We start from the raw sequence: 144,179 nt of genomic DNA on the forward strand, positions 1-144,179 counted from the left end.
CGGAGCACAGGCTCCGGACGCGCAGGCTCAGCGGCCGTGGCTCACCGACCCAGCCGCTCCGCGGCATGTGGGATCCTCCCGGACCGGGGCACGAACCCGTGTTCCCTGCATCGGCAAGCAGACTCTCAACCACTGCGCCACCAGGGAAGCCCTTCTTTTGTTTTTTATTTCTTGGCCTGGCACAAGGCACGCAGGATCTTAGTTCCTCAACCAGAGATCGAATCTGCACCCCCTGCAGTGGAGGCATGGAGTCAACCACTGGACCTCCAGGGAAGTCCCAGAATAATGTTTTTTAGTGTGTAAAATGAAATACACTTGGATTCAAAGGAAACCAATTATACTGGATTATGGTTAACAAAATAGCGTCCTAAACTGTGATACAATAAAACATACTTTTCTTCTTCTTCTTCTTTTTTTTTTTTTTTTTGACTATGTGGCTTGCAGGTTCTTAGTTTCCCAACCAGGGATTGAACACAGGTCCTCAGCAGTGAAAGCGCAGAGCCCTAATCCCCTGACCACCAGGGAATTTCCAAAAACATATACTTGTTAATGCATTAACCCAACGTGATCAATGGGTCTAATCACAACCATAACTATGAAGTAGGACTGAGTTATGATATTTAAATACTATTTAGGAAAATCTGAAAAAATGATAATGTGATATGAAAATATTCTTTTGGGTGGCCAATTCATAGGAATCAATATCACACTGTGGTTTGTGGTCTACACTCATAACTGAAAATATTAATTTTAGCTAATGGCTAGTTAAGACAAGGATGTAATATTTTCCCATTCATGTTCATGAACCTAAGATTAAGAACCCCTGCTCTAGGGTATCTCTTTGGCTTGAAGCTGAGTCCTAGGCAGCTCAGTGTTGTCACTTACAGAAAGGGGAAGAGTACAAATAAGTAAGTTCACACTCAGTGTTTTAAAGTTCTACTCTGGATGTGGCATATATTACTTCTGCTCAAAAGGACTTAGTCAGTGGCCACATTTAGCTACAACAGAAGGTAGGAAATGTAGTCTTCAGCTGGGTAGCTGCATGTCCAAATATAACTACGTTACATGAATTTTAGTAAGCAGCTAGCAATCTCCTCCACGCTCTTGTAAGAAAAAATAGTTTTTACAAATTTTGACTTATAGAACAGATAAATGAGAAAGTGGGTTTAGCTGATCATTTCTTTGATGCATAAACTTCATAAGTACTTTTTTATAGTTTAGTTAGATGAAATATAGTTTCACATCGCAAACCTATAGCAAATAACCTAAGTTAGGGTAGAACCAGGGGATTAGCTCACCACAAAGTGGTGAATTAGGTAAGATTTATTTCAGTCATGATAACATTCTCATTCTTATCCATTTTTTTCAAATACCCTCTCTACTTCTCTCCCATTTTATGAATCTCATCTTTCAATCTTAATTTCCAATATTTTATTTTGAAAATTTTCAAATGTACAGAAAAGTTGAAAAAATAGTGCAAATGAATACCTGTATACCCTCCATCTAGATTCAATAATTGTTAATTGTTAATATTTGCCTTATCCTTCTTTCTTTATTTAATATTATATGTATATATTATATTATATATATATATTTTTTTTTTTCTAAACAAATTGAATGTTAGTCACAGATGTCTGGGAGGAAGAAATTTTCCTCTGTCCTTCTAAGTTCTTCTGCCTGCTCCAAGAATTAAATTGGCATGGGATGGATTAACAGGAGAAAATCAAACAAAAATTTAATAGCATGCATAAATGGGAGAGCCCCAGGAAAACTGAGTAACTCACAAAAATGGCTGACATCCTCACCAGAGATACCATTTTCAGCTAAAGACGAAAGAGGATGTTGGGGGTAGTGGTTTGGGACTTCAAAGAGGAGGAAGGCAACTGACATGGAGATGGAAAGGCAAATGCTCCAGGTTGCAGGTTGGGTGCAGGTGTACTCTATGTGTTTCTACAGCAGCTACCCAGGTCAAATCACCAAAGCACAAGAAGACAAGACAAACTGTGAGCACACATAAAGCATGTGCTCACACAATTTCCTATCATATTATATTCTGTTGGCCAAAGCAAATCACATGGCCAAGCCCCAAATCAGTGGAGCAGGAAAATAGAGTCCACTCCAAGTTGGAAGAGGGGTAGAGTGAATATTTGTGAAACATTTATTTTATCTATTACACTAAGATTTCCAGGAATATGGACACAGAAGAGGATAGAAAGGATAGGCTTCAAAGGGCAGGACACAGAGAAGCTTAGCTCTGGCCATGATTGGTGTCGGGAAGAGGGAGATTTACCCCTCTACCTTTCTTGGGTTCTCGTGGCTGGACTAAGAGTAAAACTGACAAAAGTCAGATTAACAGGAGTAAAAGGAACAAATGTTGATTCACAGAGGTCTCATAGAAATGTGACCTAAGAAGTGGACAGAGGAGGCGGCTTTTATACTTTTTAGACAAAGAAACAGTAAAACTGTGAGGAATTGATAAGACAAAGAAAATTATGTTTGGGGTGCTTAATTGGTAAAGAATCTAAATAGAGTTTAGTCTTGGGGTAATTAATTAAATAAGTAACTAGGTTTTCAATTATATCGCAATAGAACTGGAATAATTTAAAAAAGGACAGGCTTCCCTGGTGGCGCAGTGGTTGAGAGTCTGCCTGCCGATGCAGGGGACACGGGTTCGTGCCCCGGTCCGGGAAGATCCCACATGCCGCGGAGCGGCTGGGCCCGTGAGCCACGGCCGCTGAGCCTGCGTGTCCGGAGCCTGTGCTCCGCGACGGGAGAGGCCACAACAGTGAGAGGCCCGCTTACCGCAAAAAAAATAAATAAATAAAAATAAAAAATAAAAATAAAAAAGGAAAAAAAGTAGTAACAAGGTTGGTTTATAGAGGCTTTTCAGCCTAAATTTCCTACCTCTGTCAATAAGGGTGTCCTCCTCCAGAGGCTGGGAATGCACCTTGCACATGAGACATTTATTTTTTGCTTGACAGAAAGGAGGGTCAGGGTTTCCCTCTTTCATTGACAGTTTCTTAAGAAACTTTAATTTAAAATAATCAATATGCCATTGAGACATATTTGGGGACAGCCTACCCTGGGTCCCAACATTAGAGATGGAAAAGGAGAAACAGCTCCCCAGACATCAAATATCAAGAATTAATGTGGAGGACCTATGATGTGGCGTATGATGATAATAGTGATGAAATGATGATGATGCTCTAAGTATCACAAAAGGTCATAGACACTGATGCTGGGGAGAGAGAGGAAGAATCCAGAAATAAGAGGGAAAAAAATTTATTTTTGATTGTGTATGATGAATTACAGCTATTTGTGTGAGCTGCTTAGCCTTTATGATTCACAATCCTTATGTACAGTAACGATCACAAACATTGAATACGTCAAATTGTGTTATTTTAGTTATAGTAGAAAATTTATAGAATGAGTATTTATATATTTTTGGCATGCAATCTGATTTTTTGCTCATAATTAGAGGTATGCATGATCTAAACTAGGATAGAAACTAAGAGAATAGAAATTGTAAAATATATTTTAAACTATTTTACATAAATTAGGATAGTCAATAATTGGATTAGGTTTAAAGGAGATGGAAGAATGTAAGATACTTATGTACACAAGCCTATGTGACTTCTTGAATAGTACAGTCAACAAAAGCAAATAAGTTGTGAGGGGTTTGAGAGATAATCTCCAAAAATGACTGCCAGCAATTCCTGTCCATCCTGTACAACACATGCTGCTCCTCTCATTCAAACTGCCTTATGACTTGTTTTGACCAATGAAATATGGCAAAAGGTATATTGTACAGTTTTACTGGGCAGTTATGGGCCTTTTCTTCAAGGAGTGATCTTGAACTTTTCAGCCCTAGCTGAGCTCCCAGCTGGCTGTAGCTATAAGGGAAACCCTAGTCAACACCAGGTTTGCAGAGTTACCATTCAGCTGAACCTAGTGGAGTCACAGAATCATGAGAAATTATAGTTATTGTTTTAAGCCATTAAGTTTTGGGATAGTTTGGTACTCAGTAATAGATAACTCAAAGAGAAATTGGTACTGGGCGTGGAGTCCAGTCACAACAAATACCTTAAGATACACAGCATTGGCTTTGGGATTGGGTGGTGGACAGAGGAGGGAACGATGCAAGGAGACTGTTGGGGGAGGCTGGAGAATCAGGGAAGAAGCTGTCAATAAAGGCTGGAGAAATTGCAAGAATAACACTTCGTGGAGACTGGAAAGGCAATGAGGAAATTACTACTGGGGACTAGGAAAGAGGAAGTCGAAGTACGTGGTGGCAGAACAATTAGCAAACCTGATAGCTGTAGTAACTTGGAAGAGAAGAAGTACTCGGTGAACCTATACATTTCTTTATGGAGTTTTCCAGGCAGAACATTGAAAGTGCCAATTGGTTTCTACTGACAACAACATATGATAAGGCATTACAAGAGAAAAGTGAGAGTTAAAAAAGGGGATTGTTCCGTTTTCAAGCAGAATTTAGAGAACATATAAAGGGCCCAGGACAGTCTTTCCACCAAGCAAAAAAGTCTCAAGGCTAAGAAATAGCCTCAGAGCAAAGTTAAAATTCAGAGTTCTGCCAGTAAAACACAGTCAAAGCAAGTCAAGGGTGCAGCTGTAAGACCCTTTGTTAAGACCTCAGAATGATTAAGGAAGTGTCTTGTGGATCCTAAGAGTTACACAGAAGGGCTTCTAAGAAACATAAGGGCTTCTAAGAAACATAAGGGCATCTGACCATGGCAGCCTAATATGCCCCAAATAGAAACACATGCCCCAAAATTCTAATGGTAGAAAGCCGGCTGCGAGAATGACTTATGGAAAAGGAATGATAATGTAGGTGAAGCAAAGATCCCACAGAGGCTAACCCAAGAATCAATTAGACAATGAATTTGGAAAACTCCCAGGGATCAGAATTGGGACCCATCCATGGGGTCTGAGGACTGGGTCACAAGCTGATTTCAGATTGCTATGGACCAGTGACTTACGTGTAGCTTTCATGTCCTTTTTTAGAACTTGAGTTCCTCTTGCAGTTATCTTATCCTTTTCTCACCAATGTATACTGGTATGTCGGGGAGTAGGGAGTGGGCATGGGTAGACAGGTATTTTTAACTCACAGGTCTCCAGGTAAAGATGAAATGAACCTGAGGAATCTCATCCACAGCTGGACCTAATACAGATGACAAGATCGTGGACTTTTTGCTAGCAGCATAATGGGATGAGATTTGGGGGAGAGGGAGAGATGAATGTATTTTGCACATGGATGGAAGGTAAATTGTGTTGCTGGAGGCTAGACTGTGGTAGATTGTTTCTCAAGATAGCTCTCTTAAGAAACAACTGAGCCAACAATTCCTCCCGTCTCTGAATGTGCATGTTACTTCACCAATCCAAAGGTAGATTCTAATTTCCCTCCCCCAGAATATGGGTTGGATTGCAATTTACATGGACCTATAGAATGTATTAGAAGTGATGTTCTAAGTTATTAGAGAAATGCAGATCAAAACCACAATGAGGTGTCACCTCACACCTGTTAGAATGGCCATCATAAGAAAGTCTACAAATGATAAATGCTGGAGAGGATGTGGAGAAAAGGAAACCCTCCTGCACTGTTGGTGGGAATGTAAATTGGTGCAGCCACTGTGGAAAACAGTATGGAGTTTCCTTTAAAAACTAAAAACAGAACTACCATATGATCTAGCAATTCCACTCCTGGGTACATATCCAGAAAAAACAAAAACACTAATTCAAAAAGATACATGCACAGCAGCACTATTTAAAATAGCCAAGATGTGGAAACAACCCAAGTGCCCGTCAACAGACAATTGGTTTAAGAAGATGTGGAATATATATACAATGAAATATTACACATTCATAAAAAAGAATGAAATAATGCCATTTCAGCAACATGGATGGACCTAAAGAACATACTAAGTGAAGTAAGTCAGCAAAAGACAAATATATGATATCACATACGTGGAATCTAAAATATAATACAAATGAATCTATATACAAAACAGAAACAGACTCACAGACATAGAAAACAAACTTGTGGTTACCAAAGGGGGAAGAGGGGGAGAGGAAGGATAGATTGGGAGTATAGGATTAACAGATACAAACTACTATACATAAAATAGATAAGCAATACTCATTTACTTTGTAGCACAGGGAAATATACTCAAATCTCATAATAAACTATAAAGGAAAATAATCTGAAAAAATACATATATATAACTGAGTCACTTTACTGTATACCTGAAACGAACACAATATTGTAATTCAAATATACTTCAAAAAAAAAAAGAACTGAGATTCTAGAACATCCAAGCACAGGTGGCCTTAAGAGGTTTCTACTTTTAAATTATAGTACAGATATGGATTTTAGGCCTCAAATCTCTGCTCTTGGTCCTTTGTATATTTTTTATTGTCATTATTGTGACAAGCCAAAGTTGAGCACTTGTTCTTGTGTTCAGTATTGTTTGTGGGCATTTGAGACTACCTGCATGAATATATTGGTGTAGACTTAATCACTCGATGTCCCTTTTTAAAGTAATAGTTTAACTACCACACACATAGCTATTTCAGTAAACCCCTTTATCTGAGAAATATGGTTAAGTGGTTATGGTCTTAAGGTAAGAGTAATGAATATCTGCTACTGTTTTCTTCCCAGAATCTACCCTATTCAACTGGCAACAGTATCTGAAATTTTCTTAGGGGAAATGAATCCTTTATAAATCGGCAGTGTGGCTACTGTGGGACGTGACCCTGCCCAGGTTCGATGCATCACACTTTCCCTGCCCAGAGAGACTGATTCCGAGGTTGGTGCATGAACCGGGTCAGGCCAATTAGTCAATGTACTGGAACCCTTTAAAAAGAGAAGCTATTTGTCTCAGAGTTGCTGCTGGTAGATTTAAGCTTAGAGCTGCTGAATGCCACTTTTATTACCACATGTGTGGAGAGTCTGCGTGAAAGTGAATGCTAGAGGGAATAGAGCCAAATCGAGGGATGGAGGGAAGCAGAATCCTGATAGCATCATCTGAGTCTTGGAATCTAGCCATACTTGGGCTTTTCAGTTATGTGTATCAGTCAGTAACAGTCCTTTTTCTTGATACATTATTAGTTCTTGATTATTATTTTCATTGTTATATATTATATCATTATTAAGTCTTAATAAATAAAAATTGTTCTTCAGCCTATTTTTTAGGGTTTTTTTGAGTTTTTTAATTGGAGTATAGTTGATTTACAATGTTGTGTTAGTTTCAGGTACACAGCAAAGTGATATATATATATATAGGTTATTACAAAATGTTGAGTATAGTTCCCTGTGCTGCACTGTAGGTCCTTGTTAGTTATCTAGTTTATGTATAGTAGTGTGTATATGTTCCAGCCTATTTGAATTGAGTTGTAATTAATGACTGAAGAAGTCTGACTAGAGCTTGTTTGCAGAGCAGAGGTAGAGTCACAGATGTGGAGGGCAAACTTGTGGTTGCTAGTGGGGGGGGCAGGTGGGGAAGGGGCAGTGGGGGGACATTGGGATTGACATATACATACTACTGTATGGAAGGGTAGATAACTAATAGGAACCTGCTGTGTAGCTCGGGGAGCTCTTCTCAATACTCTATAAGGACCTGTATGGGAGGGGAATGTAAAGAAGAGTAGATATATGTGTATGTGTGACCAATTCACTTTGCTGTACAGTAGAAACTAACACAACATTGTGGATGAACTATACTCCAATAAAAATTAAAAAAGAAAAAGAAAGGAAAAGAAGCCTGACTAATACAATGGCATATAAAATCATCAATTCTAGAACTTGGAATTTCAGATTATTCTGATCTTACCCCAGTGTCTTTCCAAACTGAATATTGGCTAAGACTGGGCCATACTAATGAATAACACTTTCTCCTTATCTAGAAGTGAGTTGTAAGAACCAGTGCAATTGTGCTGCTCCATCCACATGCATGCTTATCCCACAGTTCCTGCGCAATATTTTTTTTTTCCAAAGGCATGGAGAATGTTGTAGTATAATAGAGGAAATAAACAGAGCATTCTTAAGTGACCGGTTTATTCATTTTAGGAGAGAGTATGTATAACGAAATGCAGTTTTGCTCAGAAATGAAAAGGGTCCTTCTGCTATTGTCAAACTTGTTTTTATAAACTCCTATCTTATATTTTATTTTGGTTTCTCAATCTTGAGTACTTTATCGTCAGGTCATCATTGGTAAACCCCTTCCCTATGACAGTACAATGTGTACTCAATTTTGGAGCATGGAAAATACATGTACTTGTTTTGGACCTGTAGTTTGGATATATAATTGACAGCTTTGTGCTTTGGTGTTTCAAAAATTTTAAGGCTATAATGAGGAGTCACATTTACAATATATTTACATCAATATATTCTCTACAGTGAATATGCTCCCTTAATTAAATCATGATACTGGAAAAACACACACACAAACACACACATACACACAAAGAGGTTTCTACTTTTTGGGGATCCAGCAGCAATATAAGTAAGCTTGGGCTAGACCACTGAATAGTGAGAGACCATGCACTTCAAAAGAAAAGCCCTGGCTGCCAGTGCTCCCTGCTAAGGCCCCAGACTTATAAGGGAAGTCGTCCTGGGTATTTCCATCCAGCTTAGCTCTTAGATGCATGAACGACTTCAGCTGGCACTATATGAAACGGAGATAAGCCATTGCCACTGAGCCCTGCTCAAACTTCAGAATCATGAACAAATAAGTGATCGTTTTTAAAAGCCACTAAATTATTGGACTGATTTGTTATGCAACAATAAATAACTAAAACAGGGTGCCTAAGAACATTTTGGGGGATGGTGGAACACATTTAGGGAAACAATGGTTTAATAATTAGGGATTCAAATATGTTGAATTTGAGATCAGAGTGGGATATATGAACAGAAATGTTCTGCTGTCAAATTTATAACACCTTAAAGGAGAATAAAACAGGATTATATATTTATAAAATAATTTAAGTACTGATTGATTTAATAACGATTTACTGGTATCTATTATGTTCCAGGCATTCTGCTAGGGGTTGAAAGACAATGTAAATGTTTCAAGATGTCTTAAGTTAACTTAGCCAGTTAACAATTTTGAGAATATTTTTGTATGTATTTGTAGCTCTCTCTCCATTCCCAACAGCCTTGATAGCAGTAGTATCTTACAAGAAAGATAAGCCATAGGCCAAATTCTGACAGATATACTAAGATTTATTAGAATATCATTTTAATTTATATAAAAATTATGACCCTTCCATGATGAGAAAGCAGAATGCTATTTAAGAAACGCATATTAAAGTGATGAAGGAAAGCAAAATTACAGTATTAATATTTTCATGGTAGGTTGGAGAATAAGTTGTTTGTCATTGGTATATTTTAATGTTTTGTGTTTTGCTGCTTTGAGGAGTATGGCGTATTTAATATTTTACAGATTATCTTTATGATTCCAATATAAGAATTTCATTGATTTATGTTTGCAGTTTCAAGTTGAAAGGCATAAGACAAAGTTATTAGGCTTTATAAATAACATTATAACTTTTAAAATAACTTAAGATTCAATATAAATATATACACATATTTAATTTTCTAGATTTAGGAGTTATTTACGTACTTGGGGAGTTTTGCCGATCAGACAATTGAACTATTTAACTAAAACTATAAATGTGACCAAATATTAATCAAAAGCCTCTTAAAAGTAATTGTTAAATTTTTTCAGATTTATAAATTACTAACTTGGTAAGTGAAATTAAAAGCTTAAGAACAAATAAACTGACGGGCTTCCCTGGTGGCGCAGTGGCTGGGAGTCCTCCTGCCGATGCAAGAGACAGGGGTTCGTGCCCTGCCGCAGAGCGGCTAGGCCCGTGAGCCATGGCCGCTGAGCCTGCGCGTCCGAAGCCTGTGCTCCGCAACAGGACAGGCCACAACAGTGAGAGGCCCGCGTACCGCAAAAACAAACAAACAAACAAACAAGAACAAATAAGCTTTTCAACTTATAACTTTAATAAATCAAACATTAATTTTAATAACCTCAACTAATATTTTGGAGTCATTGTCAAGGACACCAAAATATTCTCATTGGCATAATGCAGATCGAGAGTTCATCAATGTTAGGTGCAGTCTTTGTTGAAAAGGAATAAATGCTACCACGTATGTGTGTTCTTTAGCTTTGTTTTTCTATTTGTTTAACGGCTAAAATTTACATTTCTAAAATTTAGTTTGAATGTTTAAGTATTTCAAGTAATAAACTGCTAAGAAAGAGATTTTTCTTTTCTTTTCTTGAGTACTACAATGTGAGGAGCAGAATTGTTTAAAAATGGCCCAGAGAACTCACTGCAGTTTTCCCAGACAAAAAGCAGCTATCTCCCAGGGTGCGGGGCTACCGTTGACCTCAGCTATCCATCAGCTGGTGGCTTATTCTACCTAGCAGAAGGGTTACAATTTTCCATGGGTCGAAAGATCTCCAGAAAGGCCTGAAGTTTACAGTCTCCTTTTGATAACTTTCATTTTTATTTCCCCAATAAATCTTACTCTTTAACCATATCATGTGACACTGTGGAATTCACTTTGACCCTCTTCTTAAGTTCTGCTGTTTGTGTGCTGACTCAGTGCTATTACTTTACATCTCTTTCACATGCAGCAATGGAAGAAATTAATTTGAAATTTTATCCTGCTCAAATACAAAGGAAGTGTAAGATGCAGCACTGCAGTCACAATTACGTGCAAGTGGAATGTAAGAAAGCTTAGAAAGACACTTGAAATAATTAAATTAGAAAGTGTCATTCCTATGAGCAAATTACAACAGATGTGAAAAATGTTTTAGGAATAAAAGAGGATATTGCTGTAAATTATGTGTTTTTGCACTACACAACCCTTTTTCATCTATGCGGTTAATGTACCTTTTTTAGTAAATACAAGATCTTCAAGAGAAAACCTATCTTGAAAGAAAAAAACCTATCTTCAAGAAAAAAACATCTAAGAATATGAGCTTTGGTTTCTGCACATGCTCCCGAGTGATAAGTAGTTTTACAAAGAAGACTCTAGAGGTTGGGGTTTTGGTCCTGGCTCTGCTCTGCCTTTTCCCTGCCATGTGACTTCACTTGAGATCCCAGGTAAAGCAGAGATCATACAGCTTACTCTGCCAACCTGACAAAGTTATTTTGTCGTTTAGCCAAGTGGACGTGAAAGGATCTTTAAAGTTCAGAAGAGAGGTGCTATTGTACCCATCGCTTAGTCATTGCTCCATAATCATGAGCACACAGCCTGCCCCATGCCTGGAATACACTGCGTATTGGAAGGGCACTTCCCCTTTAAGTCCATGTTCAAGAGCTATCACTTCCTAGAGCTTTCATGTGGGTGTTCAACTTCATCTGAAGTCTTCTTTAGTCCGAAAGAATTTACTGATCATCGGATTATTTAGCTCATACTTTTTGTTATTTCCTTGAATTATTGTATATATATTTTTTAATTTGGCCACGCTGTGTGTCTTGTGGAATCTTAGTTCCCCCACTAGGGATTGAACCCACACCCTCGGCAGTGAAAGTGCGGAGCCCTAACCACTGGACCGCCAGGGAATTCCCAATTGTATTTTTCTAATGGAGTGTAATGTCACGTATTGAAGGTAGGAAGCGTATAATATTCAACTTCACAGGCTGAGCGGATGTCTACTTATTTTTTGCTAGGCAATGTGGCGATTCTAAGGTGAACATTCTTCCTCTTTCTAGGAGCATCATAATGTAGTAGTAGAGATGAGACATTTTGCTTATTAAATATTCATATTTATTACCACTGAACACTATAAAATCATTAACATCTAGACGGTATCTGAAGCCCTAGGAATAAAGGAGCTTGATCTGAAAAGATTTTAGAGAGAAGAGAGCCTAGGGGAGAGAGCCTCAGAGATTCAATATCTAAGACATCAGGAGAGGATACTGAGAGTCCAGGGAAGGCTGTGTGCCTAAAACTGCTCTTTCAAAAAGTCTATTTTTAAAAAACGAACACCGAAAAAAAAAATTACTCAGTGTCATAAGTCATGAGGGAAATACAAATTAAAACCACAGTAAGACACCGCTAGAGTGGTTAATTTATTTATTTATTTTTGGCTGCGTTGGGTCTTCGTTGCTGCCCACGGGCTTTCTCTAGTTGCAGTGAGTGGGGGCTACTCTTCGTTGTGGTGCCTGGGCTTCTCACTGCAGTGGCTCCTCTTGTTGCAGAGCACAGGTTCTAGTCTCACAGGCTTCAGTAGTTGTGGCTTGCAGGCTCTAGAGAGCAGACTCAGTAGTGGTGGAGCACGGGTTTAGCTGCTCCGCGGCATGTGGGATCTTCCCGGACCAGGGATCAAGCCTGTGTCCCTTGCATTGGCAGGCGGATTCTTAACCACTGCGCCACCAGGGAAGTCCCTTTCATGTGGTTTTAATTTGTATTTCCCTAGTGATTAATGATATTGAACTTCTTTTCACGGACTTATTTGACACCTTCAGGTCTTGTGAAGTATGCATTTGCACACAATTATGAATATTAGAATACAAAACGAATTTTTCCTCCACAGATGTCTTAGTTTGTTAGGATTATTGTTTTTACCGTGATGCTGTGATTCATCAGTAGTTTGTATTTGAATAAACCTTGCAAAAATTAAGTTTCAATGCTGATATCTTTAAATGGAATTTACAGTAACCTTCACAATCATGTTAGATGTTTAGATGTTTTACCTTTGACAGAATGACTCTCAAAAACTTAATTTTGATTGCATGAATTGTATTAAAAATTATTGAAATGAACTGATTTCTTAATTTGAAGCATCTGATAACACTGACATAAAAACAGGCACCATTTAACTATTTGCAAAGCTCTTATTCTGCTAATGGAGCCAACACATTAACAGCTCTTGCTCCACTTTTCATAAGAGCCCAAGTAAACATTCAATAAAAAATGAGTGAAATTAATGGAGACAGTTGTTTGACCTAATGCATCACAAAGTGATATGTTAATGGGTTTTCTACACCTGCACATGTGAAATTTTTGGTCTTTGGGCATAGTCTTTTTAAAATAAGTACTTACTTTTCAAGTATGTACCAATGCTTCTTCCAATGATTTGTGTCTTCTGGATTTTTAGCAGTCATTTAGTAGTTATTACTGTTGTCCCCATGGTAGATATAAATAGTGGCAAATATATTGTGCAAGTAACACTTCTATCATCAATGTTCTTAAGAAATGGAAACACAGTACTTAATTTTTCATTAAACATGCATGTTATGGGTTGAATTGTATTGTTTTCCTGAAAATTCATATATGTTGACATCCTAATTCCCCATATGACTGTGTTGGAGATAGGGCCTTTATGGAGCTATAAGATCATGAGATCAATGAGATCATAAGGGTGGGGCTCTGATTCAATAGGATTAGTGTCCTTATAAGAAGAAATGTCAGAGAGCATGCTTACTTTCTCTTCAACATGTGAGGACACAATGAGAAGGTAGCTGTCACCAAAGAGCTCTCACCAGAACCCAGTTATGTTGGCACCCTGATCTTGGACTTCTAGTCTCCAGAATTGTGAAAAAAATAAATTTCTGTTAAGTTACCCCGTCTATAGTATTTTGTTAAGATTTCCCAAGCTAATACAGATAGGAGGACACTAGAAGGTTTTGAGACAAGGAGTGACGTAATCTGACCTTTTATAGGGACTATTCTGGCTGCTATGTTGAGAAAACCTAGACAACCATAGGTAGCTAAGGGAAGAAACAGGAAGACCAGTTAGAAATGTGGTGGAATAATATACATGAGATATGATGGTGGCTTGAACCACTTGGATAGTAGCTAGCAGATGGTGAGAAATGGTAAGAATCTGGTTTCTGAAGTTACAAAGTGTGCTGACAAATTAAATGTGATGTACAAAAGAAAGAGGGTATCGAGGATGGCTCAAAAATTTTTTGCCTGAGCAAGTGGACATATGATGAGAACAACTAATGAGATAGGGAAGAATGCAAGCAGTAATTTAGGCGAAGACTTACTAGTAAGATCAGGAATTCTGAGAATGTTATGTTTGAAATACCTATACACATCCAATCTGCAAGAGAATGATTCAGGCTGTAGATATAAATTTAGGAGTTGTGAGCACTTAAATAATTTTTAAAGTCATGATGTAACATAGAAGAACAAATCTGACTCCATATTGAATCTATTGCTTGAGTTCTAACCCTTGTGCTCTGTTACCTGTGCTTATCATGCTGGCTCTGCACCTTTTGTAAAAGAATGTTGCCTATAGCCTGAAATATGCAGGAGAGCCTATCCTTAAGGCTCTGACCTTGAAAAGTTCTGACCTTGAAAAGTATAACAATTTTCCATATAGATATAGAAAGTTGCAGAACAGAGAATAACATTTGTCTTGTTGGAGTTTTGTAAGAACGTTGTGACCAGACCTATGTGGACAACTGCAAAAACAAAGGATTCTGGCACCAAGAAGTTTGCAACAACCAGCCACACTTTTTCCTGTTTTAGTATAAAAGAAGCCTGAATTCTAACTCGAGTAAGATGATTCTTTGGGACATTAATCTTTTTGGTTTGCTGGCTTTCTGAAAAAAATCACTATTCCTTGTCCCAGCAACTAGTCTCTCAATTTATTGGCCTATTGTGTGGCAAGCAGTATGAGCTTAGACTTGGTAACCCTTCAACCAAAACAACATAATTCCAAAGGATTGAGTAAGAAGCAGAAATCAGCATCCAGCTGGCTCCTATTAAGCTAGACAAACTAGACCAGGAATGGGCAAACTTTTTCTATAAAAGTCCAGATAGTTAATATTTTAGGATTTGCAGGCCATATGGTCTCTGTCACAAAAATGCAACTCTTCCATTGTAGCGGGAAAGCTGCCATAAACAGTATGAAAGTGAATGAGCATGGCTATGTTCCAATAAATTTGTATTTACAAAAATAGGCAGTGGGCTGAATTTGGCTTGTAGGACATAGTTTGTGGACTTCTGGACCTCTAAAATGGACAGTAAAGAGATTTTCAAAAGTGTAAAACAATGTCAGTTTTTTCACTAATTTCTTTTGAAGAATACAGTTTTGTTTCATTTTTCTTTCATTAAAAACATGCCCTTGTACACTGCTGATGGGAATGTAAATTGGTGCAGTCACTATGGAAAACAGTATGATGTGATCCAGCAATACCACTTCTGGGTATTTATCTGAAGAAACTGAAAACATTAACTTGAAGGCCATATGTACCACCATGTTCATTGCCACATTATCTATAATAGCCTAGACAAGGAAACAACCTAAGTGTCCATTGACGGATAAATGAATAATGAAGATGTGATACACACACACACACACACACACACACACACACACACACACACACATAGTGGAATATTATTCAGCCATAAAAAAGGAGAAAATCTTGCCAATATGAATGGCCCTTGAGGGCATTATGTTAAGTGAAATAAGTCAGGTAAAGAAAGACAAATGCTATATAATCTCACATATATGTGGAATCTTAAAAAAAAAATGAGCTCATAGATACAGAGAATAGATTGATGGTTGCCAGAGACAGGGGGTGGAGGTTAGTGAAATGAGTGAAGGGGGGAAAGGTACAAACCTCTAGTCATAAAATACATGTCATGGGGATGTAACGTATAGCATGGCAACTGTAGTTAATAATACAGTATTGCATATGTCAAAGTTGCTAAGGCAGTAGATTCTTAAAAGTTCTTATCAGGCTTCCCTGGTGGCGCAGTGGTTGAGAGTCCGCCTGCCGATGCAGGGGATGCAGGTTCGTGCCCTGGTCCGGGAAGATCCCATATGCTGTGGAGTGGCTGGGCCCGTGAGCCATGGCCGCTGAGCCTGCATGTCTGGAGCCCGTGCTCCGCGACGGGAGAGACCACAACAGTGAGAGGCCTGCGTACTGCAGAAAAAAAAAAAAAAAAAAAAGTTCTTATCACGAGAAAAATTTTTTGTAACTATGTGAGGTTACATACCTAGTAACTAGACTTATTGTGGTGATCGTTTTGCAATATATGCAAATATTAAATGATTATGTTGTACACCTGAAACTAATATATGTCAATTATATCTCAATAAAAAGAAATTTTTTTAAGGGAATTCCTTTATTTTTTATTTATTTATTTTTGGCTGTGTTGGGTCTTTGTTTCTGTGCAAGGGCTTTCTCTAGTTGCGACAAGCGGGGGCCACTCTTCATCGCGGTGCGCGGGCCTCTCACTATCGCGGCCTCTCTTGTTTTGGAGCACAGGCTCCAGACGCGCAGGCTCAGTAGTTGTGGCTCACGGGCCTAGTTGCTCCGCGGCATGTGGGATCTTCCCAGACCAGGGCTCGAACCTGTGTCCCCTGCATTGGCAGGCAGATTCTCAACCACTGCAGCACCAGGGAAGCCCTTAAGCCTCAAGGGCCCTTAAGTCTTGATAAGCCCAAGGAACTGATGTAGTAGGAATGGTGAAAGGAAGAGTTGGAAGGAAGATGAAAGTCCTAGAGTGGTGTGTTTGAGTTCAAGATTTTAGAGTGAAAGGTTTTCAGATAATAACAAGATGTATGTGGCTCATCCAGGGGTCAAAGTCTGTGATGAGAAAGAAGGAATGAACAAGTTGTCAATAAGTGAATGTACAAACAAAGGTTAGAGTTTGCTACAGCTGATAACATGAACCATAAAGGAATAGTGAGGGTGAAAGTGTAATGATCTGAAATGATTCAGAGCCAGAGAGAAATCCATCAGTTGCTCTATCGTAGGCCTGATAGTCCCTGACCATCTCCCTTCCAAAAATTAGCTCCCAGATTTTTGTTCCAGCATCCCAAGGAATTAAGTCCTTCAAGACCCATTTCTTTCCTCCCCAAGAATCTGTCTGGCAGAAAAACAGCAGTGAAGAAACTTAGAGGCTAAAAGGTGAGGGAGTGGGAAAGCTGGGTAACATGTTTTGCTTCATTATATTCATATATTTCAATTACTAGCGGTGCTCCAGCTGAAAGTATCAGAGGCTTCTTAAACTAAGTATATGCCCAAACAGAATTTAATTTTCTCCTTGACACAGTCTCCCAGCTCCCCCTACCTAAAATTTGCCTCCCTTGAGTATACTCTATTAGTGAAAGACATCACCAACCCTCCCCTGCCACAGCTCCTTTCTTGGTTCTCCTTAATCCCCAACTGTGTTGAGATCCATTGCTGCTCTTCTGCTTTAGGCTCTCATCATCTCTTACCTGGATGATGACAACATCCTTTCAATGATCTCCCTAATAACTCTGGCTTTATTTAAAATTTTCATATATTGTTCATCATGGATTTTTTGCACTGTTTTTGATTTTTGAAAATATTGCATTAAAATATTGATCTTGTTGACTGAGTTTTTGGGGGCCTCCTTAAATGGTGCACACAAAGGAAGGGCTTCACTCACTTCACCCTTGTCCCAGCCCTACTTAATATCTCTGTTCTTGTCTCCCACAATCTGTTTTCCATTTAGCGAGGGCAGCCAACTTAAATACATATGTAATCATGTCACATTTCTACTTAAAGTTCTTCAAGGGATTCCTCTCAGGCTAATTCGACAAGACCTCAATAAGCTCAGTCTTTTTCCAATTCCCACTTACTATTTTAGCCTCTTTTCTAGATTTCCTCCTCCTTTTCTCATCATCACGATGGCTAACATTATGTCTCAGTACAGAATGAACAAGTTGTTCTTAAAGCTTTCCATGTATTATCTCACTCTATATAATGAGGTAGGGTAAATACTTTTACATTATATTATTTATTTATATATTATATTGTACCCAAAGACACTGAGCTATAAACTTCCACACCTCCCTTCCTCTAGGTTTTTTTAAGCCTTTTCCACATGTTTCCACTGCATGGAAGGCTCTCCAATCTCCTTTTATGGTTACTTCCTGTGGTAGACTAAATAACGGCCTCCCAAAGACATCCACAGCCCAACCCCCAGAACCTGTTACTTGACATGGCAAAAGACACTCTGAGGGGCTTCTCTGGTGGTGCAGTGGTTAAGAATCTGCCTGACAATACAGGGGACACGGGTCCAAGCCCTGGTCCGGGAAGATCCCACATGCCGTGGAGCAACTAAGCCCATGTGCCACAACAACTGAGCCCACGTGCCACAACTACTGAGCCCACGTGCCACAACTACTGAAGCCCACGCACCCAGAGCCCGTGCTCTGTGACAAGACAAGCCACTGCAATGAGAAGCCCACGCACCACAACAAAGAGTAGGCCCCACTCGCCACAACTAGAGAACGCCTGCACACAGCAAGAGAGCCAATGCAGCCAAAAATAAATAAATAAATAAAAGAAAGAAGAAAAGAAAAGACACTCTGAGGATGTGACTATATTAAGAATTTTGAGGTAGGGAAATTATCCTGGATTATCTTGGTGGCTCCAATGGAATCACAAAGGCCCTTACAAGAAGGAGGCAGGAGGATCAGAGTGGGAGAGAATGTGACATAGAAGTAGAGGTTAAAGTGATGCCATTGCTAGAAGGGGGACATAAGCCAAACAATGCAGGTGGGCTACAGATGTAGGAAAAGACAAGGAACCAATTCTCCCCTAGAGCATCCAGAAGGAATACAGCCCTGCTGACACCTTGACTTTGGACCTCCAATGTCCAGAACTGCAAGATAATAAAATCATGGGTTTTTAAAACTGAGATGTAATTGACATAGAACATTGTATTAGTTTCAGGTGTACAATAAAGAAGATTGGTATATTTATACAATGGACTATTATTCAGCCATTAAAAAGAATGAAATAATGCCATTTGTAAAAACGTGGATGCATCTAGAGATTATCATATTAAGTGAAGCAAGTCAGAAAGAGAAAGACAAATATCATATGATACTACTTGTATGTGGAATCTAAAAAAAGTGATACAAATGAAATTATATACAAAACACAAATAGACCCACAGACATAGAAAACAAACTTATGGTTACCAAAGGGGAAAGTAGGGGAGGGATAAATTAGGAATTTGGGATTAACATAAACACACTACTATATGTAAAATAGATAACCAACAAGGACCTACTGTAGAGCACAGGGAATTCCACTCAATATTTTGTAATAACCTTTAAAGGAAAAGGATACGAAAAATAATAGACATATATGTATAACTGAACCATTTTGCTGTACACCAAAAACTAACACAACATTGTAAATCAACTATACTCCAGTAAAAAAAAAAATATATATATATATATAATGATTCAATATTTGTATATAATGCAAAATGATCACCACAGTAAGTCTAGTTAACATCCATCACCACATGTTACAATCTTTTTTCCTGTGATGAGAACTTTTAAGATTTACTTTCTTAACAATTTCCAAATATGCAATACAGTATCATTAACTATTGTTGCCATGCTGTACAAATGTGTGTTGTTTTAAGGTACTAAGTTTGTGGCAACTTGTTACAGCAGCAATAGGAAACACTTCCACAGGGAAGCCTTTTTTGATGCCCCCAAACTGAGTTAGATGTTCCTCCTCAATGTTCTCTCCCCTCCCTGGCCTTGCCTTTCTTGTAGTACTTGCCTTGCTGCATTGCATTTCTGGGCTAGGAGTATAGAGGAGCAAGCCTTGCTATCCACAAATGTCTCTTTGGCATGAAAACAATCAAGGCCCACAAGACTCAGGAAGAAACTTTGACCTTCCCACAACTGCCTAAAAGAATTAGATAGAGAACCTGTTTCAGGAAGGAAGCCAACGTCATAGATAACTATAGTATGAGCTATTTGTGTAGACAGAGAGGAACGTAGCAAAGTCTGTTAAAATTTCTCTCTGGGTCTCATTGTCTCTGCATGACCCAGCAAACATTTGTTTACCAAACATTTGCTTTTCCATCTCTGTGTAAATTGCCTTCCTCCACTTTGAGGTCCCAAACCACTCCCCACAACATCCTCTTTTGTCTTTAGCTGAAGATGACATTTCAGGTGAGGGTTTCAGCTATTTGGGTGGGTTACTCTGTTTTCCTGGGTTTCACCCTCATATACATGTTATTAAACTTTTGTTTGATTTTTCTCCTATTAATCTGTCTCATGTGAATTTAATTCTTGGACCAGCCAGAAGAACCTAGAAGAGTAGAGGAAAATTTTCTTCCTGCCCCACAGGGGACCATCTCTAACTCTAGACTGTAAATTCCTTCAAAAGAGATCATGCCACTCCTTTGTATCCCCAGAGCCTAACTTACATATACACAACTGCAGTTCAAGAGATTTGTTGAGTGAATGAATGAATGTGACTTCTCAATCAAAGAGGGCTGAGATTACGTGTCAACTGAAATAAAAACACACACCACTGGATAAACAACAAGGTTCTACTGTATAGCACAGGGAACTACGTTCAATATCCTGTGATAAAACATAATGGAAAAGGATATGGAATATATGTATGTATATATGTATGTATATGCATATATGTATAACTGAATCACTTTGCTGTACAGCAGAAATTAACACAACATTGTAAATCAACTATACTTCAAGAAAATAAAATATAAAAATTGTGAGTTAAGGGCTTCCCTGGTGGCGCAGTGGTTGAGAGTCCGCCTGCCGATGCAGGGGACACGGGTTCGTGCCCTGGTCTGGGAAGATCCCATATGCCGTGGAGCAGCTGGGCCTGTGAGCCATGGCCGCTAAGCCTGCGTGTCCGGAGACTGTGCTCCGCAACGGGAGAGGCCACAACAGTGAGAGGCCCGCGTACCTCCCAAAAAATAAAATAAAATAAAATATAAAATTGTGAGTTAAGCTTTATTTGGGGAACTTACTGAAGACAATAGCCTGGGAGACAGCCTCTCAGATAGCTAAAGTGAAGCAAAGTGTTCTTTACCCAAAGTGAAGAACCTGATAAGAGCTCAATGAGAGATGAGCAAAAGCTCTATCTATATAGGCTCCCCCTCAGCTCAGGTCAGCTGAGTTTCTAGATTTCACAGAGTGGGTAAATTATCTATTCATGCTTTGGAATTTGTGCATTGTTTAGAAGATTAGAAATCCAAAGATTTCCCAAAGTTTCCTTTATATTATGCAGAGAACCAGAATTTTTAAGCAAAACCGTTGTGACTTTTGTGACCACACAATAGAGAACAATATAAAAAAAAAAGTGTAAAGCACCCAAAGAGCAAGGTACCTATTTTCTCCTAGATACTGTTTCTGTGGTTTCAGTTACCATCACCATGTGATGAGCCCAAAAATGTATTCTTCTCTGTGGATAAGCTACACTCTAGGCGAGAAGAGAAGAGAGCTGAAATGAGCCTTTGATTCAGTTAATTATGATTGCTACTGTAAAAAGTATTTAAAAGAACTATTAAGTCTTAGCTTGTTACTTAATGAAACATCTAAACAAAAGCATCGTATTCTGACATGACATCTCTAACTTACTTATGTAATTTGACCCCAAGCAAAAATTTTCCAGGCAAGTTCCAGATGCTGTTCACCAGCTATTTTCTCCTCACATCTTCCTTATTAAATCCTCATGCCTCATTACTCCAAGCCTGTAATAATTGAGGTCATTGACGAAGATGTCCTCACTCTGCTAATCCCCACTTATTTTTTCCCAAATTACTAATCTTCAGGGAATATCTCAAACCATCATTTCTATTTCTGAGTCAGAAAAACAAAAAGTGGAGAAAGATATGGATGACAAAGACTCTTGGAACATTAGACTTTAACATGGGCCATGTGACAATCTCTCCTTTACCTGGAAAGAGATAGATTTGATACACTGTCATTGGAAATTCAAGGTGCCCCAAAGCTAGGATTATTTTATTCTCAATACATAACTTTTAAAAACTAAAACAAGATCTAGGGAAAGAGTATGAAGGATGTTTTTGTCTTTGTATCTTTCTCTTTGTTGTGAGAATTTTTGTGTACATGTGTTGAGGAGGGGGAAATTTCCCCCTCTAGCCTTTTTGCATTCTTGTGGCGGGACTAATAATAAAATTGACACAAGACTGATTAATAGGAGAAAAGGAAACAAAATTTAATTCATGCATATGGTAGACCCATAGAAATGGGACCTAAAAAGTGACCAAAGGAGGCAGCTTTTATATATTTTAGACAAAGAAACAATAAATTTGTGAGGAATTGACTGGACAAAGAAACTTAGGTTTGGGGTGCCCAATTAGGAATCTAACCAGAATTTGGGCTGGGGGTAGTAAATTAAAGACGTTGCCAGGTTTGTTTATACAGGCTTCTCAGCCCCAATTCCCTGTCTCTGGTGATAAGGGTGTCCTTCTGCCTCCAGATGAAAAGAGGGCACCTTTCACATGAGCCATTTATTACCTGCTTTCAGGGAGACAGAGAGGAGGGTCAGAGTGGCCCTATTGCATTGGCTGTTTCATAAGTAGCTTTAATTCAAAATAATCAATGTGCCATTGAGGTACATTTTGGGGCGGCCTACTCTGAACCCCAACACATGTAATGCTTCAGTTAAAAGAAGCCGACCTTTCAAGGCCCTAAATATAAAAAAAAAAATGTTTTAATTTGGTGTCACTTTAGGCATCAAGGTCACTTTACAAGGAAAGAGGCAACTAGGTCATGACAATGGGTCCTGACCATAGATGGACTTTTCAAACTTTGGAGACAATTAAGGCAAGAAATGTCAGCAGCAGGTAGCTTTTGCCCTACTGGAATTCTGCCTGAGACTACCATGTTAGAGCTAATCTAACCCGCCATAGGATGGCAGGCCATCTCAGGAGACCTGAGACCTGTCGCTGACAGCCAGTGCAAAACTGTCCGTCTTGTAAGGCCACATTCCCCCCTGGCCAACCTATATGCAGCTACATGAGTGAGCCCAGCAAAACTGACAGAGGAGCCATCCAACCAACCCCCAGAACTGGCATAAGGAATCCTTGCTTTTAAGTCACCAAGTTTTGGGGTGGTCAAAACAGATTGGAACAGTTGAGGAAGACATCATGAAACTCAGCTAAAAAGGAACAACAGGCCCCAAATGGAGTCATTTATGCGAAGTCCACAACACCTAACCAAGACTTAATACCTAACCTAATTGCTATCTCAACCCCCTCAGAACGTGACCTTTAACGAGTCAACCTGGAATTGCCTGTCAGCACTAATCGAGGTAATTTGCCCCATAGGTACTTTCTTTCCCCTTAGGAAGGTGACCCTGCCTGAAACTGCATTCTTTGTGAATAATTTTCTGTTTCTGTCCCCCTTTTTGCCTTTAATAACCTTTCCTTTTCTGTAACTCAAGGGAGCTCCTATCTATTCGCTAGGTGGATGCTGCCTGATTACGAACTGTTTAGTAAAGCCAATCTGAGCCTTAAATTGACTCCATTGAATTTTTGTTGTTTAACAACATGTACAAAACTAAACTCAATTTGCTTGACTTTCAGAGTCCACTTTTTCTAGTAATAGTGCCTTCATTTCTATTCCATTGTGTCTTGAAACAGAGGCATACTTTTTCCTTCGTTTTCTTTATTTCCGTCTCTAGTGTAGAGTGTGTAAGTCTCATTAATTCTTCCTTAATAATTTCCTTCTCCGTTTTCCCTTCTTTTAACACTGTTGCCATGTTAATGTTAATTTAATAACTAAAGCATAACAATGATTCTTTGTTTTTGATCTTTAGCAGTTCAGTTTATCCTGAATCCTCATGGAGCTCTCATTGTAATAAAATATTGCTCTAATTATGCTTCTTTCCTCCAAAAAATCCTTAAATGGCTTCCTTTGCTGACACAACACTGTTCTTACTCCTTCGCTTTACTGATTGAACCACCTCCCTCCCGATTCTGGTTGCCATGTGTAGTCCTGAGCATAACCTATCTTTCTTCCAAGCTATCACTTTTCTCCAAAACCCCCAATTTCGGCCCAATAACAGTAGTTATTATTTCTACACTATTCCATAAGCATTCTTTCTTCAATACTTTTGATCTTCCCTGACCATTCTCAGATTCTTTTTTAACTCCTTTAATATTTTGTCCAAACCATGCAATTAACACCCACTATATAGGCATTTATTATAGTTACAGTTTTCATATGTAATATATGTTCTAACCACACACCTAAACTGCAAGTTTCTGGAGATCAAGGTGCATACCTCAGACCTTGTATAAGGAAAAAGTGTTGTCAGAGTAAAGAGTGATCAGTAAAGAGTAACTGATACTGAAGGAAGCAGTCAGATTTGGGTAGGTGGGCAGAGAAAGGGCATTTGAGAGGAACAAGAGGAGCAAGAGAAAATGCACCGCTTGTTCCAGAGACTGGAAATATGATATCAAATAAAGGGTCAAGTTAATTCCTTAACAACAACAACAAAAGCAGGGCTCAGCTGTTCTTCTTCCCCTTGCTTACTTTTCTCCAAGGCACAAGGGTGGTCATTTTTGCCTCAGGACTTTTACACTTGTTGTGGAAAATATAATCACCAAAATAGAATTTTAAAATTACTTTGTTGTTTGCAGGAGCCGTGTTACAGGAAGGAAAGAGGGGGAGGGTTCACGAACTGTAGGCAAATTACCACCGTACCCCAGTTCCTTAACATACAAAATTACAGGATCTATTTTATCCAACTCCCCCGCCCCCGCCATCCTCCAGGGTTGCCTTGTGGTTAGCAGCGGGGAAATGCCTCCTACACCCAGCAGGGTGGCGGAAGGGAGGGTCCTGTAGTCAAAAGTTCCTGAGAGCTCTTTAAAACGGGCGCTGTTTGCATACATTTGAGGGTTTTTTTAGTTTTTAATTTTTAAAAATTTTTAAATTTTTTGGCCACGCTGCGCAGCATGAGGGATCCTAGTTCCCCAACCGGGGATCGAACCCATGCCCCCTGCAGTGGAAGGGCAGAGTCCTAACCGCTGGACCTCCAGGGAAGTCCCTATCTGCATGTATTCGAGAGGGTCACACAGCTGGTCCAGTAAAACACTCAGGAACCACCATTTACACAAGCCCTTAACTTCTCTAACAACTGATACGAAGTGCTGTAACCATTCAACAAACTCATTTATTCGACAAATATTCTCTGAGTACTAGAGAATATTTGAGATAAACACTGTTCTAGAGGAAACATGCCTCACAATTAACAATATACAAAAATCATATACACAGAAGTTTTATGAAAGAGTAGGGAAATATATATACCATGAGAATACTGATCAAAAGAAAACTGGTCTAGCAATATTAATATAAATGAAATACACTTTCATACAAGAAAATATTACTAGCAGTTCACTTGTAATGTTGAAATGCTCATGAGGAAGACATCACAATTTTGTTTCTGTATCCTCTGAATAACAGCCTCAATACATATAAAGCAAAAAAGTTGACCGAACTGTAATGGAAAATAAATAAATCCACATTCTTAATAGATTATTGTGGAGAAGCTAATTTCTTTACCATCCCTTCTCTCCCTGAATCTTTGCATTGCGTATTCCTCTCCTTTTTTCCTGATATTATCTTCTTAGAGAGCTAGTTTCAAGTTATTCTATTTAAAATAATGCCTCTCTATTATTCTTTTTTTTTCATTAAATTATTCTATAATTTAGACAGTAAATATGGTCTATTTTTGCTTCTTTCCAATAGAATACATTTGATCACATTTTTTTTTATACGGCAGGTTCTTAATAGTCATGAATTTTATCCACATCAGTATATACATGTCAATCCCAATCGCCCAATTCATCACACCACCACCACCAGCCCCCGCTGCTTTCCCCCCTTGGTGTCCATACGTTTGTTCTCTGCATCTTTGCCTCAATTTCTGCCCTGCAAAACAGTTCATCTGTACCATTTTTCTAGGTTCCACATATATGCATTAATATTTGTTTGGTAATCAGATATTTGCCCCACCATGAAGGTAAATCTTTCAGATAGAAAAGTTACCTCTGGTAATAGTTCTCTCTCTGGGCCAAGCCCCCTATCTAAATTCTTTTAGACGGTTAAGAGAGAGAGAAAAGTTTTTCTTGAATCTGCTGGGTCTTGATTGCCTTCAGCTCAAAATAATCCACATATGCAGAGGGACATATTTTGGGGTGGTGAATTGGGATCTATTTCAGTTTGTATATGCTGAAATGAAACAATTCATTCGAAAAACAATCCCCTTGAAATGGAACAGTCTAGCACTAGGTGATAGGGTTAACACAGGTGGAGCATCATGGTTTGACTTGAAACAAACCCAGCAAGGCAAAAATTAAATAAAAAACCCACTTCTGACTGATGCCCTTCTCTTTAAGTTCTGAACATTCTTACTTTCTTATGAAGAAAAGGGTCTGACAAGAATAAAGGGGCATCACCTGGTCTTTGGCAAAAAATTCCCCTAAAATAGAGTGATGCAAATATATTCACTATTTAAAAACATCACTTTGGCTGCTTCACGGTGAATGGATTAGAGGAAAGCAAGAGTGGAAGTGGGGATACCCGTCATCCAGGTGATAAACAATGGAGGAGAGTAGATGGATTTGAGAGATGTTTAGGAGTTATAAACCATGGGACTTGGTTTGTCAACGGTAAGGAAGAGGAAGAGTCAAAGGTAATTGTCAACTGTGGCTAGACTTTTCCAGATAGACCTTAAGTACACATAAATGGAAAATCTCTCAGCTTTGCAGTACAGACACTAATAAAGGGAGCTTGTCCTGGTGCTGGCACGATAAGAAAGTCAAGGCCTTTAGCCTGCTTTTTACACTTGCGTGACATGGCTCACTGAGTGCATTGTTGGTTACTGACACAAAGCAGTGGGTTCCGCTTTAATAATCTAACGATCTGGAGCACATCTTACTCAATGTGGTGAGGATGCCCACCATCCACTGGGCTTGGCTTTATGAGATTCAAGGAAACCAGTGGGAAGATGAGCCTACCTAGCCGCCTATTTGGCTCATTTTTATCCTTTATGCAGCTGATTTGCTGCTTTAGAAGTGAATCAATGCAAAAGTAACTGAACCGAGTTCAAGTTGTCATTTGTATCTACCCTCAATCTTAAACCAGTGAGTCTCTGGCTTGAGCACTTGACTAGACATCTGGTTGCGCTACTGTTTGAGATGGGGACCACAGTGGAGGAGAACTGGGCCTTTTATTTTGCTGCTGTTGTTGTAACTGCTGTTGCTGCAGCTGTGTGAGAAGTAAAGAAAATAAATTCCGTTTTGGATATGTTGACTTTAAGGTTGCTTTGATATTCCAAATGGAAATAGGAACTAGGCAGTTGTATATATGGGTCCAGATCCCAGAAGAAAGTTGTGGGCTAAAGATAAAAATGTTAGAACCCTGGGCTTCCCTGGTGGCGCAGTGGTTGAGAGTCCGCTTGCCTATGCAGGGGACACGGGTTCATGCCCCGGTCCGGGAGGATCCCGCATGCCGCGGAGCAGCTGGGCCCGTGAGCCATGGCTGCTGAGCCTGCGCGTCCGGAGCCTGCGCGTCCGGAGCCTGTGCTCCGCAACGGGAGAGGCCACAGCAGTGAGAGGCCCGCGTACCACAAAAAAAAAAAAAAAAGTGAGAATCCTTAGCCAAACAGATAGAAATGGAAATTATGGACATGAATGAGATCGCCTAGGGAGAGAGTATAGTTAGAAGAGGAGCAAGAACGGGACTCCGAGAGAAACACGTTATTTGTCAAGGACAGAGAGCGGGCTGAGAAGACAGATGTATATAGCAGAATAGGGAAGAGAAGCTTGGGAGACTGTTTCAAGGGGAACGTGATCAACTGTCCAATGCTATTGAGAGTCCTGTAAAATGCGAACTGTCCACTGGATTTAGCGAGCAAAGTTTATTGATGGGCTTAAGCGAAAGCTGTTTTGGTATAGCGGTGGTAGCTAAAGCCAGATAGAAACAGTTTTAGGAGCGCCTGGGACGTGAGGAGAGGACACCAAATATAGACAACCCTTGAGAAGCTTAACTTTGAGGGGATGGAGAGAGATGAACAGATTTTAGGAAGCCAGGAAAGAAGAGAGAGCAAAGTAGTAATAGTATATGTGCTAAATGTTACGTAAATTTAATTCCACAAATATTTGTTGATCACATGAGGGGCACAGGGCGGGGAAATGAGAATTGCAAGATGAGAGAGTAGAAAGCAGTCCTTCCCCTCAAGGTGCTCAAAGTTCAATAGGGGAGAGACAGCTAAATAATTATGTATAAGGACAGTGCAGTAACACATGTGCTAGACACAGTGGTAGCATAGTATGTTTATTACGAAGGAGAACAGGGAAGACATTTGAAGTCACGTTTAAACTGAGTTATGAATTCTTAATTGTTTTCTCGGATGACTATGAGAAAGGTATCCCAGGCAGAGAGAAAAGCATCATTTACCGGAAAACTGCATACAGCCTTTAAAGAATATGGGTTCTTGGAATGGCATTGTCTAGATATAAACCCTGTCTCCAAAATTACCAGCTCTGTGACTTTGGGTAATGACCATACCTTTGCCAAGCCTCAACATCCTCATCTATAAAATGAAAGCTGATAATTCCTATGTCAGATTTTTCGGGAGGCATAAAAGCTGAGATGCACTGAATTCAGCAGCTGGTACACAGTAGATATTCAATATACATTAGCTCTTGTTATTACTGTAGGATTTAAAATGCAAAAAGTGTGGCAAGGTATGAAGCTAAAGAAGGTAATCAGGAACCAGATCATGATGGATTTGTCAGGAAATTCAGCATTGTTCCCAGCACTAATGAAAAGAAACTGGTGCAATTATTAGAAGACAAACTGAAGTCAGGCTTAATTCTACCAAAAAAAAAAAAATCTTCAGGAAGCATCTTAATTATAATCTCCTGTTGATGAAGCCTAAGGCAACAGCTATGTACAAGTACCTCTCAGGCTACTAATTAGGAGGCTGAACTGCTAACCTCTAACTGTGCAATTTGCAATTTTTTTTTTTTTTTTTACATTACAACGTCTTGTAACACAATGTATTATTTCTCATTAAGATTGTTGCTAAACTTCAGTTTTCTAATTCTTCTCTTTATATTTTTTGGTATCTAAAATGAAAAACTGGTAGTATGGCAACGCTTTGATTTCACTAAAAAAGCCCTTTCACTCTACCACCAAAACAAAACAAAACACACTAGGATTAGCTGATCATGTACTATAGCTGACCTTGAGAGTATGATAAGGGCTTTTTTTTTTTTTTTCCTGTGGTACGCGGGCCTCTCACTGTTGTGGCCTCTCCCATTGCGGAGCACAGGCTCCGGATGCGCAGGCTCAGCGGCCATGGCTCACAGGCCCAGCCGCTCCGCGGCATGCGGGATCCTCCTGGACCGGGGCACAAACTCGTGTCCCCTGCATTGGCAGGTGGACTCTCAACCACTGTGCCACCAGGGAAGCCCTGGTAAGGGCATTTTTAAGTGTAGGGTTAGACTCCATAAAAAAACTGCAGGTAGATCTAAGGAAATTTGCATTGGAACTGTGGTCTCTATCCTTTTGTCATAGTTTGGATGGATCAAGGTTTCCCTAGTCCAAAAAGTCAGTGGTTTCTCTTTTAGATTTTTATTTTGAGGTAGTTCAACTTCTCACTTACGTAAGCAATATTCCTTCTGTAAAAGAAATTTTTGCTTTGAAAAGATAATTCTGGGTCACCACTGCCTAGAGTACTTAATTTAACCCATTGAGTAATTTTTTAAATTTTTTATTTTTTTATTATTATTTTTATTTTTCCTTTCTACAGTACGCGGGCCTCTCACTGTTGTGGCCTCTCCCGTTGCGGAGGACAGATGCGCAGGCTCAGCGGCCATGGCTCACCGACCCAGCCGCTCCGCGGCATGTGGGATCCTCCCGGACCGGGGCACGAACCCGTGTCCCCTGCATCGGCAGGCGGACTCTCAACCACTGTGCCACCAGGGAAGCCCTATGATTATTATTTTTTAAACAAATCTATTTATTTATTTTTGGCTATGTTGGGTCTTTGTTACTGTGCATGGGCTTTCTCCAGTTGCAGTGAACGGGGGCTATTCCTCGCTGCGGTGTGCGGGCTTCTCATTGCGGTGGCTTCTCTTGTTATGGGGCACGGGACCTAGGCACATGGGCTCAGTAGTTGTGGCTCATGGGCTCTAGAGAGCAGGCTCAGTAGTTGTGGCGCATGGGCTTAGCTGCTCCGCAGCATGTGGGATCCTCCCGGACCAGGGCTTGAACCCGTGTCCCCTGCATTGGCAGGCGGATTCTTAACCACTGTGCCACCAGGGAAGCCTTTTTTTTTTTTTTAATTGAGGTAAGATTGGTATGTAACATTACATTAATTTCAGGTGTATGACATAATGATTTGATATATGTATACACCACAAAGTGATCAACACAGTGATTCTAGTTACCATCCATACAATTGACCACTTTCACCCATTTTGCCCACCCCCAACTGTCTTCTCCTCTGGTAACCATCAATCTTTTCTCTGTATCTATGAGTTTAGTTTCGTTTTGTCTGTTCATTTGTTTTCTTCTTTAGATTCCACATGTAAGTGAAATCATATGGTATTTGTCTTTCTCTGACTTATATCACTTATCATGATCCCTCAAGTTCCATCCATGTTGTCACAAATGGCAAGATTTCCTTGTTTTTTTATGGCTAAGTAGTATTCCACTGTATATACATACACATCTTCTTTATCCATTCACCTATGAAGGGACACTTAGGTTGCTTCCATATCTTGGCTATTTTGTAAAATGTTGCAATTCAAATGCATACATCTTTTCAAATTAGTGTTTTTGTGTTCAGCAAATACCAACAAGTGGAAGAGCTGGACCATATAGTAGTTCTATTTTTAATTTTTTGAGGAACCTCCATAATGTTTTCCATAGTGGCTGCACCAATTTACACTCCCACCAACAATGTACAAGTGTTCTCTTTTCTCCACATCCTTTCCAACACTTGTTAAATTTTGTCTTTTTGATAGTAGTCATCCTGATGGGTGTGAGTTGCTATCTCATTGCAGTTTCGATTTGCATTTCCATGATAATTAGTGATGCTGAACACCTTTTCATGTGCCTGTTGGCCATCTGTATGTCTTCCCTAGAAAAATGTCTATTTAGATCCTCAGCTCATTTTAAAATCAGATTGTTTGATTTTTTTGCTATTTAGTTGTTTGAATTCTTTATACATTTTGGGTATTAGCCCCTTATCAGATATATGATTTGTATTCCCATTCAGTAAGTTGTCTTTTAATTTTGTTGATGGTTTCCTTTGCTATGCAGAAGCTTTTAAGTTTGATGTAGTCCCACTTATTTTTGCTTTGGTTACCTTTGCTTTCAGAGTCAGTCCAAAATTTCAATGCCAAGACCTATGTTAAGGATCTTACTGCCTATGTTTTCTTCTAGGAGTTTTATGGTTTCAGGTCTTACATTCAAGTCTTTAATCCATTTTGAGTTAATTTTTGCCTATGGTATAAGATAGTAGTCTAGTTTCATTCTTTTGATGTAGCTATCCAGTTTCCCACTGTATATTCTTGGCTCCCTTGTTGTTAGTTAATTGACCATATATTTGTGGGTCTATTTCTGGGCTCCCTATTCTGTTCCACTTATCTGTGTGCCTATTTTTATGACAATATCATACTGTTTTGATACTATAGCTTTGCAGTATAGTTTGAAATCATGGACTGTGATACCTCCAGTTTTGTTCTTCTTTCTCAGGATTGCTTTGGCCATTTGTGGTCTTTTGTGGTTTCATACAAATTTTAGTATTGTTTGTTCTAGTCCTCAAAAAATGGCATTGTAATTTTTGATAGGGATTTCATTGAATCTGTAGAATGCTTTGGGTAATATGGACATTTCAACAATATTAATTCTTCCAATCCAGGAGCATGGAATATTTTTCAGTATTTTGTGTCTCATTTCTTTCACCAATGTCTTATAGTTTTCAGTATACAAGTCTTTCACCTTGTATTAATTTATTCCTAGGTATTTTATTCTTTTGGATACAATTATAAATGGGATTATTTTCTTAATTTCTCCTTCTGATAGTTGGTTATTAGTTTAAAGAAAGCAACAGGTTTCTATACATTGATTTTGTATCCTGCAACTATAGTGGATTCATTTATTAGTTCTAATTATTTTTCCATAGAGTCTTTCTTTATACAGTATTATGTCATCTGTAAATAGTGACAGTTTTACTTCTTTCCTTCCAATTTGGATGCCTTTATTTTTAAAGTTAAAAATATCATCCTGATATCTTCATTTGGGAATTTTCCACTCCTGATGAATCCAGTGGTATAATCTTTTTACTGGAATGGTTAGTGCCGATTTTAGTATCTGATATGGCACGTATTGTTATTTCTACTTTTGACGCGTGGTATGGAGTGATTTGTGTTACCTCTTGCGTATGTGTGTTTCAACTTCCCTAATTTTTTTTTTTTTTTTTTTTTTGCGGTACGCGGGCCTCTCACTGTTGTGGTCTCTCCCGTTGCGGAGCACAGGCTCCGGACGCGCAGGCTCAGCGGCCATGGCTCACAGGCACATCCGCTCCACGGCATGTGGGATCTTCCCGGACCGGGGCACGAACCCTTGTCCCCTGCATCGGCAGGCGGATTCTCAACCACTGCGCCACCAGGGAAGCCCTCCCTAATTTTTTCTGATGGTCTGAGCTTATAAATTAGGCCTCATTTTAGCATGTTTATGTATATATACAATTGGGTCGATTCTTCAAGATGTTTAATCAAGCTTATCTGGTCCAATTAGTCGAACACAATTTCCTATGATAGGAGGTCCTGAACTACTGCCAACATTGTAGGTCTTATCTTTAGGTTTGCAGATGTTTAATAACCACACTGAGATGATCTAAGAGTGCAGGGCAATTTCTTTCAAGCAGTGGCTTTGGATTTCGAAATTTTGGGGGGTTTTTTCCCCCAAAGATCTACGTTAACATCTGTCACCCAGTACACGTGTGTATGACTGAATAAACAGTGTTACTGCAGAATACTTACTCGACTATCCAAGATGTTCCTGAAATTTTTCACTCTGTTTCAGATATAAGAAAAACTGTACCCTTTTCAGGTAGAAACCAGTTAAGCTGATTTCACGAACTACTAGTGGGTTGTTAAAGGCAGACTGAAATCGCTCCTCTAGCAGTCTCTGCTGCTTCTCCTTCTGTCCCAGCCTTTTGGAAATGCATTGCAGAAGTTACCGAGCCGCAGCTGCGGTTCATTCCCAGAGGGTGGGCAGGTTTTCTTCCTGGGAAGCAGCAAGGCGCCAAACTACAGCCCCAGACTCGGTGGACGATGCGGGGCTCGACCCGTTTCCCTGCCTACCAGCTCCCTCGAAGTCCGTCCCGCCTCCTTTATCTGCTCTCCGCGAATTTAGTGCCTCCCAGGAGAAGTGGGCCGAGCGCCGAGCGATCGATGCCTCTTCCCCGCCCTGGGAGCCGCCATTTTGGGGGGAGGAGAAACACTCGCATGGGCGGCTGCGGGTCAATGGGATGTTGACTGGCTTCTGCTTCTCTTGCCAGCGCTGTGGAGCCGGGGCAGAAGCCTCCACCGGGGTCGCTCCTCCGGCAGCCTCTCCGGAATGAGGCCTCAGTTCCCGCGCAGGACGGCTCCCTTTTTCTTCCGAGAGTAAGTGGCGGCCCGGCGCGCCCGCGCGCGCCCTCCGCTGTCAGTTACCCCGCGCGCCCCCGTCTCTCCCCCGCCCCGCTGGGCGCTCGGCTCAGACTCGCTTGTTTATTTCTGCAGGAGCCCAAGGAGAGGCCGAAGCCGAGACGATGCCTGGGAAGCTGAAGGTGAAAATCGTGGCCGGGCGCCATTTGCCGGTGATGGACCGAGCTAGTGACCTGACTGATGCCTTCGTGGAGGTTGGTGCAAGGTCCTGCCCCTCCAAACACAGGGAGCGCCGAGCCCTGTGAAGGATCTTAGTCACCTCGCCCGCAGCCTCTCAGCCTATTCCCCTGTCGACCGCCCTGCTGGGTGCAGTGCTTGTACAGCCCTCCCTGGGGGGCTGACTGCCGAGACTGCAGCCCATGTGATAGGAGCACTTACTGCTCTGCCTGCAGGGTGACCCTGATGTCAGGACTCCTAACAGGCCACCTGCCAGTCAGGACATCCCAAGGTGTGACCACGCGGCCACTGAAACACACACACACACACACACACACACACACACACACACACACACACACACACACACACACACACACACACACACACACACACACACCCTTCGTTGGCGGGGGGAGGGTAGTTAGCTTTTAATGCTAGAGTGATGGAGATGATGTTTTAAAAAAAAAAATTGTCATGAGCCAGAGCATTAGAACGATAATCATTTGGGCTATTAATGTTTGGAGTTGATAGATGCATGATAATATACAGCCTGATTCCATATCAATATAAAATATTGTTGATGTTCCCTAAAGATTCTCTGACCTAATCAGACATTGCCATGGCAATACTCAAGCTCAACTTCATTTTTATGTGAGAAACAGTTACTGGGTGTGTTATTGGGCCAGATGATAGGTAATGGGGATACACAGATTGCCAAAGCCTAGTCTTTGCTTTCCGGTATCTCAGAGACTGACCCACACAGTTTAGGTTAATAAATAATAGCTAATACGTATTGAATCTCATTATTGCCAGGTCTGTGCTAAGTGTTTTTCAATTCTTAGTCCTTATAACAGTCCTGCTCTTGTATTATTTTCCCATATTGTAATTGAAGTACCTGAAAGACACAAGTTTTTTGTTTGTTTGTTTTAATATCACATGGACTTTTGTTTCCAAGCAATATATACATGTAATCAATTAAAACATATCTGAAAGGAACCATGAAACCTGAGAACTGCTATGGGGACTTGCTGGTACATAGGAGCCTAGCAAATTCAGGAAACAAGGGAAAATGTTCTGAGATAACATTTGCATCGTCAACCTCTATTGACTGTTTTTACAATTAAAAATATTTTATAACTTAAAAAAAACCCTAGGAACAGTAAATAATTTGCCCGAGGTGCCTTAACCTTGTAAATCTCCAAAGCCTAGTGGTTTGTTAATACACGGTGCAAATACTGCCTCTCCAGACAAGATGATGAGTGTTTCTGTAGACTGTGGAAACTTAATTCTGTCTCTGAAGGTTTAGGGAGGCTTCCTAAAAAAAGTGACATTTGAACTGGGCCTTGTAGGGTACCCAGGATTTTACCAGGCAGAGGGAACATCAGAGGCACAGAGTGGCATACATGGTGTGTTAGGAAACCATCTTAGTTTGGGATGTGTCTGGAGTCAAAGTGGATGTGTGCGTAGTGGAGGTTGTGAGGGATAAGGCTGGGAATGTAGGTTGGCACCAGCGCCCTTTTCTGTGTTTTTTGTAAATAGAGGGTAAATGGGGGAAGTTCTTCAAGCAGAAATGAAGTAAGATCATGTTTGGATTAGGTTGTTTCTTTGTAGGATGACTTGAATGGTGATGTTATCGATGGAATGGATAAATGAGAGATGAGGCAAGATCAGTTAAGAAGGTGGTAAAATTACCCAGACAATATGTGCAAGTTTAGAATGGCAATGGGAATGGATTAAAGGGGAAAGATTTGAGGGACATTTCTTAGGTAAAATTCTCAGGGCTTGGTAACAAATGGCTTTTGCTGGTGAGGGAGGGGTTGGATTAAAGGGTGACTCATTAATTCCTTCTTTCAACAAATAGTTACTGAGTGTCTGCTCTTTGCCAAGCCCCATGCTAGTCACCGATCTAGCTGATGCATATGTGACGGTGAAGAAAATAGACTTGGTTCCTGTTTTTATGGAGTGTATATTTTGGTGGGAGAGCCAGACATTAAAAAGTAAAGAAAGAGTACATTTATTTATTTATTTTTTATTTATTGGCTGTGTTGGGTATTCGTTGTTGTGCGCGGACTTTCTCTAGTTGTGGCGAGCTGGGGCTACTCTTCATCGTGGTGCATGGTCTTCTCATTGCAGTGGCTTCTCTTGTTGCGGAGCACGGGCTCTGGGGAGCGCAGGCTTCACTATCAGTAGTTATGGCTTGTGGGCTCTATAGAGCGCAGGCTCAGCAGTTGTGGCGCACGGGCTTAGTTGCTCCACAACACCTGGGATCTTCCTGGACCAGGGATCGAACCTATTTCCCCTGCATTGGCAGGCAGATTCTTAATCACTGCACCACCAGGGAAGTCCCAAGAGTACATTTATAATTACAAGTTGTGATGAGTGCCATGAAAGAAAACGATAGAGAATCTCAGGAACTTTAGGTTGAATTATCAGGGGAGCCCTCCGAGGAAGTGCCAGTTAGGCAGAGACCTGTGGACGAGAAGGAGCTAGCTGCTCAGGGTGTGCTTGTGTGTGTATGCTTTGAAGATAGACAGTAGAGGATTTGTTGGTAGACTGGAGTAGGGATCAGGGAAAGGGAGACTGAAAGGTGATTCCTAGCTTTCTGGAGTCACTGGGGCAATTTTCTCACTCTCCATAGAGTTGAGAGAGATTGAGTGGGTTGAAAATCAACTTCCATTTGGGCATGTTAAATTTGAGATGTCTTTGGTTCCTTTAATTGGAGTTGTCAAGGAGAAAGTTGGATTTGTGAGTGTGGTGTTTCGAAGAGAGGTATGAGTTAAAAATAAGCGCACACAGGCCAGTGCTTCTCAACTTTGTGAGACCCGGTCCTGCCTTTATATGGCAGGTATTTTGAAATCTTCCCTTTACTATCTTGGCATGATATCTATAGCTAATATAACCTATCTATGCCCACAGTTTAAAAATATCAATATAATGCTCTAACTGTAATATGATAGAGAAGTAAAAGTATTTTTTAATGTGTTTCAATATGGAAGTGCTTGTTAATGACCATGGAAGACATGAAGTAATCAGGTTGTGCCCATGATATTTACTGAGCCTTTGTATATATCAGATACTATACTGGCTGTTGTGCAGCATGCTGGGGATAGAGCAGAGAGCAAAATGAAAGTTTCTGTAGTCACGGAACTTAGGTTCTAGTGGAGGAAGGAGTTATTCAAAAAAATAGTTAAGTAAGAGATAAAGTATGCTAGATGGTGAGAAGCCCCCCATGTGGAGAAAATAAAGCAGAATTCCGGATAGGAAGTACCTCACCTCCCTGTAAAATCACGTGAACATGACTGCTCCTCTCACAGAGTGAGACAGTTGTGTAGTTTTGGCATCTCGGATGGGCCTTCACTGCCATTGGTTATATGATTTCCCAAAATACACTATAGTCAGCTCATGGGAAAAAAAGAGAGTTGTCCATTAATTTTCACAGTGGTTGCATTTCTTGACAGTTACTGTGTATTAAAACCCATCATAATATTCTATCTATAAACCTGAGTTAGGGTCTAGGTAGGTTTTTCACCCATGTGGCTATCTGGTGTGGATATTTGAAAGTCATGACATGAGACAAGTCTTCATTGTTGGGGACTGTCTCTTGAATTGCAGGACACCTAGCATCTCTGGTCTTCCTTACTAAATACTATTATTATTTGTCCCAAAAATGAAAATTTTGAAATTTAGAAATTATTCGTCCCTAAATTTGTAAAGTTTCTTTAGAAGTTGGTTCTGTCCCTTTTGCGAACCATTGACTTAGGGGAGAGAAGAGGGAGCGAGAAGACGGATGGATCCTTGAATGAACATGACATTAAGAATTTATTCGAGGTAGAGGACTAGGGGAAGGAAACTGAGATTGTTAGCCAGTGGGTGGGAGAAAAATCCAGAAAGTAATGTCTCAGAAGGCAAGAGAGGAAGTTTCTAGAAAGAGGAAATCCTCAACTGTCAAATGGCACTGAGAGGTCAAGTAAGGGGACAGAGAAATCACTGGATTGGACAACATAAGGATGTTAAGGGTCCTGGCTTGAGGAGTGTCAAGGACGGAAGCCCATACTGTAGTGATTTAGAGGGTTAAAGTACATGGGAGTAAGGAAGTAGGAGAGGCGTGAATAGGCAATTGTTTTAGGAAATATGGCTGTGAAGGGAGAGAAGAAATAGTGTGTTATTTGGGGGGGAGTATGCAGTTTTTAGTACTTAAAAAAAAATAAGGTGGAAGATATTAGAACATATTTGTGTGCTAATAGGAATAATCCAGCAGAAAGGGAAAGATTGATGCATGAAAAAGGGGATAATGAAGGATTACAATATAATAAAGGGATAAATTTTGTGATATGGGATAAAGGGATAAATATGTGATAAATAAAGGGATAAAATAAAAAATAAAGGGATAAAAAGTAAAGGGATAAATTATGTGATATGAAAGATTTCTGTCTTTGTGCTGGGCTTGAAAGATGGTGCCATTTCCATAGGCAGAGAGGAAAAGGGGGCATTTTTTGGATGAAGAGGATAAATGATAAAAGCAAAAGGAGGGAATATAGCACAAGTAATTGAAGGGAGGGTTCTTGTTAAATAGAAGTGGGAAGTAAAATTTGGCTGGGTAGAGAGGATGCGGATTACTAAGTGGTCTGAAAACGATGGGGAGAAGTCTGTACAGCAGATGCTCTCTTAACCAGTTTCTATTAACTGCCTCATTACAGTGCCCAGTGCTCTGCATTTCTGCCATAAACACATTCTTGAATACCCCATACCGTTAGATTATACTCCAGTGTGCCTGCTTCTCCCATCAGTTGGCTGATATGCTTTACCAAGAGGCAGTTGTGTTTATTCCCTAACCTATTTATGCCAACACTATTTGTTATTGTTATTTATTTAAATCTTATACAAATCAGTGAAATAAGTGGGATAATGAAGTTGATAATGCTGTGAAAAGCATTATGGATACAGTTGCTAAAAATTGCTCTTGAATTAGATGAAGATTGTAAAAAATCTAGGATTCTCTATCCATAGTTATTTTACCAGTGATTTTAAGTTTTACCACATTTTAAAGAAACCCAGACTGACAAACACAGATGATATGTTATGAGAGACTGGCAAACACAGATGATATGTTTTGGTTTATGCAAAAAAGATGACACGGAACTGTCAACGGTGGACCCTTACTCAAAGAAGAGGCTTCAGTCTTACGATAAAAGATAGAGGAATGAATATTTATTTATATGTTTTATTTGAAAATGTTTATTGTTTGTATCATTTTTAATGATTATCTGATCTAACCAGATTATTTGATTGACTAATCAGATATTGGTCCTGATTGCGTTGGGGTTGAGGGAATTTCTACTATATATGATGTGAGGAGTTTAGGAAGCCAGTGAAGACCAAGTAGTACTTAAGGACGTTTATTGTGGGAATCTCCAGGATGAACAGGATGGGTTCTGTACCAGGGGAGTATTAATCAAAATATATCCCAATATTAATGTGCATGTTACAAACTGTTCCGCTAAACTACATTATCATTTTGTGTTTATCCAGGAGCCTTTGAGGGAACAGGGAGAGGAAAGGAAATTAATATTTAATGAGCATTTTCTACCAGACATTTTGCTAAGTCTCTACATACATTATCCTGTTTAATGCTCACAGCAACTCCCCTTTTCAGAGGAGGAAGCAGCTTTAAATAACAGGTTAAATAACTTTCTCAAGGTAATTTAGCTAATGAGTGGGGAAAGAGAAAGCGTTTACCTTACTAGGGAATCTTGTTAAAATCCCTGATGTTCTTTAACTAAATTGTAAGACATTCATTTAATTGCTGAGTAATAAAATCTCCTTCGAATTAAATAAGGCCAAATGAACTCTGATTCTTCTTTAGTAGAAGGGGAATCACCACAATGTTGGCAAAACATACACTCTAGCCTTTTTCTTCTTCTAAAATCTTGTCTTTTGCTTGTTTGTTTAGTATAGTGTGGGGACTATCAGATTTTTACTATCTCTAGAATGGACAGTTTACCAAAAAAAAAAAAATCACAGTATAGCACTACATTATAATGGGACAAAACTGAAGAGGGCTCTGAAATCATAGCTTAAGAAATGATATGCTGTTTTTGGCAGTTGAGCCAAACTCCTTAAGTACATTTGGCTTTTGAATGGTTTTGAATGCTTTTATGAATCCTAACGACATTTTACTTCAAATAAAGCAGTTTTTAGGTAAATTAAACAATAAGTATTTCTTTGATATTTTGAATATTGAAATGTAATGAAAGCTAGATAAGTAAGATTTCTTAAGTATGAGCAGATTTCTTCCCAGGTTTCTTTTTCCTTGTTTCATTTCTTTAACATTTGTGATTTAAAAGTTAAAAAAAAAAAAATTGTGCAAGTAATACATTTGGCCCTTCGTATCCCTGGGTTCCACTTCCTCGGATTCAACCAACTGCAGGTAGGAAATATTTGGAAAAAAATTCCAGAAAGTTCCAAAAAGCAAAACTGGAATTTGTTGTGTGTGATTGCTGTTTACATAGTATTCACATGGTATTTACAACTATTTACATAGCATTTACATTGTGTTAGGTACTAAAGAGGTGATTTAAAGTGTATGGGAGGTTGTGCATAGGTTATGTGCAGGTACTGTGCCATTTTATATGAGGGACTTGAGCATCCACAGATTTGGGTATCTGTGGGGTGGGGGGATGGGTGGGAGGAGTCCTGGAACCAATACCCGTGGGTACTGAGGGATGACGGTACATGAATAGCTCCTGTTAGAAAAGATTCAAATACTCAAGTAAAACTTGAAAGCCCCTTACTTCTTACTTACAACACTATACTGTGTTGTCTACACCCTTATCAATCCCTTCAGAGATAATTGCTGTCACTTCTTTGGCATGTATTCATCTACTCCTTCTCCTTGGCTTTAAAAACAAAAACAAAAACTTTTACATATCATATTTTTAAAAACAAATGTAATCATACTTTTTATATTCTACTACTTGGTTTTTTCAGTTATTATGCCATTGACATCATCCCCTGACAGTACATGTAATCAACTCCATTCTTTAGTAGGGAGCATGTGATTTATTTAGTCATTTTCTTGTTGTCACTAGGTTTTTGTATATCTTTTGGGAAGGGGCCATATGTGAAAGTACTTCAGGAGAAATTCCCTGCAGTGAATCCAGAATTTTATAACTGAATCAAAACAGTTTTTGCCATTTGAATTTTATTTTAATTTTTGATGTTTTTGAATTTTAAATAATCCATTTAAAAAATAGGTAATATATGTGCATGGCTCAAAATCCAAAATGTACAGAATGAGTCAGCCTCTCATGGCCTTTCCTTTAACCGATCTGTCTTGTTTCGTTTAGTGGCCACTGTTAACATTTGTTGTATATCCTTCCAGAAACAATCTGTGCATATATAGGCACATATCATATGCCTTATAACATTTTGCCATTTTTTTTCCTCCACAAAGAATGCCGTACACACTGCTCTGCAGTAGAGGGATGTATCTTGGACATTGTTCCATACTAGTGCACGGAGAACTGCTTCTGTCTTCTGTGTAGCACTGCATTGTGTGGCTTTCCCATTCTTAATTTAGCCAGTTCCTGATTGATGGACTTCTAGGTTATTTCCAATCTTTTGCTACTATAATGCTGCTTATATATGTCATTGTGCACCTATGTATGAATTTAAAGGGTATAGGCATTTAAAATTTTGATAAGTGTTGTCAGACTGCACTTTGTGAAGATGTTCTAATTTGCATTCACAGCAACAGAGTATGAGAGTGCCTCATTCACACTGTGTTTTCAAACTTTTTGATCTTTGCCAACCTGAGTAGTAAAAATGTCGGTTTAGTTTGATTTCTCTTAGTATGAATGAGGTTTTCAGCTCTTGATACACTTAAAAGACATCTATATTTCCATTTCTTTGAATTTCCTTTTTTTGGTTGGTTTGTTGATCTTTTTGTTATTGCTTTGTAGGGACTTGTTAGAAATTGAAGAAATTAGCTGTTTGTGACATATTTGGCAAATCCTTTTTCTCACTTTCTTATTTATCTTTGACTTTATCATATTCCTTACCATGCAAGAACTCATTATTTTTATGTAATTTCTTAAACCTTTTCAACCCTCTGACCAAACTGCCTAGGTACCAGATGGTTGGTATCATTCCTTGATAATTCAAATTGCATGATAAAATAACTAGAAAAATGTACAGAAGATAATAACTATAGGTTTGGGTATTTTGCTTTTAGAACATTTTCTGGACTGATTAAACATTAATATCTACAAGTATTATAATACCAATAGTAGGGTTGTAGGTCAAGAAGGAAAGGAGATTTCATAGATTATCTGATTAAACCAGCATTTCCTAAGTATCTACAACATGCAAAACTCTTTACTGGGTATCGGGATAAACCTTTAATGAATTTTGAGGTTAGAAAAGATACTTAATGGTGATAACTGATAGAATTAGGGAAGAGCTTAGAGAGATCAAGTTTAGGAAAGGTGAAACAATCTAGGAAGTAGTTTCTTAACTATTTTGCTCTTAAGCTTCCTGACTGCTTCTCAAGTCCAGCCTGAGGTTTCACAATCTCCATTCTTTCTTAGAAGCAAGTCCCAGGGATTTAGCCTCCTTTCTGCCTTCTTCCTTTTCTTCTTATTTACTTTTGCATTTTGATTTAGTATCTGCCAAGACTAACTATGAAACAGGGTAGTCTCCCCATTCCAACCCCTTTTATTGTCCCTGAAGATAGAAACATAAAACCCTTAATGACCATAGTTTATTGCTGATCACTGTGTATGCACAGGTAAGGATTTAAAAAGTAACAAATACTGAGGAAGTGAGAAAATATGAGGATATGTTACTAAGTTCTTATAATAATGGGCTGTAGTTCTGGATTCCCTTGATGAGATGGTAAGAGTCAGTTGTCCTTTCTACCTTCTGATTGTATTTTGCTGGTCCTCCACCCTTAAGACTTTCCCCTTTTGTCTGAGCTCCTGTTTAGTGAAGGCCATGTGATTACTTTCTCCACACTGACATAATGGTCTGATTTTAATTTCCCTGTAGAGCTAGTCAGGCAGAACAGTGGGTGATCCCTTGTTCCAGGTGTAGTTTATAAACTTGCCTGGACCCATCCATACTTTCTTGCCTTTTGTCTCAGGGGATAGTTGTCTTTTATGCCCTTCATGGTTAATCCTCCTGTTGTTTAGCTGATGTTAAATTTTAATTTTATTCACATTTTTAATATTTTTATTTGAACTGTTCTTACTTGTTTTTAGGTAAAATTTGGTAATACCACCTTTAAAACAGATGTGTATCTCAAGTCCCTCAACCCTCAGTGGAACTCAGAATGGTTTAAATTTGAGGTAAGTTTTTAAATGTCAGCATTTTTGCGGTGACCCTTTTTTCGCAGGAATGATTGGACTACGTTTTATTTCAGGTATAGTAGTTTTCCTACACCATAAAAATATTTCCTAAGAATATTGAGTTTTCAAAAAATTATGTTACAGTTCAGAAAATATCATATATGAATAGGAGAACCCAGATTAAAAAGGTATTATATTATTATATAGTAATTTTCTCTGGATTTTAGCATATACCAAAAATCACTTAAGAATAATGTACAGATTAAACATCTTTTTGAATTGTGATAAAAATACGTATCATAAATATCGCCATTTTAGCCATTTTTAAGTGTACAATACAGTAGCATTAATTGCATTCACATACATACAATGTTGTGCAACCATCACCACTATTTCCAAAATTTTTTCATCACTCCAAAGAGAAAATACTCATTCAGCAATGACTCCCCATGCCCTCCTCTCTCCAGCCCCTCGTAACCTCTAATCTACTTTCTGACTCTGAATTTGCCTATATAAGCATTTCATATAAGTAGAATCATAAGTATTTGTCCTCTTGTGTATGGCGTCTTTCACTTAGCATAATGTTTTCAAGGTTCATCCATGTAGTGTAGCATGTATCAGAATTTCATTCCTTTTTATGGCTGAATAATAGTCCATTGTATGAATATGCCATATTTTGTTTATCCTCTATCTGTTGATGCACACTTGGGTTTGTTTCTGCCTTTTGGCTATGGTGAATAATGCTGCAGTGAATTTTGGTGTACCAGTATCTGTTTGACTCCCTGTCTTCAGTTCTTTTGGGTCTATACCTAGAAGTGGAATGGCTGAGTCACGCGGTAATTTCTGTGTTAAGCTTTTTAAGGAACTGCCAAACTTTTCCACAGTGGTTGCGTCATCTTACATTCCTACCAGCATGTGTGAGAGTTTTGGTTTTTCCATATCCTTGTCAATACTTGTTATTTTATTTTATTTTATTTTTAAAATGTAAGCCATCCTAGTAGGTCTGAAGTGGTATTCACAGTATAATTTTAATGTGTATTTTTATTATGAATGAGGTGAGTTTGATTTCCTATGGCTAAGGACCATCTGCATTCTTTTACTTTGAACTGTCTCATATTTAAACCACCTGAAGAAGGTATTTAGGTTTCGGAGGTTGACTTCACCAGACTTGATGACCAGTTTAATACAAAGAATGTAGATGTGAGGTGTTATCTAATTGGTTTTGATTTGCATTTCCCTAATGACTAATCTCTCTACCTTTGCTTAGAGATAAATCTATATGATTTCTTTTCCTGGAAATAAGTAATCTTTTACATTTGGTATATGTATACATTTATGGTAATGAAGATTTTTAAATTATAAGATTTAATTTTTAAGATATACTTTTTTAGGTGGATGATGAAGATTTACAAGATGAACCTCTCCAGATCACAGTTCTTGACCATGATACATATAGTGCAAATGATGCCATTGGTAAAGTGTACATTGACATTGATCCTTTACTCTACAGTGAGGCTGCAACAGTCATCTCAGGATGGTTTCCAATTTATGATACCATTCATGGTAAGCAATACATTTTAAGAAAATAAGTCACAGTCTTTTAATTTATCCTTAAAGACTTTTGTGTTGTGCCTGGTATTTTTAAAATACATATCTTCAAAAGATGTCTTCTCTTTTAATAGACATGTGGTAGTCTGTATTGTTGGTAGAATTGTAACTTTTCTGACCATAATTTGAAATAATACCTGCTAAATTTGTACAATATAGTAAGCAGATGTATCATTTGAAAATCATCTAATATTGCTACTCTGTTTCTAAAACACATTTTAAAATGAATAATCTTGAAACTTTTCTACTTAAAAATTCTTGAAAGGAAAAAAATTCTTCAAAGGCTTTTTGTTGCCTAAAGCAAAGTTCTCAAAGTATGGTCTTGGGACATCTGTGGGTCCATGAGATACTTTCACAGGCTCTGTGAAGTGAGATGAGAACTGTTTTCAGGATAATACTTACATGACATTTGCCATTTTTAGTCTCACTTTCTTACAAGTTGTACAATGGAGTTTTCAGAGGTTTTATGACGTATGATGTTACCACACATTGAATGTAGAGCAGAAATTAGAATCTAACTATTTCATTAAGCTACACACTATAGAGATTGGCAAAAATGTAATGTAATGCCACTCTTATCACTAAAATTTCTTTTGTTTTTCAAAATAGTTATTTTTATAAAAGTGTTTATTTTGACATAAATCGATTTACTGCTACTTTAAATGAAGTAATAAGTAAATATTTGTTTAAATTCTCAATTTAAATTTATAATATGGTAAATATTGAAGGTTTTGACCCGCATAGACAAAGATTCTTTGAGATCTTCAGTAATTTTTGAGATTGTAGAAGGGTCCTGCAATCAAAAAGTCTGAGAACCACTAGCCTAAAAATATGTCATCTCTTTAAAATGGCAGAGGGACCATTATGGGCATAAGGAACTGGCAGATGCTTCTGCCTACAGTCTTGCATTTTTCTGTCTATTTTACATTTTTGATCTGGCAATTACATTGATAGTAGTTTATTATAAGAAGATAAGATGTTTGATGAGATTTATGTGTATTGTAACATTCATATTCTATATTATTCATTGATGTTTAAAATGGTAAAATAAATTGGAGAACAGGATTTACTTAAATAAATTAGAGCATCTATAGAATGAAAATAATTAGGAAACAAAGTTAGCATTGCTGTTATGATTGATACATTATTTTTAAATCATTATTTGCCTGATTATTTAATTATACTTTATTTTCTTAAGGTAGAAACTTGTTTTTCCTTTTGAAATTGTAGGTATCCGTGGGGAAATCAATGTAGTTGTCAAAGTAGACCTCTTCAATGATTTAAATCGATTTAGGCAGTCGTCATGTGGAATCAAATTCTTTTGCAGTAAGTAAATATATTTTATTACTCATTTGACAGGAAATTTAATAATTGTTAAATATGAGAAATCAAATTAATGTTTCAGAAGTCTAATGGAAAACGTATTATACCTTGGTCTTAATGCCAGAGAGAAAATTGTGAATTTTTCAGAAGTAATTACTGTAGCTCTGGGAACTGTTTATCTGATTTTAAAGTAAATGATATCTAATTTTTCACAAGTTCATAGAAAGTTTTTTTAGAAAAATCCAGTGGGGCATGTGTGTGCATGCGATCATCATGACAGTGACACTGTGGCCCACAGGGAGGCTGCCTCTGGCTGTTCCCCACATCCTCCCTTCTCTAGTCTCTGTGCCAGCCTCTGCCCACAAGAGTGTGATTAGAAGGAATCACATTAATCATTGCTGGTTACAGTCACTTAACTCCAGTAGAAAGGGTAACAGGTGAAGATTTTTGGATCTTTTTCAGAATTTTTAAAGAAGAATCCATATATTAATGAGACAATATTTACATAAACCTTATGTTTAGTGATATTGAGTCTGAGGTGGAGAATTAATTGTTAAAGCACTACATAAGATTACAGCTCTGAAATACTTAAGAATGACTGGAAACAAGATTGAAAATAAAGGTGGAATGTTTTTTCCTGCAATGCAACAATTTAATTCATCCTTAGAGAAATCAGATATGGGAATGCAAAGTGTGCATTTGTAGGTGAACTGTGCATTTGCTACAGTCCTAACTCAAAACCCAACAATTAAGGGAATAAACCCAAACAGACCTATACAGAAAGAGTCCACAATTCATTTAGGCCACATGTTGAAAGAAAATCACTGCATTGTTAAACTAGGTATGTGTCTGCATAATATAAAACATTGTGATATGAAACAGATGATACACTGTATCTGAACAGTAGCCTATGCTACTTTGATGTCAGCGGGTTGTCAGAGGTTAGCGACAACATAGGGGGAGAGGACTTGTCACACTTTCTCAGCCAATGAAAACAAATCCCATTAATGTCTACATTTGGGAAACAAATTTGATGAGGCTACACGTGTGGCATATTCAGACTTAATTCAAATGGGCTCTTCAAAACCAGGCCATACAGACGTGGAGCCATTTGTGGTGGATGGACGTGTATATCTTGCAGAAGTCTCAAATGGCTTTAAAAAGCAGAATTATTTAAAAAGCATAATTACTGGACACTAATTTATAGAGAAGATTGCAAGCTAATCATCTAACGTAGATTTTACTCTTGTACCAGTAGGTCAACAAAGGTTAAAATAATTTTCACGTATTTGTCTTACTTTATAAAGGTTAATATTTTATTGCCCATTACAGTTCTTTCAAAAGTTAGAACAAATTACTTTTGTCAAATGTGTAAAAGATCTGACTATAATTAAGCTTTGAATAACTGTCAAAAAAAGAAAAAGCCAGTGGCATTTTATGCTGGTATAGGATGCTGAAAGATAGGAGTGGAGCACTAGAGGCGGCACTGTGGTACTATCCATAGTGACATAAGCATCTACAGGTATGGAGCCCTGCGGATGCCATGAAATATGGGTCACAATTAAACAGATCTGGGCAATTCATAGCCAGCCTGGACTAATAGGGTTGAAAACTCCTATGTAGTGGAGTTAGTTTCAAGGCATGCATATAGTTTGGTATAGATGTTCTCACATTCTCCCCTTTTTAATAAATCCTGTGACGTTTGTTGTTCTATGTATTGAATGAGTCTATTAAGTAGTATAGTGACTACTGAACCAATTGGCCTTATAACCATGGATTATTAGAAACTACAGGCCTGTATGACTTCTCAGATTATGTCAGAAAGGTAATGGCTTGATTTTTAAGGCTGCAGTATGTGGTGTGCAGAACTTTTTCAAAGGGCTTCCAATGATTAGAGTGTTTTGGTATTCATTATCTGCTTTCTGATTTTTTATATAATATCAGCTAGCTCACTTTAATTTTGACTTTTTTACACTTCGTATTGAACGCTATTTAAGATGGTCTGTAGCTATTTTCTAAATTATAAAAATACAGTTTATATCTTACTGTGCTTACTTGAGAAAGGCAAGAGGCCTCATGAAGGAAAATGATTATTTCTAAGAATAAAATGGAACTTAGAAGACTGTTTGATTGAAAGTATTATTATGATTGCATTGAGGTTATCACAGTAAAAGATGTTCTTGTACTATGTATCCAAAAGGTAAGAACTTAGTTGTACATTTTTAAAAAGTTAAATTTAGCCTTGTGATAAAGAGAAGCATAATAGATAATTTTTTTTAACAGCGACATCTATTCCAAAGTGCTATAGAGCTGTAATAATTCATGGATTTGTAGAAGAACTTGTGGTCAACGAAGACCCAGAATATCAATGGATTGATCGAATTCGCACACCAAGGGCATCAAACGAGGCCAGACAGAGACTCATTTCTTTAATGTCAGGTATTTAAAAAAAAAAAAAAAAAAAACTTCATGGCTGATTGACTTAATCCTCCAAAATTCTTCACTTCCTTTTGACATGCTACTAAAACTTTACAATGAAGACTATGAATTGTTAACTGACTGATTCCCTATCCCTGGCCCCGTCCTCCTGAACACATGTGCATTGCCATCTTATAACAAGACAAAATCTGAATCAGAAGCTTATAGTTACTTCTTAACTAGGTAGTAAAAGGAAATTGGGCTTATGAAGTGGCATGGTAGAAAATGCCCTGAACAAGGAGTAGGAAACTGAGTTCTAGTTTTCCTCCTTGGAGTGTTTATTTGTTGTCAGAGCTTAGGTAATCTCTCTAAGGTGTTTTGTTTAAATGTTGCCTTTTCATAGTCCTTTTCTGACAACTTGTACCTCCTTTTACCCCTACTCCCCCGCCACTCTTACCCCATTACTTTTCTTTATTTTCCTTTGAAGAACTTATTTCCATCTAAAGTTTGTATTTATTATGTACATATGTGTGAGTGTATATATACACTCACGCATACATACATACACACACACACACTCACACAGATATATCAGATAATAAATACGTTATATTTAATAAGTACAAATGTTTATAATAAATTTATGTATTTAAATAGAAAATAGAAATATATTTATACTTATATTAACATGTTAATTATATTTAATATTTATAAATACATACAAATGTTATATTTAACATAATGTTACACTTAATATATTAAATAATCTATGATTTTCTGGACTCTTTCCTATTACCACCATGTCCAGCTTTGTATTATGCAACATGCAGATAAGAGGCCGACTGTGTTTTCTTCCTTTTTTCGTAGGTGAACTGCAGAGGAAGATTGGCTTGAAAGTACTTGAAATGAGAGGAAATGCAGTTGTTGGGTACTTACAGTGCTTTGATCTGGAAGGCGAATCTGGGTTAGTGGTACGAGCCATAGGAACAGCGTGTACACTGGATAAATTAAGTAGCCCAGCAGCATTCCTTCCTGCATGTAATTCCCCGTCCAAAGAAATGAAGGAGTAAGTATGAATCGATGAATTGTTCTTATGGAGCTTTTTATCTTTTGTCTACATATTTTCATTTGATTTGAAAAATTTTTTTTTTTTTTTTTTTTTTGTGGTACGCGGGCCTCTCACTGTTGTGGCCTCTCCCGCTGTGGAGCACAGGCTCCGGACGCGCAGGCTCAGCGGCCATGGCTTATGGGCCCAGCCGCTCTGCGGCATGTGGGATCTTCCCAGACCAGGGCACGAACCTGTGTCCCCTGCATCGGCAGGCGGACTCTCAACCACTGTGCCACCAGGGAAGCCCTGATTTGAAACATTTTAGTAGAGTTGTTCAACATACATTTTTTCCTGCAGCAGTTTTCTTATCAGAGATGACTATCAAAATTTGAAGCTTAAAACTATTTAGATATTCCTAATATTTTATTTATACTGTCATGAAATTCAAATTAAGTAATATAAAATTAAACTTGTTCCACATCTTTAGACACTGTATATCTAAAGCTTATGCATTCTGAAGAATTTTACTTGTTGTCTGGGGAATGCTTAATACCCTATATCTGATAATCCAATTATGCCTATCATTAGCAACATAGTATAGAAAGCAGGAAAGATTGACCTGTGCAGGGGTCTCAAACTCCAGTGTCTACAGAGGCCAAGTAGTTTATATAAATAAAATAATTGGGTATAATGGAGAATACTGGGGACTGCATAAAGCAGATGTTGGCAGACTTTTTCTGTAAAAGGCCAGATAGTTAATATTTCAAGCACTGGCCATATAGTTTTTATGTTTGTTTACCCAAAAAAAAAAAAAGGAGTTTGCCAATCTTGATCTAAAGGAATTTAAACTCTTACATTTTTTTAAAAAAGTATTTGTGATCCAACAGAACATTTCTTTTGGCTCCATTTGGCTAATGTGTCATCGTTTGTGCCTAAGGCAGAGATTCTCAACATGGTGTTGGTGGTGCTATCAACAAAGAATGCTTGAAATGAAAATTTTCTGTCGTAATGCTTGGGGTGAGCAGGATGATTCTATTGGGGACCAGAAATGCTGACTGTCCCACACAGCTAGGGACAACTCTGTACAACAAAGACTTGTTCCATACTAAATGCCAATGGTACTTCCATTGAGAACCATTGCTCTAGAGATTCTTCTAGATCAAGGGTCAACAAACTTCTTTGGTAAATTACCGGAATGGAAATAGCAAGGACTCAACTCTGCAGATGTTGCATGGAAGCAGCCGTCAATAGTATGCAAATAAATGAGTGTGTCTTTGTTCCAATAAAACTTAATTATTTTCGAATCAGATGGCAGGATGGATTTTGGCCTGTACTGTATATAGTGTGCCGACCTCTGTCTTTTATCATCAGGAGGTCAGAGTTCTTCTGTAGTCAGAAAACCCAAAATGTTTCCCAGTTCAGCAGTAGTCAAGAGAGGTTGCCTAGAAAGCAATCACAATTTTTTTTTTCAAACAGTCTATGTAAAAGTGAGATTCTTTATCAACTTTTTCTTTTTGTTTAATTGTTCCTTTCTGCTGGCCTTTAGTTATTTGGGTTAAATTTTAGTCACAAGAGGGAGCACAGTATTACATATATTTTCTAATTTTATTTGGAAATATATTGATAAGTGAAATGTTTTAAATGATTTATTGAGTGAATTTGCTTTATCTTCCATTTAAAATCTGTCTTAAAAAAGATATGAACTGCCTTCTGCTACAGGTAAAGTCAGATTGCAGGTATAACTTTTTGAGGGATTTAGGGTTTTTTTCTCTTTCCGTAGCAAATTTAAGTAAAGAGCTGGGTCCCTCTTCCTTCTGCCACCCTCCAGCTTTATCTGTACTGCCTGAAGGGGCCTGGCCTTTGCAATTGTGATGTCTGAAGTTTTCCTCTTTTCACTGAATTACTTAGTGGAAAGAAAGCTGCAGTACCTGTTGGTGCCTTAAAGTGACATATGGATGGTAGGGGAATACATTTCGCCTTCATTCAGGAAGGCGAACATTAATGTAAATCTGAGCTTGTCTAAGTTTTCTTTTTCTAATTTTGTTGTAGCCATTTGCCTTAAATTGTCAGCTATTCACTCCATGAAGAATTTAAGTGGCTTCATTAAGATTTCCTAATGGCATATTACTGCATAAGTCATGTTATTTAAAAAAACAAAAAACCTCAGGCTGCTTTATTTCAACCAGCTTCTTTGTATTTTTGTTAATGAATCAGTTTGGGCACTAGTTTAAAATTGTTTTATGAGTCACCTGATTATAATTATTTTGGTTTTTAATTTTAACATTGTTGATTCTAGACAGGGATTTGATAAGGTAGTTTGGATTATGTTCCTGCCTGAATAGATTTAATGTTAGAAATACCACTAGGGTATTCTTGTAAGGCAACCTTTCATGCAAGGAGATTGATAAGAATTAGGACTCAAAGAATACATTATGGTGATGCTCTCTCCATTGTACTTGGATTTTAATTTGATGTCATAATTTGAACACTTCATGATGTTCATTTTATTTTACTTTTATTAATGGTGTGTTCTGCTCCATCAGTTTGTGTTTTCCTTTTAGATATTTAGTGTATTATGGAGTATAAAGCTCTTTGGTGTTTCCTAGCTGAACTATCTTGATGGTAGAAAGTGCATTTAAATATGGTTTATTGATTCTCTCATTTAAAAGAAAAGTACTTTCTAGGAGACATTAGTCATAGTTTCTCCTCTGTACGGCACCGATTCTTAGACTTTTTAACTCCACTAGCCACTTACTTCAACAGAGAAAGAAAAAACAAAAATAAAACCTCACCCAGTTGCTTGTGTAGAAATTAGTCACCAGTGAGATATTTGATTTTTACCAGTTAAACACTTTAAAAAATTAAATTAGCAACAAAAGCAGAAACATTTGTCCTATAGTAAAAGCAGTGATATTTTCAGAAAGTAGATGGTCTTTAAAAGACCATTATTGCCAGTTAACGAAAACTCATGTTTGGATCTTGATAAATTGTGATTATTGGGAATGTTCACAGGACAGCGGAAAAGGAAAAAAGGCCAGGAAAAGTTGGGCTCTCGATTACTTTTAATTTGAATTCTAAAAAATGGGAGTATGGTAGTTTTTCAGAGTGTAGTGACTTAATTCATTTCCCCTCATTGTGCATAAGGGAAGGCATTGCACAATGAAATAGTTGCTAATATGAAGTCTAGGATTCTTAATTATATAATATACCTTTTTTCCCCCATCCACTATAACTATGCTCTTTCAGCTAAATTTCTTTGTGAAAATTTAAGTGCCATAGATGTATGTTTCTGGTCTAAGTGTATCTGGTCTAAGTATCCTTTACATGTGCATAGATGTGATCTATTGCAGGATGTTAGTTGATATCTTACACAATTTCAATTTAGAATGTAGTTTAACTAAATTCTGTTTAAGTTTAATAAGCTATTCTGTTTGAAAGCTACACAAAAGTCATTATATTGCTTAATTAATGTTTTTTTTTTTAAAGCGGTGTCCCTTTGCTTTGTTTTGTTCCTAGTGTAACCTGGTTTTAAGCTATATACTTGGGGTGCTGAAATATGGAATAATTGGATCTATTTATATTAATTCAATTCACTCATTTCTCTTTATGCTGTCATTTTCATATTCTTATATAACTCTGTCTTGATATGCTAGACAGAAACAGTTCTGTTAGTTAAACTTCCTTTGTAGAAAAATATATCAGCAGTTATTCATATCTCAGTTTCAAAGTAGTGTAAGAACATCATATTTGGCTTTTCATTTTTATGTGTGTTTTCTTCCTGAAATATTGTTTAGTAAGCTCTGTGGTGATCAAAATAATAGCAAACATTTTAAAGTAACTGAAAATCCAAATTTTAATCTTTTTCTTATTTAATTCCACTGGCAGTTCTGCTTGCTATTTTTCTTATTCACATTCCTAATTTATTAATCTGATTCTTTGTAACTATTTCTTAACAAATTAATATTTAGCTCTTCTTTTTTATCTCAACTTGTTTTGTGCATGCTAGGGATTAAAAAATAATTCCTGTCCCCTAACTACAAGCTCCTTTGAAATTATTTTAACATAACTTTGCTATCTCTTGTATGTATTGTTTTCTTTTCTTCCACTTTGACCACAAATTCCCTCAGGTCTCCGCTGGTTCATCCTCCAAGCCATGGATGCCGCTCGACTCACAACAGCCCAATTCATACTGCTACTGGCTCACGACTTACTCAGAACTTCTCTGTGTCTGTTCCCACTCTCATCTATACTGGTACGAGACTGCTCAGACTCCAGAGCTGGGGAAGCAGGCCACGGGCAGAGTGGCTGCAGAGGGCAGGCAGGCAGGTAGCGTAGGCAGGTACCACAAGTCTTTGCTTCCTCCTTTTCTCACTCGTAGTCCAGTGGCACTGAAGAAATCCTGTATTTAGCCGCCGCAGGGGCTCTAACTACATGGAAGTGAAAGTGTTCTTCCAGCTTCCAAAGTCTCTTCCATAGATCCTCTAAGAACCCTATCTTGTATATGTATACTGTGAGTTTTTAGGAGAATCCTCCAGTATGTATTTTTGCCATTATTTCTGCATTTGGTTAGAAATAAAATTGATGATTGGACTCTAAGTGACATAGCTGCCAAAGCTGCTGATTTGCTTATTTTCTTTATATACAAAACTTGTAACAGTAGGGTCTGTTTCATTCTGTGGAAGAGAGCTGTTGGAAAACAGGTAAGCGACTCTTCTGCATAAAATGCAATGTTTCTGTGTAGCCTATATTCATTTTCCACTCTGCTGTGTTTTTAGCTGTGGCACTCTTGATGCTATAGGATAAGGAAACATGTTTTTCTTTTCAAGATATCTGTGTGTGCAAATATAAAAAATATTGTGAATATTTACACACACCATTTGCAGTCATCATTTTTTCTTTCGTAACTTAAAAAAGCATTGTTTGTTTGAAAATATTTTTATTCATGTATTTATTCTTTTTGTTTATTTCTTCTTTTAATGTTTTTTTACCCCCTTAGTCTGCCATTTCATGCTGTTTTGCTTTTTTACTTGGCTTATTAACTGTTTCAAGGCAGATAATTACTTATCTGGAGAATGATGAATGGTTAAACAGCAATTGGATGTCTTTGGCCTCATACCCAGCTCCACACTTAAGAAATGACTGCTGGCCCTGCCCCAATACTTCCCTGGTGTTTAGATCATGCTGCCTCCGTCAAGTCCTTTGGCACATGATTACTTAATATTTCTCCACCTTCTTCTGGCAGGATTCCCTTCAATGAAGATCCCAATCCCAATACTCACTCATCAGGACCCTCAACCCCTCTGAAAAACCAAACTTATTCCTTTTCACCTTCCAAGTCCTACAGTCGACAGTCCTCTTCTTCTGATACAGATTTGAGTTTGACACCCAAAACTGGTAAGGCACTTCCACTCACTTTTTCTCTTTTTTTTCCAAATATGTTTATGTTCCTTATTAGCTTTCCATCCAAGCCTTTCTTCCTGTTTTTGGCATTTAAGTTAAAAGATAATGTGAATACTGATCATTTTCAGTTACTACAATTAAAATGTGAAAATTTTGTGTAGTTCAGAAGTTATCTTGTTCAGAGAGCGACATTTTGTTGATTTAATCATAGCGTAGATAAGAAGGCCAGAATTTATTTTTGCATGTAGTCATTTTCCATTTCATGCTCAAATTAAGAGGAATAACATCGTAAAGCATTTGGATAGAAAGTAACACTAGTAGCTTGCAATCCAATTCCTCATGCAGTATAAGCATTTTTGAATTCATTGTTTCTATTTTGGTATTTAATTCTAAGATTTTATTAAGAAAAAATCTTACAACTGATTTGGTTATTTTGGAGTACATGTATCTATTTACTAGCTTATTATTTAAAATATTTGGTTTTGCTAGTCTTACTCTCTAGGTTAGAAAATAGCATTTTTGCTTTACTTATTCTTGCATATTTGCCAGGGTATGAAATTTATAATTTTTCCCTCTCCTATTTGTATTTTGTTAATCTCTGAGTTTTTGTGAATATGTTTTATGATAAAAACTGATTAAAAAAATCAAATTAGTTTCTTACTCCTTAAAATAGAATTAGCTTATTTAAGTCATTGAATTATTCTTCTTAAGAAAAATAAAAAATAAATAAAACATTTAAAAGTTAATAGTTTGCAATTTTTGCAAATAGCATTTTTGTCTGGGAGTTTCCTTGCCAGATTGATGAAAACATTTTGCCTAGTTTATTTGCATTATTTTTAATTTATCATCTTTAATAACTTTATTTTTGTGTTAGACAAGAGATTTAGAAAATGACCCCAGATTTTACGAAAACAATGAAAAGAACCAGCACTACTTCCAAAGTAAAGAAAGGGCATTTTTAAAAATCCTATAGACATAATATCTATTTTTATAAATGTAGTCACAAAATGTAAAGAAGATAATTATTAACACCTAATTCTTTGAAAATAACTGCTTTATTTTTACATGTATAATTATAAATAACAACTTAAAATAATGTGATATTTGATAGTAATGGATGCTTTGGAATATGGCATCTTCACCATATTTGTGTCATAAAAACTGAACCATTGAAATTGTAGTGAAGTGGGTTTTTTGTTTTGTTTTGTTTTTAAATAAAGGCTGAGGTTCTGGCCTTGAAATTCATAACAATGAAAACAATAAAGACCTAGGATAGCATTTGAAGAGTAAGTTTTCTTAAACATATTTTTGAGGCTTTGTCCACTGGTTGTTTATTTGTGTATTCCAGGTCACTTTTCAGTATTTCTTACCTTCCTTTTTTTTGCCATACTACAGACACATTTTTGAAAGTATTTCCTTGGTCTTTCTGTTTCTTTTTTTTCATTCACCAGAAAAGCCAAGTCTAAAGAAGATTGTGAAGTAATAAATTAACTGAAAGAGACTTCTCTTCCCTTAGCTTTCTAGTAGGCAATCAATTGTACTATCAATGAAAACTTCTTTGCATTTTATTTTCTAGCTCCAAATTTTTAGTTTTTAAAAATTAACTTACAAAAGAGCTATTATTCTCATGTATTTCTACATTTATAAGCTGTCGCTAAATTAATCATTTTGTTTTACTATAACTATTCAATACCTCAATCGCATATTTATAGGATATTAACAATTTTTAGTTGTTTGGCCTTATCATGGGTCCCAAAAATATCTTCAAATACTCCTGAGGAGCATTGCTATTTCTCATGGAGATTTAAAGTGGCAAAATTATGAATGTTCTAAAGTTCCTAGAGCTGTAGTTCAGCATGTATTTCATGATAGATTAGTTGTTTATGATTGATTTATTATAGGTAAATTGGAGAGCCAAAAAAATAGAATAAAGTTAATAAAACTTAGACTGAGAAAGTTGTTTTTCTGTTTGTAGTTAAAGCTATCACCCACCTTCAGATGGGTCTTCAGATGGGTTTTTAAAAAATTTCATATTGATTTAAATATTTTTATAGAGTCTAATTTTTGACATTTTACAAGGTTTTATTTTCATTTTTTTTTCAAGTATTCAACGAGTAGGAGTGGAATTTTAGAATTCTAGTGTTAGGATATTGATGTGACACCTGACTCAAGCCAGTTTTTACTTTTTTTGGTCAGGCTTTTTGCCATGTATGTTTTTTGTGATCCAGAGGGTATTTCTTTGGCTCTTAGGTACTCAAATCTTTGTAAATATAAACAGTACTGTGATAGGATTTGCGTATTTAAAATTTTAGAGGAAAAAGAAAATCATTAATGTACATCTCAAAGATGGACAGAAAGAAGTTAATATATTATTTATTTAAACTTAATGGCGACTATCTGCCTAATGTGGTAGCAAGTGTTGATTTTTTTTGAATGGGTGTTCAATTAAAATACTCATAAGTGGTATGTTTTAGTTAATAACATTTGAAGAACTATACTTTTACCACTTTGAATAAGTTTTTATATTTGAGACAACAAATTTCTGGCTTTAAAAAATGTGGTACATTTTAGCTTTACACAGCCTTAAGCAAAAAATGGCAGGAAAGTCAGCTAAAAGTAATTAGAATGGCATAAAATCCTATGCTAGTGATTTAAAAATTTTTAATGAGTGCAGAGTTTGTAAAGGTTTTGTTGAATTTTAGACTCTGCCTTTTATTTATATTATGTTGAATAGATGATCTTGCTGATGACTTCATATGCTTACTTGATTTGTGTATGCATTTTACAGTTCATTTCTACTGTTATGTTTTGCTTCATCATTGCTTTCCTTATCCTGCATTTTCTGGTCATCTTCTGAATCTGCAACTTTTCTCTGCTACTTTCCTCCACAGCACCTTACCCACAGGGGGCTAGGATTTACCTGTGTCCCAGCTCCCCCTCTCTCTCTTGTGGTTCCCTTCATCTTAAAAAGTCCTGTCTTCTCCTCTCGGAATCTAGCCTTCCCCCTCATCCTTCTAGCCTTGTCAGCCCAGTTCTGAGGAAAAGTGTTTCTTTCAGTGAAGAGCTGTTCCTGGCTGCTTCTGGTAGGATCATATTATGTCAGCTTTTTAATCCCTTTATTTTAAATCATCTTTGAAAAAAATTAATTATTTCATAACATATAGAAGTATTGGGTATTTTACACAGCATGTACTCTTATTTTTCTTATTGGCAGACAGTTTAATGGTTAGAATTATTATGAGGACATGATTGAGGATTACTTGATGGATAATTATGAATATTCTGCTAAAAGAATTTTATGTATTAAAAATTATATGTCTAAGGACACGTAGATCTGCATATTTCCAATAATTTTTAGATTCTCATTACCAGAGTTTCTGTTTTAGATGCTTTACTTTCTTTCCCTTCACACCAACTCCATTCATGTTGGACCTATACCATCATGTTGCTAAACCATATAGTTACATTAGTAAATTATTCTGTTTGAATCAGTTTAAGTCTCATTTTGGTGATATTCTTTCATTATCCATTTTTTTTCTGTCCATTGCATTAATTTTCAAGTTATTCTGCTCTATTTTCTGATATTTCATTTATCTCTACAAAATTACGTTTTATTTTATGGTTTTCAATATGCTTCATATAAAAATCTTAGTTTCATTTCTGTGTTTAGTATTGTATAGTCTCTAAAAATTACATTTAGGTTACTACAAGAAAAATACATTTCTTTTTTATTTTTAAAGAACAGAATGGGACTATACACATGCTAACTTTTGTTTCCTTATCCAAGAACAGCTAAAAATGTAAAAGTAAATTAGTTCCTTTTTTAAGTCATCGTACATAGTAAATCTGCCTGCATGTATCTTCAGTTTTAAAAGGTGGGACTAAACTATAAACTCTAGTTTGTAGAGTACTGGCTTCTCACCTGTCCCCTGCTTTCTATAATTCTTTGACCATAATTGGTCTATTAGTATTATCAAAAGAATAAACTAAGATAGGGAAAGAAATTTAAAATTAAGCCTTTAAAAAAATACATCTAAGAGCTTGGGAAATGTAATTCTTTCATCCATGACTGTGTACATTTGTGAGGTGTCTATTATATGCCTCTGGTTTTTTAAAAAAACTCTTTACGTTAATTTTTGCAAACGAGTGTTGAAAACTATGATACGACTATTAATGCTGTTTTGTCATGAATGTTATGTTTAGGAATGGGAAATTATCAGAAAATAGATGTGACTATATTTCAGAATTGCCTGAAATTATTCATGCTCTTTAGAGAATTTTAGAATATTTTAGATAAGCCCAATTAGTGCTTTTTCTCTATATATATTTACTTTTAAACAAACATTTAATTTTCTCTTATTTCTTTTAGTACTCTTAAATTGTTAGCATGGTATAAATAATTGGTATTATATTGATTATTTTTTATTAGAAGATTCAACTTTTAAAATTGAATATTATATAAAAATTTATCACCTTAATATAATTTTATAAATGATTTTTAGAACAAATTAAGTCCAAAGCTTGCTGTGATCAGTAGGACTTTGGCATCTTGCTTCTAAAGAAAACTTTGTGAATAAAAAAAGTAAAATATGTGCTTAGTTGCCATCACAAATACTTTAAGCTTTCTTTATACTTTATACTTTCTTTTTAACAGATTTTGACTCATGATATTTATGAAGATGAATGCAATTAAACTGTCTGTTTCTCTAGTTGTTTTTTGGTTGTTATTTATGTACTGATGTTCTGTAGGAATGGGAAGTGGTAGTGCTGGAAAAGAAGGGGGGCCCTTTAAAGCTCTATTAAGACAACAGACTCAGTCAGCATTGGAACAGAGGGTAAGAGTCACTCAACATTCTTTATTCTTACACTGTTAATATGATTTTATTATCATGCTTCCATGTACTTATAACTTATTTTTATAATTTTATAATAAGTTTATTTTATAAACTTATTTTTATAAACTAGTTTTGGTCATGTATCTATAATACTGTAATTTCAATCCAAAATATATTTAAGGTATCAGAGTAATTCATTTATGAATAATTACTTTTAATTTGGAATAATTCTATAAATATTTTTGTTTTGTCTTCCAATATTATATTAGAAATAATCTATTTGGAAATATCCATTGAATGATGAAATCATTTCTGATTTTACATTAAAGTTATAGTATGTAAAAGAAAATAGATAATTTTCTAGAAAAAATTTTATTGATGTTATATTAAAAATAATTCTTTAGTATATTAATATATTTATTTTCTGAGATGATTTTTATCACTGGCCAATGTCCTTGGGGTTAAGAAATGCAGATTCCATATTTCTACAGATTAACGTAGATAATGTGGTTGTTCAGTATGTGAATGCATCACTTTTAATTACTATAAATTTGTTTTATTAAATATGTTGTATGGAACAATGAATAGTTAAAGTTTTGGGATGATTTTCTCTTTTTATTTTTTTGTATAAACGTCATTGCTAAGGGAGGATCACCTCATAGGTTCTGTAGGAGGCGGGTATGTTTCTGAACCTGTGTGAGAACCTACTCATGTATCAGTAGCTTTTGTAGTTTGAATCTTGATCATTTAAATTTTATTTAAGCTGTTAACAAATGTTGCCAGCTTTTTTTCTTTTCATAATGCAAAGTTTTCTTTTTTTAATTTAATAGCACTATGAGGCTCATTTTTTTTTTTCTACTTAACTAATACAGTGCATGATTTTATATGTCATGTCAGTTATTTTAAGGCACAGTTCCATAGCTTTCATTATGTCTGATTTGGAAGTTATAAGCGTTTACAGAATTTTCTTTTACATGTTCCATTTTATACTAGCATTAAATTAAAATAAAAGAAACATAGTGAATGGCTGTAAAAGGGTGTATTTTATAAACCAAAGGTATTTCTTTTCTAGAGGTTGACTTTTGAGAAGAGTGTTTTTCAGATCCTATTATTATAAACAGTACAATAAGTAATTTTTTTAGACTTTCTTTCCTAGTGCTGAAAGTATCTGTGTACGCACTGTTTGCCTTTTAGACGAGGCTCCAGAGAACAGAGCTGAACAAACAGAGCGATGGGACTTTAGCAATACCTAGTTCTTTGCCTTATGCTCTGTCAGGCAGCAGTTGCCTTTCAGCTACTCTCACATCTGGCAGGCATACCAACCAGGCCATCAAGTAGCCCACCTAAACATTCAGACTGTGCATTGAAACCAAACATAGACTAACAACATGGGGAAGAAGGTCAAATAAAGGTGTGTGTCACTTACAGTTTTTAGGCCAGAGAGCTCTTACCGCCTCCCTACTCCCAGTTTTACACTCTCTCGAGTCCTGTACACTAGGAATATTTCCTGTAATCTAATTACCATTCTAGAATTCACAGGAACAGAAAAACTTGAGTTGCCTTGACGTTTGCTATAATGAGATTTTGCTTGTATGTTAAGCCCATGACTTTACTCTCTGTACTAAGAAGTTTGAGGAGCACCTAGCTTTAAAACAAAAAAAAATACTAATCAATGAAAATTGTTTTGGATTTAGTTTGGATAATATTTATGTTTTCAAATATGCTTTCAAAAATTCCTAAAATTTTGGACACATTAACATATTGGGCATACATTACTAGATAATCCTCGTGGCATTAACAGCAAAGGTATGGAGAGCTACAGTTTTCATTTACAACTTTATAAAGCCTCAATTGGCAATATATTTACATTACCGAACCTTCCAGTGGCAGTTACTTGAATTTGTGAGCCTCCCTCTCTACCCTGCGTACGTAATAATAGAAAAAGCATTATCTTGTTTGGCTTTCCCATTTACCTGTGGTTGCCATTAGTATGGGAAAAATATGTACAGAAGTATGAAGAATTTTCCCTGTATGTGTACAGATATGCCTTAACTCTGCCAAGTTGAACACTCGATCAAATTGAACACATGATCTACTTACCATTTTATATATTCATTTTAAAATACTCATTTCTACCCCTTGCTACCTTTAATAAACTATATGGCTTTTTTTTCTTATGGAAAAGAGAAGCTTTATTTGTCCATCATTTTTTTATTTTATGAGTTATTCAAGTAGCAGTTCTCAAAAATAAAAGTGTTATTATTTTTTTTCTCTCACAAAAGCATTAAAAAATAAGTTGACAAGATCTTGGTAACAGGTATCAGATTACTGGAAGATGAGAAATAGAGATAAAACTTTTATTTAGATTTAGGTTCTGCCTGTGAACTGTTTGCTGTAAAGCAAATAGATTTATTTTTTCAATATGATTTTTTTTCACTTGTAAGAAAAATGAAGTTACTTTTTAGATTCCGGGATGTATATTCTTCTTCAATAAAGAAACCTAATTGACTTAGTTTAACCTAGTATTTCCCAAATATATTTTACCATGGAGTCTTCCATTTAAAGAAAGAAACTTTCTTTAACTTTGGGAAACTTAGATATAAAGCAAAGTCTTTTGACAAATTATCATTTTAGAAGTGGGGATAAAATTATATAATAAATCATAGTAGGAACCTGGCATGGAGTTTTATATCTAGAAAGTTTACTCTGGTGTCTTGAGATAATAAAAAGAATCTCTGATTTCAAAAAAAATTGCTTAAATATCTTCTAAGAAAAATCCTATTTAAATCTTAAAAAAAAAATCCATTTTGTTCTCAGAATTTTCAACTAGCCTGTCTTTGAGCACATGCTGTTAAATGATTTATGCTGCATGTACTTGGCTTATGTCAAAGTATCAACATATGAAGTCTTATCTAGGCTCCACAGGGCAAGATTTTTTTTAAAATGTATGTATGTATGTATGTATGTATGTATGTATTTATTTATTTATTTATGGCTGTGTTGGGTCTTCGTTGCTGCACATGGGCTTTCTCTAGTTGCAGTGAGCAGGGGCTACTCTTTTTTTAAAAAAAATATTTATTGTTGTATAATTGATTTACAACGTTGTATTAGTTTCTGCTGTACAGCAAATTGAATCAGTTATCCATATACCTATATCCACTCTTAGATTCTTTTCCCATATAAGCCATTACAGAGTATTGAGTAGAGTTCCCTGTGCTATACAGTAGGTCCTTATTAGTTATCTAATTTATATACAGTAGTGTGTATCTGTCAATCCCAATCTCCCAATTTAAACCTCCCCCCTCCCTTACCGCCCGGTAAACCATAAGTTTATTTTATACATCTGTAACTCTATTTCGGTTTTGTAGATAAGTTCATTTGTAGCCTTTTTTTAGATTCCATGTATAAGCAATATCATATGATATTTGCCTTTCTCTGTCTGACTTACTTCACCCGGTATAACAATCTCTAGGTCCATCCATGTTGCTGCAAATGGCATTATTTTGTTCTTTTCTATGGTGGAGTAATATTTCATTGTATATATATACCACATCTTCTTTATCCATTCCTCTATCAATGGACATTTAGGTCGCTTCCATGTCTTGGCTATTGTAAATACCACTGCAATTACCACTGGGTTGCATGTAGCTTTTCGAATTATGGTTTTCTCTGGGTATATGCCCAGGAGTGGGATTGCTGGATCATATGGTACTTCTATATTTAGTTTTTTAAGGAACCTCCATACTATTCTCCATAGTAGCTGTATCAGTTTGCATTCCCACCAACAGTGCAAGAGGATTCCCTTTTCCCCACACCTTCTCCAGCATTTATTGTTTGTAGATTTTTTGATGATGGTCATTCTGACCTGTGTGAGGTGACACCTCATTATAGTTTTGATTTGCATTTCTCTAATAACTAGTGATGTTGAGCATCTTTTCATGTGCTTTTTAACCATCTGTATGTCTTCTTTGGAGAAATGTCTATTTAGATCTTCCACCCATTTTTTCATTGGGTTTTTTGTTTTTGTTTTTTTAATATTGAGCTGCATGAGCTGTTTGTATATTTTGGAGGTTAATCCCTTGTCGGTTGCTTCATTTGCAAATATTTTCTCCCATTCTGAGGGCTGTCTTTTCGTTTTGTTTATGGTTTCCTTTGCTCTGCAAAAGCTTTTAAGTTTCATTAGGTCCCATTTGTTTATTTTTGTTTTTATTTCCATTTCTCAAGGAGGTGGATCGAAAAAGATCTTGCTGTGATTTATGTCATAGCGTATTATGCCTACGTTTTCCTCTAAGAGTTGTATAGTATCCAGCCTTACATTTAGGTCTTTAATCCATTTTGAGTTTATTTTTGTGTATGGTGTTAGAGAATGTTCTAATTTCCTTCTTTTGCATGTAGGTATCCGGTTTTCCCAGCATCACTTATTGAAGAGACTGAGGGGCTACTCTTGGTTGCGGTGTGTGGGCTTCTTATTGTGGTGGCTTCTCTTGTTGTGGAGCACGGGCTCTAGGCGTGCGGGCTTCAGTAGTTGTGGCACGCAGGCTTAGTAGTTGTGGCTCGCGGGCTCTAGAGCACAGGCTCAGTAGTTGTGGCACAGGGGCTTAGTTGCTCTGTGGCATGTGGGATCTTCCCGGACCAGGGCTCGAACCCGTGTCCCTTGCATTGGCAGGCGGATTCTTAACCACCAGGATATTTTTAATATAAGGGCTTTCCAGAGAAAATGTCTTCTGTAGTCCCTGGCATTCCCATCTGGACATTGAAAGCAGGGTGTGCTTGGGCTGATCTTAAGGAGGCTGTCCTTTTCAGTGAAAGAGAACCTATAGATTCATCAGGTATAGTAACGGACTAGAGATTAAGATCAATTCTTTAACTCAGTGTTTTAACCAGAAATGGCAAGAAGCCAGGTGATAAAGTCTGTGGTTCAGAGAGAACCTAAGCCCTCTTCATCTCAGTTTTTGACCTGAAACACGGAGATGATAGTACCTCTGTCTCAGGGTGTGGGAAAGATTGTGAAGCACAGTTTTAAGCTACTGTGCGTAGGACTGGCACGCTGTAAGTGCTCCATAGTAGTCATTGGTGATGGTAGTGGGAGGATAGGTATTTAACAGTCAGCTGAGATACTGGCAGTAGCTCTTCTGAGAGAATTGTCTGAAGATGCTAGTTTGGGTTGATTAACGATGTCATTTTAATTGTAGGTTAAATTTTGTGTGTTAAACTGAGGGAGTGTGCTGGATGAACTGGGGACAGTTAGGACAGAGTTTAAGTTGGTAGCGTGGGTCTCCGCCTCTTTGGGCAGCCATTCCCCTACATTTTCTGCTGTGACCGGCTCTAGAGTGATGCTTTCCCTCCTGTCCCTTTATCCCATCTTCTGAAATCTGGGGAGAAGAGTCAAAGAATCCTGAATAGAGAAATCATTTAGGTTCATTTTTTTCATACTTATCTGAAATCTTATATGCAGATGGTTTCCAGCATGGAATTTACCTAATTTATTTCTCAATTTTTGGTGGAAGTACTGTTTTCCATTTAGCTTACAAAATTTTCATTTTCAGTGTCTCTTACCCAGAATATTTAAAATGTTAACTATCAAGATTAAGTGTAAAGTGTTTTTTTATACTTGGCCACAGTAGTTTGAGGAAATTTAAAAACTTCCGTATTCTTAAAATTGAAAAACCTTAGAGATCTAACTTATTAGGTAAAATACTAAAGTTTCCAGTAACATAAGCTTACCTGTACATTCCTCATTTAAAACTTATATTTTAAAAAATTTAGATGGAAATAAGGAGCTATCTTGACTAACCATTTTATAATACTTTTAAGTAAAATTCTCCTCCCGTCGTCTCCCTTCTCTTCCTTTTCCTCTTCCTATCAGCTGGGCCAAACCTGTCCACTTCCATTGACTGTTTTTTTACTCCTTTCTGTATAGCCTAGGTTTTTCTTGCCCTTGTTAAAGATTACTTTTAAATTCGAATGAATTTTAAAAGAATTTAGAATTTTCTAAATATGTATGTGTGTGTATGTACACACACACATGCACACACATATTTTTTAATACTGTATCTCATGAGTTATTGAGGTGTGCAGGACTGTTTGCCTCTGTGGTAAATGGCTCCAAGTTGCTATGCTGTGTGAATTATGCTTTGGTCAGTTCGTATTCTCCATGCTTTAAGCAGACAATCAGTAATCTTGCTGTTTTTAATGTGCCTGCTTCTAGTAATATTCTTTATCTCCCAGCTTTTATTTGCTGCATTTAATCTGCTGTGGGTCCAGGAAAAAAGATACCAATAGATTTTAGAATATGTTCCTAACATTATACATTTATAATTACCATATATCATCATATGAATATGGTCTGTGGGGATCTCTTATGAATGAAGTACCTGAAGTTTAGTACTTGGAACTAACAGTTCTTTTGACTGTTGAGGGCCCTGTTTTGCTTATTTTCCAGTTCTCAGTTATGTTCTGAATAGCTGAGGCTACTGGTAAGTGACTTCTGGTTAAGTGAGCTACATTAATCTTGCAGCTAGACAGGTTGGATGTTAAGTTTCCCATACTTGCATCCAATTTGTACCACGCGAGAGGCTTCTGTATTTGGGCAACCACAGGAACTCCCCTTTCTTTCTGGGTGTTGTTTCAATGAATTTCCTTTCTCTGCTTTGCCATTTCTCTCTTGCATGCTTCTCTTTGTCTGTAAATTGACAAGTTTGATATCCTTGAGAGAGAAGGGGAGAATAAAGCCTAAAAGAACTTGTAGAATTTTATTGCCCGCCTTACTGTCATCTGCATACCTCTCCCCTTTCTTAATACGCATTTATGTTTTTATATTTTTTTCCTGCTGCCCCCATGTTAATAGAGAAAATAATCTCACACAATGATTCTCTGCCCACCTGAACTTGACATTGGCTCTTCTCTTCACCTTTCTATGTAGCTCTTAACCTGATCTGCTCATCTCTGTCTCCTCCTCCCTGAGTCCCACATTCTTTTCCATCTCCTGCCCCAGACCTTCAGTCTTTACTGGTAGCCCGGGATAGGGTATGTGTGTTGAGGGATAGTCTACGCCCACTGAGAAGTAGATGTGGGGTAGCGGGGCAGGCAGATTCCCCCCCCCCCCGCCCTCCTGTCTCATTGCCACCTTGCATCAGAATAGGAGATTGCGAGGAAGGAAGAGTGTGTTCAAATACCTTTTTTTTGGGGCCATGCCGTGTGGCTTGTGGGATCTTAGTTCCCCGACGAGGGATTGAACCTGGGCTCTCAGCAGTGAGAGCGAGGAGTCCCACCCACTGGGCCGCCACGGAAGCCCCCTGTTCAAATATCTTAATTTGGAACTCTGAGAACGTTTTCTTTCTCATTTAGAATTGATAAAAAGAGTGTTCGGACTTTGTATAACATGTGGGAAAATGGATTTAGAGCTCTAACATCCAAGAAAACTTTTAATTACAAAGCATCTGTAATGCATAATTGGTAGCCTTTTGTAAGGGGTAAATTCATTTCCTTATGGCAAGCTTTTTAATAAGCACATTTTTTGTACTTCACACATGGTCAGTTGTTTTCTTCCCCCGTTCTTTCTACTAGGAATTTCCATTTTTTACCTTGACGGCGTTTCCTCCTGGATTCCTCGTGCATGTCGGGGGAGTTGTTAGTGCACGCTCTGTGAAGCTTTTGGATCGTATCCACAATCCTGGTATGTTCTTTAGAAGTTTGTTTTCGATGTTTCATTTACTGACATTGTGATTATTAACATTGATTTTTATAATTTTTTAAGCCAAATCTATCCAGAAAGAAGAATGACAAAGTATGAACTGACGCACGTTGCTCTAAAATATTTGCAGTAATCTTAATTAAAAATAATTAAACTAAGTATATATTTTAGTTACGTTTGTATACAGAACAAATCTTGATTCATCTTTGGCCAAGGTGTATCACTTTGAGGGAATCCTTAAGTCACTTTTGAGTCAGCTATTATTTTCTTTGACCCATGCAGATAACAAATTTTACAATTTGATCATTGTGGCCATTAGCTTAAGATGTTAATTCTTTTCACTAGCAATAATTCTTTATGGATTTTGAGTAATTTCCTTATTCATAAAAGAAGTATTGTTTTAAAATGTAATTGTAAACATTGTGTAGAGTACCTTAAGAGTTTAAAAAAGGCAACTATTCTCTTTGGGTCCTTGGTTTCTTTTATGTAGCTATTTGTTCCATATAAGTGAACAAGAAAAAATGACAGCTCACTTCTTTAAAACACGGGGTCTTGATTATAAAAGAGAAGAGGCATGGAAGTCCTAGTAATTTCAAGCCCTTGGACTAAAAATGCTTTGATGATTTTTCTAAACCTAAAATAAGCATGATAAGTATGGTAGGAACTTTCCTATGGACTCTGTTCTCACATCTCTCATTGACTAGATGCCCAATAACTTGCTCAAATCACTTATTATTTTGATGACATACCTTAAACCTGAAGTTATATTAATATTCTTACTTGGCACATATCAGATATGTTTTTGAAAATTTTAAATTGTCACTTCCAGTAACCTCTTCCTGGGGCTTGTACCGACAGCTATATAAAAGAGAAAAATGCTTTGAAATTATTGTATGCAAAACACAAATAGTGATTTTGAGGATACAGAGCATTACCATTCTTTTAGATTTTTAAGAAATTTAATCTGTGTCCTTTGGTTTGATGTCATTTGAGTTAAGCAGAATGGAATTTTTCTAGACCCTGAACAGGATTTCAGAAAAGCAAGACTAGCTAGGATTATTTAACTCTAAAGCTGAGCAAATACATCTTTTAAGCACAAGTCTTCTCTTTTTCTTCTATGGTTTATTTTTTTTTCCCTGTTCCTTACTTTTTGAGTCAATCTGAGATCTTATCTTCATGTAGTATTTGCATATTCTGCAGTAATTAAAAGGCATGTTTAGACTGAGGCCAGTTTACTGGATTGAGACCTTGAGGACTATGCCAAGTTTCATATCTATGTGTTTAGGAACTTGAATTATTTGGAAAGTGCAAGGAAATACTGAGTTAATACTTGACATTAACTGGGTGATCCAAGGCCAAGTTACCTGTGTTTCTGTGGACCCTTGACTCAAATATTTTGATAGACAGCACCCACCCATGGATCTAATAGCTCCAAAAATTCAGGAATATATTCAGTTGTTGGTGATGTCTTCTGTTTATTGAAAACATTTTGATGTCATCATTGCTTCCACATACTCTGAGTAAGCTGTAGAGTCTGGGAGAACAAATGAAGGTTACTTAACTAAGTTTAAGTAGAGAGCCATATTTTACATGGCATTACTTAAAAACAACAACAACTGCTTTTGGGGGTTTTCCATACTTGCCAGTTTATTCTAGCTGTGTAAGAAATGTAAGAATCCAGACCCAGGGAAGAAAACACAAATCCTTCCTTATTACAGAATATATTTTGTGTATTGTAACTACAGCTCATCCATTGTCTTCCTTTCCTTCTCTATCAGAATATTTTTTCAATTCACATGGAGAAATTCTCAGTTACTAATGTTTTATTTCCCAGAAGATTGTGGGCATATACATATAAATACTTTAATGTTATGTAAGTTGTATTTCAGTTTTGTTTTATTTTCAGTTAAACACAAATCAATTACATAGTCTAATGGTTGAGTTATTATATTATTTTGATATAGTTATCACATTCTTTGCATTGTGTTTTTTGTATGTGTATTATGCATTAAAAAGGAACATTTGCTTAACATTTTCTTAATCTCCAGGCCCCTTAAATAATTATTTATGAAAAAAATTTTAATTTTGAAAAGAGCTGAATGTTAAAACTCAGTTAGCATCTACCATAATGATGATGTATTAATTTTATGACACTGAGTTACTCTGCCGAGAGAAAATTATGATGGATGAGGTGCATGTGCTAATGTTAAAAGTGCTGTATTGGACTCTCAGATGAATCTTGCAGCTATTTTTTGACTAGTGAATATGGGAAATTTTCTTTTCACACTGAGTGTAAAAGGAAAAGTCTTTTTTTTTTTTTTTTTTTATTCATTAATTTGTTTTATTCTTTTTTTTTTTTTTTTAACATCTTTATTGGAAGGAAAAGTCTTAATTTTAAAATCACAACCACCTACTACATGGGTTGTTATTTTGGAGTTATTTCTTTTAGAACTTCCTCTTTTTAAATATTAAGCAAACAGGGTCATACAATAAGGGAAAGAGTGGGGTGGTTTTGAAAAGGTAATTATCTTTAATTAGACTTTAGTTAATGTTAGATTATGATAGCATGTTCCTTCTTCTCTATCTATTTCTACTTCTTATTAACTCTGCTGTCTGTGTCTTTCTAGTTCCTGTCAAGTGGTGTTGTCAATTGTGTTCTTATTTGTAGTGTTTTTTGTTTTTTTCTTACTATTCTGCACCTAAAACTGATCTACTAATTTGCTGTTTTGAACTCAGCCTTTGTCGGAATTATGGGTAACACAAGATCTTACAAACTGCTAGACTGGAATAGTTTCAATTCAGGTATTTTAATGGTCATTCAGTACTACATATGCTGACAAAAATTATGGCAGCTCAGTGAAGTTTTTAGAAATGTTCTAGATTAAATAGGCTTAATGTCAATTCAGTTATACAGATACATTTTGCAATACATATGTGATAACTTTTGTAAATCTCCATGGAAATGGCAAACAAAAATGTGTTAACTAAAATGAATTAATCAAAACCATAGAAATACCATAAATTATGAATGACTTCTGTTAGGTGATTAACTTTCAGAATGATAACTTTAAATTATATTTATTACATTTTGGACAGTTTTTTCATATCAGGTAAATGACACTGGCATTAGCTTTGTGATTAAGGAAATATTAATTGTTAAATGTATAAGTATTAAATGACTAGTTTAATAATCATAAAGTATATTTAAACTTCAATTGAGATTTGATTATAATATATTTAGTGTTCTAGAAATATTATAAAAGTATAGCTTAGCATTTTTATTTATAATTCTAGAGTGTTCCAAAATTTGGTAAGTAAGAGCAGATTTTGGGGGGATTAACAGCTTTCATAAGCTTTCCTCCTTCCCCTTCGACATGAGAATATATTTTTTCTTTTTAAGTAATTTTACATATGAATATAGTTTGTAGCTTTTAAAGAAACTAAACTAAGATAGCTTTACAGCTGATGATGTGGTTTAGAGTCAAAGGCAGTTTTTCTTTTTGTTAAAAGCATGTTCTGTTAATATAAATATCTACATTTTTATGTTATTTCTATTTTAGATTTAAATTAAATACTAGAGCCATTTTGATTTAGTATCAGAAACTGGTATTTTCCTATAGAACTTTTTCAGTTAATTGCGTCAGAAAGTACATCTATTGACAGAAAAATAAAAACAGAAACACCAGGAGGCTTAGCATTTGAGATAATATCCCATAATCTTTTCAGTATTGTAAACTTTTTTTGTTCTTAGGAGTCCAGGATGTAAGTTCTGATGTAAGTAGTGCATGTTTGACTATGAAGTAACTCATGTTCGTCATGTAGATTTACCTAAAGTCAGTCTAGTACACAATCTGATCAAGTCCAACCTTTGCAGATTTAGACCGACATCAATTGGTAAATCTTTGGGGAAATTACCTCTATTTCCTATCCAAGTTTTTGCCAGCATGTTATCACATTGATTAGAATTAATCATTTGTAATGTCATGCTTTATACTTAATTTTTAGTGAGAAATTAAAAATACCCTGCTGGATTCATTTAATAAAAATAAGAATATATATTTAAAACATAGGCAGATTAGGGTAGTGGGCAGAGAAAAAGGCTAATTACATAAGTACAGAACATTGAGGGCATAAATCATTAATAATTTAAGGAGCCTGAAACCTTGTGAGGGCAAATATTTTTAGAATGAGAGATGTATTAAATGATAGAACAGTTTTGGAAAAGTGGAAAAGGCAAAAGTTAAATCTTGTAGACATAATAAAGACTTTGTCCCATGTAAGCAGAATTACAGAATCTGGCGAGGAAAAACATGGTTGAGGAAGCAGTATATCTTGCCATCATTTAAAATAAAGTCCAGTAGTAAGTATAAGAAAGAAAAGGTGGATATGTTACAGCGTATTAAAAGATGACGCTTTTAGTTTAATGCGCTCATAGTTGTATGCTTTTGATTGAGGTGTTAGAATCGTTTGATTCCAATAGTTGGCACATATTCAGAAACCAGGTTTTTTTGGATACTAGTTTCAGAAAAATAACTTGATAATTCTGAAAAAAAAGTGATTTATTTGGTAAATATATTCAAATCATTTATATATTTTTCTCCATCATTAGGGAATATTTAGCCACTCCTGTCCTGTATTACCATAGAAAATCAAGAATTGACCACATCAGTAAGAAAAGTAGTTGTTGATACAGTTTCTATTAATGCTAGAAACTGTTCATCAATATTGTATTTTCTGGACCCTCTGAATACCAGGTGTTAGATGCCTTCCAAGAGAAAAGAGAAGGGAACACATGGTAGTCAAACATACTTACTAATTATTAGACATTCCTATTTCAGAAACATTAAAATGTGGGAAAATATAGGAGAACATTTTATATCACACAATAGTATTTCATGAAATACGATATATCATGCACACATTTATTAGAATTTATTTTTTGCCATACAGTTCACTAGATAATAGGTGTGCAAAGGTGCCAGTCCTCCTATTTTCAGAAAGCTCATATTCTGGGAGGATAGAAGAATATGTAAATGGATTACTGTGTGTTATGGAGTGATACAAGATACAGAGTTAAAGAGGAAGGCAGGATTAACGCTGTGTGGCAGGGAAGCTTATAGAGGTGGTAATTCTTGAGCTCAGTGTTGGATGGTATGTGGGAGATTCACGCAGATTTATATTTCAGACAGTGTATTTGGAGCCATGTTAATACATTCTGTGAATGTAGTTCTGAAACTTCAAGCATGTGCAAAACAATATCCTAGCCATTACTCATTCGATGATGTTTATTACATAGCTACTTCATACTTATTTTAAGTTTTTTGCCATTAATTTAGAATGTCTTTGTTAGTTTACCTTTTTTTTCCTGCCCCCTTTTCTCCTGCTTTGTTGTCTTAGTTTGTGTTAACTACAAGTGATAGAAAATATTTTTATAGAGCAGGAAGAAGGGAATTCAGTATCTGAGAATTTATTTAAAAATTATTACCTTTTCTTACCTTGTTTCTTATTTTTTTGGCCTGGTAACAGACTTTGAGAAAGACAAGATGAATCTTGCTGCTAGGAAGGAGGATGTAACATTTGCGGATCTGTATGTGACATGCCAGGAGCAGGAGGTGCATAGGAATAAGACAGGGTAGCCCATGACCACATTTGCATTAAATCATTGACTAGAGGTTGGAGAATGGATTTAAAAGCAGCAAGACTAGAGACAGGGAGCCCAGTTAGTAGACTGCAGTGGTACTGGCCAGATAAGTGACCTAGGATTTGGTGGTAATAGGAGAGCTAAAGGTTTATAGTACACTTACTATGTACTACATACTCTTCTAAGTGCTTTATGGTAGTAGATCATTTAATCCTCAAAACACAACCCTGACATAGGCATTATTCCTATTTTGTAGATGAGCAATATGAAATGTAGCAGTTTCCCCAAAGTAAAATAGAAAGTGACTGAGCCAGAGTTTCAACCTTACTACTTTGGCTTCAGGACTTCAAACTCGTAACCATAAATTTACGAACTATTTATAATGTAAAATCCACAGGACTTGGTGATTAGTAGGATGTGGTGAGTAAAACAGGCTCTTGGCAACTTTCAGCTGAGAGAGAAAGATAGATTATGGTTATTCCACATGTCTACAAGTCTGACATCCCAGGGGGCATGTGGAAACTCAAGTCTATTTGAAAGTTCAGTTGTAAACTTTTAAGAGTAAATTTTCATAGCCCGAGCTTATTGTTTCTCAGATGGCTATGATCTTTTTTTTTCTTCTGAGTTTACCACTAAAATTATTTCTGAATAGCTCACACATACATGTTTCTTAATTAGTAATAGTCTCAGTGAGTTGAGTAAAATTTGTTATTTTTTCTTGTGTAGGATGCCTGTCAGCTTAGATAATTTTTTCAGGAAGTGACAAGAGGAAATATAAAGTAGTTATATAATGTGGTTTGAAAAGTACTAGTTTGAAATAGCTTATAAACTTAGACAATATTTTTAAGAGTGTTTTTAAGTCCTGAGTTAGTAAAACAAGGTATTTGAAAACTAACTTTTGTTTCTGAGAATATTCTAAAAAGTTTTTTTTTTTTAAGTTTTAGATTGTAGATTTTAAGACATTAGGCTGAAGATTTTCTCAATCTTATAGTAAATGAACTTTGGCTAGTGATAATGCAAGCTCTAGATTAGTGGTCTGAATTTAGAAAATATTACTCTTTTTTGTTAGTTTTTAGAACTGTAGTTGTTTAGAAATTTCACTTTATTTTGGGGGCAAAAATTAGTAGTTAAAACCTAAGAAATGTATAGTTACTGCTTTAAAAATATTTAATTTTAACAAAATATGAGTCAGCTGATATATAAGGAAATATTTATAGAATATACATAGCAGTCTGATCATGCAAATATTTCTTCAGTGGTTGTTTGTGGAGTGCCCACCATGTCTTGAGCACAATGCTGGGGATTGGGAACACCAGTGTTCATCCAGTGTAAATCCTCATCCTTTTTACATACCTGGTCGAGGCTTTTTGTTATACTATTTTGCTCTGTGAGTGTGTGTGTGTGTGTGTGTATGTGTTAGTTAAATGGAGATAGGCTTTCTTGGAACTTGAATTCTGCTGATAATCTCAGCAATTATTATTTTTCTATGTCTGAGAGACACTCATGAGCAGCTGTGCAAACTAAGCCTAAAGTAGTTAAGCAGCTTTTGGTTTTCAGTATTTTAATAAGGTTTTCAGGAAATAGATATATAGAGTTCAAGAAGGCATAAATATAGCATGCGTGACATGTGAGCTTTTCTTTATAATGTGACATATAACTGTAATACATAATTTTCCCTCTATACATAATGTAACGATATTCATTACTTTTCATTCTTTACTGTTAAAAAAAAAAGTCAGATGGGTAATCTCCTTAAGTGTGAAATTTCACTCTTTTCATATATATGTATATGTAAAGTGTAACTGGATATTCTGTTACATTATTTTAATGTAACATGTAAATGTAATATATCATTCTCTCTCTGTATAAAATAATGTAACTGGCTGCCAGTTACATTATGTATAAAGAGTGAAATTTCACAATCAAGGAGTAGATTACATATTTGACTTTTTTTTTTTTTTTTACAAATAGTAAAGACTCCAGTTTGATCCAACATGGATTGTATCCCAGCCACCATCCTAACATTCTAAATTACTATGTCTTGAAGTTTTCTCTGACTTGCACATCACTTCTTCTATAATGAGACTCTTCTTTTTAGTCTTTACTGAATCACCATCCAGTTTAAGGCTGTATACTCCCTTGAACCTGAACTCTCTAATTTCTATTTCATTAGGGGAAATATGTCTTCTTCAAAAGGTTGTTTTGGGTTGGAATATTAATTTCAGGTATTTGAGAATGTAGCTTTTTGTGCTGTCCGTTAACAAGATACACTATCATTGTACTGAAAATCCTACCTAACACTTCATCTTTCTTGCTTATTTAAAAATTAGATTGAATAACTATCCATTTCCTATTTTTCTTTCAACTAGATTAAAAGATTCCCAAGGACAGAGTTATTCTCTTCTAGAGCTATATAAAAATAGAACTAAATTGAACACTTTAGGTAGTCAGCGTTTCTTAGTTGCAAGTGTGTAATTGCCTAAAATCTCAAAGGGATTCAGTTTTATAAAAGCATGTTATGTTGAGTTGTTCATTTCTTTACTTTTTGAGGTGTAAACTATTACTGTCATTTTAGGAATCTTTACCAGTGTCACCTGTACTTCAAAAACAAGATAAAATGCTAAAACGATGGCAAGATATCAAGCTATGGCCATGCTCTAGACAAGTAACAGTAGTAAAGTGAATTGACTGTGGTGTCAACCCAGGCATGAAGACATTACCCCTAAAAAAGGCATCAGTGAGGTCTAGAGCTCAGTTCATGCCTACGATTAAAAGGATATAGTAAAAGATTTGTGTATTAGCAATGAAGAGTTTTGACCCTTAGAAGAAAAACATAAAATAGTATGAAATATAGTTTGTATAAATATATAACTTTTAATATCTCCTAAAATGATAATCTTTTTATAATTATAAGTAATTCTATAGATTATTAGGAGGAGCATGGTATTTAAAGTGAAAATATTTTTTTCTTGACATCTCTGAAATGTTTATTTGCAACCCTCGCATCTCAGCTGTATATCCTTCAAGTGACCAGATTGTATACAGTTTCATATATGGCATGTATAGTTGCCAGCAAATTTTTAAGCCGGACTCTTTGTTTTGCCTTTTATATTAGTATGGTAACTCCTTAGTTTTTACTTTTGTAGGGTGAGTAAAACACTTCAAATTCACTAGTGTGTTTCCTGTAAGAAATGTAATTAGCTGTTTCTAAGCTTTAAAAATTCCATTAATAGGGATTAAATACTATGATATTTCTGAATTTTCAGTGGTAATAAGTTAGGCAACTATGATATTTCTGAATTTTCAGTGGTAATAAGTTAGGCTGAGTTATGATTACTACTTGAATTTTCTCTGGCTTATCTCTGGCATTAAGTATAAAATAGGCTTTGAAGATAAATTTAACTTTTCTGTAATATTAAATAAATTGATTTATCCTAATTTTATCTTAATTAACCCCTAAATTTAATAGCCAAAAAGTTCCTTTGACTTCTTGCTTACAGTTGTAGGTAATTATTGTTAATCCAATTACTAGTTTGTGATTAAGTGCTCCCTACTGTATGCTTGCCTTGCTTTCACCTAGAATCTAGGGCCATTACTTTCTGTAACCATTTCAGTGAGCTGCCATAGTTTTCAGTCTGTACTGTCACCTGATCCAAGCATGCGCCAAAACATCCACTGTTTCTGGCTCTTGTCTGCTGAATCTGCTTTGCAAAACCCTTCGTTCTTTGAGCTTTTGCTTTAGCCAAAAACCAAATTTAAGAAATTCTTTGGAGTGTGGACATATGCCATTTGCTTCCTTAGCCCCCCTGTTATGTAACTCTTTAGCTTTTATTAAGCTTGTAAATACTTTATTAAGTACAACAGTGGCATCCCCATGTGTAATTGTGTGGCTCATGTGTCAAAAATAAAGGCTGCTTGTGAACTTGTCAGAAGAGAATGAATGCTCTACTTGCGCTGCATTCAGCATTTTTTCTTGTTTTGTTTTTTTTTTTAATCAGCCACTTATTCTTTCATAGTGTTTGGTTTAATTATCTGATTATTTTATGTATTATACCAAGGTAAGTCTGATGTAAAAAAACTTTGTATTCTCTGTGGTTACATGTATCTCATAGTAATTATTATTACATATTTTTCCATTTAGGCATGCTGGCCTTTCTAAATAAATAGATCTTGAACTTAAAATAAGTAACTTCCTCCATTTTTCATTAATTTAAACAACAATATTGTGGATTACTTCCTGTAAAATTCATTTTTAAAACAGAAAAGCTACCATGTATTACTTGCAGCAAGATGTAGGCAAACCTAATGTGAGAAATCTAAAAATGTAGTGTACGATTATTTGGTTTAGCAAGTAGTATTGTAAACTACTGGGATGATGTAAAAAGTAAATAGCATGTTCTACTATTAAATTTTAGAAAAGTTAGACTTTTTGTTTTACATAGTTTTTCAGGAAAATAATTATTTTCTAAACTGAGATATATTTCTCTTATTTGTGATATCTATTTTCAAAGAATCATAAGTACTTTGATAGATTGAGCAACTACTTGAATAATAGTTCATCTTAATGATGTAAAATTTCCCTATTAGGAAAGGATGATGTTAAATAGATATCCAAATTGGTCTGAAAACATGTATGTCCTAAAAAGAATGGATTTGAAAGTGTATTTGTGCTGTTGACGTCTACATGTCAGTTAGGAATATGAAGAAGTTCTTTAACATAGTAGTGTATGTGCAAAATAGGGCCGCCTAATTGTCTCACACATTTCTTAATTCATAATATTGATTGCTAACACCATATTGTAGTAGTTTCTGTTTCTTTTCCTTCTTTATTTTATCTCGTACTCTGATCTTTTCCTAAGTTTCCTGTAGTTTGCCTTTCTTTCTTTTCTTCTGAAAGAAAGTTTTAAGGTAGCTCTGTATTGGATCCAAAACTTTAAATCAAGAACTGGCTGGCATCATTTGTAGTTCTGGCTTTTATCTCCTCATTTCTCCCCTTTGCTGATCTCCTCCCTGCGGGGGAGATCATAGGAATGTGAGCTATACCAAGCCTTTTAACCTTTCTTTACTTTGCTGTCTTCAGTATTTCACTAGTGAGTATGATTCTACTTATTCTACTTATTTTGAAAAACGTATTTGAAAACTGCATAAGTACTGAAATTCAAAAAGAAGGCTTTTGGATTGTTTGATTTCCAGTCTTAATAGTGCCTTTTATATGGAAAATTTACAGTAAGAACTTAGCATATTATTTAGAGTTGTTTTTTCTATTCCAAATTGTTCCCAAACGGAAGTGCCACAAAGAGAAACAAATTAGGATATGCTGATTATAGACCGTTTCTTTTTTAAACATCTTTGCACTTAAAAAGTTACTATATATGCAGCTGCTGTTCATCAGTAGTTTGCAGCTAAATGCAAGTGATTAGGAAGTATGTGTGACAGATGCTCCATCTATAATGCTCCATTACAAGCAATATTGGACTCCTTATGGTAATAAAATGCAATTCTGTGATTCTAAAGCATTTTCTTAATGACAGAGCCACTTATGGAGTTACAGTGTTCTATCTGAAATTTGTCCTTATGAACATTAACCAGATTCTTTGTATTAATCTTTTAAATATATTTGCTTTCCTTATTTTGCATTGGCCAGTCCCTTTATTTCTTGCCACTTTGCTTCAGGACCCACATCTCTTTAGAAGAATGGCTACAGATGGCTTTCTGCTTTTTCACATTGACAAATCTTTGCCTTGGAAAGAACCCAGAATATAACGCATTATAAAAAATAGGTACCGGGAAATGAAATCAGAATTTAAGTTAAATTTATGGATATAACTCATAAGGTATCCACTCAGGGAGGTGAGACATAGGATGTCCTTTTAGGTTAAGATTGGAATCTGGAAACTCTGGGTCTACCTTTCAAGTTGTATCTAATAAAATACATCCCGGTAGATGTCCCTTAAAGTAATAAAGCAAATAGAACTAGGTGGTTTATCTTCTAGCAATTGAGTTTAAAATGTTAAACTTTTTGAGAAGTAGCATTAAATTAAAATGTTAATAAGCTTTTTGAGAAGTAGCATTTTAAAGATGTGAAGTTTTAAAAACTGTTGTAGAATAGTACTTCTTTGCCTTCCAGAGTATGCTTATTTTAACCATTTCTTGTTCAAATAGACAATGTGCTATTGAGTAGTGAACTGATTTAAAATTTATTTTTCAGATGAACCAGAAACTCGAGATGCGTGGTGGGCAGAAATCAGACAAGAAATAAAATCACATGCCAAAGCATTAGGCTGTCATGCTGTAGTGGGCTACAGTGAATCAACTAGCATCTGGTAAATGAAAACAACTTGATTTTCTAGATGCTGTAAGTTACAGATTGTCATCTGAAAGGGGGAAAGCTTTATGCAGATACAGGGAAAAGAAGAATAGTGGAGTGGTCCAGGAGCATGGGCTTTTTTAGAGTATATCACACCGAGGTTCATATGCCAGATTTGCTACTTAATTAATGTGAAACTTTGGGAAAGTTACTCTACTCCTGTGAGCCTCAGTTTGTACACTGAAGTGGAGATAATAACTGCCTATCAGTTAAGGTTATTGAGGGATTAAATGAGAATATAATACTGGCACATAGCAAGTATTAACTCTAGGCCTACTTTACTCCAGTTTGTGACTCCACTAACTCCTTCCTCTGGGATTTTGGAACCCTTGATCTATTGTAAATGAACTTGCCATGTGTCTTTAAAGTTCATTGTAAACTCTTTCTGCCTTTTTTTTTTACTAACTGTAACTTAACTTTCTCCTGCCAACAAATCATCCTTTCTAACTCTACCCAGTTAGGAGGGGACTTCCATACTCCTAGTTCTCAATCCACTTTTCTCCTACCTTTCATTTGGATAGCCTCTCCTCCTTAACATCCATGACATTCCACAGTTTAGAATTTTCTACCTCCAAAACTTTCTTCTGCCTTGTTCATTACTGCTTGGCCAATCTCCTCCAGTTAAACAAGGTTATCTCCCTTCTAACAGCCTGGCATTGTACTTTCTCATTCTCAAATCCTCTATCCCCACATGACTTTCAGCCTTATTTTGGACCTTATTGTCGCTTGAAACTGCTTCTCTTTAAAAATTTGAAACCATAGGGTTTCCCTGGTGGTGCAGTGGTTGAGAATCTGCCTGCCAATGCAGGGGACATGGGTTCGAGCCCTGGTCTGGGAAGACCCCACATGCCGCGGAGCAACTGGGCCCGTGAGCCACAACTACTGAGCCTGCGCGACTGGAGCCTGTGCTCCACAACAAGAAAGGCCGCGACAGTGAGAGGCCCGCGCACCGCGATGAAGAGTGGCCCCCCCTTGCCACAACTGGAGAAAGCCCTCGCACAGAAATGAAGACCCAACACAGCAAAAATAAATAAATTAATTAATAAACTACTCCCAACATCTTCAAAAAACAAACAAACAAAAAACAAAAAAAAAATTGAAACCATAAAATTGCCCTCTTGGATCACAACTTAATATTTTTCCACCCATCCCATTTGCTCATTTACACCTAGTTTGTTTTGACCCTTATCCTAACCAAGAGTTTTCCCAGTTCCTTACATAGGTTCTGACTTTACTTGCTATCTGCCATCCTTGAACCCTACTTTCCACTCGTTCAGAAGTTTGTGTTGGATATCATCTAGAAACTGTGTGACCTTCTGCTGTCTTATTTTTCCACCTTGTGTTGGATAATTCTCACTGCCAGCTATTCCATGGATAACTCTCTTGTGGTGGTGGCAATCATTTTTGTTGGAGAAAAAATGATTAGACTGCAGTAAATGAGGATGTTACAGAGCCATGCTATTTCATCTTCTGAGGACCCTTTCTTTTCCTTTGCAGACCACGTATTATACCCTTGAACTGCTGTATTCCTATAGTAGCTGTTCTACTTTTGTTAAACGACTAACTTTGTTATGCTTATCCTGCCTTACTCCCCAGGTAGTCTTGCTTATTCATGGATTTCCTGTCATGCACTCTCCGGTCTTAGGGATATGGTTTTAAAAGACATAGTTCTTGCCATCAGATTCACATTCTCCTGGAGAATTATGACAAGTATAATATATTTTATGATAGAGACATCCTAGGATGCTTTAGGATCTCAGAAGGCTGGAGGTTAGAAGTAGGATTGGAAGAAAGTGTTAAGGAAGTAACTGAAGCTTGAACTGAATCTTGGGAGATGAGCATGAGTTATATCCGTGAAGAGAAAAGGCATAGGGAGGGTTTTCAAGGCGAAAAGACTAGCATGTGGAGAAGGCCAGAGGTGTAGATCAGTGGCTGGAGATAAATCGCAGTTGCAGGAGTCTATAGAAATGAGTTCAATTAATTTACTTAGAAGTTTGCATTCACCTGATACAAATTTCTCTTTTCCCTCTAGACCTCAAAATGTCTTTGTCTTTAAATCCTATCTTTACTAGTTTTTTCTGTTCTAACCCATCCTACTTACTATTATTGGATTCAGTTCCCTGAGATGCATACCTTGAAATGCACACCTGCTCTTGTAGCTCCTTGATTTGGCGCCTTCTGTGGCTCCCCGTTACTTTTTCTGACGTTCTCAGTGCCCACTTAAACATTGTAAGCCTGGCCTCTTACAGACCATTTCTTTTATATCCTTTCTTCTGGTCCATTTACTCTTTGTTTCCAGCATTTCGTCCCTAGACTGCTACTTTTCTCACTAGCTTTGGGTGATCTCATTCAATAATTATGTTGATTGTTTAATTTTTTTGGCTTTCAAGCTGGGTGGTATGTAATCAAGAGTTTCAAAGAATTCTTTTGAAAATCAGTTTTTATCATACATATAATGATGTACCAAAAGCTCTGTTTAGTTTATTTTGTATTTTATTTGTTTCAGATATCTTTTTATTATTAAGTTTGAATTAAGCTATAACAATATAGATATTTACATAGTTGTGCCTTTAGAATAATTTTAATACAATTCAGTATACATTTAAAGAGTATTTTAATACAGTTTGATGGGTTATTGCTGGATATTTTGAAACATTCCAGTCTTTATCAGCTTTACCATGTTTTAAAGGAGTCACACTGCTATATTAGAAATAAAGTGCCTTTCCATGGAAAAATAAAAAAATAAAAAACAAACAAAAAACAAAATAAAGGAATCAGTTGTCATTAATATTATGCTTTATCTTTTACAATTTTTAAATAAGAAAGAATTCTTATCCTTTCCATTTTAACAACATTATTTCTGTTTTCTATTCTAGGTTTAGGAGGTAATCCTGTGATACTAATATTTAGTAGAGTCTAACTTTAAATTTAAATTGTCACCCTTGTATCACTTTGATAGTTAACATTTTCCAAAGTTAGATTCCCTGAAAATGTTAACTTGTTTATGTTTTTTTCTTTTGTAGTGAAGAGGTCTGTATTTTATCTGCATCCGGCACAGCAGCTGTACTGAACCCTAGATTTCTGCAGGATGGCACCGTGGAGGGCTGTTTGGAACAGAGGTTGTCATGACAGCCTGGCTTATTTTCCTTAAGGGCAGAGAAGGGAGAGGTTGACTTTCTTCCTCTCAGAGCGGGGCTAGTCCTTCTCTATGAGGGTGGGTTATAGGTGTGCAATTTTGAAATCAGGACCAGGCACTTTACTGATTTTTACTTAATCCATAGCAACAAAGAAGTGTTGGGTTCTGCACTGTATGACACATCACTATTTCTATTATCTTGATAAATTACACATATGATTACCAATCGAAGGATTTCAAGTATACATTTTTTTGTTTGCTACAGTGTAGAAATAATTTATTTTATTTGAGTTTTCTCTTCCTTTCCTTTTCCTTTCTCTTACCTCCAAAACAGGAAAAGGTCATGAAACAATTTTCATAAAATTCTTAATTTACAAAACAATCAAAATACTATGTTATCCGAAAATTATGTATAAAAGCTTCAATTATGTTATAAAAGCTTCATGAAATATAACTTTAATATATGTGAAAGAGAAAGCAAAAATGAAAGCATTAGGTAAAATGAGATTACTTTTTGGTTTATTTGATTATTGGTCCCTTTAATCTGTTAGCTTCCATAAATGTCATAAGTATTTTCCATAAAACGATGAAGTTATCAAATATATGTACAAAAAACTATTAGTTTGGTACCAGAGTTTGCCCAAATAATATAAATTTTAAATACCCCTTGCTCTACACTATGCATATTTATTTTCCCCCGGTATTAATGTATTAGTGTATATTAAGGAAAAAAGCAAAAAAAATTCTGTATGTGATCAAATTTAGAATAAATTTGCAAGTCTCTGTATAGCAAAGAAAGATATGCTAGCTCTGGTAGGCACACAGAAGACCTTGGTCAGTTTCTTCTTTTGTCAGTATTAAAAATGGGTTTTGACCATAATATATTTCTGAGCATTAAAAGTCATGGTAAATAGGAAAGTGGAGGTGGGACATTTTGAAGTATATTGAACAATTGGAATATTCCTTTGAGAAAACTGACTTTGCCAGTGCGTTGTCCCAGTCCTGTCATATAGTTCTCACCTGTGTCAATAGATTCCATTCTTCACTAGATAGAAGCCTAATTAAACAAACAACCTTTCCCATCCAGCTTGGTTGTTTCGGTATTGTGGCTTGGATGGACACAGTGAGCTCTCTTGAATGGCAGACTGATGCAACAGATACCATCCCTACTTGTAAAAGAGGAAAATGTCTTTTTCTTTCTGCTATGAAATTACTAGTGCTTACTAGAGAAAATTTGAAAAATGTAGGAGAGTAGAAGGAAGAAAAAAATTCCCTAGGGTATGAGTATTCAAAGATAATGCCTTTTGTACATTTCATATTTCAAATGCTTTCATAAATTTTAGCACTTTTATTTTTTATGCCTTATGATGTTACACCACTTATGTTCAAATTTCTGTGAGGTGTTTAGTTAAAAATTGCCCCAGTTTTCATCTTTCTGTGTCCCCTTGTAACACATGGGCTTTGGATTCAAATAAACTGGCATAAGAATCTGAGGTCTGCTACTTAGTACTTAGTGTGACTGAGCAAGTTACTTAATATCTCAGCTTTGTTTCAGGCCAAGTGGAACTAGTTTTTGTTGCCCTCTGTTGGGTGTGAGTATTTAGCTATAGTTTTCTTACTTAATCTTCAAAAAAACCCAAAAAAAACCCTTTCTAGGTAGATATTGTTGTTACACTTTTATAGAGGAGGCTCTGAGAGGTTAAATGACTTGCTCAGAGTCACACGGCTCTGCCCAGATCTGTCTGATTCCCCTGTTACTTCAAATAGGCGAGAATGCCATCTCAACAATAAAAGAATAATATCTGGGAGAAACTTAATTTGATTTAGAGGGTTATTGTGAAAATTCAGTAAAATAATGTATACAAAGAATACAGAAAGTCTGACTCTTGGTAGGTGTTGTATGAGTTTTCTTTTCCCTTTTTAATGTGTCTACTTGCCAAATTTCAACTTTTAAAGGGTTGCTTTAGATGAAAGGGATTTGAGAACCCACATCTTACCAGAGCCATAGAAGATGTGGCTGTGTGAAAGCTGGGATTTCTCCATGGAGCTTCCCTCTGTTTCCCTTCCTGTTCTCCTCATTTCCTCATATTTAATGACTGAATAAATACTTAATCATTCTAAAATGATTTCATAAACAGCACAATACAACAGACATTTTACAGTGAATGGGGAGGTTGTGGGTTGTTCATTTGTGCTTTATGTATGATGGATATTCATTTCTGAAACACAGGTGTTTTGGTTTCGCAGAAATGCTAAAACAGACATCATAAATTAGAAACTTTAGAGTATGCCTAGCTTTAACTTACATTTTTTCCTCTTAAATAGATTTGTTTTTAACCATAGAATTTTTTCAAATTTTTAGGTTGGTTAAAAAGTTTTTTTTCTTAGGAATTATTTTGTGATTTTATTTGTGTTATCTTTGTCACACAGTAGAAAAATGTCACGCTTATTTGTTTTTATGTTGTATCCCAAAGGAAAAACCATTGGAATAATAGTGGTTTTTGTCAGGTGATAAGTCATCAAACATAAGAATTGATGCAAAATGACTCTACTTGTATAAGCCTCTTCTTTCATAGCACAGTGCATGGTTCTGATTTCCTGGTCATTTCTTATCAGTCATAGTGGTACTTAACTATGGTCGAAGTTGTGGTGTAGTTTGTATACAAGTACTGGATATGTAATGTATGTTTTTGAAAAAATGCATAGAATTTTCAAGAATAACTTTTTTTTTCTTAATGTATTCTTAATAGGCTAGAAGAAAATTTGCCTGCAGGCTGTGGATTTTGCCATATACCGTATGATGAACTGAATATGCCATTTCCAGCTCATCTCACATATTGCTATAACTGCAGGAAACAAAAAGTTCCCGATGTTCTCTTTACAACTATAGACCTCCCAATGGATGCAGCAGTTATTGGAAAAGGTTGTCTTATTCAAGCAAGGTATGTTTGTGAAGACGGTATTTGGGGTCCTTGAATGAGTATAGGGTATGGAGTCAAATAGACATATTTTCAAATATCTGCTCCTTCCTACCTGTGTGATCCTGTGCAGGCTTGGCAATTCTATCTGAACCTCTTATTTTACTGTATGGAAAATATGGAGGAAAAATATCCTCTTTATGAAACTCAGATAAGTTTATATGCAAAAGCAGTTTTAAACATTTAAATTCTGTACAAATGTGTATTATTATGAGGATTATTAATTAACCTGTTGCAGGCTGGGGGTGTGACTCAGTATGCTTTAATGACATTAAATATCTAATACATTGTGGAAATTGACTTTTTCATCTTTTTAAGAACAGTGCTATGTGGTGTTTCCTTTACAACTTCAGTTAGCTGTTAAGAATTCCATTTAAAGTGTACTGGAATAGGAAATGCTAAATTGTGGTTGGCACACAGGAAACAGCTGCAGCTATCTAGGTCACCAACAACTGCCAGGCTACCAAATCCATTGAGCATTTCTGTCCTCATTTTACTTAACATCTCAGCAATAATCACACACTTGATCATTTTCTCCTTCTTGAAACTTTTGACTTCACAATGCCACACCTCCTCCTTTTTCCTACCTTTATGTATAGTCTTCAGACTCCTTGTTGATTCCTCCTCATTTCTTGTTCCTTGAGAGCTGTGAGTTTGGACCCCCTTTCAAAGCTTTCTCCCTAGTTGAACTTGTCAACCCCTATAAGTCTGTATGCTGTCTGTAAGTCTAGGACTCCCAAATTTATAGCTCTAGTCCAGAACTTTCTTCTGAGTTTCAGACCCATATACTTTCCTGTCTGCTTTACACATCATTTTCTTAGGCATCTCATACTTGTTCCAAATTGAACTGCTGATTTTCTCCATTTCTTTCTTTGGTCTTTTCTGTTTTCATAAGTGATACTTGCTATATCCAGTTCTTCCAGATATGGTATTCTACCTCCCCATATCAAAGTTATTACAAAGGCATGTTACATCTTCTTCTAAAGTATGTTTCTAATCCATTTACTTTTGCTTTCATTCCCTGTTGCATCTTAGACCTTCCATTTAGGATTGTTTTTCTTTTGCTTGAGTTATCTCCTTGAGTATTTTTTTTGGTGGATCTGCTGGTGGTGAACTAGTTTTACATGTCTGAAAATGAGTCTCTTTTATCTTTAAAAGATATTTTGGGCTGGCAGTTATTTTCTTTAAGCACACTGAAGATACCCTTCCACTGCCTTCTGGCTTTCATTGCGACTGTTGAGAAATAACCTATTAGACTAAATGTTGTTCCTTTGAACTATGTCTATTTTTTCCCCTCAGGCTGTGTGTGAGCCATTTTATTTGTCTTTGGTTTCTGCAGTTTCCCTATGAAGTGTTAGGTATGGAGTTCTCTTTATCCTAATTGTTATACCTTGGGCTTCTTGAATCTGTAGATTGGTGTCTTTCATGAATTAAAAAAAAATTTTAGATTAGTTCTGTGTTTCATCTGTTCTCTCTTCTTGATACTCCAATTAAAAGTATGTTAGACTTTCTCACTGCCTCCTCTATGTCTGTTATTTTCTTGTCTTATGTTTTTAAATCTTTTTGTTTCTTTATGTTATATTTTGGATGTTTTCTTATTTATCTTTCAATTCTTTAATTTTCTCTTCAGCTGTCTTTAATATGCTATTACACCTAATAATTGTGTTTTTAAATTTTTGATAATCTATTTTTATTCCCAGAAGTTTCATTTTGTTCTTTTTCAAATATATATTATAGTCTTTGATTGATTCTGTAACTGATGATTTTAATATCTAAAATCTTTTTTTTCTGTTGTTTCTGCTGGTTATTGTTCATTGTGTTTTACTTGCTTTGACTCACAGAAAGTTGCAAAAATTGTACAGAGTCCTGTGTACCCTTCAATGAGCTTCCCCCATTGGTGACATCTCATGCAACTGTAGTATAGTATCAACTAGGAAATTGACATTGTTATAATACTGTTAACTATGCTACAGACCTTATTCAGTTTTACACTTCTTTAAACTTACATTCATTTATGTATTTGTATATATATGTATAGGTCTATGCAGTTTTATCCCACAAATAGATTTGTGTAAACCACCACCGCAGTCAAGATACAGAACTGTCCCACCACCGCAAAAGAATTTCCTTATGCTACCTCCTTAAGTTTGTACCCGGCATTGCTCCTTGCCCTGGTCCTGTGATGCTTTTAGGAAGATTTTTAAAGATATAGTTTATTCAGTTTTTTTTTTTTTTCTGTTTTAGGTAAGAGGGGATTACTCTTCATCAGCAGTTCTCAGAGTGTGGTACCTAGACCAATAGCATCACCATCTTTGGGGGACCGTATAGAAATGCAAATTCTCAGGTCACGTGCCAGACCTGTTGAATCGGAAACTCTGGGGATGGTAATTGTTTTTTAACAAGCCCTCCAGGTGGTTCTGATGCAAGGCAGAGTTTGAGAACTATTGGCCTAAATAGCCTGGCTTGCCAATTTGGGGATCTTTCCTTCATCTTCACAGCTACCTGTTTTAGTCCAAGCTCTCATTGTCTCTTACCTAAATTTAAGCCTTTTGTCTGCCATCCCCACATCAGTTCTCTTATCTTTACTCCATTCTCTGTGTAGCAGTATAAAAGATGTCCTAAAATATACTTTGGATTGTGTTACTATGTAAAACCTATGTGGGGGTTCCCATTGCTGGCAGAATAAAATCAAACGCCTCACCATGACCCAAAGCCCCTAACATGCTCATGCCCATGCTTAACTGCACCCTCATCTGTGCTGCCCTCACCCTTGCTCACTTCACTTGACCTACAGTGGTCTCCTTTTGTTTCTTCTAATATGCCAGCTCCATTCCGTCATTGTCTTTTTCCAGCACTCTCAACTCTATCGTGCTTTTAAGATTCCAGTTCAGGTGTCGTCTCTGCTGTGAGGCCTTATGTCGAGTTACTCTCACTTTTCTTCACCTGGTTTATTTTCTGCACAGACTGGATTCTTAAGCATTATCTGTGGTTGCCTTGTTTCTTTGTTTATTCCTACTCCCCTCCCCTCTGCCCCCACTGAAATATAAGCACGAACAGGGACTTTGTGTTTTATTCATTGATCAGTGCTCACCACCTAGAACAGTGCCTGGCACATGGTGTACACTCAAGTAGGCTTTGTATTCTTTTAATGAGTAAATTAAGTTTTTTCCTTTGCTATCCACCCATTATATGATCACAGGGAGTTATGAAACCTAAGATGCAAAATTATATTCTCTAGTGATTTTGATCAGTATTTATTTCATTTCTAGAGATTTTGAGATTTTTTTCCTTTTTATTCAAATAGGACTTTTAGCAAAAGTATGTACAGTGAAAAAAGTGACAGAAAAGATTATTGATAAAACTTAAGAAGTCCGTTTGAAACAAGTAAATGTTTTATCAAGCACACTTTTAGAAACTTTAAAAAAATTGGACATTTCTTAAGATTGTACCAAGAACACTCTCCACTGACTAAATTATTTTCCTTAACAGGTTGTGTCGCTTAAAAAAGAAGGCACAAGCAGAAGCAAATGCCACAGCTATCAGTAATCTGTTGCCATTTATGGAATATGAAGTGCATACTCAGCTAATGAATAAACTAAAACTCAAAGGAATGAACGCTTTATTTGGACTGAGAATTCAGATCTCAGTGGGTGAAAATATGTTGATGGGCTTAGCGGTGAGTTTCGATGTTTTGTTTTTGTTTTGTGATTCCTATAGTTGTAGATTCTGTTTTATGTGATTCAAAGAGTCTCCTAAAAAGACTTATCTAAAGATCTGGCATTAAGACTTTTAAGGCTTTAGGGACATTATAAGAAGTAAAAAAAAGCCTAGTGATAGGCTTTCAAATGTTTTTATATTTATAAGATTATTATTTGAAATTAAATTAATAAACTTATATAAATTTATTTATATTTTATACTATTATTATATTTTTGTATTCTGATCATAATTCCTATGGTCAGATTTCTAAGAATTGCCAGGTATAGCTTGTTTTGTAAGTTGGCCACCACTGTTCTGAACTTTATTATTGTTTGTACATTGCTAAAACAGGGTTTCTCCTTCTTGGCACTATTGACATTTGGGGCTGGATAACTCCGTTATATGGAGCTGTCTTGTTCATCGTAGGATGTTTAGCAGCATCCCTGGCCTCTGTCCACTAGATGCTAACAGCTTCCTCACAGTGTGACAACCAAAACTGTCCCCAGACGTTACCAGATGTCCTTTGGGGGACAAAACCACTCCTGAGCGGGGAGGACCACTGTGCCAAAATAATCTTTCGTTTTAATGGAGAAAATCAATACATGAGAGACATGTGCACCAGTGCTCAGCAGTGGATTGTGCAATAAAATACGTGTGTTTCTGAAGTGCTAATAAATTGTGAGGCAGTGAAAAGCTCTTTATCTCACCTTCATGTTCACCTTGGCTTATTAGAAAATAAGTTCCGACTAGAAAGTTATCAGTGGGGAAAGTGAGAACTGCCTTTTTAAGTAGCCAGAGAACTAGATACCTGCAAAATATTTATGGAAATTCTCTCATATTCTCCACACTTTGCCAGCCAGAATTTTTGTCTATGTCACCAGTACTTTTCAAATTGGAATTCTCTGTCATCTTTCTGAGAGATGCATAGAAATTTAATTTTAAGAAATTTATGGGGGACTTCCGTGGTGCTTCAGTGGGTAAGACTCCGCACTCCCAATGCACAGGGCCCAGGTTTGATCCCTGGTTGGGGAACTAGATGCCACATGCCACAACTAAGAAGTCAGCATGCCGCAAGGAAGACCCAGTGCAGCCAAAATAAAGAAAGAAAGAAAGAAATTTATGGAATTTGGTTTCTTTTTCTCAGTATGCATTTGTAGATAAAATGCTAAATTGTTTCCTGCTTCATCTGTTCTTTCTATAAAAGCAAATATGCAAATTTATGTATGTAGGGGATAATTGTGTGTTGATGATTAATTAGGAAATCTCACTTTTTTAACAAGATGAATTTGCAGTGATTAATAAAGGTAATCTGATTCATATTAAAATACTTGATATTTAGATTAACTTGGGGAAAAGAGTGTTAGTTATAATTCACCCATCTAAAAACTAACAAGCTTAGCGAGGGCATAACGTAAATGTGTAGTCAGGCTGAATACAGAACTGTAGCTATTGGTGGGTGTCTTGGGAACTAAGAGCTTGGTTTAGATTCAGAAGTTTAAAGAACATTCTGCCAATTGTAGCAAACACTTTTGATGGTTGAGCCCCAGGAAACTAGTTTGTGACCCTGGTATAATTCTTCAATGCCTGCCTCAAATACTGCCTTTTCTGATTCTTACTAACCTTTTCTTCTTGATCACTAGTGGCACTCATTATAACCGTTTGAGCTTTTGATCTTTGTGCTGTTTTAGCCTGTGCAGTTAAATCTCAAGGTCCTCCTGAGCTACTAAATCTCAAGTAGCCTCCATGATAGCTAATCTCCGACGAGTGCCTCCTGGGTGTCTGGCACTGGGCTGCTCCAGAAAGAACGTAATATTACCTTCACTTTATAAGACGAGGAAACGGATGCTGTGATAGGTTGAGACTTGTCCAAAGTGATATGGTTTCATGTACCGGAACTCAGTTTCAAACCCAGGCCTGTCTAGTTCCGGAGTTTGTGTTCTCAGCCATTCTGGGCTGTTGCCTCATTAGTGAATGCAGTTAAGCAAGTGTTAGAGATGGGGCACTATGGCGCAGAAGGCGTTCTGAGCTTGAGCATCAGAGACTGGGTGGTGAGTGCAGTCATGGACACATGAACAACCCAGGAGAAAGAGCTTCTGGGGATCAGTGTCATCTGGTGCACAGACTTCATCATAGAGTACTATAACCTTTCTAGGAAAGACTTTTACAAAATTGGCAGTTGTGTAATAACAATAACAATAACAACAACAACTCCTCTAACAATTCAAAATACGCAAATATCCAGAGTTAAAAGAATTGTCTTCTCTTTTCTCCATTCTACTCCTTTGATGTTAACAATTTGATGTTTGTACTTTTATACATTTTTTTTTTGCTTTACTTTCCTTACAGAAGCATATTTACACATAAATGTACATAGGTGTGTGGGTGTGGGTGTGGGTGTGGGTGTGGGTGTGGGTGTGGGTGTGTGTTTTATCTTGTTTTGTATTTCCCCTAATAGTTTTTCAGTACTAATGGCATGTAGTACTGTTACAAAGTCACAGTTTAGTAGTTATTTAATTAAATATTTAAAATAAATCTGTATCAAGTTTTCTCTCTTGGTGATTATGGAGGCAGGATGGTATAGTGAAAAGTTCTTGGTATTTGGAGTCGGAAACAGATTCAAGTCTCTTCCCCACATTTATTGACAGTGTGATCTTGATTAAGTTTCCTGTCCTTTCTGAACTCAGTTTCTTTACTTGCTTTGCATGTTTCCCTTTTACTTTTGCCACTTTAAATGTAAGCTACTCATTCATGAAAAATTTACTTTTCAGCAACTTTCAATCATATTTTTTTTTTGCGGTACGCGGGCCTCTCACTGTTGTGGCCTCTCCCGTTGCGGAGCACAGGCTTCGGACGTGCAGGTTCAGCGGCCATGGCTCACGGGCCCAGCCGCTCTGCGGCATGTGGAATCTTCCCGGACTGGGGCACGAACCCGTATCCCCTGCATCGGCAGGCGGACTCTCAACCACTGCGCCACCAGGGAAGCCCTTCATATTTTTATAACCTGTTTTTTTCAGTGCAGATTTTTACAATCATAACAAAAAACTTTAAAGTCCAGTTGAGTATGTAGTGAAAAGTAAATCATCCTTTCACTGCTGTCCCCGACCTACCCAGAGTTCTTGCTGAAGTAACCAACCCCTGTTACCAGTTCTGATTTTCTGTGCCCTTCCACATATGTCCTATGCAAGCACTGATGCTAATTATCTTTTTCCTTCAGGGCAAGGACCACATTCCTGAATATGAAAACTTAAGGACTATTATTCTTTAGATATTTTTTTCTGATTATTTCCCCATTATTTTTACCAGTCAGCCACAGGTGTGTATTTAGCAGCTTTACCAACGCCTGGTGGTATTCAGATTGCTGGGAAGACTCCTAATGATGGCTCATACGAGCAGCATATATCTCATATGCAGAAGAAGATAAATGACACGATTGCTAAGAATAAAGAATTATACGAAATCAATCCTCCGGTAAGTGAAATAAATCTCCACTGTGAATATATAAGTTGCTATTTAGATTTTAGTACATTTTTAGGTTCTCTTAGAGATTTTTCTGCCACTGTCTAGATTTTCTCTCCTCATTGCTCATTCTTTCACCTCCCTTTACATCCATGCTCAAATGTCTTATTTTTTAGGGAGGCTGACTTTGACCACCCTATTTAAAAAATTAACTCTCCTGTCAATTTTTGGTACTTCCTATCCTCCTTCTGTGTTTTATTGTTTTCTGTTTCTCTTACCTCTATGTGTCTTTGTGTGTGAAATATGTTTTTGAGTTTTGTCTACTGCTTGATACTCCCAATAGAATGGAGCTCCATCAGGACTGTATTCCTAATGGCTGGACCAGTTCCTCCTGGTAGTAGCCGCCTGATAAATACTTGTTGATGCCTAAAGAAATGGCCTAAAATGTTCTTTTTTAGTAAAAAGAAAGATTGCTTATCTGTGGTAAAAATGTTCAAGAATACAGAGTCTTTTCTTTCTCATTTTGTAGTCACTGTAATAGGTACCCTGTCAGATTTATCTAGGGCAGGTTAATGTGAAGTGTAAGTAAGATAAATGGATGCGAAGGTGCTGCAGAGGTAGCTGTGTTATGAAACTGTGTGGTTGCAGTCTATGCAAGGTATGCCCTAGCAATGAATATTGAAAACATTTTTGAAAAACCTTTTTTAAAATAATCCTTTTTTTTTTTTAAAGATAGTTCTGTTACACCAGCAACAGGCTGTGTCTTTTACATTTGTGCTTACATACCCACATTCTCTTGATATTCCTGTGGCCAGCAGATATTTAGAACCTCTGATTAGCTGTGATCTTTGGCTAAAAAATGGGTGAAGGCTTACTAACCCATATAAGATTGTAGCCTACACTGACCTCAAAAAGATCATTATTGTAACTATCAAAGTTTATTTGGCTAAATAAGTTGCATAGCAAATACATGTATAATATGTGTATTATATAAACATACACATACATAGATACATATATCATATTCCACATTTTACTATGTGAGGCTTTGAAAAATTACCACTGCATAAGATATGAAAGATTAGAATCTTATTTGGGTACATAAATCTTTAATTCTTTATAGGTTATTAGGACTTTTAAATGCTGAGTAGAAAATACCTTCTGAGCTGGAAGGACCGCCAATTCCCTACTAATTGTAGTGTCCTCTTTTTACACTAGATGTCAGTGTTGCCTTGCTGTGTCTGTGACAGTTTCTGGGTTAGTGTATGAAGGTTGCTATTATCAATGAAAGGAAATAGCTATGTACTCTATAAAAGGTTAGTCATAAAGGTTATAATTAAATATGGACTATGAATACATTTTATGTACTCCCCTCCCCCCCGGTAGTTTTCTGTTAATATAAAAATGTAAAACCAGACTGAAGCATACAAATATCAAATCATTATGTTGAACACCTGAAACTAATATGTTACATGTCAGTTGTACCTCAATAAAAAAAAAAAGACTGCAGTTTACAAAAAAAACCCAAAACAGAAAAAGACAGTCATATGATGTAAAGCAATTATATTTCTTATAGGAGATATGTGAAGAGATTATAGGATCACCCATTCCAGAACCTAGACAACGCTCAAGACTTTTGAGATCTCAATCAGAAAGCTCTGATGAAGTTACAGAATTGGACCTTTCACATGGGAAAAAAGATGCATTTGTTTTGGAGGTATTATTGCATTGGACTAATTTCTTAAAGTTTTTGGAAGATAAGATATATATTTTTACAGTCAGGTCCTAAATTGGTGTGATATTTTTGTATCATTACAACTGTGAAAAATATCAAAAGAATATTTTATTATAGAAATTACAACAAACTTGGTAACATATCTTTTGTTTAACAAAAGTTAAAAAAAGTTTTGGAAAACTTCGTTTTGGAAAATTAGTTTTGGAAAAATTAGTGTTTGGGTTGAAATATAATTAAAATATTAAACTTTTGGAGCTTTTTTTGTAAACTTGGATTAATTTCAATAAGAAGGTTCTTTTCTTTCACTTCTATAATTATTACCTGCTTTATATGTCATAACATGTTACTATAATTATAACATTTTTACATGAAACACAATAATATAAGCACTGTGAATTCTGAGTGTAGTGTTTTTTTTACTGAATTCAGAGGGTGTAATTGAACCTTCATTGTAAAAACGCATCCAGAATGAACTAACTTTCTTGGAGAATAAATGACATGAAAGGTTTATGGAGCCTGTGCCCTCACAGATCTTCTTCCCATGCACTCCCCTGTAGAATGGTTAGCTTTGAAAGGATAGACGATCTTCCTTTGATATTGAAGGAAAGGAAAATAAATGAGGATACTTAGAAATGTTTTCTGGTAAGGTGCCAGTTGAGAGAAAAAATCATATGCCTGGATCTCAGTAAAGCAGGAAGGTGACAGTAGAATTGTATTGGGATGGGATTGGACGTTTGAAGAGTCTAGAATAGTGCCCTTGAATGTGATCAGGATGTCAGCTGTGGGAGATGCTCAAGGCTTAACTGAGGTGAGTCTGTTACCTTGTAGGAAACTCAAACCATATGAATTTGTGCCTCTTTCTCATAATCTCTACAGTCTGAGTATGGAGGAAAAAAATGGAGGTTGGTAAAAGGTTAAGGAGTAAAAAGTTCCAGGGTAAAATTTAGAGCAGTTAGTTGTACTCAAAGTGCCCTGTGATGGTGGCATCAGCAACAGCTGGGAGCTTGTAAGAAATGCAAACTCTGGGGCCCCTACTTCAGACCTTAGTAAATGAAAATTTCAAAGTGGGGCCCAGGAATCTGCTTAACAAACCCTCCAGATGAGGGTTACTTTCACTTTGATCCAGAGCATTTTTCGTATTTTCTGATCCAGGGATCCTGACTAAGTAGAGAACAGAAGTGCTTGGAGTATGGGCAGAAGAGGTCAAGGTGTAGAGAGATGGGGGTTATAGTTGATGCTGGAGATCTGAGTGTAGAATGTTTTGGGGAATACCACAATCGAGTTACGGCCATGACTGTGAATGGCTAAAGCAAAGTGGAACTGAAAGTGGTTCTTGACATCTTGGGTGTAAGTCAGGACTTAGATCCCCAATGTACAGATGAATGTCAATATATGTCCAGTTGGATATGTTCATTACTTATAATTCACAACAGAATATTGTGATGTAGGAAAAATGGAATTTGTACTTATTCTTTTAAGACATGCCTTTAAATTTAACCCTATGTAATTTTATTTTAAAGCAGTTCTGTATTTAGTCAAAAGATTTTTTTAAATTGCACTTTATTAATTTAAACAAATAGAGATAATGATTGCTTGTTATCTTTGTAAATCTTTTGGAACATGCCCTCATAAAGACTTGAGAAAAGGCTCGATTTTTTAAAAACTCAATATACTTTATAATGTAAAATATTTCATTTAAAAGTATTTATAATTATTGTGGAAAAATTTATAGATACTACAAAAATTTTTTCAAGTTTTATATTTTAACTTAGGGAAAAATGGCCCTACTTTTCCTTGACTCTTATGTTTTCTATTTAATAAATAATAAAAGCGATTTTTAAAATTTTGAAACAATTATATATTTACCACTTATGTGATAGGTTCAATCTTTCATTTTCAGATCGATGACACAGATGCTATGGAAGACGTACATTCTCTACTCACTGATGTTCCGCCTCCTTCAGGTGAACAGAGAAAAATTACCTGGAGATGAGACTAGTTTTGCATATCAGTATTTCAGTTCATAATTATTATAACACTAACTTTATTTTAACAGCTTTATCAGTGTTACTTTTTGTCACGTTCTTTGCTGCTCCAAGATTGAAAACATCGTTTAAAAATATTTACATTAGAACTTAGGTGAACTGATTTTTAATCTTTTTGTTTATGCATTACCAAAAAAACATGGTAATTTATTAACATGGTCTAAAGTTTCCCAGAGGTATAGAGTTTTAGAAAAAAAGAATGAATGGGTCTTAGTTAGAACTTCATGTAATAATTGAAAAATGTTATTCTTTTTTTTTAAATTAATTTATTTATTATTCATATTTGGCTGCATTGGGTCTTCGTTGCTGCACGCAGCTTTCTCTAGTTGCAGCGAGTGGGGGCTACTCGTCGTTGCAGTGCGTGGGGTTCTCATTGCAGTGGCTTCTCTTGTTGTGGAGCTCGGGCTCTAGGCACGTGGGCTACAGTAATTGTGGCACATGGGCTCAGTAGTTGTGGCTCACGGGCTCTAGAGTGCAGGCTCAGTAGTTGTGGTGCACGGGCTTAGTTGCTCCACAGCATGTAGGATCTTCCCAGACCAGGGCTTGAACCCGTGTGCCCTGCATTGGCAGGCAGACTCTTAACCACTGTGTCATCAGGGAAGCCCCGAAAAATGTTGTTCTTTAATACAAAAATAAATGAAATGTTATCATATGTTTTCCCTATAATTTATTTTGACAGGCTTTTATAGCTGTAATACAGAAATTATGCCTGGTATAAATAATTGGACATCTGAAATACAGGTAAACCTTTTATTCTTTATTTTAAGCAAATATAGCATATATGATTTTAGCAAGTTTTTTCTTAATATATGTTTTCTTTTCGGCCTCTTTACTGCAGTTAAAATCTTATCTTTTAAAAAAATACCACAGTAGTTATGATTGTTTATTTTCTGTTACAGTATTTAGTTCAAAATAATGAAATGACATGCCATTATATCTCCCCATATTTAGATGTTCACATCAGTAAGAGTAATCCGATTAAGCAGCCTTAATCTAACTAATCAAGCCCTCAATAAGAATTTTAATGATCTCTGTGAAAACTTGCTCAAGGTAGGAACCTTTTGACTAACTATACTTTAGCTAAAACTCCTCAGGATCATGAAATTAAAGAAGAAAAGTATTTATATTGTCTGGAATACCTTACACAGTTGCAGGCCAAATTATTTTTATTCACTTATCAGTCTTAACCTGCCATCAAGTAAAATGCTAAAGATGTCCTCTCCATCTTAATATGCCACACTATAAAAGGAATATATTTTAAGTTATTTCATAGCGTTAAACTTCATAAAAATCTATATTTGTAAATTTAAAAAACGCCTTATTTTTTATGACTTAGAAATATGATTAAAACTTATTGTCTGCTTAGATATTAAAAATGTATTCTTAATGAAAGAATAGACGAAACAGAAGTGTTTTACTCTACTCAACTTTATTTGCCATAGTATAATGTACATTAAAAGATCAGTTTTTATAAATTTTTAAATTAAAAGAAATATGACTAATATTTTTTTTTGTGTAGAGCCTGTATTTTAAACTACGGTCTATGATCCCCTGCTGCCTTTGCCATGTAAATTTTACAGTATCTCTCCCTGAAGATGAATTAATTCAGGTAACTAAGGTTCAGTCTGTTATTAAAGAAGATTTCTAACTTTAGTCTGTTTTAATATTACACATTTGCCATAATTAAAGACGTATAAGCTGCTTTACTTCAAAATATTTTTAAACGTACTAGTATGAGGCAGACCTTGTCTGTCTGTTTCACTTTTGTGAACTCTAGTTATCTGAAGGTGTACTCATATGTATGTTCCAGCGTATGTACACTAGGTGTGCTTCTGTGCGACTTCTCTAGACCCCATCTTTTAGAGAAGGTTTTTGAGCTCTTTCTGGAATACCTATGTTTAGGTATACATGTTGGGCTTAGTTGTAGTCTGAATGTCTGAGTTTATGTGCAGTTCTGGTTGAGAATCTTAACCAGGAAAGGCAAATTAGCCAGTTTGTATAAGTTGTTCCATGGTACTGAAAAAGAATTATAAGAAGCTTTTTGGGGGAATGATTGTTTTGCTAATCATATTGTTTCTGTGATTCTAGGTTACAGTCACAGCAGTTGCAATAACTTTTGACAAAAATCAGGCTTTACAGACCACAAAAACACATGCTGAGAAGTCATTGCAAAGAGGTAAACCTATGGTAGATGGGAGCATAGTTCATGTTTGTCTGTGTTATAATTCAGTGATAAAATATAGAGGATAGGTAGAATAAATGACGTGTTTCTTGACAAGATACTGTCACTTTTTCTGTTTTCTTTATCAAGATAACTGTGTGGATAAGCATATGGCTGATGATATTTTTCACACATGAATAGGTGGTTGGCTGCTATTTACATAGAAAATGCTGCTGTTTTTTAGAGTTAGCTTATAACATTAGTTCTGCAGTAATTTAGAGGCTCCTATCCTAGGAGCTCTGGGGAGGTCCTCAAGGCATCTGAGAACCAACTGATGTAGCAAGCACCATGGATTTTTCTCAGGAAAGGTCCCATAGTGTTCAGCAGATTCTCAGAGTTGTTCTTTATCCAGTAAAATTTAGGAAGTACCATGCTTAATATATTCCAAAGAAATGCAAAATCTTAGAAACCATTTGTGTGTTCTGAAAAAAGAGAAGAGGGAAATAGTATACTTTCTAAAGTTTAATGACTTACTGGCTAAAAAATATTCATGATTAATCTAAAAATTTTTAAGTTGAATATATCCTACATCTATAGCATTGAATTAATGTCAGATGTATTAAATGATTATGCGTTCAGATATTTATCAAAAAATATAGATAATAACTGGTTTAAGTGTCATAGAACTAGTATAGTACAAAAAGTAGGATAATAATCATCATTAGTGAGTGCTTATTCTTTGCCAGGCACTGTGCTAAGAGATTTATATACATTACCCTTTCTAAATCTCACAACAGCCCCACCAGAGAAGATAGCAACCACTCTCAGTGTCCACAGGTGAAGGACCCCCATGGAAGAAAGCAAGGACAAACCAACCAGAATTAACTGAGTTGGGGGGGAAATTATATGTTATCCCAGAGTAATTTTTAAAAAATTAATAAGAGATCATTACTAATTAACTTGTGTTTTTCCTGCCTCTCAAGCCTCTACAGATAATGAAGAACTTCTGCAGTTTCCCCTCGAACTCTGTTCAGATTCACTTCCTTCTCATCCTTTTCCACCGGCTAAAGGTTGGTTAAGTAAGGGAAATGCAAGCACAAATACCAGTTTCTAGATCCTTTCTCTTGCTTCTTCACTGTAGGTAATCTTAATTTTGAGATGGAGATTTATTCTTCATTTCCTCATTGTATGTTTCTTCATGTTCATAAAGGGGAGAGAGTAATGTTCCTTTTATTTTAATTTCTCAAGTAATCTCATCATGACTTATTAAGGTAATTTTTTGTGTGATATTCCATTCTTGTAACTCAAATGTATTAAAGTTTTATTTTCAGAGATTTGGATTTCCCAAAGTAACTATTCACATATGGTATATTTTGATATTTATATTATATCTGGTAAATTTTTTTCTAGCAACACTAACCTTCTGCAAAAATTTTTAGATTTTCATAGACAAACAGAATACTTATTTTCTTCAGAAGCTATGTGGAGAGGTTTTGGGTGGAGGTTAGTACAAGTGAGAAAGGGATGAGCTTTCTGTCTTTTGGGTGTCTTGGTTATATTTGAGGAACATTTTTTCAAATGCAAAATGATTGTCCCTTAATTCACTAGCAGTAGATCTACTTAGATCTGTACAATCTTTGGAGAAAAGTGGGAGGTGGTTTTTTCCATTTCTCTTCTGATTTCAGTGTAATTTTTATTATAAAAATTTCAGAATTACTGTACCTTATCTTGTAGCATTACATACACAATAAATGTAGTTTGTGTTTTTTCCTAAGTTTTTTATTCTTAGAAATGATGCTTTTGTTATTTAAAACCAAATTGGCATTTCTAATTTTTCTGTTTTATAATACAAGTGACATTATTTTATGGTTTCTACTTATCAGTTACTTTATCTGATACTGTATTAGTTATAATACAACATAGTTTTATATTCACATTGCCTATATGTCAATAGAGTCTTTACTAAATCAGTGCAAGGCCTGTGTAGATAAATAGATCTTGTCTCATATTTTGAAGCTGAAAAGAAGCTACTTTCAGATTCTGAACTTTCTAACATGGTAACTGTGGTTCTTTTTCCTTTTTGTCTAAATTAAAATTCTAATTTAGAACTCCATAGAGAATTTCTTGAAAGAATAGAGAGGAAAAATCAAATCCAAAGACAATCTGAGTTCAGATTTATAACTTAAACATAGCTTTCAGAACAAAAAGCAGAACAATCTAGAATCTTCCTTGAACTGACTAGATAGGATTTTTTTTAAACACATATTTTCTACAGAAACTTATATTTAACACAGGGTTAGTTCCAAACCACTTTTAGGTATCACTTCATTTATCCTTACCCAGCAGTGGTGGCGAGGGGGAAACCAAAACCAAAAACCCAGTCAGCAACGACGAAATGGTTTGATCAATTGCTAACCTATACAAATATTTATTTGTGGATTTCGGGTCCCTGTTAGCCCAACTTTACCATGTTGTTAATAGCTACTGAATTCTGCAGAAGATTAGATTTAAGCTCTGTATATTGGCCATATCTATATTGATAACTTACAGTTTCTGCAATAGCTTTCAAAATATTTTCAAAGGTAATGAGAACTAGTGCTTTTTGAAGTCATTAGTATATTTTGTACAAATGATACTCTGAACTTAAAAACAAGGAAAGAAGAATTTGAGTAGAATAAGTCATATCTGAACAGTCCCTAAAATATTTGCAATTTATTTTAAGGAGCATGGAGAGGGACCATAGGTAGAGTAGTAAACCAAGAGACCTGGCTTTTCTTCTCAGTTCTGCTACTGATAAAGTGTGAGAACTTGGGCCAGGTAACCTCTAATTAAGCCACTTTTAGTTCCTCATTTGTAAAATGTGAAAGGATTAAGATTCTCTCTAGCCTTTAAATTTCTCTGATTTCTTGAGTTTCTATAGTTTATGGTTCTTCAATTATTAACATGTCCCTATTATTAAAAACGTAAAAGCTAAATTATGCCTGAGGTCACACTGAGCTTCTGTTAATTAATTTTCCAAATAACTTCAAATCAGTTAAACCAATGATTTTTAAACTCTGTTCCTCCAGACCATAGAGTTTCTTCAGAGGTGCCTCATGGCCTTCCAGGAGGCAAGGTGCCGGTGGGGTGAGAAGATAGGTCTCTAGACCCCCTACTTCTGAACTAGAGCAGCTTCAATGCACTACGCTTTATGTATCAGCTTTCTATATATGATTTTCTTGGAAGAAAGCGTTTCAAAAAGTTTGAAAATCACTGAATCAGATCATACCACCCTTATCGTCATCATCATCGCCACCATTGTCAGCTTCATAATGATCAATATCATCACATCTAATGCTAATATATATAAAACTTTAATACTAAGTGCTTAACTATAAAACCTTTGTGCCTTTCCTTGAATGTTACATTTTAAAATCATCAATGAACACTAAAAAGTTTATCTGTTTACTTTTTTTAAAGTCATGTAAATTGTGGTTTACGTTGCATCCTTATGTATTGTCTTTGCGTCCTCATGTCTTGCCAGGAGAACATGGGCTATGATGTATATATTAGAAAAAGTTATCTCGAAGTGTTTTGGAAAATTTGAGGATAGGATGGGTTTTGAAAAGGTCTGAAAAGTGTAATAATAGAGTGTTATATCATGAAAGTAGTAATTGAACATTGTAACATGAAGGAAGGCTTTGAATAGAGAATAGAAATATCTGGGAAAAGTTAAGCTTAGCAGTTTAGAGGAAATAGGTGGGAGAGAGAAAGGTGAGGGTGAGGAATAAATGCTCAGAGAACTTCTCTACTTTCTTATCTGCAACCACAAGAGGTTTAAAAGTTAACTACTAATACTGATAAGTAAATAAATATATAGTTTTTATAGTTTTGTTAGGTTAGTTAGCTAAGCTGATCGAGATTTATCTTTTTTAATTCTGAAAACTTTGAATACTAATTTATTTTTCATGTTCTTATCACAAATGGGATAATTTATTAAAATTTTTTATTTCCTTTTATGTTGACAGAGTAGTCTCAAGAGCTATGCACAGTCTGTTTATTAACACTTCCATCTTTTCACTTGTAGATAAACCTTTCCTTATCTTTTTGTGTTATTGAAAATGAGTGAGTATTATGTGAAGAAAAGATGCTTCAATAACATGTTTCCTAATTGACAGTGTAGAGTAAGCTTGGGCCTGAATTGTCCATCCATGCTTAATTTTTTTTCCTTCCATCTTTTGTTATATTTGTTACATATTTTGTTTCTCAAGGTAACAGAATAGTTTGATGTATGTCTCAAATTTGTGGTTGATTTGGTGTTACCTTGATAGTTACCATGATTTTTCCGATTTGAAATATTAAAACATGCTGAGCCTAAGTAATTTCTTAAAGGACATTATCATGTGAAGGTCATCAAAATTCTTTGATGAATACTATGAGGAACAGAGATGATGTGGCATCACTATAAATTCCTTTTTTTAATGAAACTGTGTTAAGAAAAAAGATGACTATAGCAAATTTTTTATACCACTTTCATAATGTTTTTTCCTCCTCATTAATATCTACATGTCAGCTTTCTGAATATCTGTCACTTCACTCTGGAATGGTTTTTTAAGAGGCTTTAAAAATGATATATATTTTTATGAAATGAAAATGAAAAAAGATGGAGCAAATATAGTAAAAATAGGGAATCTGAGTGAATGTAATCTGGGTGAAAATTTTTTAAAAATCAAGATATTTCTCATGAACTGTAATTAATCTTAAAAATTTTATGCATGTAATTTTTATAAAAGGTTGGCATGTTACTTTAGATACATGTCTAAAGACCTGAATCTTGAGATATTTGAAACCATATTGAGGGACTTAAGAACTTATATTAGACAAAAGTGTTTGAATTATATACCACTATAAATAGATCTCAAATACTTTATAAACCTAATCTATAATAGGATAATTGCTTTCATTAAAATTCGGAGAGTTTAAGGCTATAAAAGGGTTTAATTAAGTCAGTTTTAGTGTTTATATACTATTGGATAAAACTGTATAGAGGAAAAGTTTTTTATATCACCCGTGTTTCTGTGTCCATTTTGCTTTATGCTGGGGTGGTATCCTCATGTTCAGTGGCATTAGCTATAGCCTGGGAGAAGTTCTTTTTTCACTGAGCAGTTGCTGATGAATAAGACAAATATAGGTCAAATTCTGGATTTCAGTAAAAAAGAAAACAAGTTTGCTTACACCCTCAATATATTATACTCCATAATTAGGTATCCACATTTGAAGCTTTTTTCTTTATTTTTATGGTCGGCTATCAGAATTACTTTTTGTTAAACCAAATTTGATTTTAAAAGATAGTTTAATTTTTTAAACTTAAATGACTTGCCTCACATTATTTTAACTTGTAATTAGAAATATAAATCTATAAGACCTACAAAAGTTAGCTTTTCCTTCTTCCTGCCAACTAATGGTTCTGAATTCTTACAAGTATATATAATTCTTTATGCTAACTAAAAATGTTTTTATGTATTAAGAGTTCATTCCATGTCTGTTTTCTCTCTTATTTTTTTAAGATATATTTTATCATTGTGACCAAATGGTAGCAACTATGAAAAATGCTAAAGTTCTTCATGTTATCCGTGGCCACAGCAGTGAGTGAGGGCTCCTGAAAGGAGAAAAATGCTGAGGGGAAGGAGAATGAGAGGAAAACAGAAACTAAAGAGTGGAAAATGTGAAAACCTCATCCAAGAAGTGGGAAGGAGAGAAAGAGTTGATGGAGAAGTAGAGATAAGGAATCTTAGCTTTTCCAAGAGCTTGAGGGCAGTGAAATCCAGAGTCAGAGGAAGAGGGAGTGAAAAGCAAAGAAAATTGAATTGGGTTATTGACCCAAAACAAGGATTATTTGGAAAAAAGGATACAAAGGATGGGAGTGAGAGGAAGAGTGAATGATGGGGATTGAAGAAGAAAAGCAAGTGAGTTAGAATGTTGCACACCCGGGGTTGGAAGCTTTAATGACTCAAATAGGGCAGCTAATGTCTTTTGTCATCTACTGTATGTATTACCTGTGTAGCTACGTAGTTGAATTTTTTTTTTTTTACTAGTGAAATATCCAGATCAAAGCAATTTGTGTCTTTCTGTATGCCTTAGTAATTTTTAACTATAATATGGCAATTTCATTATCAATCCACCAGTATTTTTGCGGTACACAGGCCTCTCACTGTTGTGGCCTATCCCATTGCGGAGCACAGGCTCCGGACGCGCAGGCTCAGCGGCCATGGCTCACGGGCCTAGCCGCTCCGCCGCGGCATGTGGGATCCTCCCGGACCGTGGCACGAACCCGTGTCCCCTGCATCGGCAGGCGGACTCTCAACTACGGCGCCACCAGGGAAGCCCAATCCACCAGTATTTAAAGACCATTATGGACCAGATTTATACTGAATGTTTATGTACATCATTTGTTTAACTCAGTCATTAAGCCAGATTTTATAGTTATAAGACATAGCTGATCAATGCATTATAGATTGATGGAAGTGCTTAAAGGGACATAAAACCAAATTTTGATCATAATAATTTAAAACTAAGAATGGTTAAACAGGAAAATAAAACATACAGTTTAGAGACTCCAGATTGCATATATTTTAATCTGCCAGAGAACCTTTTCAGAATTTGCAGGAGGTTTTTCAAATTTTGTAATTTTCTTAGGGTGACTGGAAAAGATTATCTCAAATACTTTTTAGTTATTCAAAGCAAAGGTGATCTGTAAATTTTAATGGTAGAAAGTAAGTTGTTAGAAGAGTAGTCAGTGTAAAACTCTATCATAGCTAACCCATACCTTTGTCATTGGTTATTTAGGATAATGGAAGCATCTCAAACTTCGGAAGCACTGGCAGGTGTATAATTGAGGGAGGAGGAATTCTTGCCACATTTTTTTTTCTGTTTTTCATCTATATGCTCATTTCCACTAAACTGCTTTAATCTAGGTTAATCCCCCTCCCCACTCCGCTAAGGCCTGTTAAAAATTGCTCAAGTGTAGTAAGAAAATAGTCAATCTGCATGTTCTGTTTGCCTCAGTAACTTTCTAGGGTTGTTTTCTGAGGGATAGCGGGATTATCAGTAACTGGTGACTTCTTAAAAAAGCAAAATTGTATTCAATGGGAAAGGAAATGCTAAGAGAAGTGGGCTGCTGGGTGGCTTGATGTAGACTGTCTTTGCAGCTACAGTGGGGCCTCTCATACGAAGTATTTGTGTCAAACTCTTCCCCAGAGATGTGCAAATAGCCAGAACTGGGTGCCAGCTCCTCAACAAAGCCCGAAGGACTTTTAATAAGATATTTACCCCTGAGTATGAAATATGTTGTCTTTTTAAGTATTGGCTTAGAGATTGCATACGTATTTATTTATTCTTAAGCAGAATTACTGCTTTGTCAGTGAGCCAGACAGCTAATATCTGCAGTTCCTTCTCTTGTGAAAAGCCTGTTATTACCTGGGAAGCCAAACTGTAATTGGAAGGAGCAGAGTGACCGAGAGTCTGAGGTCATTAGATATTTGAGGTGTTCAGACCAGTCCGAGGTGCTGACGTCCAGCTGCTGCCAGGACCAGCTCCTCTTGGGCCTTTTCTCTGAGAGAAAACATGAGCATCCTGGCAAGCATGTTAGGAGATGAACCTGCTCTCCGTCAGTGAGGTCAAAAATCTTGTCGCTCAGCCATGTCTCTAATTTAAAAGTTTTGTTCTTCTAAAATTTTAATTCAAACACATTCATATTTGAGGGCAGGGAATAAATATTTTCCCTCACTTGTTTCTCCTCTTCCCTACCTTTCGTAAAATTTTTTTTGGAAAAGTAGTAAGTGTACTAAGTGTACATGGTGAAAAATTCAAATACTACAAAAAAAATCACATTGTCCAAAATAAAGCTTCCTTCTCCCTTCGTTTTCCTTCACAAGAGGAAGATACTCTTTAACAGGTTATTGTCTGTCTTTACAAGGATACTCTATCCTTTTTTTAAAACACAAATATTCTACAGATCATTGTATACCTTTGTTTTTTTCCACCTGGCATATTTAGAGATGGGAACAGATACCGTCTACATGTTTAAGCTCTTTTCATGGGTATTTGCCATTAAATTATATACAGTTGCTACTAGAGAATTCCGTATTACCAAGATAATATCAAGGTATAGAAGACAATTTTAGTAATTTTCACTTTTTCTTTTAGTTTCCTTCCCATCCGCACATTTTAAAAACTTTAACAGAATACCTAATGCCGACTATATTTTCTGTGTCTATACTTACCGAGGCTATATATACTGCACAGGACATACGAGAGCTCTGGGACCCTCCTGGGATGTATGAGCCTGGGGTGGGCTATTTACTGTCCCAGCTTCTGCACTGGGTCTGTTTCCAGGCTGAGCTGTCCCTAGAGATCTGGTAAGCCTCTGAATGTCAGTTCTGTTCTGGTCTTCCTCCTGTAGGTCCCATCGCTTCCTGGGCTTCCATTGCCCCTCAGGATGCTGAATCAGGAGGATACTCCCTCTAGAACTACAGTCTGAGGGCATGATGGTCAGGGCGCGTCCAGCGTGCGCTCCTCATAGCCATTGTATGGACCTCACCTAGTGATCCCTTTTATCGGACAGTTCTGTATTGTAAGAGGATTGTCAGCCACTGTACACTCTCCAGTATAGCTTGTGGTCATTGCCTTAAAAACTGGGGGGTGGGGTGGGTGCGGGAGATACTTCCATTGCACCCAATCAACAGAAACATTCTATAAATCCAGTTTTTGAAAAGTATAACTTTTGCTAATTTAAGAATATTACCAGAAGGTCAACACATTAAGCAGAGACAAAAATACATATATTTACTTAGTTTATAATTTAAAAAAAGACTGGCTGACCCAAATTATTCTTAGTGTCTTTATGTGTTATTTCTATCTTGGCCACACTATATTCTCAGGTCTGAAATTCTTTGAAACAAAAATTCAAATAATGCCATTGTGGATAGAGCCTGAACATTAGAAATGGATTATGAAGTTTTCTTTCTTTTATAGTACTGTTTAAATTTGTACAATGACTTAAATATCTATAGTAAAAATACAAACTATCAGGGAGAATGCAGGATGCTGCTTTCATGAGCCTACTGTAAAGGGGATTCTAGTTTGGAATTCCTAGTTATTTCCGTGGAGAGCGGTCACCTTTTAGTTCCACAAAGTCTTGATAGCTCCAGAAGGAGCTGCTGAAAGCAAAGGCCTTGAATGAAGGGGTTGGTGGTGAGGGGGCAGGTCGGGCTGAGGTTTGTGTTTATCTGTGAGAAATAGGTCATTGCCTTGTCTGTAATTTTTAATCTTACTGGCTCTTCCGCCACAAACATTTCCCTTCTGTTTTTCATTTCAGATTTTCTTCCCAGTAGGTTGACCCTTTTCTCTGTTCAGTTTTCTCACATCCCGCTTCCATCCCACTAACATTTGTTACTGTGTTGATATTTTGTGTGTAGAGTTTCTGAAACCTTTTTTGTGTTATACTAACAAGTAATCTTTCTTGGCATGGTATTTATTAATGAAGCTAGTTTTCATATATCAATAGAAACTGTGTTTTAAACCTAAATACTTCTATTTGGTTTACTTTTATAATGAAGCCATAAAGATTCCCTCCTATTCGTCTGGCTTTTAGAGAGTATTAACCAAGAGCAAAGAAGAGATACTTGCTTATACTTAGCACCCAAGCTAATGTTGTTCATATTGTCTTATTAGAACACCTGGAGAGTGCAAGTTCTAACTCAGGTATACCAGCTGCACAGAGAGGTGAGTTTGTCTAATCAAGCAAATAGTCTCCAAAGGTGTGAAATTCTAGTGTGGTGATTCATGAGCGTACAGACATCAGAGAAATGCACTGGACGATGGAATAGACACCAAAATGTGGCTTTATTGTAGTTAGAATGTGTCTTACAAAATAGTAATTAAACAAATATTTACATTTTTAGCATTTTAATAGTGTCCCACTTTCTAAAACTAAAGCTTTAGCTTTTTAACATTGTTTTTTAGCTCAGCATTAGTAAAAGTTATTCTTTTTAAAATGAGAACTTGTTAGGCTCACACTTGCCCCTCACCCCATGTTATCAGAAGCTTTGTCGCCAAAATCAGACATGGAAATAGAATATTGACAAAAATGACCCTTTGGCTTTCTTGTTACTATTGGTAGAAAGAAGGTATTTTAATAAAAGATAAGTTAACTAGTGATTTTTTTTCATGTATTCTTCACCGTTTGATTCTCATTATTTTTATTTTTGATTTCAGGGTAAAATTAGGGCAAGGAATTATTCACAAAGTTCTGATTGTAAATTAAAGCCCTGAATATAAACAGCTAAAACAGTGTGAAGTAAAAAGAATGGGAAATGAAGTTAGTTAAAACACAGCGTATGGTCCTTTCCCTGATCTCTCTGTTAGACCCGCTTCCATTCCCCCTAAGAGACCACACAGCTGTGACATCACCAAAGATGCTCAGCCAGCCAAGAACTTGGTTTTGGACAAATCAGTGTCTTAAAGCTTGACTCTTTACTATCTCTCTTACCTGACTTGAAAAGGACCACTTTTTCCCCTAAGTTACGGTTAAATTACGTCATCGGAAGGAGTGTTATGACGAGTAAGAGACGTCATCCATATTTTTTCTTTGTTTTTTCTTTTGTTTTCTGTCTGTGTTTTCAGCAACGTCAGTTGATTACAGTTCCTTTGCAGACAGATGCAGCAGCTGGATAGAGCTCATTAAACTGAAAGCTCAGACCATAAGGCGTGGATCAATTAAGACAAGTAGGCGGATGTTTCTACCATGTTACAATCTGAGAAGCATATCCTTGATTTCCCAGTGGTGAAGGCTAGACCTGACTACTCAGTAATAACATTGCCAATCAATCATGTATTGGAGTGTGAAAGCTGCAGACTCTAAAGGTCATTTAGCAAAAGCTATTGAAGGGCCTTTAGATTTTTTTAACTTTAACTGTAGGGTTGTGTTTTTAGTATTTTATTTTTGTGAAGGTATTCTTGAAAGTATATAGATATTATATCATCTAGTGTAAGGAAATGATGAGCTCTCTTATTGAAGAGACACTCTTCCAGGACCCAAGGTACTAGGTAGTGTACGGTATTTGTCAGTTTACTAAGAGCGATATCCAGAGTGATAAAAGAATGAGGTATTTCCAGAGAGAAAGTGGTCAACTCTTATCTCACTGCTAGACTCAGGATCAGTACTTACATGTTCTTTATCTATACTCCATGTGTTTTGGTAGACTTTGAGGTATTTGAGTGAAAGATTTTACATTAAAGGGAAGGAACTGTGTTTTAGGGAGAAGATCACAAGATATGGAACCAGCCAGATATGGTTTTGAATCCTAGTAGTGCCATTTTAATAGCTGTGTGACCTTGGGCAAGTTATTTAAGTTTTGTGAGCCTCAGTTTCCTCACGTGTAAAATGGAGATAACACCTACGTTGCTGGGTTGTTGTAAGGATTATATATATACATATATGTGTGTGTGTGTATATATATGTATATATGTCTGGTTTATAGTAGTTATTGGATAAGTGGTAGCTATTATTTGTTATTTCATGAACAAACAACTTTTAGACAGCCAAGGTCATTTGTTGAATTTTTTAAATTATTATGAGTTTGATCGAGAAGGTTTGGAAAAGAAACCTACTACAACTAGTTAAGATATGGTTTATCTACAAGTTGACAATGATGAAGTCGTCTGAAAAAAAGATGGAAAAAGCTGCACTGGGAAATGTAACAACTTTCACACTCTCCTTGTAATAATTTGTTCCTACAGCAGATAATTTTTAATGCTCTACCGCTTTTTCTTCACTTTATAACGATCATTGTGTGTGTAGCTCCACCTCATCAACATTTTCTTTTGCAGGAATGCCATTTTTCTTCCAAAAGATTCCATTCCAGCATTTCCTCTTATGTTTTCCTTTCTCTCTCTATTTTTAATTGCATGCAGTGCATGATAATTTCTTTTCTTTCATGACATGGCTTAGCCTCACAGACAGCTGAATGTTGTCACCACTTATTTGGAAACCTTAGGGAATAATTGAGTCACCAGCATATGATCTTGATGCTTTCTCTTCTTTCTCCAATTTTAGCTGTGACAGTCGAAAAAGCAAGTCCAGTGGGTGAAGGAAATTTCCGGAATCGTTCTTCTCCACCTTGTGCAAATTCTACAGTTGGCGTGGTTAAGATGACACCTCTTTCCTTCATTCCTGGAGCAAAAATAACGAAATATCTTGGGATAATTAACATGTTTTTTATTCGGGAAACCACTTCTCTTCGTGAGGTAATTTTATAGTTGTTATTTAATTGTTTTTGTGCGTTTTCTGTGGTTGAAGATATTAGTATCAAAACCAAACAAGTTTCAAATTGGTTGTTTATTTGCCAGAAGTAACACACACACACACATACACACACTTTTTTTCATAACCTGTCTGGATTGTCTCTAGCAGCTAGTATTATCATAAGAGTTGTGTTGTGTTTAATCCCATTTGTTATTAGAAACTCCAGGTCCTTATCATGTGGTAACTAAAACAAATAAATGTATCCGCGTTTGATTAGAGGTTTAAAACAGCCCTGAAAGAACAGCTTAGTCTTCTCAGTAGGTATTTGCCTGAGATATATTTAAATAGCAATTTTTAAGGGTTTACATTTAGAAATAGTAAGGGACTGTATCATGGAGAGATGTCTTGGGGATTGTTTATGTCATTTAGCTCTATCGTTTTCTTCCTCTGAAAAAAACTGAGGCCGCTTGTTTTTTTCCCCTCTCGCCGTCAGTGTGTAAAAATGTTCAAGTTCTTACCTCACACTGGCTGGGTATCATTAAACTTTAATTTTTTTTTTAAGTAACAGCAGTTCTAATCTTCTACTTGATGTAGTCAAAGTTAAGAATCAGAGTCAGCCTATTATATTTTGCATTACAGAGGAATTTAAACTCAAGAAAAGATTATATTTCTATTTGTCTTATGTTTTGGAGCAGGACTGCTAAGCAAATTACTGTGAATGGGGAAATTTTTTAATTATTTAGGTGTGAAACCCAATAAACTCTTCAAAATTTACTTCAGCGGTAGTTTGTATTTTTAAAAAGTGTGTTCATTATAAACATGACTTAACTATGCTTTTTCCCCATTGCTTCATTAGCAGTGTTTCTATACTTTCTTGGAAATAACAGCTTGCTTATTAATTTTTGATATCATGCTCACCCTCCTGCACCTAGCACAGTGCCTGGTGCAGAGTAAACATAAGTTGTTTTTGTGTAAGTGAGGGAGTGACTTCTGACAGATTAACTAATTAGATAGATGTTTCCTTTAAGATAAATTACTTTTAAAATCATATTCTAATTGTGTTGAGATGGGAAAGAAACTATCTTAAGATGCTCTCAAAAACCTTTTAGTGTAGAATTAAAATAGGAGACACTTTTATTAAGTTTGACAAAGAAATTTGGGTGTGAGAAGCTGGCATAGATTGGTGAATTGACCTTTTCCGGTTGCTCTTACTAGCACATGGATATTGTACTATTGAATCCATAAAATTTTATTTCCTAAGTGCCTTCTCTACTGCTTAAGCAACCATACCCCAAAATGTTACTTCACAGTAGATTTCCTTTCAACAGAGATTTGTAATATTAACTGTATGGTATAATATCCCAAATTTATTCATTGCTTGGTGAATTATTTGCTTACAATTATATAATCTTTTAAAAATTACGCCTCTGTAGTCTCTGTTACTCTGCTATCAGAATTTCTTGATTTGAGATGGAGGAGGGAAACTGATAAAAGTAAAAGAAAAAGCTGTCCCGGGTGATGATTGAGTCAGAGGCAGGCTGACACAACTCAACTTAATTCCTTAATTACAAAGAGAGATACCTGTACAAAACTTTATGTAGCATCCTGTGACTTTTCAGAAAGATGTGACCTGGACGAATGGTTCTTCTAACAGTGTATTGAATTTTGTCCTTAACCTCCAGTTTGAAGTTGGAAATTTCTTCCTAGACTATAAATAACATCCAGTAAAATTTGTGGAAAACTTAGGTTGAGAAGCATTTTAAGCTCTCATTTAGCCTTTGGTTTCTGTTTTGTTTGTTTTTGAACACTGAAAAAGTTCCCCAAACTATTGGATTTAATTCCCTAACTAATATGTACGGACCACTTAGTACGTGCATCTGTTGAAGTAGGTGTTAGCGTATGTAGTTGTGAGCACAGCAGAGTCAGTTCCCGACCTGATGGGATTTAGTCTAGTGGAACTCGGGCATGGTGGACAGTAAATAAATAATCATGTGATTAACAGGTAACTCCTAGTAATAGTAAGTCATGTAAAGAAATAAAACAGGGCCTGTCAGAGAATATAATGGGAGAACTTAATTTAGATCTGATAAGGAAGGTTTCTCTGAGGAAGTCACATGTAAACCAGGACCTGAAGAATTGAGTAAAAGTTACCCTGGTGGAAAATTGGGTGTGGAACCTTCATGTGCAATGACCCCGAGGCAGGAAAAGATGTCACACCTTTGAGAAACTGAAAAAGACAAGTGCGACTGGAACCTGGTTCATTTTCAGAATAGGAGATATGGATAGCAGAGAAGTCTCATTGTTTTTATTTACCATCAATTTATTTGAATGATGATGGGAACGACTTGATAGAGGGAGGTGCTGAAGATGGAGGGACAGTTAGAACTCTTGCTCTGCCATCTGTCCACTAGCTCTGTGGTCCTGGCTCGTCATGGGCACATCACAGATTCTCTGAGCTTCAGTTTCATCATCTGTAAAATGAAGATAGTAATCCCTGTCGTAGACATGTGCTCAGTAAAGGTTTGTTTGTTCATTCATGCAACAAATCCCCATTATGGAGGGAATTAAAATGATCGTCCGTTATATTAAGATCACTTAAGATGTTTTAATATGTATTCTTTGATGTTTTATGTACATTAGTTTACACATGTATCCAGTTTGGTTTTTTGCGCGTCATCATTTAGGAAGGAGGTGTCAGTGGTTTTCTCCATGCTTTTATTGCTGAAGTGTTTGCGATGGTGAGAGCTCACGTGGCTGCACTGGGAGGGAATGCTGTTGTCTCCTACATAATGAAACAGTGTGTCTTCATGGAGAATCCAAATAAAAACCAGGTGAGATGGGGTTAAAAACCTCTGATGGCGGGAACCTGTGAATGTATCCCATGGCCTTTTCACCTCCCACCTTCCCCCGAAAAAGAGAATTGCTCTTCAAAGCTCTTTGACTCTAGAGGCTTAAAACATGTTTTAATGAATATGTTGGTAACCATGGTCCTGCATAGGTCAGATGCTGTTTTCATATCCCCAGTGACTAGTTATTATTCTTAAATACCTCTGGAAGTTTTGCTCCTAAATTACTGTTTCCTCCACCTTCTTGGTGGGTCGTTGGGATCCAGTGATGGCTAACGGAGGACAGTTAAAAGACGCCCTCTGGTTTGGAATGTGATGCTGTCCAGTTCTAATCGCCCTGCTGGTGAAGAGTACATCATGATGGGGCCACACTGTTTATTTCTAATAAGTAATATAATTCTGTTAATGGGGACAAGGGAATGTTGCTTAGGTTAAATCTTAGAATAAATTTCTTTTATCAGTTTTTTAATAACTCACTTACAATTGTTAAAAATCCCTTTAAAAATTAAATAACTGTATTAATGAGTTTGTTTGTTTCCTGTGAATTGCCTTCTTATCCTTTGCTCATTTTTCTCTTGGGTTGTACGCTTCTTCAGCTCTACGGCACTGCCCCCAGGGTAGCCAGAAGCGTATGAGCGTGTTGTTGAGTTTGTGACTGAACATGTCCTGTTGTTCTTATAGGCACAGTGTCTTATAAACGTAAGTGGTGATGCAGTGGTTTTTGTTCGTGAATCTGAATTAGAAGTGGTGTCAACTCAGCAACCTGCTGCCACCTGCCAGCCCTCATGTACTGGAGGAGAAGTTACAACCTGAAGTCAGTTAGAAAGAATGAGCTTCACTAAATGACATTCATGGGTCTCTTTTGTTTTGTCATTCATTTATCTTACTAGATGTAAAAAATGGACTTGAGAGAATTGAGGAAGAATTGATACATTATGAGTATATTCGATTTGTCTGGGATCACTTGGAGGCCTGAGAATGTTCAAATCTTGACATTTTAGTTTGGCCAGCCTAGACGGACAGGCCCAGTGGAGCCTTGACCGCACCTCCCCCCCAGGAAGTTCAGATAAACTTCTCTGAGAACTGTAGTAAAGAGGGAAGCTATGTATAATTTATGTTGATTTTAATAAAATCATAATTTAGAAAATGAAATGGTAAGATTATAAGGAAATTAGGATAGCTCTCCTAGTGTAATTTAGAGAAACTAAGCAAGAAATGAACAAATTGTTAATGAGTAAGTCATCTGATTCAAGGAATGTATGGGGAAAATGGAGAAAAGTTTTCAGAAAACTACGTGGGTTTCTTAGTATGTTATTTTGATGAGGAATTTGGTAACAACTGAAAGGGAAAATTGCTTCAGCCATCTTTGAAAAAGAAGTTAAAATTCTGCAACTGGTATCCATAATATGTCCTAACTACTGGAAAAGAAAAGTAATTAATCAGAGCCAGTGTCCTTCCATTGGAAGTTTAAATAAGGAAGGAGGAAAAACATTACTATATAACTTCGTTTCTAGCCAAGTTTCAATTTGTGTTTAATTTGTCTGGAAGAGGCTTGGCTTCAACTGGGAAGAAAAGGCCAGTGAATTTTGTTGAAGTAGTTAAAATATAATTGATCTAGAAGGAACATAAAATTATTTTCTAATAAAGTCATACTTCACTCCCACCAAATAAACAGAATTTTAGTAATATCTTAGGGATTTTTGATGGTGAGTTAGACCGTATTTGGCATAGAGTTTGGAAATGTAACTTGAATGTAAATATGCTGCAGAATGTTGAATATATGGATAGAAATACTTTTTTTGTCAATGCCAAATACCTATTACAAGTGAACCTTTAAAAGTACATTCCTCCTTTGCACAACAAAATTTCTTTATAAAACTCATGATTTTGCTCTTCCAGGATAACAACTGCCCTAAAGATTAGGAGTCATTTCCTTGTTATCACAGGTGTCAATATTTTTCTGTACTTTGTTTATAATTTTATTTTTTAAATAAAAAATTTATAAACTGGAATATTCCTAAATCTCTTTTTTTGCCTCTTTGATGTAGTACTGTCAGTGGTCAGAAATCACTTTCCATCTGATCATCTCCGTTCATTTCTTTAGTCAACAGTCATCTGTTGTGCGTATACTATATGCAAGGCCTTGTTCTTAATTTGCGGGAAAAAATACATATGTAATTGCGCTACTCTCATTGCCTTTGGTAGGAAACCTACAATATTAAGTGAGAATATGTGTGTAGCTTGGGATGAAGGTAGCTTCCCCAAGGAAATGATACTTAAGCTCAGTCTAGAAAAATAGGCAGGTCCCTGGAATTGACTGACTTGTTCATAGTTTTGTTCATCCATCCATCCATCCATCCAGCAGCTATTTTGGGATTCCTGAGTATGTTTCTGAGTCCTTTCTTGGCAGGGGATTCATAATGTAATTATCACTAATTGAGTACCTGTTTTGTGCCACATCCTGTGCATATGCGTTGTTACTAATTCTTAAAACATAAAACTAGCTGGGTGACGTTATCTCCATTTTGGTCTGAATATTTGGATACTAAACAGAGACACAGGCTGATTTCTAGAAAAGCCAGAGTTACAGAACTCAGGCTTGCTGTCTGCAGACCCAGGCCGTTTGCTCAGTGTGGGTTACCTGTGAAGTACAGTCAGCCCATGCCAAGATTGGCTCCTTCCAGAAAAGCTGATGTTACCTGATGCCCCAAGAATTGCTGCTGTTCCCTGTATGTGGATTCCCTCAGAAACATCATTTTAGACGTGCTGGGACTTAATCTTTTGGAAATATTGAGGCCAGTTATGGGATCTAACAGCACACCTCATAGTTTCTCTCATTCTTTATTACTGCTCCAAAGCTGAACTACACAATTTAACCAATACTTTGTTAGTTTGCTAGACTCACTGTTCCACTTCCTCCACCTCCTACTCTGCTGTAATCCATCACCATCTGGCTTCCATCACCTGATCTACCCCTAAATTTGAACATGCCAAGGATGCAAGTGTTGGATTTCAATATTGCAGCGTCAGATAGCTGACAGGCTTCTTCATGCACACACATATAATTTTTCATAAATGCATAAATTGGATCATGTACATAATTTTTAAAAAGTTTTATTTTTTACCTTTACACCTAGCTTTCTCTTCCCCCATATCATCCCTCCCAATCCATGTTAATAACCTAGTATGTATCCTTCTTACATATTAAAGTATGCTAATGAGGTATAATTTACATTCAATAAAATGTAAGTGTACAAGTTTTGACAAATAGGTTCAGTTGCGTAACCAAGATAAAGAACATTTCGTCCCCCGAAGAGCACACCCTGTTCCCTTTTGCAGTCAGTTCACTTCCCCTTCCATGTAAATAGGATCTTGTGCTTCGTAAATTTTACTTAGTATAATACTTTCTAGATGCATCCCCATTTGGACATTTTTGCCTGTTATGAATAAAACCTTTTTATTTAAGTTCACACTTTCCTGTGAAAATAGGATTTCTGTTCTATGGGGTTGACTTCTTATTGATAGATAATCTGCCATATGTGACAAAACTTCCCCTGATTTTGCTGTCCATCCATGTAGCTTATGGCAACTTTGATCATATCCAAACTTGTAATTTTATTATAGATAGTATGACTTTCCTTCCTTAGATTTCCTGAGTTAAGATGACCTCCCCTCGAGTTTTTGGCTGTCTTGCAGGTTCATCCAACTTGTCCTGAATTGCTTTCGTCTTGGTGGCTCCCCATCAGACTTGCTACCTTCATTATTTGTTATTAGATAAATGCCATCACCACTTGACCAGCTTTAGCTTGAGTCAGACGCCTGAGAGATTCACAGTCTTCCCACGATAGCCCCCAGCCGCACTGAACGAGATGCAGAAAAACGTGGAAGCATGAAAATGTACGTTATGCGAAAGCAACATATTTATTGTCAAGCACTTTTGTAGCTTTTTCTTTTTTCAGGGGGAGGGTCTTTCAACGAGTACTTTGAGAATCTGATCTAAGCTCTGTACCTTGTCTCCAGAAGAATAAGCATACATGTAAAATTTTGCACGCTACTTCAGGAGGTTTATCAAAAACCCTTTGTTGACCTCAAGTTAAATCTAGTATAGGCTGAATGGAGGGGAATAAGGAACCAGGCTGAAGGAAATATTGGGAAGGATTGGGTAAATCCTATCCTAAAAAGTTTTGACTTTTCTCCAGTAGAAATGTCAAGACATTTTTAAGATTAGACTTTTTAACTTTAAAAAATACATATTTATAGTAGGCAGAATAATGGCCCTCCTGCCACCCTCTGCAAAGCTGAGTCTCCAGGGCCTGGGAATCTATTACCTTACATGACAAAAGTGACTTTGAAGTTAGGATCAAAGCTAAAGACCTTGAGATGGGGAAATTATCCAAGGTTTTCTTCGAGGGTCCTCGAATCTAATCAGTTGAATCCTTGAAAGTGGAAAGGAGGGGTAGACGAGTAGGTCAGGGAGATTCGATGAGAGGTGAACTCAACCTGCTGGCTTTCAAGAAGGAAGAAGGGAGCTACAAACCAAGGAATGTGGGTGGCATCTGGATGCTGACAGCCAGCAAGGAAATGGGGTTCTCAGTTCTACAACTGCAAGGAACTGAATTTTGCCAACAACTTAAATGGGTGAGGAAACGGATTCTCCCCTCGAGCCTCTAGAAAGGAACAGGGCTGAAGCCAACAGCTTGGTTTTATCCTGGTGAGACCCACGTCAGACTTATGACCTGTGGAACTGTAAGATAAACTTAAGTCACTCGGTTTGTGATCATTTGTTATGGTAGCAATGGAAAACTAATACAAGTTCTCATAAGTTTAAATTGTAGAGGTATAGTTCAAGTATCAACTTACCATAGTTATGCCACTTATGGTAACATCTAATATGAAATGCTTCGCAGACTCAAGGTACAATTGTAACTTTTATTTTCCAATTAATTTTTTAATTGGAATACACATCTGAATAATTAGCAGAAATCCATAATCTCCAGTCTTTGATGTCATCGTCAATTCTAGGGGCTTGACACAGTCCCCCAGATATTCAATCAGCTTCTAGAACCTCTTTGGTTTGCATTTGCTTCTCACTGCCACATGGTGTCGCTGTTGGAATGGGTTCCACACAGTAGAAGATGGTCTTCTGCAGCAAGGGTGCCAAACCGGCCAAGACTCCCATACAGCTTGCCAGGATTCTTTAGCAGGTAATTTCCTCCGTGCCTACTCCATTCGAGGAAGGCTGCCAAGTTTCAGTTCCTAGTGCTCAGCAGCTGTCAATTGAGTTGTGAGAGCTATAAATTCTAGATGTCAGGTTTTTTTAAAAAATATGTATTTTGCAAATATTTCCCCTCAGTCTGTGGCTTATTTTGTGTTCCTTAAACATTATCTTTTGAGGAAAAGAAGTGTTTAATTTTGATGAAGTCTAATTCTTTTTTTTTCTTTTTTGGTTTGTGCTGTGTTCTATCTAAGAAATTTTTGCCTGATGAACCTCAGAAACATTTTCTAGAATTTTCACATTTTTTGGCTTTACATTTAGGTACATGATCATTTCAAGTTATGTTTTTATATGGTGTGAGGTAGGGGTCAAGGATTTATTCATTCATTCATTTGCTTGCATATGGATGTCCAATTGCTCCAGCAATGGACAATGTTGACTAGCTTTTCTGCATTGGATTGACATGGTATCTTTGTTGAAAATTGATTTTTAGTATATACAAGTATAATTGATTTTTTACATTGATCTTGCATCCTGCAGCCATGTATTGATTCTAGTAGATTTTTCTGTGTTTCTTTGGAGTTTTCCTGTAGACAATCATTTTATGATTGTACATGGGGACAGTTTTATTTATTCCTTTGAATCTAAATAGCTTATATTTATTTTTCTTGTTCCTTACTAAATTGGCCTTATTAATTATTACCTTATTAAATTATTAAGTAAATATAATGTAGAGTGATAAGGGTGGATATTCTAGCCTGTTCCAGACCTCAGGGGGAAGGCATTCACTATTAAGTATGATGTTATCTGTGAGTTTTTCCAACATGCTCTGAATATTATCAAGTGCTTACTCTCCATCTACTGAGATGATCAGATGAATTTTCTTCTTCAGTTTGCTGATATGGTGAATTACACTTATTGATTTTCAAATGTTAAAACCAAATTTTCAAATGTTAAACAAAATGTTCCCTCCTTTTTTATTTTCCAGAAGTTTGTCTAAAATTGATGCTATTTTTTTCCATAAATGTGTGATAGAATTTGCCTATGAAGCCATCTGAGTCTTGAGTTTTCTTTGTTCAAATATCTTTAACTATAAATTGATTTTATTGAATTTATTAATAGATATGGGGCTGTTCAGGTTATCTTTTTCTTCTTGTGTAAGCATTGGTAGTTTGTGTCTAAGTAATTTGTTTTTTCTGATTTGTGGTTTATTGCTATAAAGTTATTAATACTAGCTCCTTATTTATCTTTGTAATATCTGTGGGAACTGTAGTGATGTATCCTCTTTAATTCCTGATATCGGTAATTTGCGGCTCCTCACTTCTTTTCTTGATAAGCTTGGCTGGAAGTTTATGTCATTAATTGACTTTTTCAAAGAACCCACTTTTGGTTTTATTGATTTTTCTCTATTGTTTTTTCCTCTGTTGTCAATGCTATTTGAGTCTGCTCTTATCTTTATATTTCCTTCCTGACACTTGTTTTGGTTTAATTTGCTCTTATTTTTCTAGTTTCTTCTAAGGTAGAAGCTTAGATCATTGATTTGAGGCCTTTCTTCTTTTCTAATATATAAAAGTGAATGTGGGGCTTCCCTGGTGGCGCAGTGGTTGAGAGTCCGCCTGCCGATTCAGGGGACACGGGTTTGTGCCCCAGTCTGGGAAGATCCCACATGCCGCGGAGCGGCTGGGCCCGTGAGCCATGGCTGCTGAGCCTGTGCGTCCAGAGCCTGTGCTCCGCAACGGGAGAGGCCACAACAGTGAGAGGCCTGCGTACCACAAAAAAAAAAAAAAAAAAAAGTGAATGTGACACATTTTTCTATATACACTACTTTAAGAGGCTCCCCAAATTTTGAGATGTTGTTTTCATTAAATTCAAAGTATTTTACAATTTTCCGTTTTATTTCCTCTTGGACTAATGGGTTATTTATAAGAGTGTTGTTTAGGGATTTTTCCAGTTATATTTTTGTGGTGATAACAAGATCTAGTCTCTTAGCAACTTTGAAGCTTGTAATACAGTATTGTTGACCATAGTCACCATGCTGTGCGTTAGAGCTCTAAGACTTACTTATCTACTCTTTGCAAGTTTGTACCCTTAAAAAACATCCCGCCAATGCCCACCCCATCTTCATCCCAAGCCCTGGTAACCACCATTCTGCTCCCTGTTTTTTACAAGTTTGACTTTTTAAATTTTAAAATATTTATTATTTATTTATTTAATTAATTTATTGATATAATTGACATGTAACCTTGTGTAACTTCAAGGTGTACAACATGTTGATTTGATAGATGTATATATTGCAATAGGAAATAGCACCATACTGTTAACTAACACCTCTATTTCATCATGTAATTACCATTTCTTTTTTGTGGTGGGAATAATTAAGATCTTTGTTAATTGCAAAATTTTTACAGTTTCTGAGCAATCAATTATTTATTAATAAAGAATTAATATCAATTGAGAAACATTTCCAAAATGCTGATTTAAATCTATATCCACTTATTGAGCTTGATAATGTCTCTTGCAAATGATTCAGAAGTTTTGATAAGGTTGGTTTATTTTTCATTGCTAAACAAGAGAATCATTTTATTATGTCTCTCAGATGTAACTTTTACCTGTGAGATTTAATTACCTCAATTAGCAAAAAGTATACTGCCACAGCAAAAAATATTATATAGTTGAAAATTCTCCTCCAGTATATCAATGTAGCGCTTTCATTGTGATGTTTTTTGAAGTAACTTTACATATACAAGGTTAATTGGAAACCTTGATACTCCTAGCAGCAATGTTTTCTTGACAGGAGATTATTTATCTGAGATTAAGGGAATTGATTAGATCTGTAGAGAAGATGACAGATGAAGCTTAGAATGAATGATGACCCAGACAGTGGTTAGAACACTTTTTCTCCATTTACACTGCAGTCAGTCACACGTAGCATTTTATTCTCACAGGTAAGATTTTCAGGGAAACTGCTAGGCTTCAGATTGAGGGAACAAGAAGGATTCTTTTTGGCATAAGGATGAAGGTAACTATTTCATACCTTGTAAGACAAAGACACACATATATGTTTTAACAACAGAGTCATCTAGTTGAATTATTCTTGTCTGCCTTGGGTGGTATTTGCTAGGTGTATTTAGAGAAACGGATCTATTTACAGACACTCCCATCTCTTTCTCACTCTCTGAAATTGAGGAAAAATCCTTTCTGTGTTTGCTTGGACACAGTTATGTTTGATGGGCCTTCATCAGAATATAAATTGATCAGTCTCCTAATCCTCCACTTTGAAATAAAGTACTCAGCCATTATTGACTCCCAGAAATATTTATTGGCCCGTAAGGTTGTCCTCCACACATTGGCACAAATATCTCGTTCACCAAAGTGGTTATAATGATGGAAATAAAAGCTGAAGCATCAATTTGTAATGGGTGGAAGGAGGTGGGGAGCAGCTGTGTTCAGTGGATTGATTGCTGTTTGTACCCTTGGGCATTTTCCAGAAAGCCCTTTCATATTTATTCTTATCATGTTTCAGAGGCATGAACCTAAGGGACTGCCACTTAATGTCTATAGTTGGGAAACTCGAGACCAATTTTCTTGGATGCTCAATGGGAAGGACATAGGTTCTACTTTATCCCTCAGATTTTAGGTCTTAAATTATTAATAACCTGTTTGCAATTGCTTTTATTTTGTGTCAGCTGAACTTGGCATATTACAAAGAGTTCTACAACCAACCAAGAGTTCTTGGCATATTACAAAGTGTTCTTAGTACATAATAAAGGCAGAATAAATATTTATTACAGGTAAAATGAATGAAACTTTTGTTTTTTCTTTAAAAAAATTGAAATGCCATTGTTTAGGGTTCAAGATAAACTTTTAAGCATAAAGCTATTTAAGATAAAACCAGTTAATTCTCTTAGTGCTTACGTATCTCTAATAGTTTTTACCATTTTAGTGTCATGCTGTCTGAATTTTAATCTATCCTAAGAGTTACCTTGTTTGTCTTTTTTATTAACATTTTATTATTTTTAAATCCCAATGTTTCAGGAGCTTTTATTTTATCACTTCTTTTTTGTAGGCTTGTTTTTGGGATTTCAGTTTTTGGAATCTCTGATATTTTAAAACTAAATTACTGGCCAAGAACCTTTCAGTCATTCTTTTATAAACATTCTGGTTTTAAATACCTACCATCTAAACAGCAATCAATCAAGAAAAGAATAAAAAGCCAATGAGGTCAATTATTCTTCTGTCCAAACTCCAAATTGATAGTCTTCAATTCTGATATCGGTTTTGTCTAATTATTTAAAGTTGGCAAACGTTTTGACAGGACATTTGATGTTAAGTGTGTTATTCTCCCTTCCTCCCTCCCTCCCTCTTTTTCTTTCCTTCTCTTTCTCTCTCCATCTCCCACCATTCTTCCTTCCTTCTTTCCTTCCCTCCTTTCTTCCTGCATTTCACAGGGATTTTCAAGATTCATTCTCCTAAGGTCACTTATTACATTAAAAGTTCAATGTGTTTATTTTATTATTATTTTAAAAAGATTTATTTATTTATTTGGCTGTGCCAGGTCTTAGTTGCGGCATGCGGCTCCTTTGGTTGTGGCATGCATGTGGGATCTAGTTCCCCGACCAGGGATCGAACCTGGGCCCCCTGCATTGGCAGTATGGAGTCTTAACCACTGGACCACCAGGGAAGTTCCCAATGTATTTTAATGCATAAAACACCAGCCATCTAGGACAGTTCCATTTAAAATGACGAGAAGAAGGAGTAGTTTGCTCTAAAGTCCACATTCACTTTGAAATAAGAATTGTGCCTCCAGAGTGAAAAAGAACTGTGAATAGACTTTGTCACAGTAATTATACTATCGGCCTGCAGAGGTATGTTGGCAAAGGTGCTGGTGTTCAGGAGACTCTTCTAGTCCTGGATCTTCCACCCACCTAGTATCATTACTTCTTCCGCTTAAAGTCACCTCCATGGGGTGAGAAACTTGATCACTTAAAGAAGCCACCCAGTCTCTCTCTTGAACATCACCTAATGCTAATTCTCCACATAGCCCTTACTACTCACTACTTGATATTTTCCTTGTTTGTTTCTTTTGATTATCCTCCTGGAATTTAAGCTTCAGAAGCTTTATGTCTTTTTTTCTTTGCTGAATATCTGGCATGTAGAAGAGAGCCGGGAATATACCATATCTCATTGACTAGCATGACATCAACTGTAAGATACACCATCATTTTACATACGTGTGAAAAAAAATGCCACCATTTATGCTGTGGGACAATGCCTTCTTGTCACTTTAGGCTTTTAATTTTAATATATTGAAGAGCTCTTTTAGATTTGTTTAGAAAGAACATAAATTTATCATACATAGCAAAAATAAATGGGTTGAGCTATTCCTGAAACAACTTCTCACTCAGAATCCAAATCTCCAGTATAAATTTTCAGTGAAAGTTGCCAGTACATACATTTTTCCACACAATATCATGGTCTGTGTCATCAAGTACATCAGTGAAGCAGTATTTCTTAAAAGATTGCTCCATTATTGTCTTCATGATTTTTTTCCCAGATGGTGACACTCACTCTGCAAGTTTTGATGCTTGTGGAAAGTCAATGCCTGGCAGACAGCAACTCTAAGACTCACCCAGATTTCAGAGAGGTCAAAATGTGAGAAACTGTACATCCATGCATTGCAAGAATAGGGTTGTAGATAATAAATAAATGATTTTTGAATACTTAAAGAAATGACTCTTGTCAACTCTCTCTGTCCTTGGGCAAGCCAGTTTATTCCTTGAGCCTTATTTTTCTCTTTTAGAAAATTAAGGTGTTAGACTAGAAGCCCCCTAAGATCCTTTTTGCTAAAAGAAAAATTGTTAAGTGCTTTGTAAGGGGCTGTAGTTGTATAAGACAGTATAGTGTTGGTGAACCATTAAAAAATACTCTGTCCAACATGGTCTTCAAAGGTTCAAGGTTTCAGTTCAAACAGTAAGAATTCCACCCATCTGTCCTTTCAGATAATTGATGGGAGATGCAAGAGCTCAGCTCAGAAGGTATAAGGTATGTGGAGTGTGGGCATTCTCACCACACTTAGCTGGCCCCTTTCTTTCTTTTTTTTTTTCTTTCTTCGTTCTCTGCGGTACGCGGGCCTCTCACTGCTGCCTCCTCTCCTGTTGCGGAGCACAGGCTCCGGACGCGCAGGCCCAGCGGCCGTGGCTCACAGGCCCAGCCGCTCCGCGGCATGTGGGATCCTCCCGGACCAGGGCACGAACCCGTGTCCCCTGCATCGGCAGGCGGACCCCCAACCACTGCGCCACCAGGGAAGCCCTGGCCCCTTTCTTTATGTGCCTGGTTGTGGCTGGTGAGTGAGTATACAGCACACAGAGTACTGCCATTAGAGAGAAAAACTAATCATTGAGAGGATTTACAGACAGGAAGAAATGTATGCTTAACCTCTATATGGCTCAGGATGTAAGGAAGGGATGACCTCTAACCTTTGCCAAGGTTAGAAAGTACTTGGAGGGGCCAAGCAGAGAGCAGGACTCAGGTTGCAGCTGTGGTAAGAGGACTATCTGGCCCGACTGCAGGTGACACAATTGGGCAGAATTTAAAGAATCTTGGTTGTCAAGTTTTGTCTTGGTTCTCTCTATACACAGCCCTCAGAGTCTTGTATCTCCAGATGTGGCTGAATGGACACTTTGTGAATACAGAATTGTTCCTTTATAAGCCTGAAGTCAATGCCTACAAATTTGGGGAGCAACTCCATGAACCACCAGATAACCCATGTAGGTATGCACAACATCCAGCTAAAAATGTCTATAGGCGCTGCCTGACATGACTACCTACATCAATTAATCTCTATGGCCTTGAACTTGCTGTAACCTCGCTATGTTTCAGGAGGCCCTATCTTAGACACAGTGACCTCCTACACATCAGTGAGAGGATTGAAACTAGAATAAGGAAAGCTGGGATTGGTTTCTCCTTTGTTTCTTCTATTACTGAAAGTATCCAACTATTGTAATTAATTGCTTCCTGCCTGTTTCTTTCCCTAGGTTATGAGATACTCCCCAGAGAACTAAGGAACAACAAAGAAGTACATTATTAACTAAAATCAGCACATTCCTTTTTTTTTAAATTTTTTTACCATCCTGGAATAGATAATTTATCGTAGTTTGATGCCTCAGGAAACATTCCATTTTGGTTACAAGACACAGAAAGAGGCTGTCTTAAACTTGCCTCACAGACACCTTCATATACTTGGCATGGAGCTAACGCCTCCTACTGCCGTGGGATTTGTTCTTTCTCAGCGTAATTGGAAATTCTCCTTCCAGGTCAGAATCAAAGAAGGATTAGAAAGAAGTCCATTTCAACATTTAAAGACCACTTCAAGAATACTTATAATATCCTGCCAGTTATGAATATATTACATTTACTAAAATTTTCTAAGTACCTTGCCAAATTTTTTCTTAATATTATAATCAAAAGTATTTAGTTATTGGTATTTCTGTAGCCACTGAAAATGCCAAGTAATTATATACAGAATATATTTTCTCCTTTGAAACTGCAAAGCCCCAGAGGTTCAGACTATAATGGCCACACTCTTCCAGATACATTATTCATTATAGACTAGCTCTCAAGAATCCTACATTATAGAAAACTAATTACCTGCTACATTTTAAACCACACGTATGCTAATTTACATTATGAGCATTTTGAACAATCTTTCACTCCAGGTCAACTATTTATTTATTTAATAATAAAGGCACTGAACATTTTTTGGTAAAGCTTAAAAAAAATTAGGGAAATTTGACTAGCGAAGAATTTGACAGAATTCATTATTAGATGCATGATAAACAAGTATAATGGAAGATGGGTAGGAAATTTATGTTCTGGGCCAACTGTTTAAATATAAGTCTTTATTGCTTTATGATTCTGTACAGATGCTAAGGCCTGAAATGGAGGTGATAAGAGATGTGTCTACCTATTGAGGATGTGAAAGACACCACTTGTCCGTTTGCAGGCAACACCTTGGAGAGGATGAGGTAGGATGCTTTTTCTAGGTGCCCTGCTGCCCGTACAAGGAAGCTTCCCAAAGGATAGTATATGGAATTATATGCATGGTAAATTTGGGTTTACAGTAAGTCCCCTACATACGCACCTTCAAGTTTCGAACTTTCAAAGATGCGAACGTGCATTCAACATGTCCACGTTAAGTTAGCTCACGTGTCTGGCGTGCATTTTCACATGCGTGTATCCTCTACAAATGGTTGTGCTTCTGTGTACTTTACAGTACTGTATAGAGCACAGTAGTACAGTATCTTTATTTCAAGGCCAGGATGTCTGGAAGCAAGCGTAAAAGCAGCCGTGATGTAGCTGGTGCTGCTAAGAAGCGCCAAGCGATAACAATGGAAACAAAAGTGGAAATAATCGAGAGAGTGGGGCGAGGCTAAAAGAGGTAGACGTTGCTTATAGCAAGAATTGTTCAGCCATCAGCACGATTCTAAAGACAAAATCATGGAACATGTGAAGTCTCCTGTGCCAATGATGTCGACAGTAGTATTGAAGAAGCATGGAAGAGTGATGGAGGAGATGGAGAAACTTCTCAGTGTGTGGATGCAGGGTCAGCATCAGCATCGAGTCCCGCTCAGCTTAATGCTGATTCAAGAGAAAGCTAAAAGCCTTTATGAAGACTTGAAGAAGGAACATGGCAAAGAATCAGAGGGCTCATCTTTTAATGCCAGCCATGGCTGGTTTCATTGGTTCAAGGCTAGAGCCAACCTTCACAATGTAAAAGTGAGTGGTGAGGCAGAGAGTGCAGATATGGTAGCTGCCTGGGAATTTCTTGAAATGCTTTGAGAAATTATTGGTGAAGGCACGTATTTACCTGAGCAGGTTTTTTTTTTTTTTTTTTTTTTTTCCCTGTACGCGGGCCTCTCACTGCTGTGGCCTGTCCCGTTGCGGAGCACAGGCTCTGGACGCGCAGGCTCAGCGGCCATGGCTCACGGGCCCAGCCGCTCCGCGGCATGTGGGATCTTCCCGGACCGGGGCACGAACCCGTGTCCCCTGAATCGGCAGGCGGACTCTCAACCACTGCGCCACCAGGGAAGCCCCTAAGCAGGTTTTTCATGTGGTTGAGACAGGACTATACTGGAAGAGGGTGCTAAACCGAAGTTACATCAGTAAGGAGGAAAAGTTGATGCCAGGCTATAAAGCAACAAAGGATAGGCTAACTCTTGCTTGGTGGCAATGCTTCCGGCGATATGAAGCTGAAGCCTCTTAGTTTTTCAGAGAACACAAGAACCCTTAAAATCATAGCCAAGGGCTCTCTTCCTGCTGAGTGGAAGAGTAACCCCAAAACCTGAGTTACACAGACCAGTTTCCAGTACTGGTTTTTCCACCACTTTATCCCAGAGGTAGAGAAATATTGCTTGGAGAAGGACATCCCATTCAACATTCTTTTGCTGCTCGACAGTGCTCTGGACCACTCCCCGCTCAAGGACGACTTTCATCCCAATATCAAAGTAGTGCATCTGCCACCGAATACTATGTCCCTCATCCAACCTATGGACCAGGGAATTATAGCGACTTTCAAGAAATATTTATGTCACACTTTTCATCAGGCAGTAAACGCGTGTGACGAATCAGGAACAACCTTTTGACAGTTTTGGAAGGACTATAACATCTACAATGCCATAAAAAACATTGACTTTGCTTGGCATGAGGTTACGGCCATCACTGTGAATGGGGTTTGGAAGAAACTTTCCTTGCTGTTTGTTCACAATTTTTGTGGATTTGAGAAGGTGGATGAGGAGTCCAAAGAGGTCTTCAGCAACTCAGTGACCCTCAGCGAGTCGCTGGAGCTAGATCTGCAAGAGGACGACTTCACTGAATTCCTTGTGTGCAACACGAGGAGATAACTAATGAAGACCTGATGGAACTGGAGGCCCAGAGAAAGGATGAAGAGAGACAAGAGGAAGAAGTAACTGAAGAACTGAAGAGATTCACAGTGCAGGAAATGGCAAGGGGATTTTCTTTATTTGAGGAGGCACTGTTAGTATTTGAGGCACAGGACCGGAACACAGAACTGTACATGAAGGTTGCAGCAGCCGTTCAGAATGCAATCCAGTGCTACCGTGTCATCTGTGATGAGAAAAAAAGAGCTACTACCCAGACATCACTGGATCCTTTTTTCAAGAGGGTAGATCGAATTGATTCCAGCGAGGAACCAGAACCTGTGCCATCAGCGTCAGGCGTGAGTGAAAGTGCAGCCTGCCCTCCGTCTCCTGTTGCTGACGATCCCTCAGCTCTACCATCTCCCACCTCCTCTCCCTCCTCCAGTCAGTAACTCTTCCTGCCTGTTCACTCGATGCCAGCCCCTGTATGCCAGCTGTTGGACTGTACTGCTGTACTTTTCAAGGTACTGCACTGTAAGATTAAAAATGTTTTCTTTATTTTTTGTGTTTGTTTGTTTTTTATGTATTGTTTGTGTGAAAAGTATTATAAACCTACTACGGTACAGTACTATATAGCTGATTGTGTTAGTTGGGTACCTAGGCTAACTTTGTTGGACTTAACAAACAAATTGGACTTTCGAACCTGCTCTCAGAATGGGACTTGTTCCTATGTAGGGGACTTACTGTACCCAGACCAGTCTGCTGTCCATAAAGTTTATTCTTTGCTACAGCTTTTAGGGAAGGATATTCAAAACTCGTCTCATGTATAAGTGTTCAGAAACCCTGGGAAGGCCTGACATATTATCACATACAGAACGACCATAGAGAAAACTTCAACAATAATAGCAAACCAGGCACGACTGTATTAGTGACACCTAGAACACAGAGCATTTCAAGTCAAGCTCTCTCCATTAACCCCATCACTCTGCATTGAAGTCTCATTCATTTAGAATGCAATTACATTCCTGCAAGATTCTTTATGAATTGTCCCCTTCCACCCTCTCGGATGGCAGCTCTTACCGCTGTCTCCCAGACATCCCAGCTTCCTCTGCTTTAAGGTGGCTACAATGTCTCTTGTTCAGTGTTTCATAAGTATTTATACAGGTCTACAAAAAATATATATATAGGTGTACATATATATATGTAATTATTTAAATAGCAGTGCTTTATAGTTTTCAAATTACCTTTACCTTTTTTCTTTGATTTCTATCTTGTTTCCAAAAACTTTCTATCAGTTTCTACCAGTTTTCTAAAAACTCTCCTATACTTGATATTAGATTATTAAGATATTGATATATAAAGTATATCAATTACTTTCAGTAGAATTAATTGATAATGTAAACGAGTGAATCAGTGTGGCATGTTGGTGCCACTGAAAAAGTACAGCAAAAGATGGGAAAAGCGTGTTTATTTGCTGTCAGGAAATACATGAAAAAGTCAGTGGCACTTCAGACCCAGGGACACACACAGAATGAAAATGAGGGGATGGAAAATGATATTCCATGCAAATGGAAATCAAAAGAAAGCTGGAGTACTAGCAATACTCATATCAGACAAAATAGACTTTAAAATAAAGACTGTCATAAGTGACAAGGAAGGACACTACATAGTGATCAAGGGATCAATCCAAGAAGAAGATATAACAATTGTAAATATACATGCATCCAACAGAGGAGCACCTCAATACATAAGGCAAATGCTAACAGTCATAAAAGGGAAGATTGACAGTAACACAGTAATAGTGGGGGACCTTAGCACTCCACTTACACCAATGGACAGGTCATCTGGGCAGAAAATTAATTAGGAAACACAAGCCTTAAATGATACATTAGAGCAGATAGACTTAAATGATATTTATAGGACATTCGATCTGAAAGCAGCAGAATACATTTTCTTCTCAAGTGCACATGGAACATTATCCAGGATAGATCACATCTTGGGTCACAAATCAAGCCTTGGTAAATTTAAGAAAATTGAAATAGCATCAAACATTTTTTCCAACCACAATGCTGTGGTTTACAGGAAAAAAACTGTAAAAAACACAAACACATGGAGGCTAAACAATATACTACTAAATAACCAAGAGATCACTGAAGAAATCAAAGAGGCAAAAAGGCACATGAACCCCAATGCTCATTGCAGCACTGTTTACAATAAGCAGGACATGGAAGCAACCTAAATGTTCATCAAGAGGAATGGATAAAGAAGATGTGGTACATATATACAATGGAATATTACTCAGCCATAAAAAGAAATGAAATTTGGTCATTTGTAGAGACATGGATGGACCTAGAGACTGTCATATAGAGTGAAGTAAATCAGAAAGAGAAAAGCAAATATCATATATTAATGAACATATGTGGAATTTGAAAAAAAATGGTCTAGGCAATCTTATTTACAAAGCAGAAATAGAGACACAGACGTAGAGAACAAACGTATGGATACCAAGGGGGAAAGGGGTGGGTGAGATGAATTGGGAGGTTGAGATTGACATATATACACTATTGATACTATGTATAAAATAGATAACTGGGACTTCCCTGGTGGTCTAGTGGTTAAGAATCCGTCTTCCAATGAAAGGGATGTGGGTTTGATCCCTGGTGGGGAAACTAAGATCCCACATGCCACGGGGCAACTAAGCCCGAGCACTGCAACTATTGAGCCTGCACACCACAAATAGAGAGCCCATACACCACAACTACTGAGCCCACGCACTCTGGAGCCCATGTGCCACAACCAGAGAGAAGCCCATGTGCTGCAACAAAGAGCCCATGTGCTGCAATGAAAGATCCCACGTGCTGCAACTAAGACCCAATGCAACCAAATAAATAAATAAATATTAAAAAATAAAATAAAATTAAAAAATAAAATAGATAACTAATGAAAACCTACTGTATAGCACAGAGAACTCTACTCAGTGCTCTGTGGTGACCTAAATGAGAAGGGGATATATGTATACGTATAGCTGATTCACTTTGCTGTACAGTATAAAGTAACACAATATTGTAAAGCAACTATACTCCAATGAAAATTTTTTAAAGTCAGTGGCTGCAGTGAGAGAAGGCAGACTGGAAGAAAGAATTTTATCCCAGTCCTTCTGGAATCAAGGTAGCATAAGGTGTACAGATGCAGAACAGAGTGACTCAGTGAGCTACGATTCAATTAGTGGAAGGTAAAGAAGCTGCTTTTAGGGGAAAACTTGTGAATCATTAGACAACAGCATCAAACCAGGGTGAAAAGTCACGCATCCTTAGATTGGAAAATCTGTCCTGTTTTTATGCCTCTCTTGTATGAAGGTGATAATAGCTCGCTCCATCATGGTGCCACTTAATGAGAGTAGAAAACCTGGGCTCACATGCTCTCAACAGCAAGAATAATTAATATGTGTGTTCAGATTCTATTTATGCTTCTGCCGTGAATGGAAGTCATCTTCTAGGTTGAATGAAAACAATATTTTTAAAAAATTGGAGTATAGTTGCTCTGCAATATTATCCAAGTTACAGGTGTACAATATAGTGATTCACTATTTTCAAAGGTTATACTCCATTTATAGTCATTATAAAATATTGGCTACATTCCCTGTGTTGTACAATATATCCTTGTAACTTATTTTTATACCTAATAGTTTGTACCTCTTCCTCCCCTAACCCTATATTGCCCTTCCCTCCCTTCCCTCTCCCCACTGGTAACTACTAGTTTTTCTCTATGTCTGTGAGTCTGCTTCTTTTTCCTTATAGTCATTAGTTTGTTGTATTTGTTAGATTCCATGTGCGGGTTATATCATATGGTATTTGTCTTTCTTGTCTGACTTACTTCACATAGCATAATGCCCTCCAAGTCCATCCATGTTGCTGCAAATAGCAAAATGTCATTCTTTTTTATGACTGAGTACTATTCCATTGTGTATATGTACCACATCTTTATCCATTCATCTGTTGATGAACACTTACGTTGGTTCCATATCTTGGCAACTGTAAATGATGCTGCTAAGAACATTGGGGTGCGTGTATCTTTTTGAATTAGTGTTTTTGTTTTTTCCATTTGAATGAAAACACTCTTACCTGCCTCATCCTAGCTCCAATTCCAGCCACTGAGAACTGGGTATTGACGGAATGGGCTGTGCTCACTTGCTCAGCTCTCAGATTTCCGCTCCTTTATTCAGGGTATGACAAAACATCGACAGAAACTACTCATGTGTATTTGACAAATCTCCGAGGTTTTGAGGTGTGAAGCTAAATGGTTTGGTTTAAAAGCCAGACCACTGAAGAATGTTGAATAAAGGCGCTGTAAGCAAAAGGGAGGGTGAGGGCTTCCCTGGTGGCGCAGTGGTTGAGAGTCCGCCTGCCGGTGCAGGGGATACAGGTTCGTCCCTCGGTCCGGGAAGACCCCACATGCCGCGGAGCGGCTGTGCCCGTGAGCCATGGCTGCTGAGCCTGTGCATCTGGAGCCTATGCTCCGCAATGGGAGAGACCGCAACAGTGAGAGGCCCGCGTACCGCAAAAAAAAAAAACAAAAAAAACAGGGTGATACACCCTTCTCCCTCCCCCAGTAAACTTTTCAAAGAGACACTGGCCTGGCTCACAATGGGAGCGTCCTGCCATGAGCTATTTTATGGCAGACTGTATCTCCAGTTCCACATGCTTTTCAGAACTTTGCCTTTCCCCACCAAGAAATGGGGTAATTCTTTTCTGCTTGAAATTGGAAATAGAATCCAAGGAATAAAGTAGAAGAGATGTTGGCCAACTTCTGAAGCTACATTATAAAAAGGTGATACAGTCAGTCCCTCCCGCCCCCACCCCATCTCTCTCTCAATACTAGGCCTTGGAATCTAGCCACCATGTTTTTTTTTTAATTGAAGTGTAGTTGATTTACAATGTTGTGTTAATTTCTGCTGTACAGAAAAGTGACTCAGTTATAAATACATACACACAAGGTTTATCTCAGGATATTGAATATAGTTCCCTGTGCTATACAGTAGGACCTTATTGTTTGTTCATTTTGTAAATATTAGTTTGCATCTACTAACCCCAAACTCACATCTATGCCTTTCCCCCCAACCCTTGGCAACCACAAGTCTGTTCTCTATGTCTGTGAGTCTGTTTCTATTTTGTAGATAGGTTCATTTTTTTCATATTTTAGATTCTACATATAAGTGATATCATGGTATTTGTCTTTCTGACTTATTTCACTTAGTATGGTAAACTCTAGTTGCATCCATGTTGCTGCAAATGGCATTATTTCGTTCTTTTTTATGGCTGAGTAGTATTCCATTGTATACATGTACCACATCTTCTTTTTTTTTTTTTTTTTTTTTTGGTACTTGGGCCTCTCACTGCTGTGGCCTCTCCCACTGTGGAGCACAGGCTCCAGACGCACAGGCTCAGTGGCCATGGCTCACAGGACCAGCCACTCCGCGGCATGTGGGATCTTCCCAGACCGGGGCATGAACCCGTGTCCCCTGCATCAGCAGGCGGACTCTCAACCACTGTGCCACCAGGGAAGCCCCCACATCTTCTTTATCCATTCATCTGTCAACCTAGCCACCATAGTTTGAAGATTAAATGTGAGGAGACCACATAAAGAAGCCAGCAACCCCAACAGCCAGCATTACTGCCAGACAAATGAGTGAGTTTTAAGCTGATTCCAGCCCTCACTTTGTTATGCAGCAATTGATAAGGAATAACAGGTTTCAAGTTCTTTGCTCACTGACTTTCATTTTGGAGGCTCACCATGTTCAAATTCTACATGGTTTTCTTTGGCTTCTGCACGTGTCATACACTTCACTTGGAGTGCTCTTCTTCTGAGGAAATACGCATTCTTCATTTTTGTTCCCTAACGTAACTCAAAATCTCTTTTGAGACTATAGGGACTATTGCTATTCTCTTTATTCTGCATATCCCTACACACAATGATCTCCTATAGACTGTATTTTCATTCATGTTTGTTTTGTTTTTCTTCCTCTTTGCTTTCTCCCACAGAGTCAAGTCCTGAATATTGTGAATGTTCAATTAGACTGCTAATGACTGGAATTTACCAGAGGGGCTGTGTGGTGTTGTAGGTTAAGAGCATTGGTTCCAGACCCAAACCACCCAGGTCAGGATAGTGGCTCTACCACTTGCCAGCAGTGTGCCTAGAATAAGCTACCTACTATCTGTATCAGTCAGGGTTCTACTAGAGAAACAGAACCACTAGGAGATATACACCCACACCCCCACACACAGAGATTTCTTTCATGGAATTACACAACTGTGTGGTTTTGGCTGGGCAAGCCCAAAGTCTGTTTTCTTGCCACACCAGCTGACCAGATCCCAATCCTAGGCCACTCTAGCCATTTACCCTTTTCTTGCAAATTGGTGCTGGAACAATCTCTGTTTGACAGTAAACCATGTGTAGGAGGCCTCATCCAGTCTCGGGTCTGCTCTCTCTCCCTTTCCTCCCAGTAGCTATTTTCAACCTTGTCTCCTCCTCTCTACTTTGTCAGAGGAAGGGAAATCCCGTCTCTTTTTCTCAGGCTAGTTTCTGTAACACAGTTTTAAGTCACATCTGTGCAGTTTCCCCCTAAAACTTCTCCAAATTCTAGTCCATCTCTTATTTTCAAGCTTTTCACTCTGCTTGTTCTTAAAATATAAACGTGTTCCTACTCTTCCCTACATCGGGCTTTAGCTACTGGGCCTTCCTTTGTCAAACAAAGTTCTTTTTTTTTTTGCGGTACGCGGGCCTCTCACTGTTGTGGCCTCTCCCGTTGCGGAGCACAGGCTCCGGACGCGCAGGCTCAGCGGCCATGGCCCACAGGCCCAGCCACTCCGCGGCATGTGGGATCTTCCCGGACCGGGGCAGGAACCCGTGTCCCCTGCATCGGCAGGCAGACTCTCAACCATTGCGCCACCAGGGAAGCCCCAAAACTGTTTTTTGAATGACATGATTTTTCTTCCACAGATCCAAAAGACTTATTTTTGTCTTTTTGCTCTTTGGACTGTAGATCTTGGAAAAGGGGAATCTATTTTCACATTTCAATCTATTTTCACATTTCAATAATAAGCCTCAACAGCCTCTGTTTAAATACTTCCTGTGACAAGAATGGTACTACTCACAAGACAGCTTATTCTATTTTAAGAAATACAACTCAGAGTATGAGAACATTGATATTGACAATCAGTAATTGTCAGAAAATGTTTTCATGATGTGTAAGTACAAAATATTCCTCATGGTCTGTGGCTGAGAAAAAGTCCATCTGACAGAGGTGTAGTCAGAACGTTGTTTGGGGTCTTTACCAGTTTAAAAGACTCCTCAACTCTTCCTTATCTCCCCAATCCGTGTCTGGCCCCGTGGTTGCCCCCGAATGCTAGTGTTCATTCTCCATGCTCACCCCAAACTGGGACCTGAATCTAGGGACACGTTTTACTGCAGTCCCGTACTCGGCGACACCACCCGGCTGAGTTCTGGCATAGAGCAATCCTCCCAGTAGAATTTTTAGAATAGCAAACCTCTGCGATTCTATTTCCTAATTTTCAACTTGAGACAGCTTTTAATTTTTCTGACTTGAAGAGCCAGACCTCTCGCACAAAGAGCAACGTTGTTTCAAAATAGCATTGAAAAACTACTGGTAAACAAGAAAATTTCCCCGTTTAATCATATACTGACATGAACAAGTTAAAACTCGAATGAGACAAGAGTTATCTTTTTAAAAATAGCCACATTGAAGTTCCCAGTGTGGCTCCATGACAATGGATACTACTCAACACTCGTCTGGGAAAAAGAGTCGGAGAAGTAATTACTAGAAGTTGATTGTGTAATATTGGATTTGAAAATCATCCAAGATGTGAGTGTTGTCCTGGAATGGAAAGTTATGATAGCCCCAAACACCACAAGGTAATATTTGTTACAAGTGGTCCTGAAAGAATATGTATTGGAAGGAAACATTATCAATATTTTTAGCTGTTTTCCTTCAAGAGTGAGAGTGTAACGGATACACACTTGAAACAGTAAAGTGATGTATTTTTCTTCCCTTTAAATTGTGGTGCCCTGGGACTTTCCACCCAATGAACCAGTGGGTTTCAGTGCTTTGGAGAAAGGACAGAACACACTATTTATTGCTCAGATGTATTTAGGACTCAGGATTTTTAGAAGCAAGTTTTGAAGAGAGAGAGAGAGAGAGACAGAGAGAGAGCCTTTCTACATTTGCAAACTCCTTAAAGCTTTGTCGTCTGAACTTCAACTTTTACTAGGAATTGCAGAAAGAGGGAGCAAACAGACTGTGATATAGGAAGGATGTTGATCTCATAGGGAAGAATGGGAGATCTCCAGGGGTGAACAGAGAAGAGGAAACAAAGTGTACATGGTCAGATCTATAACTTCTTCCTCCCTGCTTCACATCAAGGCTTGAGAGTGAGGCGTTAAAAACAACCAGACAAAGTTTGGGCATATGGGAGGAGGGAGGCTTTCTCTCCATTTTCCTGGGCACAGGCTGGAATTTCAAGTCCCCTTATGGAAGGAGAGCAACTAGAAAGGTACATCCAGGTGACAGGTTAGAACAGTTGAGGGGAGCTCTGTTGACTTCTCTTCTGTCCAACCAAGGCCAAGTTCGGTCATCGTGGAGACAGCAGCACAAGGATCTGGTCAGGAAAGAGAAAAGACTGCAAGTTTTCCTCCCTGTGACTTTTAACAGAAGATACCAGAAAAATGCCCAGTGTCCAGGCAGGATGAGAAACAGCCTCACAGAAGTCAAAGAGGGCCAGGACCCACTCCCAGACCCCAGGATCCTTTTCTCCTCACCTCCACACCCATGCATCCTCTGATAGGGGAGACACTCTGAATGCCTGAGCAATTACCTGAAATAAAAGAAGTTAAACCCAAGTAGACTTTTAAAAATTAGGGGAGCCCAAGTTATCTTTAACTGGCAAGTTTAATTGTCCTTTGGTTTCAAGGCTTTGCAGATCAAGATGGGAAAGCCTTCTTCATTCTCTAGAAAAATAGTGAATGCTACACCTTTCTTGTTTCTTTCCCTCATTTGACAGTAATGTAGAAATGCTGATTCCTCCACACACAAAATACAAAGCTCTAGATGTAATTGTTAACCTTATATGGTCCAGGCACTAACTCCAATTGAGTAAATTCTAAAATTCCAAAAATGATTTCTATTTTTCATTATCACACCAGACTGGTGGACTCTGACAAGCAGATCCCTATATCCTTTCCAAGACCTGTTTCCTTTTTCTCCTGAGCACACAGTTAAATAATTCTCAGTTTCCTGTTAATAAGGTGGGGTCATACGACTACATCTGAGTCAATGGAATGTGGATGGAAGTGATTTATGCTGCTTCCAGGCCTGGGCCCTAGAACCTCCTATGCAGTCCCTCTTGGTTCTTCCCTCACCTGTCAGTTAGATGCTGAATAGGTGGGTGAGGACTCTGGCTGGAAGAGCTGATAGCTAGTATATGCCTGGATCCCTGAATGATTTTGTGGAACAGAGCCCCAACTTCCACCTGTCAAGAATTATGAAGGATCTGGGATTTTACTCTACTCATAAGATAACATGTGTACCTGTTACGGTTTCATGGACCTTGGAAGAAGACACAAAACTCCTGAGTCAGAAACAGAAGACTTTATTATTCCTGACAAAAGTGGTAGCCAGAGCTTCATGTTGGTTTGCATCTATTCGTCTTGTCTCCCAAGTTCCATTCAGTCAACTCAGGACACAGGAGAGATGTCTCCACAGACAGTGGGCTATATTACAGGAGAGGACCACTGAGCTTGGGGAATTCACCACTTTTATTGTAAGCAGAAGCAAGCCTGTCCTTGCCCATGGGGAAGACGTTACTTCATCCTTCAAGGCTGATCACAGTAACTATAACCCTGGGAATGGCCCTGGTAAAGAATGTCAGGGTCTTGACATGACTAGCTGAAACTTGCAATGATTCTCACAGTCCAGGCAGGACTGGGTAGTAAACAAACTTCTGCAAGGTTAAGCCACTGAGATCTTGGGTTGCTGTTGCAGTTAGCCTATTCTACTTGATACATGGATTCACTTGGAAAGAACCTTCCTTGCTCATCCCAGAAATTTAGCAGTAATTCCTCTTTTTCTGCCTCTTTCCATATGCTTCATTTTCTCTATCTACATTTGATAAGCAGCCAGGGGCTATATTTTTTAGACTAAAGAAAGTATCCATTTTTTCTAAGGTAATTTTTTTTTCTCAAAAATTATGACTAGAATACAAGCATCAAGGTTTCAGTTTAATTAGATTCAGTGTTCATTTTTTAATTTAAACATCTACATTTGAAAAATTTGATTAGTAGCAATTTGGACAAATTGGCAAAGGTCTTCAAGGTATCCCAGTTAATGAGCCATCACTAAAGATAATAAATAAATACTATTACTTTTATTATACTGATATTTATATACTAGTGGTAATAGTATTTACACTATTACTATTATTATTAAATTTTTTGTTATTCACTTTTTAATAGTTATTTCTTTAACTCACAAAGGAAAAGTCAAATGCTAAAAGTATTGTAATGACAAGAGTTATGGAAAAGTACAGACAGAATGACATTTTGTAATATCAAGGGCAAAATCATTAGAATATATTTCTTCTCCATGAGCTACTATGGTGAGTTCCTTTAATGTTTAATGTTGAGCTAGGGAAATTCCAAAGAATACACAGTTTTCGGTGTGAGTTAAATTGTTACTAGTTTCCACATGACATATTGGGTTGGCCAAAGCCTTCAATCGTTTTTTTTTTTTTTTTCCATAACATGGCTCTAGTAGCACTTAGTTGTCTTTAACCTCATTTGAAACAATTTTGTTAGATTGTATTGTGACAGTTGTCATATCAGCATTAATTTTAAAAAACATCAAAATTGGTGAATTTTTGTGTAGCCATTTTAATATTGAAGATAGAAGAAAAAAGCAACATTTTCAGCATATTATGCTTTATTATTTCAAGAAAGGTAAAAACCCAAATGAAATGCAAAAGATTTGTTCAGTGTATGGAGAAGGTGCTGTGACTGATCAAACGTGACAAAAGTGGATTGCGAAGTTTTGTGGTGGAGATTTCTTGCTGGACGATGCTCCACAATTGGGTAGACCAGTTCAAGTTGATAGTGATCAAATTGACACATTAACTGAGAACAGTCAATGTTATATCACACAAGAGATAGCCGACATACTCAAAATATCCAAATCAAGTGTTGAAAATCATTTGCACCTGCTTGATTATGTTAATCGCTTTGATGTTTAGGTTCCACATAAGCAAAAAAAACCTTCTTGACCATGTTTCCACATGAGATTCTCTACTTAAACATAACAAAAACGTTCCCTTTTTAAAACAAATTGTGATGGGTGATGAAAAGTGGATACTGTACAATAATGTGGAATGAAAGAGATCATGGGACAAGTGAAATGAACCACCACCAACTACACAAAAAGCCAGTCTTTATCCAAAGAACGTGATGTGTAAATGGTGGGATTGGAAGGGAGTCCTCTATTATGAGCTCTTTCCGGAAAACCAAATGATTCATTCCAACAAGAACTGCTCCCAATTAGACCAACTGAAACAGCACTAGACAAAAAGCATCTGGAATTAGTCAACTGAAAATGCATAATCTTCCATTGGGAAAATGCAAGACTGCATGCTTCTTTGATGACCAGGCAAAAAATGTGACAGCTTGGCTGGGAAGTTCTGATTCATCCACCATATTCACCAGACATTGTACTTTCGGATTTCCATTGATTTCGGTCTTGACAAAATTATCTTAATGGAAAAATTTTCAATTCCCTGGAAGACTGTAAAAGGCACCTGGAACAGTTCTTGATCAAAAAGATAAAAGGTTTTGGGAAGATGGAATTATGAAGTTGCCTGAAAGATGGCAGAAGGTAGTGGAACAAAATGGTAAATACGTTGTTCAATAAAGATCTTGGTGAAAATGAAAAATGTGTCTTTTATTTTTACTTAAAAACTGAAGGAACGTTTTCGCCAACCCAATAAAAGTACCTTGTCTCATATCAAAAGTAAAAGTTATATTTCTTGAAATAATATTTAACATTTTCCAACACTTATATGAGTTACAAGTATCTGCTGTGTTCATGATTGGTTCTCGCTTGTTTTAAAGGTGAGTCTGCAGACCTGCCACCTGCAGAGTAAGCCATTTGAATAGCTTTCCAGGAATAGAGATAGATTCTTACATTCCCAGTGCCCTCCCTTTTTGGTCCTATTTAAGGGCAAATTGCACAATGTAGACTGAAAACAAAGAAAATTGGCCCACCAGGGATTGAACACAGAACTTTGACCTCAATGCTAGTACATTACCACCATTTTCTACTCAAAAGTGCAACCCTTGTCACGGATTCAGGGTCCCTGCCACTGTAACAAGTATATTCTTTATCAATTTTCTGTTTCCACAGGGTTCCGTGAAGGCTGCACTATGACTCTATCACACTGAGTTATATTTCTGTTCAAATATAGAGGCATAATATACATATTTTTTTCTCCTAGAATTGATCATTCTGGGACTTGATGTATTATGAAGATAGGAATTCCCTACCTGTATTTCTGGATGACTTAATTTATGATGATCTAACCAACTTCCATGGCAGATAAGTGCTGTGGCAAAACTAGTGACTGTCTGTACTGATGTATGGATGGATGCTATTTCCTGAAGTGATTGGTTGATGTTTGTTTCCCCAGAAGATTTATATTGTCTATTAAGTCTTCCACCACCATCTGGTATAATTAACGATTTGTGAAACTTGCCTCTTTTAGCACAAAATCCATTGCTTGGCAGATAAGGCAGGTGGGCATTCCATGAGATGAGCCAAGGTTTTGAACATAAAGTCTTCCTCAGCCAGCTGAGAGCAGATATATGAAGAGCCCTTGCCACCTGGAATTTATTCTTCTCCATTCATTGTCCTGGAACACGGGGCAACAGTTAGAATTTGACTATAACTGAAACTGAAACTTAGCAGCAGTATAAGCCCAGCCCAACCTATGTCATCATCCAAATGTTGACGTCAGACTTTATTGTTATTTGGTAGAACCTTTGTTTTCTTGTTCTTTATTCATAGCTCTTTCCATTGCTCTGTGCTCTATTCCTTTTATCTCTTCCCTGACCTGACAAATCACCATTTTCTTCTTTCCATCTCATTTTTTTTCAGAAATAATACATGCTCATGATAAAAAAACATTCAAACATTAGAAAAGTATTATAAAGCAAAAGCCTGATATTATGCAAAAGAAGTAAATATTGATAATAATTTCTTTTGTTTCCTTGGATAAATTTTCTATGCATATTACAGTGTAAATAATACATATGTGGTTTGTTTTCTACAAACAGAATCATACTCTATATACTATTTTGTATTATTTCCCTACTTAAAATATGTTTCATGATCTCTTTGAATTAATATATATAATATTACCCCATTTTTATACAATGAGGGACGTTTATTATGTTAGGCAAACCAGAAATCCTGAGATAAGAAATCTCCAAGGCTTTACTCAGCTATCATTGGCAAGTTGGCTTTCCCCTCCAGGTTACACAATGGCAGTAGTAGTAGCTGGAAATGTATTCTGATATAGCAAAGCAGAGAATTAGAAGTGGGACTGTCTTTTCTTGTCTTTTTTAAGAGTGAAGAAATTACCTGTACTTAAGTTAAAAAAAAAAGAGTGAAGAAACTTTTCACCCAAAGCCTGTAGTAGGTTTCCCCTCATACATCTTTGTCCAGATCACACCAAATGCCCACATCTAAGCAAAGAGAGTGGGACCACAGTGATTGCCTAAGACCATTTACAATGTGCCCAAGGAATGACATGAGAATGGGGCATTCCTTCAGTCACATAGAAGGAGGTGAACACAATTGGAGCTCTGCTAATAAGAAAGAATGGGGAAATGGTTGCTGTGTAGGCAACTAAATATATCAGTTATACTTTTACCCTCCTTTTTTCAAAATTGTGTCAGTTATCCTTAAACGTTTATTCCTTCACTTAAATTTGAGAATCTGTTTGTCATATTTTCTTAAAGTCCACCTGAATTTTGTTTGGGACCGCGAGGAATTTATGGATTATTTTTCTTTATGTGTTTGTGTGTAAGGAAAAATATCTTTGCAATCTCATGTTTTTCAAGACGAACTTGGTTATCTCTTCATTTATTTAGTTCCTTTTCTAAGTCCTTAATAGAGTTTAAAGTTGTTCTTCATGTAATTCTATATATTCTTTGTTAGATTTATTCTTTGCTAGACATCTTATAGTTTTATTGTTATTGTTTAGGGTATCATATTTCCTCTTACATTTTCTAGTTGTTTATTGCTGCTGTAGAGGAATGTTGTTGATTCTTTTTTGTTGACCTTGTATTGAGCAAACTGGCTTCCTTATTCTAATGAGATTCTCTGTATCAATATTGGTTATTTTGTCTCTTTCCTTCCAATTCTTATACCTACTATTTATTTTTCTTGTCTCATTATGTTGGCCAGGACTTCTAATACCATTTTTTTTTTTTTTTTTTTTTTTTGTGGTATGCGGGCCTCTCACTGTCGTGGCCTCTCCCGTTGCAGAGCACAGGCTCCGGACGCGCAGGCTCAGCGGCCATGGCTCACGGGCCCAGCCGCTCCGCGGGATGTGGGATCCTCCCGGACCGGGGCACGAACCCGTGTCCCCTGCATCGGCAGGCGGACTCTCAACCACTGCGCCACCAGGGAAGCCCACTTCTAATACCATTTTAATGAATAGATGGGATAGTAGATGGTGTCTTAGTCACAATTTTAAACAGAATGTATCTAAAGTTTCTTCATGAAATCATATGATTGCTGTGGCATTGCAGTAGGCAGATTCTGTTAAATTAAGGAAGTTCCTTTTCTTAGTTTTCTAAGAGAAGCACACTTATTAATGGCTGCATACCATTCTTTTGCAAAAATACATCATAATCCATTTAAGCAATCTCTTACTGAGAAACATTTGGATTATTTTCAGAATTTTATTTTTTCTATTACAAAAAAAAAGCCACATCAAAAATATTTGTACATATTTCTTTCCAGAATTGTATATGTGTAGAAAAAATTTCTAGAGGCATAATTGCTGAGTAGAAAGATATGTTCCTTAAACTTTTTGATAAATGTTATCAAAGAGAGAAAGAGTTAAGCATTTATTCATCTTGTTCTTTGCACCATTTCAAGCTAACTAAAGAGCCTTAGTTGATGAGAGTGTAACAGAGAAAAACAAACCTGACTCATATTGTATCTATTCCTTTATCTCTAACCTTTGAGCTCTGCTGCCTGCGCTTAGTCATGCTGGCTTTGCACCTTCTGCAAAAGAATGTTGCCTATAGCCTGAAATAT

At 36.8% G+C, this 144,179-nt stretch overlaps 1 protein-coding gene, 1 non-coding gene and 1 pseudogene across 9 annotated transcripts; 2 read left to right on the top strand and 1 right to left on the bottom strand.

The window, feature by feature from the left end:
* The first annotated feature begins 33,267 nt into the window (after window positions 1-33,267).
* On the top strand, window positions 33,268-115,716 carry C2CD5 (C2 calcium dependent domain containing 5). 8 transcript variants are annotated; one of them, XM_027129436.1, is made up of 27 exons: window positions 33,268-33,484; window positions 33,602-33,720; window positions 42,946-43,032; window positions 44,424-44,595; window positions 45,871-45,966; window positions 48,247-48,402; window positions 49,249-49,447; window positions 54,672-54,823; window positions 59,579-59,664; window positions 67,231-67,339; window positions 79,207-79,321; window positions 82,389-82,484; window positions 85,252-85,443; window positions 88,969-89,155; window positions 92,482-92,646; window positions 94,211-94,351; window positions 96,270-96,333; window positions 97,094-97,155; window positions 97,366-97,464; window positions 97,934-98,023; window positions 98,503-98,590; window positions 99,559-99,645; window positions 108,287-108,337; window positions 109,238-109,339; window positions 110,670-110,860; window positions 113,543-113,689; window positions 114,386-115,716. In XM_027129436.1, the coding sequence occupies exons 2-27, from the start codon at window positions 33,631-33,633 to the stop codon at window positions 114,515-114,517; spliced, it is 3,156 nt and encodes a 1,051-aa protein (XP_026985237.1). In that variant the 5' UTR covers window positions 33,268-33,484; window positions 33,602-33,630; the 3' UTR covers window positions 114,518-115,716. The 8 variants fall into 8 exon arrangements, 6 of the variants coding, with proteins under 6 accessions (XP_026985237.1, XP_026985240.1, XP_026985241.1 ...); XR_003437783.1 differs by having other exon boundaries at window positions 33,302-33,484; window positions 113,499-113,689; window positions 114,386-114,498; XR_003437784.1 differs by having other exon boundaries at window positions 33,303-33,484; window positions 113,586-113,689; window positions 114,386-114,498.
* On the top strand, window positions 46,037-47,281 carry LOC113632230 (leucine-rich repeat-containing protein 34-like; annotated as a pseudogene).
* Window positions 115,717-123,527: 7,811 nt separating the features above from the next.
* TRNAG-GCC (transfer RNA glycine (anticodon GCC)) lies at window positions 123,528-123,600 on the bottom strand. The gene has a single exon. It is a non-coding gene; the product is annotated as a tRNA-Gly (tRNA).
* Window positions 123,601-144,179: the final 20,579 nt, after the last annotated feature.

The sequence above is a fragment of the Aethalodelphis obliquidens genome, unplaced genomic scaffold (genome assembly GCF_003676395.1).
Source record: "Aethalodelphis obliquidens isolate GAN/ISIS:26980383/991018 unplaced genomic scaffold, ASM367639v1 scaffold36, whole genome shotgun sequence".
NCBI classification, from domain to species: domain Eukaryota; kingdom Metazoa; phylum Chordata; class Mammalia; order Artiodactyla; family Delphinidae; genus Aethalodelphis; species Aethalodelphis obliquidens.

Bases quoted from the DNA above. Each gene is read 5' to 3' on its own strand.
- C2CD5 (XM_027129436.1), top strand. From the start codon at position 33,631: ATGCCTGGGAAGCTGAAGGTGAAAATCGTGGCCGGGCGCCATTTGCCG. The intron at 44,596-45,870 runs GTAAGCAATACA...TTGAAATTGTAG, and splicing joins AATTTATGATACCATTCATG to GTATCCGTGGGGAAATCAAT. The intron at 98,591-99,558 runs GTAAACCTATGG...CTGCCTCTCAAG, and splicing joins TGAGAAGTCATTGCAAAGAG to CCTCTACAGATAATGAAGAA.